We start from the raw sequence: 105,392 nt of genomic DNA, 5'->3' as shown, positions 1-105,392 counted from the left end.
GTCACACACAGAAAGGGGGACGACGTGTTACACGCCACTGTCCTAACTCTTCTAGGGAGACTGCAGCATAGTGACGGGGACCTGGGGGTCACACACAGAAAGGGGGACACGTGTTACACGCCACTGTCCTAACTCTTCTAGGGAGACTGCAGCATAGTGACGGGGGACCTGGGGGTCACACACAGAAAGGGGGACACGTGTTACACGCCACTGTCCTAACTCTTCTAGGGAGACTGCAGCATAGTGACGGGGACCTGGGGGTCACACACAGAAAGGGGGACACGTGTTACACGCCACTGTCCTAACTCTTCTAGGGAGACTGCAGCATAGTGACGGGGGACCTGGGGGTCACACACAGAAAGGGGGACACGTGTTACACGCCACTGTCCTAACTCTTCTAGGGAGACTGCAGCATAGTGACGGGGGACCTGGGGGTCACACACAGAAAGGGGGACACGTGTTACACGCCACTGTCCTAACTCTTCTAGGGAGACTGCAGCATAGTGACGGGGGACCTGGGGGTCACACACAGAAAGGGGGACACGTGTTACACGCCACTGTCCTAACTCTTCTAGGGAGACTGCAGCATAGTGACGGGGGACCTGGGGGTCACACACAGAAAGGGGGACACGTGTTACACGCCACTGTCCTAACTCTTCTAGGGAGACTGCAGCATAGTGACGGGGGACCTGGGGGTCACACACAGAAAGGGGACACGTGTTACACGCCACTGTCCTAACTCTTCTAGGGAGACTGCAGCATAGTGACAGGGGACCTGGGGGTCACACACAGAAAGGGGGACACGTGTTACACGCCACTGTCCTAACTCTTCTAGGGAGACTGCAGCATAGTGACGGGGGACCTGGGGGTCACACACAGAAAGGGGGACACGTGTTACACGCCACTGTCCTAACTCTTCTAGGGAGACTGCAGCATAGTGACGGGGACCTGGGGGTCACACACAGAAAGGGGGACACGTGTTACACGCCACTGTCCTAACTCTTCTAGGGAGACTGCAGCATAGTGACGGGGGACCTGGGGGTCACACACAGAAAGGGGGACGCGTGTTACACGCCACTGTCCTAACTCTTCTAGGGAGACTGCAGCATAGTGACGGGGACCTGGGGGTCACACACAGAAAGGGGGACACGTGTTACACGCCACTGTCCTAACTCTTCTAGGGAGACTGCAGCATAGTGACGGGGGACCTGGGGGTCACACACAGAAAGGGGGACGCGTGTTACACGCCACTGTCCTAACTCTTCTAGGGAGACTGCAGCATAGTGACGGGGGACCTGGGGGTCACACACAGAAAGGGGGACGCGTGTTACACGCCACTACTCATATGCTTCCTTAAGCAAGTGTGTCTTAAGGTGGGTCTTAAAGGTGGATAGAGGGGGTGCTAGTCGGGTACTGAGGGGAAGGGCATTCCAGAGGTGTGGGGCAGAAAGTGAGAAAGGTTTAAGGCGGGAGAGGGCTTTAGATACAAAGGGGGTAGAAAGAAGACATCCTTGAGCAGAACGCAAGAGTCAGGATGGTGCATAGCGAGAAATTAGGGGGAGATGTAAGGAGAGGCAGAGGAGGGTATAGTGAGATATTAGGGGGAGATGTAAGGAGGGGCAGAGGAGGGTATAGTGAGATATTAGGGTGAGATGTAAGGAGGGGCAGAGGGGGGTATAGTGAGATATTAGGGGGAGATGTAAGGAGGGGCAGAGGAGGGTATAGTGAGATATTAGGGTGAGATGTAAGGAGGGGCAGAGGAGGGTAGAGTGAGAGATTAGGGTGAGATGTAAGGAGGGGCAGAGGAGGGTATAGTGAGATATTAGGGGGAGATGTAAGGAGGGGCAGAGGAGGGTATAGTGAGATATTAGGGTGAGATGTAAGGAGGGGCAGAGGGGGGTATAGTGAGATATTAGGGGGAGATGTAAGGAGGGGCAGAGGAGGGTATAGTGAGATATTAGGGTGAGATGTAAGGAGGGGCAGAGGAGGGTAGAGTGAGAGATTAGGGTGAGATGTAAGGAGGGGCAGAGGAGGGTATAGTGAGATATTAGGGGGAGATGTAAGGAGGGACAGAGGAGGGAATAGTGAGATATTGGGGTGAGATGTAAGGAGGGGCAGAGGAGGGTATAGTGAGATATTAGGGTGAGATGTAAGGATGGGCAGAGGAGGGTATAGTGAGATATTAGGGTGAGATGTAAGGAGGGGCAGAGGAGGGTAGAGTGAGAGATTAGGGTGAGATGTAAGGAGGGGCAGAGGAGGGTATAGTGAGATATTAGGGGGAGATGTAAGGAGGGGCAGAGGGGGTATAGTGAGATATTAGGGTGAGATGTAAGGAGGGGCAGAGGGGGGTATAGTGAGATATTAGGGTGAGATGTAAGGAGGGGCAGAGGGGGGTATAGTGGGATATTAAGGCTGAGATGTAAGGAGGGGCAGAGGAGGGTATAGTGAGATATTAGGGTGAGATGTAAGGAGGGGCAGAGGAGGGTATAGTGAGAGATTAGGGTGAGATGTAAGGAGGGGCAGAGGAGAGTATAGTGAGATATTAGGGAGAGATGTAAGGAGGGACAGAGGAGGGAATAGTGAGATATTGGGGTGAGATGTAAGGAGGGGCAGAGGAGGGTATAGTGAGATATTAGGGTGAGATGTAAGGAGGGGCAGAGGAGGGTATAGTGAGAAATTAGGGTGAGATGTAAGGATGGGCAGAGGAGTGTATAGTGAGATATTAGGGGGAGATGTAAGATGGGGCAGAGGAGGGAATAGTGAGATATTAGGGTGAGATGTAAGGAGGGGCAGAGGAGGGTATAGTGAGATATTAGGGTGAGATGTAAGGAGGGGCAGAGGAGGGTATAGTGAGATATTTGGGGGAGATGTAAGGAGGGGCAGAGGAGGGTATAGTGAGAGATTAGGGTGAGATGTAAGGAGGGGCAGAGGAGGGTATAGTGAGATATTAGGGTGAGATGTAAGGAGGGGCAGAGGAGGGAATAGTGAGATATTAGGGTGAGATGTAAGGAGGGGCAGAGGAGGGTATAGTGAGATATTAGGATGAGATGTAAGGAGGGGCAGAGGAGGGTATAGTGAGAGATTAGGGTGAGATGTAAGGAGGGGCAGAGGAGGGTATAGTGAGATATTTGGGGGAGATGTAAGGAGGGGCAGAGGAGGGTATAGTGAGAGATTAGGGTGAGATGTAAGGAGGGGCAGAGGAGGGTATAGTGAGATATTAGGGTGAGATGTAAGGAGGGGCAGAGGAGGGTATAGTGAGATATTAGGGTGAGATGTAAGGAGGGGCAGAGGAGGGTATAGTGAGAGATTAGGGTGAGATGTAAGGAGGGGCAGAGGAGGGTATAGTGAGATATTAGGGTGAGATGTAAGGAGGGGCAGAGGAGGGTATAGTGAGAGATTAGGGTGAGATGTAAGGAGGGGCAGAGGAGGATATAGTGAGATATTAGGGTGAGATGTAAGGAGGGGCAGAGGAGGGTATAGTGAGATATTAGGGCTGAGATGTAAGGAGGGGCAGAGGAGGGAATAGTGAGATATTAGGGTGAGGTGTAAGGAGGGTATAGTGAGATATTAGGGTGAGATGTAAGGAGGGGCAGGAGAGGGTATAGTGAGATATTGGGGTGAGATGTAAGGAGGGGCAGAGGAGGGTAGAGTGAGATATTAGGGTGAGATGTAAGGAGGAGCAGAGGAGGGTATAGTGAGATATTAGGGTGAGATGTAAGGAGGGGCAGAGGAGGGTATAGTGAGATATTAGGGTGAGATGCAAGGAGGGGCAGAGGGGGGTATAGTGAGATATTAGGGTGAGTTGTAAGGAGGGGCAGAGGAGGGTATAGTGAGATATTGGGGTGAGATGTAAGGAGGGGCAGAGGAGGGTATAGTGAGATATTAGGGTGAGATGTAAGGAGGGGCAGAGGAGGGTATAGTGAGATATTGGGGTGAGATGTAAGGAGGGGCAGAGGAGGGTATAGTGAGATATTAGGGTGAGATGTAAGGAGGGGCAGAGGAGGGTATAGTGAGATATTAGGGTGAGATGCAAGGAGGGGCAGAGGGGGGTATAGTGAGATATTAGGGTGAGTTGTAAGGAGGGGCAGAGGAGGGTATAGTGAGATATTAGGGGGAGATGTAAGGAGGGGCAGAGGAGGGTATAGTGAGATATTAGGGTGAGATGTAAGGAGGGGCAGAGGAGGGTATAGTGAGATATTAGGGTGAGATGTAAGGAGGGGCAGAGGAGGGTATAGTGAGATATTAGGGTGAGATGTAAGGAGGGGCAGAGGAGGGTATAGTGAGATATTAGGGTGATATGTAAGGAGGGGCAGAGGAGGGTATAGTGAGATATTAGGGTGAGATGTAAGGAGGGGCAGAGGAGGGTATAGTGAGATATTAGGGTGAGATGTAAGGAGGGGCAGAGGAGGGTATAGTGAGATATTAGGGTGAGATGTAAGGAGGGGCAGAGGGGGGTATAGTGGGATATTAGGGCTGAGATGTAAGGAGGGGCAGAGGAGGGTATAGTGAGATATTAGGGTGAGATGTAAGGAGGGGCAGAGGAGGGAATAGTGAGATATTAGGGGGAGATGTAAGGAGGGGCAGAGGAATGTATAGTGAGATATTAGGGTGAGATGTAAGGAGGGGCAGAGGAGGGTATAGTGAGATATTAGGGTGAGATGTAAGGAGGGGCAGAGGAGGGTATAGTGAGATATTAGGGGGAGATGTAAGGAGGGGCAGAGGAGGGTATAGTGAGATATTAGGATGAGATGTAAGGAGGGGCAGAGGAGGGTATAGTGAGATATTAGGGTGAGATGTAAGGAGGGGCAGAGGAGGGTATAGTGAGATATTAGGGGGAGATGTAAGGAGGGACAGAGGAGGGTATAGTGAGATATTAGGGTGAGATGTAAGGAGGGGCAGAGGAGGGTATAGTGAGAGATTAGGGTGAGATGTAAGGAGGGGCAGAGGAGGGTATAGTGAGATATTAGGGGGAGATGTAAGGAGGGGCAGAGGAGGGTATAGTGAGATATTAGGGTGAGATGTAAGGAGGGGCAGAGGAGGGTATAGTGAGATATTAGGGTGAGATGTAAGGAGGGGCAGAGGAGGGTATAGTGAGATATTAGGGTGAGATGTAAGGAGGGGCAGAGGAGGGTATAGTGAGATATTAGGGGGAGATGTAAGGAGGGGCAGAGGAGGGTATAGTGAGATATTAGGGTGAGATGTAAGGAGGGGCAGAGCGGGGTATAGTGAGATATTAGGGTGAGATGTAAGGAGGGGCAGAGGAGGGTATAGTGAGATATTAGGGTGAGATGTAAGGAGGGGCAGAGGAGGGTATAGTGAGATATTAGGGTGAGATGTAAGGAGGGGCAGAGGAGGGTATAGTGAGATATTAGGGTGAGATGTAAGGAAGGGCAGAGGAGGGTATAGTGAGATATTAGGGCGAGATGTAAGGAGGGGCAGAGGAGGGTATAGTGAGATATTAGGGTGAGATGTAAGGAGGGGCCGAGGGGGGTATAGTGAGATATTAGGGTGAGATGTAAGGAGGAGCAGAGGAGGGTATAGTGAGATATTACGGGTGTGATGTAAGGAGGGGCAGAGGAGGGAATAGTGAGATATTAGGGGGAGATGTAAGGAGGGGCAGAGGAGGGTATAGTGAGATATTAGGGTGAGATGTAAGGAGGGGCAGAGGAGGGTATAGTGAGATATTAGGGTGAGATGTAAGGAGGGGCAGAGGAGGGTATAGTGAGAGATTAGGGTGAGATGTAAGGAGGGGCAGAGGAGGGTATAGTGAGATATTAGGGTGAGATGTAAGGAGGGACAGAGGAGGGTATAGTGAGATATTAGGGTGAGATGTAAGGAGGGGCAGAGGAGAGTATAGTGAGATATTAGGGTGAGATGTAAGGAGGGGCAGAGCGGGGTATAGTGAGATATTAGGGTGAGATGTAAGGAAGGGCAGAGGAGAGTATAGTGAGATATTAGGGTGAGATGTAAGGAAGGGCAGAGGAGGGTATAGTGAGATATTAGGGTGAGATGTAAGGAGGGGCAGAGGAGGGTATAGTGAGATATTAGGGTGAGATGTAAGGAGGGGCAGAGGAGGGTATAGTGAGATATTAGGGTGAGATGTAAGGAGGGGCAGAGGAGGGTATAGTGAGATATTAGGGTGAGATGTAAGGAGGGGCAGAGGAGGGTATAGTGAGATATTAGGGTGAGATGTAAGGAAGGGCAGAGGAGGGTATAGTGAGATATTAGGGTGAGATGTAAGGAGGGGCAGAGGAGGGTATAGTGAGATATTAGGGTGAGATGTAAGGAGGGGCAGAGGAGGGTATAGTGAGATATTAGGGTGAGATGTAAGGAGGGGCAGAGGAGTGTATAGTGAGATATTAGGGTGATATGTAAGGAGGGGCAGAGGAGGGTATAGTGAGATATTAGGGTGAGATGTAAGGAGGGGCCGAGGGGGGTATAGTGAGATATTAGGGTGATATGTAAGGAGGGGCAGAGGAGGGTATAGTGAGATATTAGGGTGATATGTAAGGAGGGGCAGAGGAGGGAATAGTGAGATATTAGGGTGAGATGTAAGGAGGGGCCGAGGGGGGTATAGTGAGATATTAGGGTGAGATGTAAGGAGGAGCAGAGGAGGGTATAGTGAGATACTACGGGTGAGATGTAAGGAGGGGCAGAGGAGGGAATAGTGAGATATTAGGGGAGATGTAAGGAGGGGCAGAGGAGGGTATAGTGAGATATTAGGGCTGAGATGTAAGGAGGGGCAGAGGAGGGTATAGTGAGAGATTAGGGTGAGATGTAAGGAGGGGCAGAGGAGGGTATAGTGAGATATTAGGGTGAGATGTAAGGAGGGGCAGAGGGGGGTATAGTGAGATATTAGGGTGAGATGTAAGGAGGGGCAGAGGAGTGTATAGTGAGATATTAGGATGAGATGTAAGGAGGGCAGAGGAGGGTATAGTGAGATATTAGGGTGAGATGTAAGGAGGGGCAGAGGAATGTATAGTGAGATATTAGGGTGAGATGTAAGGAGGGGCAGAGGAGGGTATAGTGAGATATTAGGGTGATATGTAAGGAGGGGCAGAGGAGGGTATAGTGAGATATTAGGGTGATATGTAAGGAGGGGCAGAGGAGGGTATAATGAGATATTTGGGGGAGATGTAAGGAGGGGCAGAGGAGTGTATAGTGAGATATTAGGGTGAGATGTAAGGAGGGGCAGAGGAGGGCAGAGTGAGATATTAGGGTGAGATGTAAGGAGGGGCAGAGGAGGGTATAGTGAGATATTAGGGGGAGATGTAAGGAGGGGCAGAGGAGGGTATAGTGAGATATTAGGGTGAGATGTAAGGAGGGGCAGAGGAGGGTATAGTGAGAGATTAGGGTGAGATGTAAGGAGGGGCAGAGGAGGGTATAGTGAGATATTAGGGTGAGATGTAAGGAGGGACAGAGGAGGGTATAGTGAGATATTAGGGTGAGATGTAAGGAGGGGCAGAGGAGGGGATAGTGAGATATTAGGGTGAGATGTAAGGAGGGGTAGAGGAGGGTATAGTGAGATATTAGGGTGAGATGTAAGGAAGGGCAGAGGAGGGTATAGTGAGATATTAGGGTGAGATGTAAGGAAGGGCAGAGGAGGCTATAGTGAGATATTAGGGTGAGATGTAAGGAGGGGCAGAGGAGGGTATAGTGAGATATTAGGGTGAGATGTAAGGAGGGGCAGAGGAGGGTATAGTGAGAGATTAGGGTGAGATGTAAGGAGGGGCAGAGGAGGTTATAGTGAGATATTAGGGTGAGATGTAAGGAGGGACAGAGGAGGGTATAGTGAGATATTAGGGTGAGATGTAAGGAGGGGCAGAGGAGGGGATAGTGAGATATTAGGGTGAGATGTAAGGAGGGGTAGAGGAGGGTATAGTGAGATATTAGGGTGAGATGTAAGGAAGGGCAGAGGAGGGTATAGTGAGATATTAGGGTGAGATGTAAGGAAGGGCAGAGGAGGGTATAGTGAGATATTAGGGTGAGATGTAAGGAGGGGCAGAGGGGGGTATAGTGAGATATTAGGGTGAGATGTAAGGAGGGGCAGAGGAGGGTATAGTGAGAGATTAGGGTGAGATGTAAGGAGGGGCAGAGGAGGGTATAGTGAGATATTAGGGTGAGATGTAAGGAGGGACAGAGGAGGGTATAGTGAGATATTAGGGTGAGATGTAAGGAGGGGCAGAGGAGGGGATAGTGAGATATTAGGGTGAGATGTAAGGAGGGGTAGAGGAGGGTATAGTGAGATATTAGGGTGAGATGTAAGGAAGGGCAGAGGAGGGTATAGTGAGATATTAGGGTGAGATGTAAGGAGGGGCAGAGGAGGGTATAGTGAGATATTAGGGTGAGATGTAAGGAGGGGCAGAGGAGGGTATAGTGAGATATTGGGGTGAGATGTAAGGAGGGGCAGAGGAGGGTATAGTGAGATATTAGGGTGAGATGTAAGGAGGGGCAGAGGAGGGTATAGTGAGATATTAGGGTGAGATGTAAGGAGGGGCAGAGGAGGGTATAGTGAGATTAGGGTGAGATGTAAGGAGGGGCAGAGGAGGGTATAGTTAGATATTAGGGTGAGATGTAAGGAGGAGCAGAGGAGGGTATAGTGAGATATTAGGGTGAGATGTAAGGAGGGGCAGAGGAGGGTACTGTATAGTGAGATATTAGGGTGAGATGTAAGGAGGGGCAGAGGAGGGTATAGTGAGATATTAGTGAGATGTAAGGAGGGGCAGAGGAGGGTATAGTGAGATATTAGGGTGAGATGTAAGGAGGGGCAGAGGAGGGTATAGTGAGATATAAGGGTGAGATGTAAGGAGGGGCAGAGGAGGGTATAGTGAGATATTAGGGTGAGATGTAAGGAGGGGCAGAGGAGGGTATAGTGAGATTAGGGTGAGATGTAAGGAGGGGCAGAGGAGGGTATAGTTAGATATTAGGGTGAGATGTAAGGAGGGACAGAGGGGGGTATAGTGAGAGATTAGGGTGAGATGTAAGGAGGGGCAGAGGAGGGTATAGTGAGATATTAGGGTGAGATGTAGGGAGGGGCAGAGGAGGGTATAGTGAGATATTAGGGTGAGATGTAAGGAAGGGCAGAGGAGGGTATAGTGAGATATTAGGGTGAGATGTAAGGAAGGGCAGAGGAGGGTATAGTGAGTTATTAGGGTGAGATGTAAGGAGGGGCAGAGGAGGGTATAGTGAGATATTGGGGTGAGATGTAAGGAGGGGCAGAGGAGGGTATAGTGAGATATTAGGGTGAGATGTAAGGAGGGACAGAGGAGGGTATAGTGAGATATTAGGGTGAGATGTAAGGAAGGGCAGAGGAGGGTATAGTGAGATATTAGGGTGAGATGTAAGGAAGGGCAGAGGAGGGTATAGTGAGATATTAGGGTGAGATGTAAGGAGGGGCAGAGGAGGGTATAGTGAGATATTACGGTGAGATGTAAGGAGGGGCAGAGGAGTGTATAGTGAGATATTAGGGTGAGATGTAAGGAGGGGCAGAGGAGTGTATAGTGAGATATTAGGGTGATATGTAAGGAGGGGCAGAGGAGTGTATAGTGAGATATTAGTGTGAGATGTAAGGAGGGGCAGAGGGGGGTATAGTGAGATATTAGGGTGAGATGTAAGGAGGGGCAGAGGAGGGTATAGTGAGATATTAGGGTGAGATGTAAGGAGGGGCAGAGGAGGGTATAGTGAGATATTAGGATGAGATGTAAGGAGGGGCAGAGGAGGGTATAGTGAGATATTAGGGTGAGATATAAGGAGGGGCAGAGGAGGGTATAGTGAGATATTAGGGGGAGATGTAAGGAGGGGCAGAGGAGGGCAGAGTGAGATATTAGGGTGAGATGTAAGGAGGGGCAGAGGAGGGTATAGTGAGATATTAGGGTGAGATGTAAGGAGGGGCAGAGGAGGGTATAGTGAGATATTAGGGTGAGATGTAAGGAGGGGCAGAGGGGGGTATAGTGAGATATTAGGGTGAGATGTAAGGAGGGGCAGAGGAGTGTATAGTGAGATATTAGTGAGATGTAAGGAGGGGCAGAGGAGGGTATAGTGAGATATTAGGGTGATATGTACGGAGGGGCAGAGGAGTGTATAGTGAGATATTAGGGGGAGATGTAAGGAGGGGCAGAGGAGGGTATAGTGAGATATTAGGGTGAGATGTAAGGAGGGGCAGAGGAGGGTATAGTGAGATATTAGGGTGAGATGTAAGGAGGAGCAGAGGAGGGTATAGTGAGATATTAGGGTGAGATGTACGGAGGGGCAGAGGAGGGTATAGTGAGATATTAGGGTGAGATGTAAGGAGGAGCAGAGGAGGGTATAGTGAGATATTAGGGTGAGATGTAAGGAGGGGCAGAGGAGGGTATAGTGAGATATTAGGGTGAGATGTAAGGAGGGGCAGAGGGGGGTATAGTGAGATATTAGGGTGAGATGTAAGGAGGGGCAGAGGAGTGTATAGTGAGATATTAGTGAGATGTAAGGAGGGGCAGAGGAGGGTATAGTGAGATATTAGGGTGAGATGTAAGGAGGGGCAGAGGAGGGTATAGTGAGATATTAGGGTGAGATGTAAGGAGGGGCAGAGGAGGGTATAGTGAGATATTAGGGTGAGATGTAAGGAGGGGCAGAGGAGGGTATAGTGAGATTAGGGTGAGATGTAAGGAGGGGCAGAGGAGGGTATAGTTAGATATTAGGGTGAGATGTAAGGAGGGGCAGAGGAGGGTATAGTGAGATATTAGGGCTGAGATGTAAGGAGGGGCAGAGGAGGGTATAGTGAGATATTAGGGCTGAGATGTAAGGAGGGGCAGAGGAGGGTATAGTGAGATATTAGGGTGAGATGTAAGGAGGGGCAGAGGAGGGTATAGTGAGATATTAGGTTGAGATGTAAGGAGGGGCAGAGGAGGGTATAGTGAGATATTAGGGGTAGATGTGAGGAGGGGCAGAGGAGGGTATAGTGAGATATTAGGGTGAGATGTAAGGAGGGGCAGAGGAGGGTATAGTGAGATATTAGGGTGAGATGTAAGGAGGTGCAGAGGGGGGTATAGTGAGATATTGGGGTGAGATGTAAGGAGGGGCAGAGGAGGGTATAGTGAGATATTAGGGTGAGATGTAAGGAGGGGCAGAGGAGGGTATAGTGAGATATTGGGGTGAGATGTAAGGAGGGGCAGAGGAGGGTATAGTGAGATATTAGGGTGAGATGTAAGGAGGGGCAGAGGAGGGTATAGTGAGATATTAGGGTGAGATGTAAGGAGGGGCAGAGGAGGGTATAGTGAGATATTGGGGTGAGATGTAAGGAGGAGCAGAGGAGGGTATAGTGAGATATTAGGGTGAGATGTAAGGAGGGGCAGAGGAGGGTATAGTGAGATATGAGGGTGAGATGTAAGGAGGGGCAGAGGGGGGTATAGTGAGATATTAGGGTGAGATGTAAGGAGGGGCAGAGGGGGGTATAGTGAGATATTAGGGTGAGATGTAAGGAAGGGCAGAGGAGGGTAGAGTGAGATATTAGGGTGAGATGTAAGGAGGGGCAGAGGAGGGTAGAGTGAGATATTAGGGTGAGATGTAAGGAGGGGCAGAGGAGGGTATAGTGAGATATTAGGGTGAGATGTAAGGAGGGGCAGAGGAGGGTATAGTGAGATATTAGGGTGAGATGTAAGGAGGGGCAGAGGAGGGTAGAGTGAGATATTAGGGTGAGATGTAAGGAGGGGCAGAGGAGGGTATAGTGAGATATTAGGGTGAGATGTAAGGAGGTGCAGAGGGGGGTATAGTGAGATATTGGGGTGAGATGTAAGGAGGGGCAGAGGAGGGTATAGTGAGATATTAGGGTGAGATGTAAGGAGGGGCAGAGGAGGGTATAGTGAGATATTGGGGTGAGATGTAAGGAGGGGCAGAGGAGGGTATAGTGAGATATTAGGGTGAGATGTAAGGAGGGACAGAGGAGGGTATAGTGAGATATTAGGGTGAGATGTAAGGAAGGGCAGAGGAGGGTATAGTGAGATATTAGGGTGAGATGTAAGGAAGGGCAGAGGAGGGTATAGTGAGATATTAGGGTGAGATGTAAGGAGGGGCAGAGGAGGGTATAGTGAGATATTACGGTGAGATGTAAGGAGGGGCAGAGGAGGGTATAGTGAGATATTACGGTGAGATGTAAGGAGGGGCAGAGGAGGGTAGAGTGAGATATTAGGGTGAGATGTAAGGAGGGGCAGAGGAGGGTATAGTGAGATATTAGGGTGAGATGTAAGGAGGGGCAGAGGAGTGTATAGTGAGATATTAGGGTGATATGTAAGGAGGGGCAGAGGAGTGTATAGTGAGATATTAGTGTGAGATGTAAGGAGGGGCAGAGGGGGGTATAGTGAGATATTAGGGTGAGATGTAAGGAGGGGCAGAGGAGGGTATAGTGAGATATTAGGGTGAGATGTAAGGAGGGGCAGAGGAGGGTATAGTGAGATATTAGGATGAGATGTAAGGAGGGGCAGAGGAGGGTATAGTGAGATATTAGGGGGAGATGTAAGGAGGGGCAGAGGAGGGTATAGTGAGATATTAGGGTGAGATGTAAGGAGGGGCAGAGGAGGGTATAGTGAGATATTAGGGTGAGATGTAAGGAGGGGCAGAGGAGGGTATAGTGAGATATTAGGGTGAGATGTAAGGAGGGGCAGAGGGGGGTATAGTGAGATATTAGGGTAAGATGTAAGGAGGGGCAGAGGGGGGTATAGTGAGATATTAGGGTGAGATGTAAGGAGGGGCAGAGGAGGGTATAGTGAGATATTAGGGTGAGATGTAAGGAGGGGCAGAGGAGGGTATAGTGAGATATTAGGGTGAGATGTAAGGAGGGGCAGAGGGGGGTATAGTGAGATATTAGGGTGAGATGTAAGGAGGGGCAGAGGAGAGTATAGTGAGATATTAGGGTGAGATGTAAGGAGGGGCAGAGGAGGGTATAGTGAGATATTAGGGTGAGATGTAAGGAGGGGCAGAGGGGGGTATAGTGAGATATTAGGGTAAGATGTAAGGAGGGGCAGAGGGGGGTATAGTGAGATATTAGGGTGAGATGTAAGGAGGGGCAGAGGAGGGTATAGTGAGATATTAGGGTGAGATGTAAGGAGGGGCAGAGGGGGGTATAGTGAGATATTAGGGTGATATGTAAGGAGGGGCAGAGGAGTGTATAGTGAGATATTAGTGTGAGATGTAAGGAGGGGCAGAGGGGGGTATAGTGAGATATTAGGGTGAGATGTAAGGAGGGGCAGAGGGGGGTATAGTGAGATATTAGGGTGAGATGTAAGGAGGGGCAGAGGAGGGTATAGTGAGATATTAGGGTAAGATGTAAGGAGGGGCAGAGGAGGGTATAGTGAGATATTAGGGTGAGATGTAAGGAGGGGCAGAGGAGGGTATAGTGAGATATTAGTGTGAGATGTAAGGAGGGGCAGAGGGGGGTATAGTGAGATATTAGGGTGAGATGTAAGGAGGGGCAGAGGAGGGTATAGTGAGATATTAGGGTGAGATGTAAGGAGGGGCAGAGGGGGGTATAGTGAGATATTAGGGTGAGATGTAAGGAGGGGCAGAGGGGGGTATAGTGAGATATTAGGGTGAGATGTAAGGAGGGGCAGAGGAGGGAATAGTGAGATATTAGGGGGAGATGTAAGGAGGGGCAGAGGAGGGTATAGTGAGATATTAGGGGGAGATGTAAGGAGGGACAGAGGAGGGTATAGTGAGATATTAGGGTGAGATGTAAGGAGGGGCAGAGGAGGGTATAGTGAGATATTAGGGTGAGATGTAAGGTGGCACAGAGGAGGATATAGTGAGATATTAGGGTGAGATGTAAGGAGGGGCAGAGGAGGGTATAGTGAGATATTAGGATGAGATGTAAGGAGGGGCAGAGGAGGGTATAGTGAGATATTAGGGTGAGTTGTAAGGAGGGGCAGAGGAGGGTATAGTGAGATATTAGGGTGAGATGTAAGGAGGGACAGAGGAGGGTATAGTGAGATATTAGGGTGAGATGTAAGGAGGGGCAGAGGAGGGTATAGTGAGATATTAGGGGGAGATGTAAGGAGGGGCAGAGGAGGGTATAGTGAGATATTAGGGTGAGATGTAAGGAGGGGCAGAGGAGGGTATAGTGAGATATTAGGGTGATATGTAAGGAGGGGCAGAGGAGGGTATAGTGAGATATTAGGGTGAGATGTAAGGAGGGGCAGAGGAGGGTATAGTGAGATATTAGGGTAAGATGTAAGGAGGAGCAGAGGAGGGACGGATGTGACCCGTGTATTCTGCCCGCGCTCACGTACGGATGTGACCCGTGTATCCTGCCCGCGCTCGCGTACGGATGTGACCCGTGTATCCTGCCCGCGCTCACGTACGGATGTGACCCGTGTATCCTGCCCACGCTCACGTACGGATGTGACCCGTGTATCCTGCCCGCGCTCACGTATGGATGTGACCCGTGTATCCTGCCCACGCTCACGTACGGATGTGACCCGTGTATCCTGCCCGCGCTCACGTATGGATGTGACCCGTGTATCCTGCCCGCGCTCGCGTACGGATGTGACCCGTGTATCCTGCCCGCGCTCACGTACGGATGTGACCCGTGTATCCTGCCCGCGCTCGCGCACGGATGTGACCCGTGTATCCTGCCCGCGCTCACGTACGGATGTGACCCGTGTATCCTGCCCGCGCTCGCGTACGGATGTGACCCGTGTATCCTGCCCGCGCTCACGTATGGATGTGACCCGTGTATCCTGCCCACGCTCATGTACGGATGTGACCCGTGTATCTTGCCCGCGCTCACGTATGGATGTAACACTTGAATCTTAAATGCACAGATAACTCAGAAGCGCCAGGCCTCTCACAGAAGTACTGTGTGGAGAGATGCATGCTGAGTAGTACCCAAAGGGACAGGAAAAAATAATGAACAGGTTTGAAAGCGAACACAAGTCTGTGACATCATCACAAAGGAGGCAGAAATGCAAATGGCGGTGGGCGGACATATCACATGAAGAAATTATCATCGAGCGCTCGGACCCCATGATGTGGGACCCCCTAGCCCCTCAGATTTATCACTCGTTCTGGGTTAATGACCCACTGGTACCCCTCATACCAAAAGGACATGGACACTTACACCAGCCCCCCCGGAGAGAAGAGAAGCAGCGGAGGAGACGGGGCGGCGGGCGACAGGGTCAGGAGGGAGTCGTTTCCGGACATATTCTGCAGGTTGGAGATCCAGTGTGAGAGCCACCAGTCCGATACGTTCCTGGAGGCTGCAGCGAGGACAGAGAGTATGGAGTATCAGCACATTTACTATACAGAGCGGGTATCAGAGCACCAGAGTATTATTATATAGAGCAGAGCCGGGGAGTATGGTTATATAGAGCAGAGCCGGGGAGTATGGTTATATAGAGCAGAGCCGGGGAGTATGGTTATATAGAGCAGAGCCCGGGAGTATGGTTATATAGAGCAGAGAGCCCGGGAGTATGGTTATATAGAGCAGAGACCGGGAGTATGGTTATATAGAGCAGAGACCGGGAGTATGGTTATATAGAGCAGAGACCGGGAGTATGGTTATATAGAGCAGAGCCCGGGAGTATGGTTATATAGAGCAGAGCCCGGGAGTATGGTTACATAGAGCAGAGCCCGGGAGTATGGTTATATAGAGCAGAGACCGGGAGTATGGTTATATAGAGCAGAGACCGGGAGTATGTTATATAGAGCAGAGACCGGGAGTATGGTTATATAGAGCAGAGACCGGGAGTATGGTTATATAGAGCAGAGCCGGGGAGTATGGTTATATAGAGCAGAGCCCGGGAGTATGGTTATATAGAACAGAGACCGGGAGTATGGTTATATAGAGCAGAGACCGGGAGTATGGTTATATAGAGCAGTGACCGGGAGAATGGTTATATAGAGCAGAGACCGGGAGTATGGTTATATAGAGCAGAGACCGGGAGTATGGTTATATAGAGCAGAGACCGGGAGTATGGTTATATAGAGCAGAGCCCGGGGGTATGGTTATATAGAGCAGAGACCGGGCGTATGGTTATATAGAGCAGAGACCGGGAGCATGGTTATATAGAGCAGAGCCCGGGAGTATGGTTATATAGAGCAGAGACCGGGAGTATGGTTATATAGAGCAGAGACCGGGAGTATGGTTATATAGAGCAGGGCCCGGGAGTATGGTTATATAGAGCAGAGCCCGGGAGTATGGTTATATAGAGCAGAGACCGGGAGTATGGTTATATAGAGCAGAGCCGGGGAGTATGGTTATATAGAGCAGAGACCGGGAGTATGGTTATATAGAGCAGAGACCGGGAGTATGGTTATATAGAGCAGAGACCGGGAGTATGGTTATATAGAGCAGAGCCCGGGAGTATGGTTATATAGAGCAGAGACCGGGAGTATGGTTATATAGAGCAGAGACCGGGAGTATGGTTATATAGAGCAGAGCCCGGGGGTATGGTTATATAGAGCAGAGAACGGGAGTATGGTTATATAGAGCAGAGCCCGGGAGTATGGTTATATAGAGCAGAGACCGGGAGTATGGTTATATAGAGCAGAGCCCGGGAGTATGGTTACATAGAGCAGAGCCCGGGAGTATGGTTATATAGAGCAGAGACCGGGAGTATGGTTATATAGAGCAGAGACCGGGAGTATGGTTATATAGAGCAGAGCCCGGGAGTATGGTTACATAGAGCAGAGCCCGGGAGTATGGTTATATAGAGCAGAGACCGGGAGTATGGTTATATAGAGCAGAGCCCGGGAGTATGGTTATATAGAGCAGAGACCGGGAGTATGGTTATATAGAGCAGAGCCCGGGGGTATGGTTATATAGAGCAGAGCCGGGGAGTATGGTTATATAGAGCAGAGACCGGGAGTATGGTTATATAGAGCAGAGACCGGGAGTATGGTTATATAGAGCAGAGACCGGGAGTATGGTTATATAGAGCAGAGCCCGGGAGTATGGTTATATAGAGCAGAGACCGGGAGTATGGTTATATAGAGCAGAGACCGGGAGTATGGTTATATAGAGCAGAGCCCGGGGGTATGGTTATATAGAGCAGAGAACGGGAGTATGGTTATATAGAGCAGAGCCCGGGAGTATGGTTATATAGAGCAGAGCCCGGGAGTATGGTTATATAGAGCAGAGACCGGGAGTATGGTTATATAGAGCAGAGCCCGGGGGTATGGTTATATAGAGCAGAGACCGGGAGTATGGTTATATAGAACAGAGACCGGGAGTATGGTTATATAGAGCAGAGACCGGGAGTATGGTTATATAGAGCAGAGCCCGGGAGTATGGTTATATAGAGCAGAGCCCGGGAGTATGGCTATATAGAGCAGAGACCGGGAGTATGGTTATATAGAGCAGAGACCGGGAGTATGGTTATATAGAGCAGAGACCGGGAGTATGGTTATATAGAGCAGAGCCCGGGGGTATGGTTATATAGAGCAGAGCCCGGGAGTATGGTTATATAGAGCAGAGCCCGGGAGTATGGTTATATAGAGCAGAGACCGGGAGTATGTTATATAGAGCAGAGCCCGGGAGTATGGTTATATAGAGCAGAGACCGGGAGTATGGTTATATAGCGCAGAGCCCGGGAGTATGGTTATATAGAGCAGAGCCCGGGAGTATGGTTATATAGAGCAGAGACCGGGAATATGGTTATATAGAGCAGAGCCCGGGAGTATGGTTATATAGAGCAGAGCCCGGGAGTATGGTTATATAGAGCAGAGCCCGGGAGTATGTTATATAGAGCAGAGCCCCGGGAGTATGGTTATATAGAGCAGAGACCGGGAGTATGGTTATATAGAGCAGAGACCGGGAGTATGGTTATATAGAGCAGAGACCGGGAGTATGGTTATATAGAGCAGAGACCGGGAGTATGGTTATATAGAGCAGAGACCGGGAGTATGGTTATATAGAGCAGAGACCGGGAGTATGGTTATATAGAGCAGAGACCGGGAGTATGGTTATATAGAGCAGAGACCGGGAGTATGGTTATATAGAGCAGAGCCGGAGAGTATGGTTATATAGAGCAGAGACCGGGAGTATGGTTATATAGAGCAGAGACCGGGAGTATGGTTATATAGAGCAGAGCCAGGGAGTATGGTTATATAGAGCAGAGACCGGGAGTATGGTTATATAGAGCAGAGACCGGGAGTATGGTTATATAGAGCAGAGACCGGGAGTATGGTTATATAGAGCAGAGACCGGGAGTATGGTTATATAGAGCAGAGCCGGAGAGTATGGTTATATAGAGCAGAGACCGGGAGTATGGTTATATAGAGCAGAGACCGGGAGTATGGTTATATAGAGCAGAGCCAGGGAGTATGGTTATATAGAGCAGAGCCAGGGAGTATGGTTATATAGAGCAGAGACCGGGAGTATGGTTATATAGAGCAGAGACCGGGAGTATGGTTATATAGAGCAGAGACCGGGAGTATGGTTATATAGAGCAGAGACCGGGAGTATGGTTATATAGAGCAGAGCCGGAGAGTATGGTTATATAGAGCAGAGACCGGGAATATGGTTATATAGAGCAGAGACCGGGAGTATGGTTATATAGAGCAGAGACCGGGAGTATGGTTATATAGAGCAGAGCCAGGGAGTATGGTTATATAGAGCAGAGCCAGGGAGTATGGTTATATAGAGCAGAGACCGGGAGTATGGTTATATAGAGCAGAGCCCGGGAGTATGGTTATATAGAGCAGAGACCGGGAGTATGGTTATATAGAGCAGAGACCGGGAGTATGGTTATATAGATCAGAGCCCGGGAGTATGTTATATAGAGCAGAGCCAGGGAGTATGGTTATATAGAGCAGAGCCAGGGAGTATGGTTATATAGAGCAGAGCCAGGGAGTATGGTTATATAGAGCAGAGCCCGGGAGTATGGTTATATAGAGCAGAGACCGGGAGTATGGGTATATAGAGCAGAGCCCGGGAGTATGGTTATATAGAGCAGAGACCGGGAGTATGGTTATATAGAGCAGAGACCGGGAGTATGGTTATATAGAGCAGAGACCGGGAGTATGGTTATATAGAGCAGAGACCGGGAGTATGGTTATATAGAGCAGAGACCGGGAGTATGGTTATATAGAGCAGAGCCCGGGAGTATGGTTATATAGAGCAGAGCCAGGGAGTATGGTTATATAGAGCAGAGCCAGGGAGTATGGTTATATAGAGCAGAGCCCGGGAGTATGGTTATATAGAGCAGAGACCGGGAGTATGGGTATATAGAGCAGAGCCCGGGAGTATGGTTATATAGAGCAGAGACCGGGAGTATGGTTATATAGATCAGAGCCCGGGAGTATGGTTATATAGAGCAGAGACCGGGAGTATGGTTATATAGAGCAGAGCCCGGGAGTATGGTTATATAGAGCAGAGACCGGGAGTATGGTTATATAGAACAGAGACCGGGAGTATGGTTATATAGAGCAGAGACCGGGAGTATGGTTATATAGAGCAGAGACCGGGAGTATGGTTATATAGAGCAGAGCCCGGGAGTATGGTTATATAGAGCAGAGACCGGGAGTATGGTTATATAGAGCAGAGCCGGGGAGTATGGTTATATAGAGCAGAGACCGGGAGTATGGTTATATAGAGCAGAGACCGGGAGTATGGTTATATAGAGCAGAGACCGGGAGTATGGTTATATAGAGCAGAGCCAGGGAGTATGGTTATATAGAGCAGAGACCGGGAGTATGGTTATATAGAGCAGAGCCAGGGAGTATGGTTATATAGAGCAGAGCCCGGGAGTATGGTTATATAGAGCAGAGACCGGGAGTATGGTTATATAGAGCAGAGACCGGGAGTATGGTTATATAGAGCAGAGACCGGGAGTATGGTTATATAGAGCAGAGCCAGGGAGTATGGTTATATAGAGCAGAGACCGGGAGTATGGTTATATAGAGCAGAGACCGGGAGTATGGTTATATAGAGCAGAGACCGGGAGTATGGTTATATAGAGCAGAGACCGGGAGTATGGTTATATAGAGCAGAGACCGGGAGTATGGTTATATAGAGCAGTGACCGGGAGTATGGTTATATAGAGCAGAGCCAGGGAGTATGGTTATATAGAGCAGAGCCAGGGAGTATGGTTATATAGAGCAGAGCCCGGGAGTATGGTTATATAGAGCAGAGACCGGGAGTATGGTTATATAGAGCAGAGCCCGGGAGTATGGTTATATAGATCAGAGCCCGGGAGTATGGTTATATAGATCAGAGCCCGGGAGTATGGTTATATAGAGCAGAGACCGGGAGTATGGTTATATAGAGCAGAGACCGGGAGTATGGTTATATAGAGCAGTGCCCGGGAGTATGGTTATATAGAACAGAGACCGGGAGTATGGTTATATAGAGCAGAGCCCGGGAGTATGGTTATATAGAGCAGAGACCGGGAGTATGGTTATATAGAGCAGAGACCGGGAGTATGGTTATATAGAGCAGAGACCGGGAGTATGGTTATATAGAGCAGAGCCCGGGAGTATGGTTATATAGAGCAGAGACCGGGAGTATGGTTATATAGAGCAGAGACCGGGAGTATGGTTATATAGAGCAGAGCCCGGGAGTATGGTTATATAGAGCAGAGACCGGGAGTATGGTTATATAGAGCAGAGACCGGGAGTATGGTTATATAGAGCAGGGCCCGGGAATATGGTTATATAGAGCAGAGACCGGGAGTATGGTTATATAGAGCAGGGCCCGGGAGTATGGTTATATAGAGCAGGGCCCGGGAGTATGGTTATATAGAGCAGAGCCCGGGAGTATGGTTATATAGAGCAGAGACCGGGAGTATGGTTATATAGAGCAGAGACCGGGAGTATGGTTATATAGAGCAGAGCCCGGGAGTATGGTTATATAGAGCAGAGCCCGGGAGTATGGTTATATAGAGCAGAGCCCGGGAGTATGGTTATATAGAGCAGAGACCGGGAGTATGGTTATATAGAGCAGAGACCGGGAGTATGGTTATATAGAGCAGAGACCGGGAGTATGGTTATATAGAGCAGAGACCGGGAGTATGGTTATATAGAGCAGAGACCGGGAGTATGGTTATATAGAGCAGAGACCGGGAGTATGGTTATATAGAACAGAGACCGGGAGTATGGTTATATAGAGCAGAGCCAGGGAGTATGGTTATATAGAGCAGAGACCGGGAGTATGGTTATATAGAGCAGAGACCGGGAGTATGGTTATATAGAGCAGAGCCAGGGAGTATGGTTATATAGAGCAGAGACCGGGAGTATGGTTATATAGAGCAGAGACCGGGAGTATGGTTATATAGAGCAGGGCCCGGGAGTATGGTTATATAGAGCAGAGACCGGGAGTATGGTTATATAGAGCAGGGCCCGGGAGTATGGTTATATAGAGCAGAGCCCGGGAGTATGGTTATATAGAGCAGAGACCGGGAGTATGGTTATATAGAGCAGAGACCGGGAGTATGGTTATATAGAGCAGAGACCGGGAGTATGGTTATATAGAGCAGAGACCGGGAGTATGGTTATATAGAGCAGAGCCCGGGGGTATGGTTATATAGAGCAGAGACCGGGAGTATGGTTATATAGAGCAGAGACCGGGAGTATGGTTATATAGAGCAGAGACCGGGAGTATGGTTATATAGAGCAGAGCCCGGGAGTATGGTTATATAGAGCAGAGACCGGGAGTATGGTTATATAGAGCAGAGACCGGGAGTATGGTTATATAGAGCAGAGCCCGGGAGTATGGTTATATAGAGCAGAGCCCGGGAGTATGGTTATATAGAGCAGAGACCGGGAGTATGGTTATATAGAGCAGAGACCGGGAGTATGGTTATATAGAGCAGAGACCGGGAGTATGGTTATATAGAGCAGAGCCAGGGAGTATGGTTATATAGAGCAGAGCCCGGGAGTATGGTTATATAGAGCAGAGACCGTGACTATGGTTATATAGAGCAGAGACCGGGAGTATGGTTATATAGAGCAGAGCCCGGGAGTATGGTTATATAGAGCAGAGACCGGGAGTATGGTTATATAGAGCAGAGCCCGGGGGTATGTTTATATAGAGCAGAGACCGGGAGTATGGTTATATAGAGCAGGGCCCGGGAGTATGGTTATATAGAGCAGAGACCGGGAGTATGGTTATATAGAGCAGAGCCCGGGAGTATGGCTATATAGAGCAGAGACCGGGAGTATGGTTATATAGAGCAGAGACCGGGAGTATGGTTATATAGAGCAGAGCCCGGGAGTATGGTTATATAGAGCAGAGACCGGGAGTATGGTTATATAGAGCAGAGCCCGGGAGTATGGTTATATAGAGCAGAGACCGGGAGTATGGTTATATAGAGCAGAGCCCGGGAGTATGGCTATATAGAGCAGAGACCGGGAGAATGGTTATATAGAGCAGAGCCCGGGAGTATGGCTATATAGAGCAGAGACCGGGAGTATGGTTATATAGAGCAGAGACCGGGAGTATGGTTATATAGAGCAGAGCCCGGGAGTATGGTTATATAGAGCAGAGACCGGGAGTATGGTTATATAGAGCAGAGCCCGGGAGTATGGTTATATAGAGCAGAGACCGGGAGTATGGTTATATAGAGCAGAGCCCGGGAGTATGGCTATATAGAGCAGAGACCGGGAGTATGGTTATATAGAGCAGAGACCGTGACTATGGTTATATAGAGCAGAGACCGGGAGTATGGTTATATAGAGCAGAGCCCGGGAGTATGGTTATATAGAGCAGAGACCGGGAGTATGGTTATATAGAGCAGAGCCCGGGGGTATGGTTATATAGAGCAGAGACCGGGAGTATGGTTATATAGAGCAGGGCCCGGGAGTATGGTTATATAGAGCAGAGACCGGGAGTATGGTTATATAGAGCAGAGCCCGGGAGTATGGCTATATAGAGCAGAGACCGGGAGTATGGTTATATAGAGCAGAGACCGGGAGTATGGTTATATAGAGCAGAGCCCGGGAGTATGGTTATATAGAGCAGAGACCGGGAGTATGGTTATATAGAGCAGAGACCGGGAGTATGGTTATATAGAGCAGAGCCCGGGAGTATGGTTATATAGAGCAGAGACCGGGAGTATGGTTATATAGAGCAGAGCCCGGGAGTATGGCTATATAGAGCAGAGACCGGGAGTATGGTTATATAGAGCAGAGACCGGGAGTATGGTTATATAGAGCAGAGCCCGGGAGTATGGTTATATAGAGCAGAGACCGGGAGTATGGTTATATAGAGCAGAGCCCGGGAGTATGGTTATATAGAGCAGAGCCAGGGAGTATGGTTATATAGAGCAGAGCCGGGGAGTATGGTTATATAGAGCAGAGCCCGGGAGTATGGTTATATAGAGCAGAGCCGGGGAGTATTGTTATATAGAGCAGAGCCCGGGGTATGGTTATATAGAGCAGAGCCCGGGAGTATGGTTATATAGAGCAGAGCCCGGGAGTATGGTTATATAGAGCAGAGACCGGGAGTATGTTATATAGAGCAGAGCCCGGGAGTATGGTTATATAGAGCAGAGACCGGGAGTATGGTTATATAGGGCAGAGACCGGGAGTATGGTTATATAGAGCAGAGCCCGGGAGTATGGTTATATAGAGCAGAGACCGGGAGTATTGTTATATAGAGCAGAGCCCGGGAGTATGGTTATATAGAGCAGAGACCGGGAGTATGGTTATATAGAGCAGAGCCCGGGAGTATGGTTATATAGAGCAGAGACCGGGAGTATGGTTATATAGAGCAGAGCCCGGGGGTATGGTTATATAGAGCAGAGACCGGGAGAATGGTTATATAGAGCAGAGACCGGGAGTATGGTTATATAGAGCAGAGACCGGGAGTATGGTTATATAGAGCAGAGCCCGGGAGTATGGTTATATAGAGCAGAGACCGGGAGTATGGTTATATAGAGCAGAGCCCGGGAGTATGGTTATATAGAGCAGAGCCAGGGAGTATGGTTATATAGAGCAGAGACCGGGAGTATGGTTATATAGAGCAGAGCCCGGGAGTATGGTTATATAGAGCAGAGCCAGGGAGTATGGTTATATAGAGCAGAGACCGGGAGTATGGTTATATAGAGCAGTGACCGGGAGTATGGTTATATAGAGCAGAGCCCGGGAGTATGGTTATTTAGAGCAGAGACCGGGAGTATGGTTATATAGAGCAGAGACCGGGAGTATGGTTATATAGAGCAGAGCCCGGGAGTATGGTTATATAGAGCAGAGACCGGGATTATGGTTATATAGAGCAGAGACCGGGAGTATGGTTATATAGAGCAGAGACCGGGAGTATGGTTATATAGAGCAGAGACCGGGATTATGGTTATATAGAGCAGAGACCGGGAGTATGGTTATATAGAGCAGAGACCGGGACTATGGTTATATAGAGCAGGGCCCGGGAGTATGGTTATATAGAGCAGAGACCGGGAGTATGGTTATATAGAGCAGAGCCCGGGAGTATGGTTATATAGAGCAGAGACCGGGATTATGGTTATATAGAGCAGAGACCGGGAGTATGGTTATATAGAGCAGAGCCGGGGAGTATGGTTATATAGAGCAGAGACCGGGAGTATGTTATATAGAGCAGAGACCGGGAGTATGGTTATATAGAGCAGAGACAGGGAGTATGGTTATATAGAGCAGAGACCGGGAGTATGGTTATATAGAGCAGAGCCCGGGAGTATGGTTATATAGAGCAGAGCCCGGGAGTATGTTATATAGAGCAGAGCCCGGGAGTATGTTATATAGAGCAGAGACCGGGAGTATGGTTATATAGAGCAGAGCCCGGGAGTATGGTTATATAGAGCAGAGCCCGGGAGTATGGTTATATAGAGCAGAGACCGGGAGTATGGTTATATAGAGCAGAGACCGGGAGTATGGTTATATAGAGCAGAGACCGGGAGTATGGTTATATAGAGCAGAGCCCGGGAGTATGGTTATATAGAGCAGAGCCGGGGAGTATGGTTATATAGAGCAGAGACCGGGAGTACGGTTATATAGAGCAGAGCCCGGGAGTATGGTTATATAGAGCAGAGACCGGGAGTATGGTTATATAGAGCAGAGCCCGGGAGTATGGTTATATAGAGCAGAGACAGGGAGTATGGTTATATAGAGCAGAGACCGGGAGTATGGTTATATAGAGCAGAGACCGGGAGTATGGTTATATAGAGCAGAGACCGGGAGTATGGTTATATAGAGCAGAGACCGGGAGTATGGTTATATAGAGCAGAGACCGGGAGTATGGTTATATAGAGCAGAGCCCGGGAGTATGGTTATATAGAGCAGAGCCCGGGAGTATGGTTATACAGAGCAGAGCCAGGGAGTATGGTTATATAGAGCAGAGCCCGAGAGTATGGTTATATAGAGCAGAGACCGGGAGTATGGTTATACAGAGCAGAGACCGGGAGTATGGTTATATAGAGCAGAGACCGGGAGTATGGTTATATAGAGCAGAGACCGGGAGTATGGTTATATAGAGCAGAGACCGGGAGTATGGTTATATAGAGCAGAGACCGGGAGTATGGTTATATAGAGCAGAGACCGGGAGTATGGTTATATAGAGCAGAGCCCGGGAGTATGTTATATAGAGCAGAGCCCGGGAGTATGGTTATATAGAGCAGAGCCCGGGAGTATGGTTATATAGAGCAGAGCCCGGGAGTATGGTTATATAGAGCAGAGACCGGGAGTATGGTTATATAGAGCAGAACCCGGGAAGAGCAGAGACCGGGAGTATGGTTATATAGAGCAGAGCCCGGGAGTATGTTATATAGAGCAGAGCCCGGGAGTATGGTTATATAGAGCAGAGACCGGGAGTATTGTTATATAGAGCAGAGACCGGGAGTATGGTTATATAGAGCAGAGACCGGGAGTATGGTTATATAGAGCAGAAACCGGGAGTATGGTTATATAGAGCAGAGACCGGGAGTATGGTTATATAGAGCAGAGACCGGGAGTATGGTTATACAGAGCAGAGACCGGGAGTATGGTTATATAGAGCAGAGCCGGGGAGTATGGTTATATAGAGCAGAGACCGGGAGTATGGTTATATAGAGCAGAGACCGGGAGTATGGTTATATAGAGCAGAGACCGGGAGTATGGTTATATAGAGCAGAGACCGGGAGTATGGTTATATAGAGCAGAGACCGGGAGTATGGTTATATAGAGCAGAGCCCGGGAGTATGGTTATATAGAGCAGAGCCCGGGAGTATGGTTATATAGAGCAGAGCCCGGGAGTATGGTTATATAGAGCAGAGACCGGGAGTATGGTTATATAGAGCAGAGCCCGGGAGTATGGTTATATATAACAGAGCCCGGAAGTATGGTTATATAGAGCAGAGACCGGGAGTATGGTTATATAGAGCAGAGACCGGGAGTACGGTTATATAGAGCAGTGACCGGGAGTATGGTTATATAGAGCAGAGCCCGGGATTATGGTTATATAGAGCAGAGACAGGGAGTATGGTTATATAGAGCAGAGACCGGGAGTATGGTTATATAGAGCAGAGCCCGGGAGTATGTTATATAGAGCAGAGCCCGGGAGTATGGTTATATAGAGCAGAGCCAGGGAGTATGGTTATATAGAGCAGAGACCGGGAGTATGGTTATATAGAGCAGAGCCAGGGAGTATGGTTATATAGAGCAGAGCCCGGGAGTATGGTTATACAGAGCAGAGACCGGGAGTATGGTTATATAGAGCAGAGCCCGGGAGTATGGTTATATAGAGCAGAGCCCGGGAGTATGGTTATATAGAGCAGAGACCGGGAGTATGGTTATATAGAGCAGAGACCGGGAGTATTGTTATATAGAGCAGAGACCGGGAGTATGGTTATATAGAGCAGAGCCCGAGAGTATGGTTATATAGAGCAGAGCCCGGGAGTATGGTTATATAGAGCAGAGCCCGGGAGTATGGTTATATATAACAGAGCCCGGGAGTATGGTTATATAGAGCAGAGACCGGGAGTATGGTTATATAGAGCAGAGACCGGGAGTATGGTTATATAGAGCAGAGCCGGGGAGTATGGTTATATAGAGCAGAGACCGGGAGTATGGTTATATAGAGCAGAGACCGGGAGTATGGTTATATAGAGCAGAGACCGGGAGTATGGTTATATAGAGCAGAGCCCGGGAGTATGATTATATAGAGCAGAGACCGGGAGTATGGGTATATAGAGCAGAGACAGGGAGTATGGTTATATAGAGCAGAGCCCGGGAGTATGGTTATATAGAGCAGAGCCCGGGAGTATGTTATATAGAGCAGAGCCCGGGAAGAGCAGAGCCCGGGAGTATGGTTATATAGAGCAGAGAGCCCGGGAGTATGGTTATATAGAGCAGAGACCGGGATTATGGTTATACAGAGCAGAGACCGGGAGTATGGTTATATAGAGCAGAGCCCGGGAGTATGGTTATATAGAGCAGAGACCGGGAGTATGGTTATATAGAGCAGAGACCGGCAGTATGGTTATATAGAGCAGAGACCGGGAGTATGGTTATATAGAGCAGAGCCGGGGAGTATGGTTATATAGAGCAGAGACCGGGATTAAGGTTATATAGAGCAGAGACAGGGAGTATGGTTATATAGAGCAGAGCCCGGGAGTATGGTTATATAGAGCAGAGCCCGGGAGTATGTTATATAGAGCAGAGCCCGGGAAGAGCAGAGCCCGGGAGTATGGTTATATAGAGCAGAGACCGGGAGTATGGTTATATAGAGCAGAGACCGGGAGTATGGTTATATAGAGCAGAGACCGGGAGTATGGTTATATAGAGCAGAGCCCGGGAGTATGGTTATATAGAGCAGAGCCCGGGAGTATGGTTATATAGAGCAGAGCCCGGGAGTATGGTTATATAGAGCAGAGACCGGGAGTATGGTTATATAGAGCAGAGACCGGGAGTATGGTTATATAGAGCAGAGACCGGGAGTATGGTTATATAGAGCAGAGACCGGGATTATGGTTATATAGAGCAGAGACCTGGAGTATGGTTATATAGAGCAGAGACCGGGAGTATGGTTATATAGAGCAGAGACCGGGATTATGGTTATATAGAGCAGAGACCGGGAGTATGGTTATATAGAGCAGAGCCCGGGAGTATGGTTATATAGAGCAGAGACCGGGATTATGGTTATATAGAGCAGAGACCGGGAGTATGGTTATATAGAGCAGAGCCCGGGAGTATGGTTATATAGAGCAGAGACCGGGAGTATGGTTATATAGAACAGAGACCGGGAGTATGGTTATATAGAGCAGAGACCGGGATTATGGTTATATAGAGCAGAGACCGGGAGTATGGTTATATAGAGCAGAGACCGGGAGTATGGTTATATAGAGCAGAGACCGGGATTATGGTTATATAGAGCAGAGACAGGGAGTATGGTTATATAGAGCAGAGACCGGGAGTATGGTTATATAGAGCAGAGACCGGGAGTATGGTTATATAGAGCAGAGCCCGGGAGTATGGTTATATAGAGCAGGGCCCGGGAGTATGGTTATATAGAGCAGGGCCCGGGAGTATGGTTATATAGAGCAGAGACCGGGAGTATGGTTATATAGAGCAGAGACCGGGAGTATGGTTATATAGAGCAGAGACCGGGAGTATGGTTATATAGAGCAGAGCCCGGGAGTATGGTTATATAGAGCAGAGACCGGGATTATGGTTATATAGAGCAGAGACAGGGAGTATGGTTATATAGAGCAGAGACCGGGAGTATGGTTATATAGAGCAGCGACCGGGAGTATGGTTATATAGAGCAGAGACCGGGAGTATGGTTATATAGAGCAGGGCCCGGGAGTATGGTTATATAGAGCAGAGCCCTGGAGTATGGTTATATAGAGCAGAGACCGGGAGTATGGTTATATAGAGCAGAGACCGGGAGTATGGTTATATAGAGCAGAGACCGGGATTATGGTTATATAGAGCAGAGACCTGGAGTATGGTTATATAGAGCAGAGACCGGGAGTATGGTTATATAGAGCAGAGACCGGGATTATGGTTATATAGAGCAGAGACCGGGAGTATGGTTATATAGAGCAGAGACCGGGAGTATGGTTATATAGAGCAGAGACCGGGATTATGGTTATATAGAGCAGAGACCGGGAGTATGGTTATATAGAGCAGAGCCCGGGAGTATGGTTATATAGAGCAGAGACCGGGAGTATGGTTATATAGAGCAGAGACCGGGATTATGGTTATATAGAGCAGAGACCGGGAGTATGGTTATATAGAGCAGAGACCGGGAGTATGGTTATATAGAGCAGAGACCGGGATTATGGTTATATAGAGCAGAGACCGGGATTATGGTTATATAGAGCAGAGACCGGGAGTATGGTTATATAGAGCAGAGACCGGGAGTATGGTTATATAGAGCAGAGACCGGGATTATGGTTATATAGAGCAGAGACAGGGAGTATGGTTATATAGAGCAGAGACCGGGAGTATGGTTATATAGAGCAGAGACCGGGAGTATGGTTATATAGAGCAGAGCCCGGGAGTATGGTTATATAGAGCAGGGCCCGGGAGTATGGTTATATAGAGCAGGGCCCGGGAGTATGGTTATATAGAGCAGAGACCGGGAGTATGGTTATATAGAGCAGAGACCGGGAGTATGGTTATATAGAGCAGAGCCCGGGAGTATGGTTATATAGAGCAGAGACCGGGATTATGGTTATATAGAGCAGAGACAGGGAGTATGGTTATATAGAGCAGAGACCGGGAGTATGGTTATATAGAGCAGCGACCGGGAGTATGGTTATATAGAGCAGAGACCGGGAGTATGGTTATATAGAGCAGGGCCCGGGAGTATGGTTATATAGAGCAGAGCCCGGGAGTATGGTTATATAGAGCAGAGCCCGGGAGTATGGTTATATAGAGCAGAGCCCGGGAGTATGGTTATATAGAGCAGAGCCCGGGAGTATGTTATATAGAGCAGAGCCTGGGAGTATGGTTATATAGAGCAGAGACCGGGAGTATGGTTATATAGAGCAGAGACCGGGAGTATGGTTATATAGAGCAGAGCCCGGGAGTATGTTATATAGAGCAGAGCCCGGGAGTATGGTTATATAGAGCAGAGACAGGGAGTATGGTTATATAGAGCAGAGCCCGGGAGTATTGTTTAAATAGAGCAGAGACCGGGAGTATGGTTATATAGAGCAGAGACCGGGAGTATGGTTATATAGAGCAGAGCCCGGGAGTATGGTTATATAGAGCAGAGCCCGGGAAGAGCAGAGACCGGGAGTATGGTTATATAGAGCAGAGCCCGGGAGTATGTTATATAGAGCAGAGCCCGGGAGTATGGTTATATAGAGCAGAGACCGGGATTATGGTTATATAGAGCAGAGACCGGGAGTATGGTTATATAGAGCAGAGACCGGGAGTATGGTTATATAGAGCAGAGCCCGGGAGTATGGTTATATAGAGCAGAGACCGGGAGTATGGTTATATAGAGCAGAGACCGGGAGTATGGTTATATAGAGCAGAGACCGGGAGTATGGTTATATAGAGCAGAGACAGGGAGTATGGTTATATAGATCAGAGCCCGGGAGTATGGTTATATAGATCAGAGCCCGGGAGTATGTTATATAGAGCAGAGCCCAGGAGTATGGTTATATACAGCAGAGACCGGGAGTATGGTTATATGGAGCAGAGCCCGGGAGTATGGTTATATAGAGCAGAGCCCGGGAGTATGGTTATATAGAGCAGAGACCGGGGGTATGGTTATATAGAGCAGAGCCCGGGAGTATGTTATATAGAGCAGAGCCCGGGAGTATGGTTATATAGAGCAGAGACCGGGAGTATGGTTATATAGAGCAGAGACCGGGAGTATGGTTATATAGAGCAGAGACCGGGAGTATGGTTATATAGAGCAGAGACCGGGAGTATGGTTATATAGAGCAGAGACCGGGAGTATGGTTATATAGAGCAGAGACCGAGAGTATGGTTATATAGAGCAGAGACCGGGAGTATGGTTATATAGAGCAGAGACCGGGAGTATGGTTATACAGAGCAGAGACCGGGAGTATGGTTATACAGAGCAGAGACCGGGAGTATGGTTATATAGAGCAGAGCCCGGGAGTATGGTTATATAGAGCAGAGCCCGGGAGTATGTTATATAGAGCAGAGCCCGGGAGTATGGTTATATAGAGCAGAGCCCGGGAGTATGTTATATAGAGCAGAGCCCGGGGGTATGGTTATATAGAGCAGAGCCCGGGAGTATGGTTATATAGAGCAGAGCCCGGGAGTATGGTTATATAGAGCAGAGCCCGGGAGTATGGTTATATAGAGCAGAGCCCGGGAGTATGGTTATATAGAGCAGAGACCAGGAGTATGGTTATATAGAGCAGAGCCCGGGAGTATGGTTATATAGAGCAGAGCCGGGGAGTATGGTTATATAGAGCAGAGACCGGGAGTATGGTTATATAGAGCAGAGCCCGGGAGTATGGTTATATAGAGCAGAGCCCGGGAGTATGGTTATATAGAGCAGAGCCCGGGAGTATGGTTATATAGAGCAGAGACCGGGAGTATGGTTATATAGAGCAGAGACCGGGAGTATGGTTATATAGAGCAGAGACCGGGAGTATGGTTATATAGAGCAGAGACCGGGAGTATGGTTATATAGAGCAGAGCCCGGGAGTATTGTTATATAGAGCAGAGACCGGGAGTATGGTTATATAGAGCAGAGACCGGGAGTATGGTTATATAGAGCAGAGACCGGGAGTATGGTTATATAGAGCAGAGCCCGGGAGTATTGTTATATAGAGCAGAGCCTGGGAGTATGGTTATATAGAGCAGAGCCCGGGAGTATGGTTATATAGAGCAGAGACCGGGAGTATGGTTATACAGAGCAGAGACCGGGAGTATGGTTATATAGAGCAGAGCCCGGGAGTATGGTTATATAGAGCAGAGCCCGGGAGTATGGTTATATAGAGCAGAGACCGGGAGTATGGTTATATAGAGCAGAGATCGGGAGTATGGTTATATAGAGCAGAGACCGGGAGTATGGTTATATAGAGCAGAGACCGGGAGTATGGTTATATAGAGCAGAGACCGGGAGTATGGTTATATAGAGCAGAGCCCGGGAGTATGTTATATAGAGCAGAGACCGGGAGTATGGTTATATAGAGCAGAGCCCGGGAGTATGGTTATATAGAGCAGAGCCCGGGAGTATGGTTATATAGAGCAGAGCCCGGGAGTATGGTTATATAGAGCAGAGCCCGGGAGTATGGTTATATAGAGCAGAGCCCGGGAGTATGGTTATATAGAGCAGAGACCGGGAGTATGGTTATATAGAGCAGAAACCGGGAGTATGGTTATATAGAGCAGAGACCGGGAGTATGGTTATATAGAGCAGAGACCGGGAGTATGGTTATATAGAGCAGAGACCGGGAGTATGGTTATATAGAGCAGAGACCGGGACTATGGTTATATAGAGCAGGGCCCGGGAGTATGGTTATATAGAGCAGAGACCGGGAGTATGGTTATATAGAGCAGAGACCGGGAGTATGGTTATATAGAGCAGAGACCGGGAGTATGGTTATATAGAGCAGAGACCGGGACTATGGTTATATAGAGCAGGGCCCGGGAGTATGGTTATATAGAGCAGAGACCGGGAGTATGGTTATATAGAGCAGAGACCGGGAGTATGGTTATATAGAGCAGAGACCGGGAGTATGGTTATATAGAGCAGAGCCCGGGAGTATGGTTATATAGAGCAGAGACCGGGAGTATGGTTATATAGAGCAGAGACCGGGAGTATGGTTATATAGAGCAGAGACCGGGAGTATGGTTATATAGAGCAGAGCCCGGGGGTATGGTTATATAGAGCAGAGACCGGGAGTATGGTTATATAGAGCAGAGCCCGGGAGTATGGTTATATAGAGCAGAGCCCGGGAGTATGGTTATATAGAGCAGAGACCGGGAGTATGGTTATATAGAGCTGAGCCCGGGAGTATGGTTATATAGAGCAGAGACCGGGAGTATGTTATATAGAGCAGAGCCCGGGAGTATGGTTATATAGAGCAGAGCCCGGGAGTATGGTTATATAGAGCAGAGACCGGGAGTATGGTTATATAGAGCAGAGCCCGGGAGTATGGTTATATAGAGCAGAGACCGGGACTATGGTTATATAGAGCAGAGCCAGGGAGTATGGTTATATAGAGCAGAGACCGGGAGTATGGTTATATAGAGCAGAGCCGGGGAGTATGGTTATATAGAGCAGAGCCGGGGAGTATGGTTATATAGAGCAGAGACCGGGAGTATGGTTATATAGAGCAGAGACCGGGAGTATGGTTATATAGAGCAGAGACCGGGAGTATGGTTATATAGAGCAGAGACCGGGAGTATGGTTATATAGAGCAGAGACCGGGAGTATGGTTATATAGAGCAGAGCCCGGGAGTATGGTTATATAGAGCAGAGCCCGGGAGTATGGTTATATAGAGCAGAGCCCGGGAGTATGGTTATATAGAGCAGAGCCCGGGAGTATGGTTATATAGAGCAGAGCCCGGGAGTATGGTTATATAGAGCAGAGCCCGGGAGTATGGTTATATAGAGCAGAGCCCGGGAGTATGGTTATATAGAGCAGAGCCCGGGAGTATGGTTATATAGAGCAGAGACCGGGAGTATGGTTATATAGAGCAGAGACCGGGAGTATGGTTATATAGAGCAGAGAACGGGAGTATGGTTATATAGAGCAGAGCCCGGGAGTATGGTTATATAGAGCAGTGACCGGGAGTATGGTTATATAGAGCAGAGACCGGGAGTATGGTTATATAGAGCAGAGACCGGGAGTATGGTTATATAGAGCAGCGGGTGGGAGTATGGTTATATAGAGCAGAGACCGGGAGTATGGTTATATAGAGCAGAGACCGGGAGTATGGTTATATAGAGCAGAGCCCGGGAGTATTGTTATATAGAGCAGAGCCTGGGAGTATGGTTATATAGAGCAGAGCCCGGGAGTATGGTTATATAGAGCAGAGCCCGGGAGTATGGTTATATAGAGCAGAGACCGGGAGTATGGTTATATAGAGCAGAGCCCGGGAGTATGGTTATATAGAGCAGAGACCGGGAGTATGGTTATATAGAGCAGAGACCGGGAGTATGGTTATATAGAGCAGAGACCGGGAGTATGGTTATATAGAGCAGAGCCCGGGAGTATGGTTATATAGAGCAGAGCCCGGGAGTATGGTTATATAGAGCAGAGCCCGGGAGTATGGTTATATAGAGCAGAGCCCGGAAGTATGGTTATATAGAGCAGAGACCGGGAGTATGGTTATATAGAGCAGAGACCGGGAGTATGGTTATATAGAGCAGAGCCCGGGAGTATGGTTATATAGAGCAGAGCCCGGGAGTATGTTATATAGAGCAGAGACCGGGAGTATGGTTATATAGAGCAGAGACCGGGAGTATGGTTATATAGAGCAGAGACCGGGAGTATGGTTATATAGAGCAGAGACCGGGAGTATGGTTATATAGAGCAGAGAACGGGAGTATGGTTATATAGAGCAGAGAACGGGAGTATGGTTATATAGAGCAGAGACCGGGAGTATGGTTATATAGAGCAGAGACCGGGAGTATGGTTATATAGAGCAGAGCCCGGGAGTATGGTTATATAGAGCAGAGCCCGGGAGTATTTTATATAGAGCAGAGCCCGGGAGTATGGTTATATAGAGCAGAGCCCGGGAGTATGGTTATATAGAGCAGAGACCGGGAGTACGGTTATATAGAGCAGAGCCCGGGAGTATGGTTATATAGAGCAGAGACCGGGAGTATGGTTATATAGAGCAGAGCCAGGGAGTATGGTTATATAGAGCAGAGACCGGGAGTATGGTTATATAGAGCAGAGACCGGGAGTATGGTTATATAGAGCAGAGCCGGGGAGTATGGTTATATAGAGCAGAGCCCGGGAGTATGGTTATATAGAGCAGAGACCGGGAGTATGGTTATATAGAGCAGAGCCAGGGAGTATGGTTATATAGAGCAGAGACCGGGAGTATGGTTATATAGAGCAGAGACCGGGAGTATGGTTATATAGAGCAGAGACCGGGAGTATGGTTATATAGAGCAGAGACCGGGAGTATGGTTATATAGAGCAGAGACCGGGAGTATGGTTATATAGAGCAGAGCCTGGGAGTATGGTTATATAGAGCAGAGCCCGGGAGTATGGTTATATAGAGCAGAGACCGGGAGTATGTTATATAGAGCAGAGCCCGGGAGTATGGTTATATAGAGCAGAGCCCGGGAGTATGGTTATATAGAGCAGAGACCGGGAGTATGGTTATATAGAGCAGAGACCGGGAGTATGGTTATATAGAGCAGAGACCGGGAGTATGGTTATATAGAGCAGAGACCGGGAGTATGGTTATATAGAGCAGAGACCGGGAGTATGGTTATATAGAGCAGAGACCGGGAGTATGGTTATATAGAGCAGAGACCGGGAGTATGGTTATATAGAGCAGAGCCAGGGAGTATGGTTATATAGAGCAGAGACCGGGAGTATGGTTATATAGAGCAGAGACCGGGAGTATGGTTATATAGAGCAGAGACCGGGAGTATGGTTATATAGAGCAGAGACCGGGAGTATGGTTATATAGAGCAGAGCCGGGGAGTATGGTTATATAGAGCAGAGACCGGGAGTATGGTTATATAGAGCAGAGACCGGGAGTATGGTTATATAGAGCAGAGACCGGGAGTATGGTTATATAGAGCAGAGACCGGGAGTATGGTTATATAGAGCAGAGACCGGGAGTATGGTTATATAGAGCAGAGACCGGGAGTATGGTTATATAGAGCAGAGCCCGGGGGTATGGATATATAGAGCAGAGAACGGGAGTATGGTTATATAGAGCAGAGACCGGGAGTATGGTTATATAGAGCAGAGCCCGGGAAGAGCAGAGCCCGGGAGTATGGTTATATAGAGCAGAGACCGGGAGTATGGTTATATAGAGCAGAGCCCGGGAGTATGGTTATATAGAGCAGAGCCCGGGAGTATGGTTATATAGAGCAGAGCCCGGGAGTATGGTTATATAGAGCAGAGCCGGGGAGTATGGTTATATAGAGCAGAGACCGGGAGTATGGTTATATAGAGCAGAGACCGGGAGTATGGTTATATAGAGCAGAGCCCGGGAGTATGTTATATAGAGCAGAGCCAGGGAGTATGGTTATATAGAGCAGAGACCGGGAGTATGGTTATATAGAGCAGAGACCGGGAGTATGGTTATATAGAGCAGAGACCGGGAGTATGGTTATATAGAGCAGAGCCCGGGAGTATGGTTATATAGAGCAGAGACCGGGAGTATGGTTATATAGAGCAGAGCCAGGGAGTATGGTTATATAGAGCAGAGACCGGGAGTATGGTTATATAGAGCAGAGCCAGGGAGTATGGTTATATAGAGCAGAGACCGGGAGTATGGTTATATAGAGCAGAGCCCGGGAGTATGGTTATATAGAGCAGAGACCGGGAGTATGGTTATATAGAGCAGAGCCAGGGAGTATGGTTATATAGAGCAGAGACCGGGAGTATGGTTATATAGAGCAGGGACCGGGAGTATGGTTATATAGAGCAGAGACCGGGAGTATGGTTATATAGAGCAGTGACCGGGAATATGGTTATATAGAGCAGAGCCCGGGAGTATGGTAATATAGAGCAGAGACCGGGAGTATGGTTATATAGAGCAGAGCCCGGGAGTATGGTTATATAGAGCAGAGACCGGGAGTATGGTTATATAGAGCAGAGCCCGGGAGTATGGTTATATAGAGCAGAGACCGGGAGTATGGTTATATAGAGCAGAGCCAGGGAGTATGGTTATATAGAGCAGAGCCCGGGAGTATGGTTAAATAGAGCAGAGACCGAGAGTATGGTTATATAGAGCAGAGACCGGGAGTATGGTTATATAGAGCAGAGACCGGGAGTATGGTTATATAGAGCAGTGACCGGGAAAATGGTTATATAGAGCAGAGCCCGGGAGTATGGTTATATAGAGCAGAGCCCGGGAGTATGGTTATAAAGAGCAGAGCCCGGGAGTATGGTTATATAGAGCAGAGACCGGGAGTATGGTTATATAGAGCAGAGCCCGGGAGTATGGTTATATAGAGCAGAGACCGGGAGTATGGTTATATAGAGCAGAGACCGGGAGTATGGTTATATAGAGCAGAGCCCGGGAGTATGGTTATATAGAGCAGAGCCCGGGAGTATGGTTATATAGAGCAGTGACCGGGAGTATGGTTATATAGAGCAGAGACCGGGAGTATGGTTATATAGAGCAGAGCCCGGGAGTATGGTTATATAGAGCAGAGCCAGGGAGTATGATTATATAGAGCAGAGACCGGGAGTATGGTTATATAGAGCAGAGACCGGGAGTATGGTTATATAGAGCAGAGACCGGGAGTATGGTTATATAGAGCAGAGACCGGGAGTATGGTTATATAGAGCAGAGCCCGGGGGTATGGTTATATAGAGCAGAGACCGGGAGTATGGTTATATAGAGCAGAGACCGGGAGTATGATTATATAGAGCAGAGACCGGGAGTATGGTTATATAGAGCAGGGCCCGGGAGTATGGTTATATAGAGCAGGGCCCGGGAGTATGGTTATATAGAGCAGAGACCGGGAGTATGGTTATATAGAGCAGAGACCGGGAGTATGGTTATATAGAGCAGAGCCCGGGAGTATGGTTATATAGAGCAGAGACCGGGAGTATGGTTATATAGAGCAGAGCCCGGGAGTATGGTTATATAGAGCAGAGACCGGGAGTATGGTTATATAGAGCAGAGACCGGGAGTATGGTTATATAGAGCAGAGCCCAGGAGTATGGTTATATAGAGCAGAGCCCGGGAGTATGGTTATATAGAGCAGAGCCCGGGAGTATGGTTATATAGAGCAGGGCCCGGGAGTATGGTTATATAGAGCAGAGCCCGGGAGTATGTTATATAGAGCAGACCCCGGGAGTATGTTATATAGAGCAGAGACCGGGAGTATGGTTATATAGAGCAGAGCCCGGGAGTATGGTTATATAGAGCAGAGACCGGGAGTATGGTTATATAGAGCAGAGCCCGGGAGTATGGTTATATAGAGCAGAGCCCGGGAGTATGGTTATATAGAGCAGAGACCGGGAGTATGGTTATATAGAGCAGAGCCCGGGAGTATGGTTATATAGAGCAGTGACCGGGAGTATGGTTATATAGAGCAGAGCCCGGGAGTATGGTTATATAGAGCAGAGACCGGGAGTATGGTTATATAGAGCAGAGACCGGGAGTATGGTTATATAGAGCAGAGCCCGGGAGTATGGTTATATAGAGCAGAGACCGGGAGTATGGTTATATAGAGCAGAGACCGGGAGTATGGTTATATAGAGCAGAGACCGGGAGTATGGTTATATAGAGCAGAGACCGGGAGTATGGTTATATAGAGCAGAGCCCGGGAGTATGGTTATATAGAGCAGAGCCCGGGAGTATGGTTATATAGAGCAGTGACCGGGAGTATGGTTATATAGAGCAGAGCCCGGGAGTATGGTTATATAGAGCAGAGCCCGGGAGTATGGTTATACAGAGCAGAGACCGGGAGTATGGTTATATAGAGCAGAGACCGGGAGTATGGTTATATAGAGCAGTGACCGGGAGTATGGTTTTATAGAGCAGAGCCCGGGAGTATGGTTATATAGAGCAGAGCCCGGGAGTATGGTTATATAGAGCAGAGCCCGGGAGTATGGTTATATAGAGCAGTGACCGGGAGTATGGTTATATAGAGCAGAGCCCGGGAGTATGGTTATACAGAGCAGAGACCGGGAGTATGGTTATACAGAGCAGAGACCGGGAGTATGGTTATATAGAGCAGAGACCGGGAGTATGGTTATATAGAGCAGAGACCGGGAGTATGGTTATATAGAGCAGAGCCCGGGAGTATGGTTATATAGAGCAGTGACCGGGAGTATGGTTATATAGAGCAGAGACCGGGAGTATGGTTATATAGAGCAGTGCCCGGGAGTATGGTTATATAGAGCAGAGACCGGGAGTATGGTTATATAGAGCAGAGCCCGGGAGTATGGTTATATAGAGCAGAGCCCGGGAGTATGGTTATATAGAGCAGAGACCGGGAGTATGGTTATATAGAGCAGAGACCGGGAGTATGGTTATATAGAGCAGAGCCTGGGAGTATGGTTATATAGAGCAGAGCCAGGGAGTATGGTTATATAGAGCAGAGACCGGGAGTATGGTTATATAGAGCAGAGACCGGGAGTATGGGTATATAGAGCAGAGACCGGGAGTATGGTTATATAGAGCAGTGACCGGGAGTATGGTTATATAGAGCAGAGACCGGGAGTATGGTTATATAGAGCAGAGACCGGGAGTATGGTTATATAGAGCAGAGCCCGGGAGTATGGGTATATAGAGCAGAGACCGGGAGTATGGTTATATAGAGCAGAGCCCGGGGGTATGGTTATATAGAGCAGAGAACGGGAGTATGGTTATATAGAGCAGAGACCGGGAGTATGGTTATATAGAGCAGAGACCGGGGGTATGGTTATATAGAGCAGAGCCCGGGAGTATGGTTATATAGAGCAGAGACCGGGGGTATGGTTATATAGAGCAGAGCCCGGGAGTATGGTTATATAGAGCAGAGCCCGGGAGTATGGTTATATAGCGCAGAGCCCGGGAGTATGGTTATATAGAGCAGAGACCGGGAGTATGGTTATATAGAGCAGAGCCCGGGAGTATGGTTATATAGAGCAGAGACCGGGAGTATGGTTATATAGAGCAGAGCCCGGGAGTATGGTTATATAGAGCAGAGCCCGGGAGTATGGTTATATAGAGCAGAGACCGGGAGTATGGTTATATAGAGCAGAGCCCGGGAGTATGGTTATATAGAGCAGAGACCGGGAGTATGGTTATATAGAGCAGAGACCGGGAGTATGGTTATATAGAGCAGAGCCCGGGAGTATGGTTATATAGAGCCGAGACCGGGAGTATGGTTATATAGAGCAGAGACCGGGAGTATGGTTATATAGAGCAGAGACCGGGAGTATGGTTATATAGCGCAGAGCCCGGGAGTATGGTTATATAGAGCAGAGACCGGGAGTATGGTTATATAGCGCAGAGCCCGGGAGTATGGTTATATAGAGCAGAGACCGGGAGTATGGTTATATAGAGCAGAGCCCGGGAGTAAGGTTATATAGAGCAGAGCCCGGGAGTATGTTATATAGAGCAGAGCCCGGGAGTATGGTTATATAGAGCAGAGACCGGGAGTATGGTTATATAGAGCAGAGACCGGGAGTATGGTTATATAGAGCAGAGCCCGGGAGTATGGTTATATAGAGCAGAGACCGGGAGTATGGTTATATAGAGCAGAGACCGGGAGTATGGTTATATAGAGCAGAGCCCGGGAGTATGGTTATATAGAGCAGAGACCGGGAGTATGGTTATATAGAGCAGAGACCGGGAGTATGGTTATATAGAGCAGAGACCGGGAGTATGGTTATATAGAGCAGAGCCCGGGAGTATGTTATATAGAGCAGAGCCCGGGAGTATGGTTATATAGAGCAGAGCCCGGGAGTATGGTTATATAGAGCAGAGACCGGGAGTATGGTTATATAGAGCAGAGACCGGGAGTATGGTTATATAGAGCAGAGCCAGGGAGTATGGTTATATAGAGCAGAGACCGGGAGTATGGTTATATAGAGCAGTAACCGGGAGTATGGTTATATAGAGCAGAGCCAGGGAGTATGGTTATATAGAGCAGAGACCGGGAGTATGGTTATATAGAGCAGAGACCGGGAGTATGGGTATATAGAGCAGAGACCGGGAGTATGGTTATATAGAGCAGAGACCGGGAGTATGGTTATATAGAGCAGAGCCAGGGAGTATGGTTATATAGAGCAGTAACCGGGAGTATGGTTATATAGAGCAGAGACCGGGAGTATGGTTATATAGAGCAGAGACCGGGAGTATGGTTATATAGAGCAGAGACCGGGAGTATGGTTATATAGAGCAGTAACCGGGAGTATGGTTATATAGAGCAGAGCCCGGGAGTATGGTTATATAGCGCAGAGACCGGGAGTATGGTTATATAGAGCAGTAACCGGGAGTATGGTTATATAGAGCAGTAACCGGGAGTATGGTTATATAGAGCAGAGACCGGGAGTATGGTTATATAGAGCAGAGACCGGGAGTATGGTTATATAGAGCAGAGCCCGGGAGTATGGTTATATAGAGCAGAGCCCGGGAGTATGGTTATATAGAGCAGTGACCGGGAGTATGGTTATATAGAGCAGAGCCTGGGAGTATGGTTATATAGAGCAGAGACCGGGAGTATGGTTATATAGAGCAGAGACCGGGAGTATGGTTATATAGAGCAGAGCCCGGGAGTATGGATATATAGAGTAGAGACCGGGAGTATGGTTATATAGAGCAGAGACCGGGAGTATGGTTATATAGAGCAGTAACCGGGAGTATGGTTATATAGAGCAGAGACCGGGAGTATGGTTATATAGAGCAGAGACCGGGAGTATGGTTATATAGAGCAGAGACCGGGAGTATGGTTATATAGAGCAGAGCCCGGGAGTATGGTTATATAGAGCAGTGACCGGGAGTATGGTTATATAGAGCAGAGCCTGGGAGTATGGTTATATAGAGCAGAGACCGGGAGTATGGTTATATAGAGCAGAGCCCGGGAGTATGGTTATATAGAGCAGAGCCCGGGAGTATGGTTATATAGAGCAGAGACCGGGAGTATGGTTATATAGAGCAGAGCTCGGGAGTATGGTTATATAGAGCAGAGACCGGGAGTATGGTTATATAGAGCAGAGCCCGGGAGTATGGTTATATAGAGCAGAGACCGGGAGTATGGTTATATAGAGCAGAGCCCGGGAGTATGGTTATATAGAGCAGAGACCGGGAGTATGGTTATATAGAGCAGAGACCGGGAGTATGGTTATATAGAGCAGAGACCGGGAGTATGGTTATATAGAGCAGAGACCGGGAGTATGGTTATATAGAGCAGAGACCGGGAGTATGGTTATATAGAGCAGAGCCAGGGAGTATGGTTATATAGAGCAGAGACCGGGAGTATGGTGATATAGAGCAGAGACCGGGAGTATGGTTATATGGAGCAGAGCCCGGGAGTATGGTTATATAGAGCAGAGACCGGGAGTATGGTTATATAGAGCAGAGACCGGGAGTATGGTTATATAGAGCAGAGACCGGGAGTATGGTTATATAGAGCAGAGCCCGGGAGTATGGTTATTTAGAGCAGAGACCGGGAGTATGGTTATATGGAGCAGAGCCCGGGAGTATGGTTATATAGAGCAGAGACCGGGAGTATGGTTATATAGAGCAGAGACCGGGAGTATGGTTATATAGAGCAGAGCCCGGGAGTATGGTTATATAGAGCAGAGCCGGGGAGTATGGTTATATAGAGCAGAGCCTGGGAGTATGGTTATATAGAGCAGGGCCCGGGAGTATGTTATATAGAGCAGAGCCCGGGAGTATGGTTATATAGAGCAGAGCCCGGGAGTATGGTTATATAGAGCAGAGACCGGGAGTATAGACGGCGAGCGAGACGGGCGGGCGAGAGAGATGGGCGGCAGAGAGACGGGCGGGCGAAAGAGACGGGCGGGTGAGACGGGCGGGCGAGAGAGACGGGCGGGCGAGAGTGACGGGCAGGCGAGAGAGACGGGCGGACGAGAGAGACGGGCGAACGAGAGAGACGGGCGGGCAAGAGAGACGGGCGGACGAGAGAGACGGGCGGGCGAGAGAGACGGGCGGGCGAGAGAGACGGGCGGGCGAGAGAGACGGGCGGGCGAGAGAGACGGGCGGACGAGAGAGACGGGCGGGCGAGAGAGACGGGCGGGCGAGAGAGACGGGCGGGCGAGAGAGACGGGCGGGCGAGAGAGACGGGCGGACGAGAGAGACGGGCGGACGAGAGAGACGGGCGGACGAGAGAGACGGGCGGACGAGAGACGGGCGGGCGATGCCAGTAACAGAAGCTGACACTCACCCTGCATGAGCAGCAGGGACAGGAGCACAGACCCGGCCAGGCAGCCCCCCACTGCTCTCCAGTACGCCCCATAAACCTGCAGGGCAACGGCCCCCTCCTTCTTCTCCTCCTCCGCCAGCAGGGCGGCGGCAACTGGGGTGCAGGTCTCCTCTTCTCCCCTCTCCTCCTCCAGACCCCGCACTGCTGCTGAGAGGGAGACAGTGCAATCAAGAGGGGCCACAGTCCTAGAGGTCACCGGTTCCCTCTCACTGTAACACAGTCCTAGAGGTCACCGGTTCCCTCTCACTGTAACACAGTCCTAGAGGTCACCGGTTCCCTCTCACTGTAACACAGTCCTAGAGGTCACATATACTGGACCTATTTACTGCAGTATCTGAACTACTTAGTCCTAGAGGTAAGAGGTTGTTTACATTCACCATACAGTCCTAGAGGTGCCCGGACCTGTATCCTGTGCCCTTTGGGGAGTAACAGGTATTAGTGTGCTTCCCCATCCCTTCCCCCGCCCCGGAGTGTCCCATTACTGGGTACCAGGCACGCACCCGCCTCCTGTGTCCGGCCCTGTGAGACTAGCAGCTTTGGGGAGTAACAGGTATTAGTGTGCTTCCCCATCCCTTCCCCCGCCCCGGAGTGTCCCATTACTGGGTACCAGGCACGCACCCGCCTCCTGTGTCCGGCCCTGTGAGACTAGCAGCTTTGGGCAGTAACAGGTATTAGTGTGCTTCCCCATCCCTTCCCCCGCCCCGGAGTATCCCATTACTGGGTACCAGGCACGCACCCGCCTCCTGTGTCCGGCCCTGTGAGACTAGCAGCTTTGGGGAGTAACAGGTATTAGTGTGCTTCCCCATCCCTTCCCCCGCCCCGGAGTATCCCATTACTGGGTACCAGGCACACACCCGCCTCCTGTGTCCGGCCCTGTGAGACTAGCAGCTTTGGGGAGTAACAGGTATTAGTGTGCTTCCCCATCCCTTCCCCCGCCCCGGAGTGTCCCATTACTGGGTACCAGGCACGCACCCGCCTCCTGTGTCCGGCCCTGCGAGCCTAGCAGCTTTGGGGAGTAACAGGTATTAGTGTGCTTCCCCATCCCTTCCCCCGCCCCGGAGTGTCCCATTACTGGGTACCAGGCACGCACCCGCCTCCTGTGTCCGGCCCTGCGAGCCTAGCAGCTTTGGGGAGTAACAGGTATTAGTGTGCTTCCCCATCCCTTCCCCCGCCCCGGAGTGTCCCATTACTGGGTACCAGGCACGCACCCGCCTCCTGTGTCCGGCCCTGCGAGCCTAGCAGCTTTGGGGAGTAACAGGTATTAGTGTGCTTCCCCATCCCTTCCCCCGCCCCGGAGTGTCCCATTACTGGGTACCAGGCACGCACCCGCCTCCTGTGCCCGGCCCTGTGAGCCTAGCAGCTTTGGGGAGTAACAGGTATTAGTGTGCTTCCCCATCCCTTCCCCCGCCCCGGAGTATCCCATTACTGGGTACCAGGCACGCACCCGCCCCCTGTGTCCGGCCCTGTGAGCCTAGCAGCTTTGGGGAGTAACAGGTATTAGTGTGCTTCCCCATCCCTTCCCCCGCCCCGGAGTGTCCCATTACTGGGTACCAGGCACACACCCGCCTCCTGTGTCCGGCCCTGTGAGACTAGCAGCTTTGGGAAGTAACAGGTATTAGTGTGCTTCCCCATCCCTTCCCCCGCCCCGGAGTATCCCATTACTGGGTACCAGGCACACACCCGCCTCCTGTGTCCGGCCCTGTGAGACTAGCAGCTTTGGGAAGTAACAGGTATTAGTGTGCTTCCCCATCCCTTCCCCCGCCCCGGAGTGTCCCATTACTGGGTACCAGGCACGCACCCGCCTCCTGTGTCCGGCCCTGAGAGCCTAGCAGCTTTGGGGAGTAACAGGTATTAGTGTGCTTCCCCATCCCTTCCCCCGCCCCGGAGTGTCCCATTACTGGGTACCAGGCACGCACCCGCCTCCTGTGTCCGGCCCTGCGAGCCTAGCAGCTTTGGGGAGTAACAGGTATTAGTGTGCTTCCCCATCCCTTCCCCCGCCCCGGAGTGTCCCATTACTGGGTACCAGGCACGCACCCGCCTCCTGTGTCCGGCCCTGCGAGCCTAGCAGCTTTGGGGAGTAACAGGTATTAGTGTGCTTCCCCATCCCTTCCCCCGCCCCGGAGTGTCCCATTACTGGGTACCAGGCACGCACCCGCCTCCTGTGCCCGGCCCTGTGAGCCTAGCAGCTTTGGGGAGTAACAGGTATTAGTGTGCTTCCCCATCCCTTCCCCCGCCCCGGAGTATCCCATTACTGGGTACCAGGCACGCACCCGCCCCCTGTGTCCGGCCCTGTGAGCCTAGCAGCTTTGGGGAGTAACAGGTATTAGTGTGCTTCCCCATCCCTTCCCCCGCCCCGGAGTATCCCATTACTGGGTACCAGGCACGCACCCGCCTCCTGTGTCCGGCCCTGTGAGACTAGCAGCTTTGGGGAGTAACAGGTATTAGTGTGCTTCCCCATCCCTTCCCCCGCCCCGGAGTATCCCATTACTGGGTACCAGGCACGCACCCGCCTCCTGTGTCCGGCCCTGTGAGACTAGCAGCTTTGGGGAGTAACAGGTATTAGTGTGCTTCCCCATCCCTTCCCCCGCCCCGGAGTATCCCATTACTGGGTACCAGGCACGCACCCGCCTCCTGTGTCCGGCCCTGTGAGCCTAGCAGCTTTGGGGAGTAACAGGTATTAGTGTGCTTCCCCATCCCTTCCCCCGCCCCGGAGTATCCCATTACTGGGTACCAGGCACGCACCCGCCTCCTGTGTCCGGCCCTGTGAGACTAGCAGCTTTGGGGAGTAACAGGTATTAGTGTGCTTCCCCACCCCTTCCCCCGCCCCGGAGTATCCCATTACTGGGTACCAGGCACACACCCGCCTCCTGTGTCCGGCCCTGTGAGACTAGCAGCTTTGGGGAGTAACAGGTATTAGTGTGCTTCCCCATCCCTTCCCCCGCCCCGGAGTGTCCCATTACTGGGTACCAGGCACGCACCCGCCTCCTGTGTCCGGCCCTGTGAGCCTAGCAGCTTTGGGGAGTAACAGGTATTAGTGTGCTTCCCCATCCCTTCCCCCGCCCCGGAGTGTCCCATTACTGGGTACCAGGCACGCACCCGCCTCCTGTGTCCGGCCCTGTGAGCCTAGCAGCTTTGGGGAGTAACAGGTATTAGTGTGCTTCCCCATCCCTTCCCCCGCCCCGGAGTATCCCATTACTGGGTCCCAGGCACGCACCCGCCTCCTGTGCCCGGCCCTGTGAGACTAGCAGCTTTGGGGAGTAACAGGTATTAGTGTGCTTCCCCATCCCTTCCCCCGCCCCGGAGTGTCCCATTACTGGGTACCAGGCACGCACCCGCCTCCTGTGTCCGGCCCTGTGAGCCTAGCAGCTTTGGGGAGTAACAGGTATTAGTGTGCTTCCCCATCCCTTCCCCCGCCCCGGAGTGTCCCATTACTGGGTACCAGGCACGCACCCGCCTCCTGTGTCCGGCCCTGTGAGACTAGCAGCTTTGGGGAGTAACAGGTATTAGTGTGCTTCCCCATCCCTTCCCCCGGCCCGGAGTATCCCATTACTGGGTACCAGGCACGCACCCGCCTCCTGTGTCCGGCCCTGTGAGACTAGCAGCTTTGGGGAGTAACAGGTATTAGTGTGCTTCCCCATCCCTTCCCCCGCCCCGGAGTGTCCCATTACTGGGTACCAGGCACGCACCCGCCTCCTGTGTCCGGCCCTGTGAGCCTAGCAGCTTTGGGGAGTAACAGGTATTAGTGTGCTTCCCCATCCCTTCCCCCGCCCCGGAGTGTCCCATTACTGGGTACCAGGCACGCACCCGCCTCCTGTGTCCGGCCCTGTGAGCCTAGCAGCTTTGGGCAGTAACAGGTATTAGTGTGCTTCCCCATCCCTTCCCCCGCCCCGGAGTGTCCCATTACTGGGTACCAGGCACGCACCCGCCTCCTGTGCCCGGCCCTGTGAGCCTAGCAGCTTTGGGGAGTAACAGGTATTAGTGTGCTTCCCCATCACTTCCCCCGCCCCGGAGTGTCCCATTACTGGGTACCAGGCACGCACCCGCCTCCTGTGTCCGGCCCTGTGAGCCTAGCAGCTTTGGGGAGTAACAGGTATTAGTGTGCTTCCCCATCCCTTCCCCCGCCCCGGAGTGTCCCATTACTGGGTACCAGGCACGCACCCGCCTCCTGTGTCCGGCCCTGTGAGACTAGCAGCTTTGGGGAGTAACAGGTATTAGTGTGCTTCCCCATCCCTTCCCCCGCCCCGGAGTATCCCATTACTGGGTACCAGGCATGCACCCGCCTCCTGTGTCCGGCCCTGTGAGCCTAGCAGCTTTGGGGAGTAACAGGTATTAGTGTGCTTCCCCATCCCTTCCCCCGCCCCGGAGTGTCCCATTACTGGGTACCAGGCACGCACCCGCCTCCTGTGTCCGGCCCTGCGAGCCTAGCAGCTTTGGGGAGTAACAGGTATTAGTGTGCTTCCCCATCCCTTCCCCCGCCCCGGAGTGTCCCATTACTGGGTACCAGGCACGCACCCGCCTCCTGTGCCCGGCCCTGTGAGCCTAGCAGCTTTGGGGAGTAACAGGTATTAGTGTGCTTCCCCATCCCTTCCCCCGCCCCGGAGTATCCCATTACTGGGTACCAGGCACGCACCCGCCCCCTGTGTCCGGCCCTGTGAGCCTAGCAGCTTTGGGGAGTAACAGGTATTAGTGTGCTTCCCCATCCCTTCCCCCGCCCCGGAGTATCCCATTACTGGGTACCAGGCACGCACCCGCCTCCTGTGTCCGGCCCTGTGAGACTAGCAGCTTTGGGGAGTAACAGGTATTAGTGTGCTTCCCCATCCCTTCCCCCGCCCCGGAGTATCCCATTACTGGGTACCAGGCACGCACCCGCCTCCTGTGTCCGGCCCTGTGAGACTAGCAGCTTTGGGGAGTAACAGGTATTAGTGTGCTTCCCCATCCCTTCCCCCGCCCCGGAGTATCCCATTACTGGGTACCAGGCACGCACCCGCCTCCTGTGTCCGGCCCTGTGAGCCTAGCAGCTTTGGGGAGTAACAGGTATTAGTGTGCTTCCCCATCCCTTCCCCCGCCCCGGAGTATCCCATTACTGGGTACCAGGCACGCACCCGCCTCCTGTGTCCGGCCCTGTGAGACTAGCAGCTTTGGGGAGTAACAGGTATTAGTGTGCTTCCCCACCCCTTCCCCCGCCCTGGAGTATCCCATTACTGGGTACCAGGCACACACCCGCCTCCTGTGTCCGGCCCTGTGAGACTAGCAGCTTTGGGGAGTAACAGGTATTAGTGTGCTTCCCCATCCCTTCCCCCGCCCCGGAGTGTCCCATTACTGGGTACCAGGCACGCACCCGCCTCCTGTGTCCGGCCCTGTGAGCCTAGCAGCTTTGGGCAGTAACAGGTATTAGTGTGCTTCCCCATCCCTTCCCCCGCCCCGGAGTGTCCCATTACTGGGTACCAGGCACGCACCCGCCTCCTGTGTCCGGCCCTGTGAGCCTAGCAGCTTTGGGGAGTAACAGGTATTAGTGTGCTTCCCCATCCCTTCCCCCGCCCCGGAGTATCCCATTACTGGGTACCAGGCACGCACCCGCCTCCTGTGCCCGGCCCTGTGAGACTAGCAGCTTTGGGGAGTAACAGGTATTAGTGTGCTTCCCCATCCCTTCCCCCGCCCCGGAGTGTCCCATTACTGGGTACCAGGCACGCACCCGCCTCCTGTGTCCGGCCCTGTGAGCCTAGCAGCTTTGGGGAGTAACAGGTATTAGTGTGCTTCCCCATCCCTTCCCCCGCCCCGGAGTATCCCATTACTGGGTACCAGGCACGCACCCGCCTCCTGTGTCCGGCCCTGTGAGCCTAGCAGCTTTGGGGAGTAACAGGTATTAGTGTGCTTCCCCATCCCTTCCCCCGCCCCGGAGTGTCCCATTACTGGGTACCAGGCACGCACCCGCCTCCTGTGTCCGGCCCTGTGAGCCTAGCAGCTTTGGGGAGTAACAGGTATTAGTGTGCTTCCCCATCCCTTCCCCCGCCCCGGAGTATCCCATTACTGGGTACCAGGCACGCACCCGCCTCCTGTGTCCGGCCCTGTGAGACTAGCAGCTTTGGGGAGTAACAGGTATTAGTGTGCTTCCCCATCCCTTCCCCCGGCCCGGAGTATCCCATTACTGGGTACCAGGCACGCACCCGCCTCCTGTGTCCGGCCCTGTGAGACTAGCAGCTTTGGGGAGTAACAGGTATTAGTGTGCTTCCCCATCCCTTCCCCCGCCCCGGAGTGTCCCATTACTGGGTACCAGGCACGCACCCGCCTCCTGTGTCCGGCCCTGTGAGCCTAGCAGCTTTGGGGAGTAACAGGTATTAGTGTGCTTCCCCATCCCTTCCCCCGCCCCGGAGTGTCCCATTACTGGGTACCAGGCACGCACCCGCCTCCTGTGTCCGGCCCTGTGAGCCTAGCAGCTTTGGGCAGTAACAGGTATTAGTGTGCTTCCCCATCCCTTCCCCCGCCCCGGAGTATCCCATTACTGGGTACCAGGCACGCACCCGCCTCCTGTGCCCGGCCCTGTGAGCCTAGCAGCTTTGGGGAGTAACAGGTATTAGTGTGCTTCCCCATCCCTTCCCCCGCCCCGGAGTGTCCCATTACTGGGTACCAGGCACGCACCCGCCTCCTGTGTCCGGCCCTGTGAGCCTAGCAGCTTTGGGGAGTAACAGGTATTAGTGTGCTTCCCCATCCCTTCCCCCGCCCCGGAGTGTCCCATTACTGGGTACCAGGCACGCACCCGCCTCCTGTGTCCGGCCCTGTGAGACTAGCAGCTTTGGGGAGTAACAGGTATTAGTGTGCTTCCCCATCCCTTCCCCCGCCCCGGAGTATCCCATTACTGGGTACCAGGCATGCACCCGCCTCCTGTGTCCGGCCCTGTGAGCCTAGCAGCTTTGGGGAGTAACAGGTATTAGTGTGCTTCCCCATCCCTTCCCCTGCCCCGGAGTATCCCATTACTGGGTACCAGGCACGCACCCGCCTCCTGTGTCCGGCCCTGTGAGACTAGCAGCTTTGGGGAGTAACAGGTATTAGTGTGCTTCCCCATCCCTTCCCCCGCCCCGGAGTATCCCATTACTGGGTACCAGGCACACAACCGCCTCCTGTGTCCGGCCCTGTGAGCCTAGCAGCTTTGGGCAGTAACAGGTATTAGTGTGCTTCCCCATCCCTTCCCCCGCCCCGGAGTATCCCATTACTGGGTACCAGGCACGCACCCGCCTCCTGTGTCCGGCCCTGTGAGACTAGCAGCTTTGGGGAGTAACAGGTATTAGTGTGCTTCCCCATCCCTTCCCCCGCCCCGGAGTATCCCATTACTGGGTACCAGGCACGCACCCGCCTCCTGTGTCCGGCCCTGTGAGACTAGCAGCTTTGGGGAGTAACAGGTATTAGTGTGCTTCCCCATCCCTTCCCCCGCCCCGGAGTGTCCCATTACTGGGTACCAGGCTCGCACCCGCCTCCTGTGTCCGGCCCTGTGAGCCTAGCAGCTTTGGGGAGTAACAGGTATTAGTGTGCTTCCCCATCCCTTCCCCCGCCCCGGAGTATCCCATTACTGGGTACCAGGCACGCACCCGCCTCCTGTGTCCGGCCCTGTGAGACTAGCAGCTTTGGGGAGTAACAGGTATTAGTGTGCTTCCCCATCCCTCCCCCCGCCCCGGAGTATCCCATTACTGGGTACCAGGCATGCACCCGCCTCCTGTGTCCGGCCCTGTGAGCCTAGCAGCTTTGGGGAGTAACAGGTATTAGTGTGCTTCCCCATCCCTTCCCCCGCCCCGGAGTGTCCCATTACTGGGTACCAGGCACGCACCCGCCTCCTGTGTCCGGCCCTGTGAGCCTAGCAGCTTTGGGGAGTAACAGGTATTAGTGTGCTTCCCCATCCCTTCCCCCGCCCCGGAGTGTCCCATTACTGGGTACCAGGCACGCACCCGCCTCCTGTGTCCGGCCCTGTGAGACTAGCAGCTTTGGGGAGTAACAGGTATTAGTGTGCTTCCCCATCCCTTCCCCCGCCCCGGAGTATCCCATTACTGGGTACCAGGCATGCACCCGCCTCCTGTGTCCGGCCCTGTGAGCCTAGCAGCTTTGGGGAGTAACAGGTATTAGTGTGCTTCCCCATCCCTTCCCCCGCCCCGGAGTATCCCATTACTGGGTACCAGGCACGCACCCGCCTCCTGTGCCCGGCCCTGTGAGCCTAGCAGCTTTGGGCAGTAACAGGTATTAGTGTGCTTCCCCATCCCTTCCCCCGCCCCGGAGTGTCCCATTACTGGGTACCAGGCACGCACCCGCCTCCTGTGTCCGGCCCTGTGAGACTAGCAGCTTTGGGGAGTAACAGGTATTAGTGTGCTTCCCCATCCCTTCCCCCGCCCCGGAGTATCCCATTACTGGGTACCAGGCACGCACCCGCCTCCTGTGTCCGGCCCTGTGAGCCTAGCAGCTTTGGGGAGTAACAGGTATTAGTGTGCTTCCCCATCCCTTCCCCCGCCCCGGAGTGTCCCATTACTGGGTACCAGGCACACACCCGCATTCTGTGCCCGGCCCTGCGAGCCTAGCAGCTTTGGGGAGTAACAGGTATTAGTGTGCTTCCCCATCCCTTCCCCCGCCCCGGAGTGTCCCATTACTGGGTACCAGGCATGCACCCGCCTCCTGTGTCCGGCCCTGTGAGCCTAGCAGCTTTGGGGAGTAACAGGTATTAGTGTGCTTCCCCATCCCTTCCCCCGCCCCGGAGTGTCCCATTACTGGGTACCAGGCATGCACCCGCCTCCTGTGTCCGGCCCTGTGAGCCTAGCAGCTTTGGGCAGTAACAGGTATTAGTGTGCTTCCCCATCCCTTCCCCCGCCCCGGAGTATCCCATTACTGGGTACCAGGCACACACCCGCCTCCTGTGTCCGGCCCTGTGAGACTAGCAGCTTTGGGGAGTAACAGGTATTAGTGTGCTTCCCCATCCCTTCCCCCGCCCCGGAGTATCCCATTACTGGGTACCAGGCACGCACCCGCCTCCTGTGTCCGGCCCTGTGAGCCTAGCAGCTTTGGGGAGTAACAGGTATTAGTGTGCTTCCCCATCCCTTCCCCCGCCCCGGAGAATCCCATTACTGGGTACCAGGCACGCACCCGCCTCCTGTGTCCGGCCCTGTGAGACTAGCAGCTTTGGGGAGTAACAGGTATTAGTGTGCTTCCCCATCCCTTCCCCCGCCCCGGAGTGTCCCATTACTGGGTACCAGGCACGCACCCGCCTCCTGTGTCCGGCCCTGTGAGACTAGCAGCTTTGGGGAGTAACAGGTATTAGTGTGCTTCCCCATCCCTTCCCCCGCCCCGGAGTGTCCCATTACTGGGTACCAGGCTCGCACCCGCCTCCTGTGTCCGGCCCTGTGAGACTAGCAGCTTTGGGGAGTAACAGGTATTAGTGTGCTTCCCCATCCCTTTCCCCGCCCCGGAGTATCCCATTACTGGGTACCAGGCACGCACCCGCCTCCTGTGTCCGGCCCTGTGAGCCTAGCAGCTTTGGGGAGTAACAGGTATTAGTGTGCTTCCCCATCCCTTCCCCCGCCCCGGAGTGTCCCATTACTGGGTACCAGGCACGCACCCGCCTCCTGTGTCCGGCCCTGTGAGACTAGCAGCTTTGGGGAGTAACAGGTATTAGTGTGCTTCCCCATCCCTTCCCCCGCCCCGGAGTGTCCCATTACTGGGTACCAGGCACGCACCCGCCTCCTGTGTCCGGCCCTGTGAGACTAGCAGCTTTGGGGAGTAACAGGTATTAGTGTGCTTCCCCATCCCTTCCCCCGCTCCGGAGTATCCCATTACTGGGTACCAGGCACGCACCCGCCTCCTGTGTCCGGCCCTGTGAGCCTAGCAGCTTTGGGGAGTAACAGGTATTAGTGTGCTTCCCCATCCCTTCCCCCGCCCCGGAGTGTCCCATTACTGGGTACCAGGCACGCACCCGCCTCCTGTGTCCGGCCCTGTGAGACTAGCAGCTTTGGGGAGTAACAGGTATTAGTGTGCTTCCCCATCCCTTCCCCCGCCCCGGAGTATCCCATTACTGGGTACCAGGCATGCACCCGCCTCCTGTGTCCGGCCCTGTGAGCCTAGCAGCTTTGGGGAGTAACAGGTATTAGTGTGCTTCCCCATCCCTTCCCCCGCCCCGGAGTGTCCCATTACTGGGTACCAGGCACGCACCCGCCTCCTGTGTCCGGCCCTGTGAGCCTAGCAGCTTTGGGGAGTAACAGGTATTAGTGTGCTTCCCCATCCCTTCCCCCGCCCCGGAGTATCCCATTACTGGGTACCAGACACGCACCCGCCTCCTGTGTCCGGCCCTGTGAGACTAGCAGCTTTGGGGAGTAACAGGTATTAGTGTGCTTCCCCATCCCTTCCACCGCCCAGGAGTATCCCATTACTGGGTACCAGGCACGCACCCGCCTCCTGTGTCCGGCCCTGTGAGACTAGCAGCTTTGGGGAGTAACAGGTATTAGTGTGCTTCCCCATCCCTTCCCCCGCCCCGGAGTGTCCCATTACTGGGTACCAGGCACACACCCGCCTCCTGTGTCCGGCCCTGTGAGCCTAGCAGCTTTGGGCAGTAACAGGTATTAGTGTGCTTCCCCATCCCTTCCCCCGCCCCGGAGTGTCCCATTACTGGGTACCAGGCACGCACCCGCCTCCTGTGTCCGGCCCTGTGAGACTAGCAGCTTTGGGGAGTAACAGGTATTAGTGTGCTTCCCCATCCCTTCCCCCGCCCCGGAGTGTCCCATTACTGGGTACCAGGCACACACCCGCCTCCTGTGTCCGGCCCTGTGAGCCTAGCAGCTTTGGGGAGTAACAGGTATTAGTGTGCTTCCCCATCCCTTCCCCCGCCCCGGAGTGTCCCATTACTGGGTACCAGGCACGCACCCGCCTCCTGTGTCCGGCCCTGTGAGCCTAGCAGCTTTGGGGAGTAACAGGTATTAGTGTGCTTCCCCATCCCTTCCCCCGCCCCGGAGTGTCCCATTACTGGGTACCAGGCATGCACCCGCCTCCTGTGTCCGGCCCTGTGAGCCTAGCAGCTTTGGGGAGTAACAGGTATTAGTGTGCTTCCCCATCCCTTCCCCCGCCCCGGAGTATCCCATTACTGGGTACCAGGCACGCACCCGCCTCCTGTGTCCGGCCCTGTGAGACTAGCAGCTTTGGGGAGTAACAGGTATTAGTGTGCTTCCCCATCCCTTCCCCCGCCCCGGAGTGTCCCATTACTGGGTACCAGGCACGCACCCGCCTCCTGTGTCCGGCCCTGTGAGACTAGCAGCTTTGGGGAGTAACAGGTATTAGTGTGCTTCCCCATCCCTTCCCCCGCCCCGGAGTATCCCATTACTGGGTACCAGGCACGCACCCGCCTCCTGTGTCCGGCCCTGTGAGACTAGCAGCTTTGGGGAGTAACAGGTATTAGTGTGCTTCCCCATCCCTTCCCCCGCCCCGGAGTGTCCCATTACTGGGTACCAGGCACACACCCGCCTCCTGTGTCCAGCCCTGTGAGCCTAGCAGCTTTGGGGAGTAACAGGTATTAGTGTGCTTCCCATCCCTTCCCCCGCCCCGGAGTATCCCATTACTGGGTACCAGGCACGCACCCGCCTCCTGTGTCCGGCCCTGTGAGCCTAGCAGCTTTGGGGAGTAACAGGTATTAGTGTGCTTCCCCATCCCTTCCCCCGCCCCGGAGTGTCCCATTACTGGGTACCAGGCACGCACCCGCCTCCTGTGTCCGGCCCTGTGAGACTAGCAGCTTTGGGGAGTAACAGGTATTAGTGTGCTTCCCCATCCCTTCCCCCGCCCCGGAGTGTCCCATTACTGGGTACCAGGCACGCACCCGCCCCCTGTGTCCGGCCCTGTGAGACTAGCAGCTTTGGGGAGTAACAGGTATTAGTGTGCTTCCCCATCCCTTCCCCCGCCCCGGAGTGTCCCATTACTGGGTACCAGGCACACACCCGCCTCCTGTGTCCGGCCCTGTGAGACTAGCAGCTTTGGGGAGTAACAGGTATTAGTGTGCTTCCCCATCCCTTCCCCCGCCCCGGAGTGTCCCATTACTGGGTACCAGGCACGCACCCGCCTCCTGTGTCCGGCCCTGCGAGCCTAGCAGCTTTGGGGAGTAACAGGTATTAGTGTGCTTCCCCATCCCTTCCCCCGCCCCGGAGTGTCCCATTACTGGGTACCAGGCACGCACCCGCCTCCTGTGCCCGGCCCTGTGAGCCTAGCAGCTTTGGGCAGTAACAGGTATTAGTGTGCTTCCCCATCCCTTCCCCCGCCCCGGAGTATCCCATTACTGGGTACCAGGCACGCACCCGCCTCCTGTGTCCGGCCCTGTGAGCCTAGCAGCTTTGGGCAGTAACAGGTATTAGTGTGCTTCCCCATCCCTTCCCCCGCCCCGGAGTATCCCATTACTGGGTACCAGGCACGCACCCGCCCCCTGTGTCCGGCCCTGTGAGACTAGCAGCTTTGGGCAGTAACAGGTATTAGTGTGCTTCCCCATCCCTTCCCCCGCCCCGGAGTGTCCCATTACTGGGTACCAGGCACGCACCCGCCTCCTGTGTCCGGCCCTGTGAGCCTAGCAGCTTTGGGGAGTAACAGGTATTAGTGTGCTTCCCCATCCCTTCCCCCGCCCCGGAGTATCCCATTACTGGGTACCAGGCACGCACCCGCCTCCTGTGTCCGGCCCTGTGAGACTAGCAGCTTTGGGGAGTAACAGGTATTAGTGTGCTTCCCCATCCCTTCCCCCGCCCCGGAGTATCCCATTACTGGGTACCAGGCTCGCACCCGCCTCCTGTGTCCGGCCCTGTGAGCCTAGCAGCTTTGGGGAGTAACAGGTATTAGTGTGCTTCCCCATCCCTTCCCCCGCCCCGGAGTATCCCATTACTGGGTACCAGGCACGCACCCGCCTCCTGTGTCCGGCCCTGTGAGACTAGCAGCTTTGGGGAGTAACAGGTATTAGTGTGCTTCCCCATCCCTCCCCCCGCCCCGGAGTATCCCATTACTGGGTACCAGGCATGCACCCGCCTCCTGTGTCCGGCCCTGTGAGCCTAGCAGCTTTGGGGAGTAACAGGTATTAGTGTGCTTCCCCATCCCTTCCCCCGCCCCGGAGTGTCCCATTACTGGGTACCAGGCACGCACCCGCCTCCTGTGTCCGGCCCTGTGAGCCTAGCAGCTTTGGGGAGTAACAGGTATTAGTGTGCTTCCCCATCCCTTCCCCCGCCCCGGAGTGTCCCATTACTGGGTACCAGGCACGCACCCGCCTCCTGTGTCCGGCCCTGTGAGACTAGCAGCTTTGGGGAGTAACAGGTATTAGTGTGCTTCCCCATCCCTTCCCCCGCCCCGGAGTATCCCATTACTGGGTACCAGGCATGCACCCGCCTCCTGTGTCCGGCCCTGTGAGCCTAGCAGCTTTGGGGAGTAACAGGTATTAGTGTGCTTCCCCATCCCTTCCCCCGCCCCGGAGTATCCCATTACTGGGTACCAGGCACGCACCCGCCTCCTGTGTCCGGCCCTGTGAGACTAGCAGCTTTGGGCAGTAACAGGTATTAGTGTGCTTCCCCATCCCTTCCCCCGCCCCGGAGTGTCCCATTACTGGGTACCAGGCACGCACCCGCCTCCTGTGTCCGGCCCTGTGAGACTAGCAGCTTTGGGGAGTAACAGGTATTAGTGTGCTTCCCCATCCCTTCCCCCGCCCCGGAGTATCCCATTACTGGGTACCAGGCACGCACCCGCCTCCTGTGTCCGGCCCTGTGAGCCTAGCAGCTTTGGGGAGTAACAGGTATTAGTGTGCTTCCCCATCCCTTCCCCCGCCCCGGAGTGTCCCATTACTGGGTACCAGGCACACACCCGCATTCTGTGCCCGGCCCTGCGAGCCTAGCAGCTTTGGGGAGTAACAGGTATTAGTGTGCTTCCCCATCCCTTCCCCCGCCCCGGAGTGTCCCATTACTGGGTACCAGGCATGCACCCGCCTCCTGTGTCCGGCCCTGTGAGCCTAGCAGCTTTGGGGAGTAACAGGTATTAGTGTGCTTCCCCATCCCTTCCCCCGCCCCGGAGTGTCCCATTACTGGGTACCAGGCATGCACCCGCCTCCTGTGTCCGGCCCTGTGAGCCTAGCAGCTTTGGGCAGTAACAGGTATTAGTGTGCTTCCCCATCCCTTCCCCCGCCCCGGAGTATCCCATTACTGGGTACCAGGCACACACCCGCCTCCTGTGTCCGGCCCTGTGAGACTAGCAGCTTTGGGGAGTAACAGGTATTAGTGTGCTTCCCCATCCCTTCCCCCGCCCCGGAGTATCCCATTACTGGGTACCAGGCACGCACCCGCCTCCTGTGTCCGGCCCTGTGAGCCTAGCAGCTTTGGGGAGTAACAGGTATTAGTGTGCTTCCCCATCCCTTCCCCCGCCCCGGAGAATCCCATTACTGGGTACCAGGCACGCACCCGCCTCCTGTGTCCGGCCCTGTGAGACTAGCAGCTTTGGGGAGTAACAGGTATTAGTGTGCTTCCCCATCCCTTCCCCCGCCCCGGAGTGTCCCATTACTGGGTACCAGGCACGCACCCGCCTCCTGTGTCCGGCCCTGTGAGACTAGCAGCTTTGGGGAGTAACAGGTATTAGTGTGCTTCCCCATCCCTTCCCCCGCCCCGGAGTGTCCCATTACTGGGTACCAGGCTCGCACCCGCCTCCTGTGTCCGGCCCTGTGAGACTAGCAGCTTTGGGGAGTAACAGGTATTAGTGTGCTTCCCCATCCCTTTCCCCGCCCCGGAGTATCCCATTACTGGGTACCAGGCACGCACCCGCCTCCTGTGTCCGGCCCTGTGAGCCTAGCAGCTTTGGGGAGTAACAGGTATTAGTGTGCTTCCCCATCCCTTCCCCCGCCCCGGAGTGTCCCATTACTGGGTACCAGGCACGCACCCGCCTCCTGTGTCCGGCCCTGTGAGACTAGCAGCTTTGGGGAGTAACAGGTATTAGTGTGCTTCCCCATCCCTTCCCCCGCCCCGGAGTGTCCCATTACTGGGTACCAGGCACGCACCCGCCTCCTGTGTCCGGCCCTGTGAGACTAGCAGCTTTGGGGAGTAACAGGTATTAGTGTGCTTCCCCATCCCTTCCCCCGCTCCGGAGTATCCCATTACTGGGTACCAGGCACGCACCCGCCTCCTGTGTCCGGCCCTGTGAGCCTAGCAGCTTTGGGGAGTAACAGGTATTAGTGTGCTTCCCCATCCCTTCCCCCGCCCCGGAGTGTCCCATTACTGGGTACCAGGCACGCACCCGCCTCCTGTGTCCGGCCCTGTGAGACTAGCAGCTTTGGGGAGTAACAGGTATTAGTGTGCTTCCCCATCCCTTCCCCCGCCCCGGAGTATCCCATTACTGGGTACCAGGCATGCACCCGCCTCCTGTGTCCGGCCCTGTGAGCCTAGCAGCTTTGGGGAGTAACAGGTATTAGTGTGCTTCCCCATCCCTTCCCCCGCCCCGGAGTGTCCCATTACTGGGTACCAGGCACGCACCCGCCTCCTGTGTCCGGCCCTGTGAGCCTAGCAGCTTTGGGGAGTAACAGGTATTAGTGTGCTTCCCCATCCCTTCCCCCGCCCCGGAGTATCCCATTACTGGGTACCAGGCACGCACCCGCCTCCTGTGTCCGGCCCTGTGAGACTAGCAGCTTTGGGGAGTAACAGGTATTAGTGTGCTTCCCCATCCCTTCCACCGCCCAGGAGTATCCCATTACTGGGTACCAGGCACGCACCCGCCTCCTGTGTCCGGCCCTGTGAGACTAGCAGCTTTGGGGAGTAACAGGTATTAGTGTGCTTCCCCATCCCTTCCCCCGCCCCGGAGTGTCCCATTACTGGGTACCAGGCACACACCCGCCTCCTGTGTCCAGCCCTGTGAGCCTAGCAGCTTTGGGGAGTAACAGGTATTAGTGTGCTTCCCCATCCCTTCCCCCGCCCCGGAGTGTCCCATTACTGGGTACCAGGCACGCACCCGCCTCCTGTGTCCGGCCCTGTGAGACTAGCAGCTTTGGGGAGTAACAGGTATTAGTGTGCTTCCCCATCCCTTCCCCCGCCCCGGAGTGTCCCATTACTGGGTACCAGGCACACACCCGCCTCCTGTGTCCGGCCCTGTGAGCCTAGCAGCTTTGGGGAGTAACAGGTATTAGTGTGCTTCCCCATCCCTTCCCCCGCCCCGGAGTGTCCCATTACTGGGTACCAGGCACGCACCCGCCTCCTGTGTCCGGCCCTGTGAGCCTAGCAGCTTTGGGGAGTAACAGGTATTAGTGTGCTTCCCCATCCCTTCCCCCGCCCCGGAGTGTCCCATTACTGGGTACCAGGCATGCACCCGCCTCCTGTGTCCGGCCCTGTGAGCCTAGCAGCTTTGGGGAGTAACAGGTATTAGTGTGCTTCCCCATCCCTTCCCCCGCCCCGGAGTATCCCATTACTGGGTACCAGGCACGCACCCGCCTCCTGTGTCCGGCCCTGTGAGACTAGCAGCTTTGGGGAGTAACAGGTATTAGTGTGCTTCCCCATCCCTTCCCCCGCCCCGGAGTGTCCCATTACTGGGTACCAGGCACGCACCCGCCTCCTGTGTCCGGCCCTGTGAGACTAGCAGCTTTGGGGAGTAACAGGTATTAGTGTGCTTCCCCATCCCTTCCCCCGCCCCAGAGTATCCCATTACTGGGTACCAGGCACGCACCCGCCTCCTGTGTCCGGCCCTGTGAGACTAGCAGCTTTGGGGAGTAACAGGTATTAGTGTGCTTCCCCATCCCTTCCCCCGCCCCGGAGTGTCCCATTACTGGGTACCAGGCACACACCCGCCTCCTGTGTCCAGCCCTGTGAGCCTAGCAGCTTTGGGGAGTAACAGGTATTAGTGTGCTTCCCATCCCTTCCCCCGCCCCGGAGTATCCCATTACTGGGTACCAGGCACGCACCCGCCTCCTGTGTCCGGCCCTGTGAGCCTAGCAGCTTTGGGGAGTAACAGGTATTAGTGTGCTTCCCCATCCCTTCCCCCGCCCCGGAGTGTCCCATTACTGGGTACCAGGCACGCACCCGCCTCCTGTGTCCGGCCCTGTGAGACTAGCAGCTTTGGGGAGTAACAGGTATTAGTGTGCTTCCCCATCCCTTCCCCCGCCCCGGAGTGTCCCATTACTGGGTACCAGGCACGCACCCGCCCCCTGTGTCCGGCCCTGTGAGACTAGCAGCTTTGGGGAGTAACAGGTATTAGTGTGCTTCCCCATCCCTTCCCCCGCCCCGGAGTGTCCCATTACTGGGTACCAGGCACACACCCGCCTCCTGTGTCCGGCCCTGTGAGACTAGCAGCTTTGGGGAGTAACAGGTATTAGTGTGCTTCCCCATCCCTTCCCCCGCCCCGGAGTGTCCCATTACTGGGTACCAGGCACGCACCCGCCTCCTGTGTCCGGCCCTGCGAGCCTAGCAGCTTTGGGGAGTAACAGGTATTAGTGTGCTTCCCCATCCCTTCCCCCGCCCCGGAGTGTCCCATTACTGGGTACCAGGCACGCACCCGCCTCCTGTGCCCGGCCCTGTGAGCCTAGCAGCTTTGGGCAGTAACAGGTATTAGTGTGCTTCCCCATCCCTTCCCCCGCCCCGGAGTATCCCATTACTGGGTACCAGGCACGCACCCGCCTCCTGTGTCCGGCCCTGTGAGCCTAGCAGCTTTGGGCAGTAACAGGTATTAGTGTGCTTCCCCATCCCTTCCCCCGCCCCGGAGTATCCCATTACTGGGTACCAGGCACGCACCCGCCCCCTGTGTCCGGCCCTGTGAGACTAGCAGCTTTGGGCAGTAACAGGTATTAGTGTGCTTCCCCATCCCTTCCCCCGCCCCGGAGTGTCCCATTACTGGGTACCAGGCACGCACCCGCCTCCTGTGTCCGGCCCTGTGAGCCTAGCAGCTTTGGGGAGTAACAGGTATTAGTGTGCTTCCCCATCCCTTCCCCCGCCCCGGAGTGTCCCATTACTGGGTACCAGGCACGCACCCGCCTCCTGTGTCCGGCCCTGTGAGACTAGCAGCTTTGGGGAGTAACAGGTATTAGTGTGCTTCCCCATCCCTTCCCCCGCCCCGGAGTGTCCCATTACTGGGTACCAGGCACGCACCCGCCTCCTGTGTCCGGCCCTGTGAGCCTAGCAGCTTTGTGGAGTAACAGGTATTAGTGTGCTTCCCCATCCCTTCCCCCGCCCCGGAGTGTCCCATTACTGGGTACCAGGCACACACCCGCCTCCTGTGCCCGGCCCTGTGAGACTAGCAGCTTTGGGGAGTAACAGGTATTAGTGTGCTTCCCCATCCCTTCCCCCGCTCCGGAGTATCCCATTACTGGGTACAAGGCACGCACCCGCCTCCTGTGTCCGGCCCTGTGAGACTAGCAGCTTTGGGGAGTAACAGGTATTAGTGTGCTTCCCCATCCCTTCCCCCGCCCCGGAGTGTCCCATTACTGGGTACCAGGCACACACCCGCCTCCTGTGTCCGGCCCTGTGAGCCTAGCAGCTTTGGGGAGTAACAGGTATTAGTGTGCTTCCCCATCCCTTCCCCCGCCCCGGAGTGTCCCATTACTGGGTACCAGGCACGCACCCGCCTCCTGTGTCCGGCCCTGTGAGCCTAGCAGCTTTGGGGAGTAACAGGTATTAGTGTGCTTCCCCATCCCTTCCCCCGCCCCGGAGTGTCCCATTACTGGGTACCAGGCACGCACCCGCCTCCTGTGTCCGGCCCTGTGAGCCTAGCAGCTTTGGGCAGTAACAGGTATTAGTGTGCTTCCCCATCCCTTCCCCCGCCCCGGAGTGTCCCATTACTGGGTACCAGGCACACACCCGCCTCCTGTGCCCGGCCCTGTGAGACTAGCAGCTTTGGGGAGTAACAGGTATTAGTGTGCTTCCCCATCCCTTCCCCCGCCCCGGAGTGTCCCATTACTGGGTACCAGGCACGCACCCGCCTCCTGTGTCCGGCCCTGTGAGCCTAGCAGCTTTGGGGAGTAACAGGTATTAGTGTGCTTCCCCATCCCTTCCCCCGCCCCGGAGTATCCCATTACTGGGTACCAGGCACGCACCCGCCTCCTGTGTCAGGCCCTGTGAGCCTAGCAGCTTTGGGGAGTAACAGGTATTAGTGTGCTTCCCCATCCCTTCCCCCGCCCCGGAGTATCCCATTACTGGGTACCAGGCACGCACCCGCCTCCTGTGTCCGGCCCTGTGAGCCTAGCAGCTTTGGGGAGTAACAGGTATTAGTGTGCTTCCCCATCCCTTCCCCCGCCCCGGAGTGTCCCATTACTGGGTACCAGGCACGCACCCGCCTCCTGTGTCCGGCCCTGTGAGCCTAGCAGATTTGGGGAGTAACAGGTATTAGTGTGCTTCCCCATCCCTTCCCCCGCCCCGGAGTGTCCCATTACTGGGTACCAGGCACGCACCCGCCTCCTGTGTCCGGCCCTGTGAGCCTAGCAGCTTTGGGGAGTAACAGGTATTAGTGTGCTTCCCCATCCCTTCCCCCGCCCCGGAGTGTCCCATTACTGGGTACCAGGCACGCACCCGCCTCCTGTGTCCGGCCCTGTGAGCCTAGCAGCTTTGGGGAGTAACAGGTATTAGTGTGCTTCCCCATCCCTTCCCCCGCCCCGGAGTGTCCCATTACTGGGTACCAGGCACGCACCCGCCTCCTGTGTCCGGCCCTGTGAGACTAGCAGCTTTGGGGAGTAACAGGTATTAGTGTGCTTCCCCATCCCTTCCCCCGCCCCGGAGTATCCCATTACTGGGTACCAGGCATGCACCCGCCTCCTGTGTCCGGCCCTGTGAGCCTAGCAGCTTTGGGGAGTAACAGGTATTAGTGTGCTTCCCCATCCCTTCCCCCGCCCCGGAGTATCCCATTACTGGGTACCAGGCACGCACCCGCCTCCTGTGTCCGGCCCTGTGAGACTAGCAGCTTTGGGGAGTAACAGGTATTAGTGTGCTTCCCCATCCCTTCCCCCGCCCCGGAGTGTCCCATTACTGGGTACCAGGCACACACCCGCCTCCTGTGTCCGGCCCTGTGAGCCTAGCAGCTTTGGGGAGTAACAGGTATTAGTGTGCTTCCCCATCCCTTCCCCCGCCCCGGAGTGTCCCATTACTGGGTACCAGGCACGCACCCGCCTCCTGTGTCCGGCCCTGTGAGCCTAGCAGCTTTGGGGAGTAACAGGTATTAGTGTGCTTCCCCATCCCTTCCCCCGCCCCGGAGTGTCCCATTACTGGGTACCAGGCACACACCCGCCTCCTGTGTCCGGCCCTGTGAGCCTAGCAGCTTTGGGGAGTAACAGGTATTAGTGTGCTTCCCCATCCCATCCCCCGCCCCGGAGTGTCCCATTACTGGGTACCAGGCACGCACCCGCCTCCTGTGCCCGGCCCTGTGAGCCTAGCAGCTTTGGGGAGTAACAGGTATTAGTGTGCTTCCCCATCCCTTCCCCCGCCCCGGAGTGTCCCATTACTGGGTACCAGGCACGCACCCGCCTCCTGTGTCCGGCCCTGTGAGCCTAGCAGCTTTGGGGAGTAACAGGTATTAGTGTGCTTCCCCATCCCTTCCCCCGCCCCGGAGTGTCCCATTACTGGGTACCAGGCACGCACCCGCCTCCTGTGTCCGGCCCTGTGAGACTAGCAGCTTTGGGGAGTAACAGGTATTAGTGTGCTTCCCCATCCCTTCCCCCGCCCCGGAGTATCCCATTACTGGGTACCAGGCATGCACCCGCCTCCTGTGTCCGGCCCTGTGAGCCTAGCAGCTTTGGGGAGTAACAGGTATTAGTGTGCTTCCCCATCCCTTCCCCCGCCCCGGAGTATCCCATTACTGGGTACCAGGCACGCACCCGCCTCCTGTGTCCGGCCCTGTGAGACTAGCAGCTTTGGGGAGTAACAGGTATTAGTGTGCTTCCCCATCCCTTCCCCCGCCCCGGAGTATCCCATTACTGGGTACCAGGCAAACACCCGCCTCCTGTGTCCGGCCCTGTGAGCCTAGCAGCTTTGGGCAGTAACAGGTATTAGTGTGCTTCCCCATCCCTTCCCCCGCCCCGGAGTATCCCATTACTGGGTACCAGGCACGCACCCGCCTCCTGTGTCCGGCCCTGTGAGACTAGCAGCTTTGGGGAGTAACAGGTATTAGTGTGCTTCCCCATCCCTTCCCCCGCCCCGGAGTATCCCATTACTGGGTACCAGGCACGCACCCGCCTCCTGTGTCCGGCCCTGTGAGCCTAGCAGCTTTGGGGAGTAACAGGTATTAGTGTGCTTCCCCATCCCTTCCCCCGCCCCGGAGTGTCCCATTACTGGGTACCAGGCACGCACCCGCCTCCTGTGTCCGGCCCTGTGAGCCTAGCAGCTTTGGGGAGTAACAGGTATTAGTGTGCTTCCCCATCCCTTCCCCCGCCCCGGAGTGTCCCATTACTGGGTACCAGGCACGCACCCGCCTCCTGTGTCCGGCCCTGTGAGACTAGCAGCTTTGGGGAGTAACAGGTATTAGTGTGCTTCCCCATCCCTTCCCCCGCCCCGGAGTATCCCATTACTGGGTACCAGGCATGCACCCGCCTCCTGTGTCCGGCCCTGTGAGCCTAGCAGCTTTGGGGAGTAACAGGTATTAGTGTGCTTCCCCATCCCTTCCCCCGCCCCGGAGTATCCCATTACTGGGTACCAGGCACGCACCCGCCTCCTGTGCCCGGCCCTGTGAGCCTAGCAGCTTTGGGCAGTAACAGGTATTAGTGTGCTTCGCCATCCCTTCCCCCGCCCCGGAGTGTCCCATTACTGGGTACCAGGCACACACCCGCCTCCTGTGTCCGGCCCTGTGAGACTAGCAGCTTTGGGGAGTAACAGGTATTAGTGTGCTTCCCCATCCCTTCCCCCGCCCCGGAGTATCCCATTACTGGGTACCAGGCACGCACCCGCCTCCTGTGTCCGGCCCTGTGAGCCTAGCAGCTTTGGGGAGTAACAGGTATTAGTGTGCTTCCCCATCCCTTCCCCCGCCCCGGAGTGTCCCATTACTGGGTACCAGGCACACACCCGCATTCTGTGCCCGGCCCTGCGAGCCTAGCAGCTTTGGGGAGTAACAGGTATTAGTGTGCTTCCCCATCCCTTCCCCCGCCCCGGAGTGTCCCATTACTGGGTACCAGGCATGCACCCGCCTCCTGTGTCCGGCCCTGTGAGCCTAGCAGCTTTGGGGAGTAACAGGTATTAGTGTGCTTCCCCATCCCTTCCCCCGCCCCGGAGTGTCCCATTACTGGGTACCAGGCATGCACCCGCCTCCTGTGTCCGGCCCTGTGAGCCTAGCAGCTTTGGGCAGTAACAGGTATTAGTGTGCTTCCCCATCCCTTCCCCCGCCCCGGAGTATCCCATTACTGGGTACCAGGCACACACCCGCCTCCTGTGTCCGGCCCTGTGAGACTAGCAGCTTTGGGGAGTAACAGGTATTAGTGTGCTTCCCCATCCCTTCCCCCGCCCCGGAGTATCCCATTACTGGGTACCAGGCACGCACCCGCCTCCTGTGTCCGGCCCTGTGAGCCTAGCAGCTTTGGGGAGTAACAGGTATTAGTGTGCTTCCCCATCCCTTCCCCCGCCACGGAGAATCCCATTACTGGGTACCAGGCACACACCCGCCTCCTGTGTCCGGCCCTGTGAGACTAGCAGCTTTGGGGAGTAACAGGTATTAGTGTGCTTCCCCATCCCTTCCCCCGCCCCGGAGTGTCCCATTACTGGGTACCAGGCACGCACCCGCCTCCTGTGTCCGGCCCTGTGAGACTAGCAGCTTTGGGGAGTAACAGGTATTAGTGTGCTTCCCCATCCCTTCCCCCGCCCCGGAGTGTCCCATTACTGGGTACCAGGCACGCACCCGCCTCCTGTGTCCGGCCCTGTGAGACTAGCAGCTTTGGGGAGTAACAGGTATTAGTGTGCTTCCCCATCCCTTCCCCCGCCCCGGAGTGTCCCATTACTGGGTACCAGGCTCGCACCCGCCTCCTGTGTCCGGCCCTGTGAGACTAGCAGCTTTGGGGAGTAACAGGTATTAGTGTGCTTCCCCATCCCTTTCCCCGCCCCGGAGTGTCCCATTACTGGGTACCAGGCACGCACCCGCCTCCTGTGTCCGGCCCTGTGAGACTAGCAGCTTTGGGGAGTAACAGGTATTAGTGTGCTTCCCCATCCCTTCCCCCGCCCCGGAGTGTCCCATTACTGGGTACCAGGCACGCACCCGCCTCCTGTGTCCGGCCCTGTGAGACTAGCAGCTTTGGGGAGTAACAGGTATTAGTGTGCTTCCCCATCCCTTCCCCCGCTCCGGAGTATCCCATTACTGGGTACCAGGCACACACCCGCCTCCTGTGTCCGGCCCTGTGAGCCTAGCAGCTTTGGGGAGTAACAGGTATTAGTGTGCTTCCCCATCCCTTCCCCCGCCCCGGAGTGTCCCATTACTGGGTACCAGGCACACACCCGCCTCCTGTGTCCGGCCCTGTGAGACTAGCAGGTTTGGGGAGTAACAGGTATTAGTGTGCTTCCCCATCCCTTCCCCCGCCCCGGAGTATCCCATTACTGGGTACCAGGCACGCACCCGCCTCCTGTGTCCGGCCCTGCGAGCCTAGCAGCTTTGGGGAGTAACAGGTATTAGTGTGCTTCCCCATCCCTTCCCCCGCCCCGGAGTGTCCCATTACTGGGTACCAGGCATGCACCCGCCTCCTGTGTCCGGCCCTGTGAGCCTAGCAGCTTTGGGGAGTAACAGGTATTAGTGTGCTTCCCCATCCCTTCCCCCGCCCCGGAGTGTCCCATTACTGGGTACCAGGCACGCACCCGCCTCCTGTGTCCGGCCCTGTGAGCCTAGCAGCTTTGGGGAGTAACAGGTATTAGTGTGCTTCCCCATCCCTTCCCCCGCCCCGGAGTATCCCATTACTGGGTACCAGGCACGCACCCGCCTCCTGTGTCCGGCCCTGTGAGACTAGCAGCTTTGGGGAGTAACAGGTATTAGTGTGCTTCCCCATCCCTTCCCCCGCCCCGGAGTGTCCCATTACTGGGTACCAGGCACGCACCCGCCTCCTGTGTCCGGCCCTGTGAGACTAGCAGCTTTGGGGAGTAACAGGTATTAGTGTGCTTCCCCATCCCTTCCCCCGCCCAGGAGTATCCCATTACTGGGTACCAGGCACGCACCCGCCTCCTGTGTCCGGCCCTGTGAGACTAGCAGCTTTGGGGAGTAACAGGTATTAGTGTGCTTCCCCATCCCTTCCCCCGCCCCGGAGTGTCCCATTACTGGGTACCAGGCACACACCCGCCTCCTGTGTCCAGCCCTGTGAGCCTAGCAGCTTTGGGGAGTAACAGGTATTAGTGTGCTTCCCCATCCCTTCCCCCGCCCCGGAGTGTCCCATTACTGGGTACCAGGCACGCACCCGCCTCCTGTGTCCGGCCCTGTGAGACTAGCAGCTTTGGGGAGTAACAGGTATTAGTGTGCTTCCCCATCCCTTCCCCCGCCCCGGAGTGTCCCATTACTGGGTACCAGGCACGCACCCGCCTCCTGTGTCCGGCCCTGTGAGCCTAGCAGCTTTGGGGAGTAACAGGTATTAGTGTGCTTCCCCATCCCTTCCCCCGCCCCGGAGTGTCCCATTACTGGGTACCAGGCACGCACCCGCCTCCTGTGTCCGGCCCTGTGAGCCTAGCAGCTTTGGGGAGTAACAGGTATTAGTGTGCTTCCCCATCCCTTCCCCCGCCCCGGAGTGTCCCATTACTGGGTACCAGGCATGCACCCGCCTCCTGTGTCCGGCCCTGTGAGCCTAGCAGCTTTGGGGAGTAACAGGTATTAGTGTGCTTCCCCATCCCTTCCCCCGCCCCGGAGTATCCCATTACTGGGTACCAGGCACACACCCGCCTCCTGTGTCCGGCCCTGTGAGACTAGCAGCTTTGGGGAGTAACAGGTATTAGTGTGCTTCCCCATCCCTTCCCCCGCCCCGGAGTGTCCCATTACTGGGTACCAGGCACGCACCCGCCTCCTGTGTCCGGCCCTGTGAGACTAGCAGCTTTGGGGAGTAACAGGTATTAGTGTGCTTCCCCATCCCTTCCCCCGCCCCGGAGTATCCCATTACTGGGTACCAGGCACGCACCCGCCTCCTGTGTCCGGCCCTGTGAGACTAGCAGCTTTGGGGAGTAACAGGTATTAGTGTGCTTCCCCATCCCTTCCCCCGCCCCGGAGTGTCCCATTACTGGGTACCAGGCACACACCCGCCTCCTGTGTCCAGCCCTGTGAGCCTAGCAGCTTTGGGGAGTAACAGGTATTAGTGTGCTTCCCCATCCCTTCCCCCGCCCCGGAGTATCCCATTACTGGGTACCAGGCACGCACCCGCCTCCTGTGTCCGGCCCTGTGAGCCTAGCAGCTTTGGGGAGTAACAGGTATTAGTGTGCTTCCCCATCCCTTCCCCCGCCCCGGAGTGTCCCATTACTGGGTACCAGGCACGCACCCGCCTCCTGTGTCCGGCCCTGTGAGACTAGCAGATTTGGGGAGTAACAGGTATTAGTGTGCTTCCCCATCCCTTCCCCCGCCCCGGAGTGTCCCATTACTGGGTACCAGGCACGCACCCGCCTCCTGTGTCCGGCCCTGTGAGACTAGCAGCTTTGGGGAGTAACAGGTATTAGTGTGCTTCCCCATCCCTTCCCCCGCCCCGGAGTATCCCATTACTGGGTACCAGGCACGCACCCGCCTCCTGTGTCCGGCCCTGTGAGCCTAGCAGCTTTGGGGAGTAACAGGTATTAGTGTGCTTCCCCATCCCTTCCCCCGCCCCGGAGTATCCCATTACTGGGTACCAGGCACGCACCCGCCTCCTGTGTCCGGCCCTGTGAGCCTAGCAGCTTTGGGGAGTAACAGGTATTAGTGTGCTTCCCCATCCCTTCCCCCGCCCCGGAGTATCCCATTACTGGGTACCAGGCACACACCCGCCTCCTGTGTCCGGCCCTGTGAGACTAGCAGCTTTGGGGAGTAACAGGTATTAGTGTGCTTCCCCATCCCTTCCCCCGCCCCGGAGTGTCCCATTACTGGGTACCAGGCACGCACCCGCCTCCTGTGTCCGGCCCTGTGAGCCTAGCAGCTTTGGGGAGTAACAGGTATTAGTGTGCTTCCCCATCCCTTCCCCCGCCCCGGAGTGTCCCATTACTGGGTACCAGGCACGCACCCGCCTCCTGTGTCCGGCACTGTGAGCCTAGCAGCTTTGGGCAGTAACAGGTATTAGTGTGCTTCCCCATCCCTTCCCCCGCCCCGGAGTGTCCCATTACTGGGTACCAGACCCGCACCCGCCTCCTGTGTCCGGCCCTGTGAGACTAGCAGCTTTGGGGAGTAACAGGTATTAGTGTGCTTCCCCATCCCTTCCCCCGCCCCGGAGTGTCCCATTACTGGGTACCAGGCACACACCCGCCTCCTGTATCCGGCCCTGTGAGCCTAGCAGCTTTGGGCAGTAACAGGTATTAGTGTGCTTCCCCATCCCTTCCCCCGCCCCGGAGTGTCCCATTACTGGGTACCAGGCACACACCCGCCTCCTGTGTCCGGCCCTGTGAGACTAGCAGCTTTGGGGAGTAACAGGTATTAGTGTGCTTCCCCATCCCTTCCCCCGCCCCGGAGTGTCCCATTACTGGGTACCAGGCACACACCCGCCTCCTGTGTCCGGCCCTGTGAGACTAGCAGCTTTGGGGAGTAACAGGTATTAGTGTGCTTCCCCATCCCTTCCCCCGCCCCGGAGTATCCCATTACTGGGTACCAGGCACGCACCCGCCTCCTGTGTCCGGCCCTGTGAGACTAGCAGCTTTGGGGAGTAACAGGTATTAGTGTGCTTCCCCATCCCTTCCCCCGCCCCGGAGTGTCCCATTACTGGGTACCAGGCACGCACCCGCCTCCTGTGTCCGGCCCTGTGAGCCTAGCAGCTTTGGGCAGTAACAGGTATTAGTGTGCATCCCCATCCCTTCCCCCGCCCCGGAGTATCCCATTACTGGGTACCAGGCACGCACCCGCCCCCTGTGTCCGGCCCTGTGAGACTAGCAGCTTTGGGCAGTAACAGGTATTAGTGTGCTTCCCCATCCCTTCCCCCGCCCCGGAGTGTCCCATTACTGGGTACCAGGCACGCACCCGCCTCCTGTGTCCGGCCCTGTGAGCCTAGCAGTTTTGGGGAGTAACAGGTATTAGTGTGCTTCCCCATCCCTTCCCCCGCCCCGGAGTATCCCATTACTGGGTACCAGGCACGCACCCGCCCCGTGTCCGGCCCTGTGAGACTAGCAGCTTTGGGCAGTAACAGGTATTAGTGTGCTTCCCCATCCCTTCCCCCGCCCCGGAGTGTCCCATTACTGGGTACCAGGCACGCACCCGCCTCCTGTGTCCGGCCCTGTGAGCCTAGCAGCTTTGGGGAGTAACAGGTATTAGTGTGCTTCACCATCCCTTCCCCCGCCCCGGAGTGTCCCATTACTGGGTACCAGGCACACACCCGCCTCCTGTGTCCGGCCCTGTGAGCCTAGCAGCTTTGGGGAGTAACAGGTATTAGTGTGCTTCCCCATCCCTTCCCCCGCCCCGGAGTGTCCCATTACTGGGTACCAGGCACGCACCCGCCTCCTGTGTCCGGCCCTGTGAGACTAGCAGCTTTGGGGAGTAACAGGTATTAGTGTGCTTCCCCATCCCTCCCCCCGCCCCGGAGTGTCCCATTACTGGGTACCAGGCACACACCCGCCTCCTGTGTCCGGCCCTGTGAGCCTAGCAGCTTTGGGGAGTAACAGGTATTAGTGTGCTTCCCCATCCCTTCCCCCGCTCCGGAGTGTCCCATTACTGGGTACCAGGCACGCACCCGCCTCCTGTGTCCGGCCCTGTGAGCCTAGCAGCTTTGGGGAGTAACAGGTATTAGTGTGCTTCCCCATCCCTTCCCCCGCCCCGGAGTATCCCATTACTGGGTACCAGGCACGCACCCGCCTCCTGTGTCCGGCCCTGTGAGACTAGCAGCTTTGGGGAGTAACAGGTATTAGTGTGCTTCCCCATCCCTTCCCCCGCCCCGGAGTATCCCATTACTGGGTACCAGGCACACACCCGCCTCCTGTGTCCGGCCCTGTGAGCCTAACAAGTAACAGGTATTAGTGTGCTTCCCCATCCCTTCCCCCGCCCCGGAGTATCCCATTACTGGGTACCAGGCACGCACCCGCCTCCTGTGTCCGGCCCTGTGAGACTAGCAGCTTTGGGGAGTAACAGGTATTAGTGTGCTTCCCCATCACTTCCCCCGCCCCGGAGTATCCCATTACTGGGTACCAGGCACGCACCCGCCTCCTGTGTCCGGCCCTGTGAGCCTAGCAGCTTTGGGGAGTAACAGGTACTGTATTAGTGTGCTTCCCCATCCCTTCCCCCGCCCCGGAGTATCCCATTACTGGGTACCAGGCACGCACCCGCCTCCTGTGTCCGGCCCTGTGAGCCTAGCAGCTTTGGGCAGTAACAGGTATTAGTGTGCTTCCCCATCCCTTCCCCCGCCCCGGAGTATCCCATTACTGGGTACCAGGCACACACCCGCCTCCTGTGTCCGGCCCTGTGAGACTAGCAGCTTTGGGCAGTAACAGGTATTAGTGTGCTTCCCCATCCCTTCCCCCGCCCCGGAGTGTCCCATTACTGGGTACCAGGCACGCACCCGCCTCCTGTGTCCGGCCCTGTGAGACTAGCAGCTTTGGGGAGTAACAGGTATTAGTGTGCTTCCCCATCCCTTCCCCCGCCCCGGAGTATCCCATTACTGGGTACCAGGCACGCACCCGCCTCCTGTGTCCGGCCCTGTGAGCCTAGCAGCTTTGGGGAGTAACAGGTATTAGTGTGCTTCCCCATCCCTTCCCCCGCCCCGGAGTGTCCCATTACTGGGTACCAGGCACGCACCCGCCTCCTGTGTCCGGCCCTGTGAGCCTAGCAGCTTTGGGCAGTAACAGGTATTAGTGTGCTTCCCCATCCCTTCCCCCGCCCCGGAGTGTCCCATTACTGGGTACCAGGCACACACCCGCCTCCTGTGCCCGGCCCTGTGAGACTAGCAGCTTTGGGGAGTAACAGGTATTAGTGTGCTTCCCCATCCCTTCCCCCGCCCCGGAGTGTCCCATTACTGGGTACCAGGCACGCACCCGCCTCCTGTGTCCGGCCCTGTGAGACTAGCAGCTTTGGGGAGTAACAGGTATTAGTGTGCTTCCCCATCCCTTCCCCCGCCCCGGAGTGTCCCATTACTGGGTACCAGGCACGCACCCGCCTCCTGTGTCCGGCCCTGTGAGACTAGCAGCTTTGGGCAGTAACAGGTATTAGTGTGCTTCCCCATCCCTTCCCCCGCCCCGGAGTGTCCCATTACTGGGTATCAGGCCCGCACCCGCCTCCTGTGTCCGGCCCTGTGAGACTAGCAGCTTTGGGGAGTAACAGGTATTAGTGTGCTTCCCCATCCCTTCCCCCGCCCCGGAGTATCCCATTACTGGGTACCAGGCACGCACCCGCCTCCTGTGTCCGGCCCTGTGAGACTAGCAGCTTTGGGGAGTAACAGGTATTAGTGTGCTTCCCCATCCCTTCCCCCGCCCCGGAGTGTCCCATTACTGGGTACCAGGCACACACCCGCCTCCTGTGTCCGGCCCTGTGAGACTAGCAGCTTTGGGGAGTAACAGGTATTAGTGTGCTTCCCCATCCCTTCCCCCGCCCCGGAGTATCCCATTACTGGGTACCAGGCACGCACCCGCCTCCTGTGTCCGGCCCTGCGAGCCTAGCAGCTTTGGGGAGTAACAGGTATTAGTGTGCTTCCCCATCCCTTCCCCCGCCCCGGAGTGTCCCATTACTGGGTACCACGCACGCACCCGCCTCCTGTGTCCGGCCCTGCGAGCCTAGCAGCTTTGGGGAGTAACAGGTATTAGTGTGCTTCCCCATCCCTTCCCCCGCCCCGGAGTGTCCCATTACTGGGTACCAGGCACGCACCCGCCTCCTGTGTCCGGCCCTGTGAGACTAGCAGCTTTGGGCAGTAACAGGTATTAGTGTGCTTCCCCATCCCTTCCCCCGCCCCGGAGTATCCCATTACTGGGTACCAGGCACGCACCCGCCCCCTGTGTCCGGCCCTGTGAGACTAGCAGCTTTGGGGAGTAACAGGTATTAGTGTGCTTCCCCATCCCTTCCCCCGCCCCGGAGTGTCCCATTACTGGGTACCAGGCACACACCTGCCTCCTGTGTCCGGCCCTGTGAGACTAGCAGCTTTGGGGAGTAACAGGTATTAGTGTGCTTCCCCATCCCTTCCCCCACCCCGGAGTGTCCCATTACTGGGTACCAGGCACGCACCCGCCTCCTGTGTCCGGCCCTGCGAGCCTAGCAGCTTTGGGGAGTAACAGGTATTAGTGTGCTTCCCCATCCCTTCCCCCGCCCCGGAGTGTCCCATTACTGGGTACCAGGCACGCACCCGCCTCCTGTGTCCGGCCCTGTGAGCCTAGCAGCTTTGGGCAGTAACAGGTATTAGTGTGCTTCCCCATCCCTTCCCCCGCCCCGGAGTATCCCATTACTGGGTACCAGGCACGCACCCGCCCCCTGTGTCCGGCCCTGTGAGACTAGCAGCTTTGGGCAGTAACAGGTATTAGTGTGCTTCCCCATCCCTTCCCCCGCCCCGGAGTGTCCCATTACTGGGTACCAGGCACGCACCCGCCTCCTGTGTCCGGCCCTGTGAGCCTAGCAGCTTTGGGGAGTAACAGGTATTAGTGTGCTTCCCCATCCCTTCCCCCGCCCCGGAGTGTCCCATTACTGGGTACCAGGCACGCACCCGCCTCCTGTGTCCGGCCCTGTGAGACTAGCAGCTTTGGGGAGTAACAGGTATTAGTGTGCTTCCCCATCCCTTCCCCCGCCCCGGAGTGTCCCATTACTGGGTACCAGGCACGCACCCGCCTCCTGTGTCCGGCCCTGTGAGCCTAGCAGCTTTGTGGAGTAACAGGTATTAGTGTGCTTTCCCATCCCTTCCCCCGCCCCGGAGTGTCCCATTACTGGGTACCAGGCACACACCCGCCTCCTGTGCCCGGCCCTGTGAGACTAGCAGCTTTGGGGAGTAACAGGTGTTAGTGTGCTTCCCCATCCCTTCCCCCGCTCCGGAGTATCCCATTACTGGGTACCAGGCACGCACCCGCCTCCTGTGTCCGGCCCTGTGAGACTAGCAGCTTTGGGGAGTAACAGGTATTAGTGTGCTTCCCCATCCCTTCCCCCGCCCCGTAGTGTCCCATTACTGGGTACCAGGCACACACCCGCCTCCTGTGTCCGGCCCTGTGAGCCTAGCAGCTTTGGGGAGTAACAGGTATTAGTGTGCTTCCCCATCCCTTCCCCCGCCCCGGAGTGTCCCATTACTGGGTACCAGGCACGCACCCGCCTCCTGTGTCCGGCCCTGTGAGCCTAGCAGCTTTGGGGAGTAACAGGTATTAGTGTGCTTCCCCATCCCTTCCCCCGCCCCGGAGTGTCCCATTACTGGGTACCAGGCACGCACCCGCCTCCTGTGTCCGGCCCTGTGAGCCTAGCAGCTTTGGGCAGTAACAGGTATTAGTGTGCTTCCCCATCCCTTCCCCCGCCCCGGAGTGTCCCATTACTGGGTACCAGGCACACACCCGCCTCCTGTGCCCGGCCCTGTGAGACTAGCAGCTTTGGGGAGTAACAGGTATTAGTGTGCTTCCCCATCCCTTCCCCCGCCCCGGAGTGTCCCATTACTGGGTACCAGGCACGCACCCGCCTCCTGTGTCCGGCCCTGTGAGCCTAGCAGCTTTGGGGAGTAACAGGTATTAGTGTGCTTCCCCATCCCTTCCCCCGCCCCGGAGTATCCCATTACTGGGTACCAGGCACGCACCCGCCTCCTGTGTCAGGCCCTGTGAGCCTAGCAGCTTTGGGGAGTAACAGGTATTAGTGTGCTTCCCCATCCCTTCCCCCGCCCCGGAGTATCCCATTACTGGGTACCAGGCACGCACCCGCCTCCTGTGTCCGGCCCTGTGAGCCTAGCAGCTTTGGGGAGTAACAGGTATTAGTGTGCTTCCCCATCCCTTCCCCCGCCCCGGAGTGTCCCATTACTGGGTACCAGGCACACACCCGCCTCCTGTGTCCGGCCCTGTGAGCCTAGCAGCTTTGGGGAGTAACAGGTATTAGTGTGCTTCCCCATCCCTTCCCCCGCCCCGGAGTGTCCCATTACTGGGTACCAGGCACGCACCCGCCTCCTGTGTCCGGCCCTGTGAGCCTAGCAGATTTGGGGAGTAACAGGTATTAGTGTGCTTCCCCATCCCTTCCCCCGCCCCGGAGTGTCCCATTACTGGGTACCAGGCACGCACCCGCCTCCTGTGTCCGGCCCTGTGAGCCTAGCAGCTTTGGGGAGTAACAGGTATTAGTGTGCTTCCCCATCCCTTCCCCCGCCCCGGAGTGTCCCATTACTGGGTACCAGGCACGCACCCGCCTCCTGTGTCCGGCCCTGTGAGCCTAGCAGCTTTGGGGAGTAACAGGTATTAGTGTGCTTCCCCATCCCTTCCCCCGCCCCGGAGTGTCCCATTACTGGGTACCAGGCACGCACCCGCCTCCTGTGTCCGGCCCTGTGAGACTAGCAGCTTTGGGGAGTAACAGGTATTAGTGTGCTTCCCCATCCCTTCCCCCGCCCCGGAGTGTCCCATTACTGGGTACCAGGCACGCACCCGCCTCCTGTGTCCGGCCCTGTGAGACTAGCAGCTTTGGGGAGTAACAGGTATTAGTGTGCTTCCCCATCCCTTCCCCCGCCCCGGAGTGTCCCATTACTGGGTACCAGGCACGCACCCGCCTCCTGTGTCCGGCCCTGTGAGACTAGCAGCTTTGGGGAGTAACAGGTATTAGTGTGCTTTCCCATCCCTTCCCCCGCCCCGGAGTATCCCATTACTGGGTACCAGGCACGCACCCGCCTCCTGTGTCCGGCCCTGCGAGCCTAGCAGCTTTGGGGAGTAACAGGTATTAGTGTGCTTCCCCATCCCTTCCCCCGCCCCGGAGTGTCCCATTACTGGGTACCAGGCACGCACCCGCCTCCTGTGTCCGGCCCTGTGAGCCTAGCAGCTTTGGGCAGTAACAGGTATTAGTGTGCTTCCCCATCCCTTCCCCCGCCCCGGAGTGTCCCATTACTGGGTACCAGGCACGCACCCGCCTCCTGTGTCCGGCCCTGTGAGACTAGCAGCTTTGGGGAGTAACAGGTATTAGTGTGCTTCCCCATCCCTTCCCCCGCCCCGGAGTGTCCCATTACTGGGTACCAGGCACGCACCCGCCTCCTGTGTCCGGCCCTGTGAGCCTAGCAGCTTTGGGGAGTAACAGGTATTAGTGTGCTTCCCCATCCCTCCCCCCGCCCCGGAGTGTCCCATTACTGGGTACCAGGCACGCACCCGCCTCCTGTGTCCGGCCCTGTGAGACTAGCAGCTTTGGGGAGTAACAGGTATTAGTGTGCTTCCCCATCCCTTCCCCCGCCCCGGAGTATCCCATTACTGGGTACCAGGCACGCACCCGCCTCCTGTGTCCGGCCCTGTGAGCCTAGCAGCTTTGGGGAGTAACAGGTATTAGTGTGCTTCCCCATCCCTTCCCCCGCCCCGGAGTGTCCCATTACTGGGTACCAGGCACGCACCCGCCTCCTGTGTCCGGCCCTGTGAGCCTAGCAGCTTTGGGGAGTAACAGGTATTAGTGTGCTTCCCCATCCCTTCCCCCGCCCCGGAGTATCCCATTACTGGGTACCAGGCACGCACCCGCCTCCTGTGTCCGGCCCTGTGAGACTAGCAGCTTTGGGGAGTAACAGGTATTAGTGTGCTTCCCCATCCCTTCCCCCGCCCCGGAGTATCCCATTACTGGGTACCAGGCACGCACCCGCCTCCTGTGCCCGGCCCTGTGAGACTAGCAGCTTTGGGGAGTAACAGGTATTAGTGTGCTTCCCCATCCCTTCCCCCGCCCCGGAGTGTCCCATTACTGGGTACCAGGCACGCACCCGCCTCCTGTGTCCGGCCCTGTGAGCCTAGCAGCTTTGGGGAGTTACAGGTATTAGTGTGCTTCCCCATCCCTTCCCCCGCCCCGGAGTATCCCATTACTGGGTACCAGGCACGCACCCGCCTCCTGTGTCCGGCCCTGTGAGCCTAGCAGCTTTGGGGAGTAACAGGTATTAGTGTGCTTCCCCATCCCTTCCCCCGCCCCGGAGTATCCCATTACTGGGTACCAGGCACGCACCCGCCTCCTGTGTCCGGCCCTGTGAGACTAGCAGCTTTGGGGAGTAACAGGTATTAGTGTGCTTCCCCATCCCTCCCCCCGCCCCGGAGTGTCCCATTACTGGGTACCAGGCACGCACCCGCCTCCTGTGTCCGGCCCTGTGAGACTAGCAGCTTTGGGGAGTAACAGGTATTAGTGTGCTTCCCCATCCCTTCCCCCGCCCCGGAGTATCCCATTACTGGGTACAAGGCACGCACCCGCCTCCTGTGTCCGGCCCTGTGAGACTAGCAGCTTTGGGGAGTAACAGGTATTAGTGTGCTTCCCCATCCCTTCCCCCGCCCCGGAGTGTCCCATTACTGGGTACCAGGCACGCACCCGCCTCCTGTGTCCGGCCCTGTGAGACTAGCAGCTTTGGGGAGTAACAGGTATTAGTGTGCTTCCCCATCCCTTCCCCCGCCCCGGAGTATCCCATTACTGGGTACCAGGCAAGCACCCGCCTCCTGTGTCCGGCCCTGTGAGCCTAGCAGCTTTGGGGAGTAACAGGTATTAGTGTGCTTCCCCATCTCTTCCCCCGCCCCGGAGTGTCCCATTACTGGGTACCAGGCACGCACCGCCTCCTGTGTCCGGCCCTGTGAGACTAGCAGCTTTGGGGAGTAACAGGTATTAGTGTGCTTCCCCATCCCTTCCCCCGCCCCGGAGTGTCCCATTACTGGGTACCAGGCACGCACCCGCCTCCTGTGTCCGGCCCTGTGAGCCTAGCAGCTTTGGGCAGTAACAGGTATTAGTGTGCTTCCCCATCCCTTCCCCCGCCCCGGAGTATCCCATTACTGGGTACCAGGCACGCACCCGCCCCCTGTGTCCGGCCCTGTGAGACTAGCAGCTTTGGGGAGTAACAGGTATTAGTGTGCTTCCCCATCCCTTCCCCCGCCCCGGAGTGTCCCATTACTGGGTACCAGGCACACACCCGCCTCCTGTGTCCGGCCCTGTGAGACTAGCAGCTTTGGGGAGTAACAGGTATTAGTGTGCTTCCCCATCCCTTCCCCCGCCCCGGAGTATCCCATTACTGGGTACCAGGCACGCACCCGCCTCCTGTGTCCGGCCCTGCGAGCCTAGCAGCTTTGGGGAGTAACAGGTATTAGTGTGCTTCCCCATCCCTTCCCCCGCCCCGGAGTGTCCCATTACTGGGTACCAGGCACGCACCCGCCTCCTGTGTCCGGCCCTGTGAGACTAGCAGCTTTGGGGAGTAACAGGTATTAGTGTGCTTCCCCATCCCTTCCCCCGCCCCGGAGTGTCCCATTACTGGGTACCAGGCACGCACCCGCCTCCTGTGTCCGGCCCTGTGAGCCTAGCAGCTTTGGGGAGTAACAGGTATTAGTGTGCTTCCCCATCCCTTCCCCCGCCCCGGAGTATCCCATTACTGGGTACCAGGCACACACCCGCCTCCTGTGTCCGGCCCTGTGAGACTAGCAGCTTTGGGGAGTAACAGGTATTAGTGTGCTTCCCCATCCCTTCCCCCGCCCCGGAGTGTCCCATTACTGGGTACCAGGCACGCACCCGCCTCCTGTGTCCGGCCCTGTGAGACTAGCAGCTTTGGGGAGTAACAGGTATTAGTGTGCTTCCCCATCCCTTCCCCCGCCCCGGAGTGTCCCATTACTGGGTACCAGGCACGCACCCGCCTCCTGTGTCCGGCCCTGTGAGCCTAGCAGCTTTGTGGAGTAACAGGTATTAGTGTGCTTCCCCATCCCTTCCCCCGCCCCGGAGTGTCCCATTACTGGGTACCAGGCACACACCCGCCTCCTGTGCCCGGCCCTGTGAGACTAGCAGCTTTGGGGAGTAACAGGTATTAGTGTGCTTCCCCATCCCTTCCCCCGCTCCGGAGTATCCCATTACTGGGTACCAGGCACGCACCCGCCTCCTGTGTCCGGCCCTGTGAGACTAGCAGCTTTGGGGAGTAACAGGTATTAGTGTGCTTCCCCATCCCTTCCCCCGCCCCGTAGTGTCCCATTACTGGGTACCAGGCACACACCCGCCTCCTGTGTCCGGCCCTGTGAGCCTAGCAGCTTTGGGGAGTAACAGGTATTAGTGTGCTTCCCCATCCCTTCCCCCGCCCCGGAGTGTCCCATTACTGGGTACCAGGCACGCACCCGCCTCCTGTGTCCGGCCCTGTGAGCCTAGCAGCTTTGGGGAGTAACAGGTATTAGTGTGCTTCCCCATCCCTTCCCCCGCCCCGGAGTGTCCCATTACTGGGTACCAGGCACGCACCCGCCTCCTGTGTCCGGCCCTGTGAGCCTAGCAGCTTTGGGCAGTAACAGGTATTAGTGTGCTTCCCCATCCCTTCCCCCGCCCCGGAGTGTCCCATTACTGGGTACCAGGCACACACCCGCCTCCTGTGCCCGGCCCTGTGAGACTAGCAGCTTTGGGGAGTAACAGGTATTAGTGTGCTTCCCCATCCCTTCCCCCGCCCCGGAGTGTCCCATTACTGGGTACCAGGCACGCACCCGCCTCCTGTGTCCGGCCCTGTGAGCCTAGCAGCTTTGGGGAGTAACAGGTATTAGTGTGCTTCCCCATCCCTTCCCCCGCCCCGGAGTGTCCCATTACTGGGTACCAGGCACGCACCCGCCTCCTGTGTCCGGCCCTGTGAGCCTAGCAGATTTGGGGAGTAACAGGTATTAGTGTGCTTCCCCATCCCTTCCCCCGCCCCGGAGTGTCCCATTACTGGGTACCAGGCACGCACCCGCCTCCTGTGTCCGGCCCTGTGAGCCTAGCAGCTTTGGGGAGTAACAGGTATTAGTGTGCTTCCCCATCCCTTCCCCCGCCCCGGAGTGTCCCATTACTGGGTACCAGGCACGCACCCGCCTCCTGTGTCCGGCCCTGTGAGCCTAGCAGCTTTGGGGAGTAACAGGTATTAGTGTGCTTCCCCATCCCTTCCCCCGCCCCGGAGTGTCCCATTACTGGGTACCAGGCACGCACCCGCCTCCTGTGTCCGGCCCTGTGAGACTAGCAGCTTTGGGGAGTAACAGGTATTAGTGTGCTTCCCCATCCCTTCCCCCGCCCCGGAGTGTCCCATTACTGGGTACCAGGCACGCACCCGCCTCCTGTGTCCGGCCCTGTGAGACTAGCAGCTTTGGGGAGTAACAGGTATTAGTGTGCTTCCCCATCCCTTCCCCCGCCCCGGAGTGTCCCATTACTGGGTACCAGGCACGCACCCGCCTCCTGTGTCCGGCCCTGTGAGACTAGCAGCTTTGGGGAGTAACAGGTATTAGTGTGCTTTCCCATCCCTTCCCCCGCCCCGGAGTATCCCATTACTGGGTACCAGGCACGCACCCGCCTCCTGTGTCCGGCCCTGCGAGCCTAGCAGCTTTGGGGAGTAACAGGTATTAGTGTGCTTCCCCATCCCTTCCCCCGCCCCGGAGTGTCCCATTACTGGGTACCAGGCACGCACCCGCCTCCTGTGTCCGGCCCTGTGAGCCTAGCAGCTTTGGGCAGTAACAGGTATTAGTGTGCTTCCCCATCCCTTCCCCCGCCCCGGAGTGTCCCATTACTGGGTACCAGGCACGCACCCGCCTCCTGTGTCCGGCCCTGTGAGACTAGCAGCTTTGGGGAGTAACAGGTATTAGTGTGCTTCCCCATCCCTTCCCCCGCCCCGGAGTGTCCCATTACTGGGTACCAGGCACGCACCCGCCTCCTGTGTCCGGCCCTGTGAGCCTAGCAGCTTTGGGGAGTAACAGGTATTAGTGTGCTTCCCCATCCCTCCCCCCGCCCCGGAGTGTCCCATTACTGGGTACCAGGCACGCACCCGCCTCCTGTGTCCGGCCCTGTGAGACTAGCAGCTTTGGGGAGTAACAGGTATTAGTGTGCTTCCCCATCCCTTCCCCCGCCCCGGAGTATCCCATTACTGGGTACCAGGCACGCACCCGCCTCCTGTGTCCGGCCCTGTGAGCCTAGCAGCTTTGGGGAGTAACAGGTATTAGTGTGCTTCCCCATCCCTTCCCCCGCCCCGGAGTGTCCCATTACTGGGTACCAGGCACGCACCCGCCTCCTGTGTCCGGCCCTGTGAGCCTAGCAGCTTTGGGGAGTAACAGGTATTAGTGTGCTTCCCCATCCCTTCCCCCGCCCCGGAGTATCCCATTACTGGGTACCAGGCACGCACCCGCCTCCTGTGTCCGGCCCTGTGAGACTAGCAGCTTTGGGGAGTAACAGGTATTAGTGTGCTTCCCCATCCCTTCCCCCGCCCCGGAGTATCCCATTACTGGGTACCAGGCACGCACCCGCCTCCTGTGCCCGGCCCTGTGAGACTAGCAGCTTTGGGGAGTAACAGGTATTAGTGTGCTTCCCCATCCCTTCCCCCGCCCCGGAGTGTCCCATTACTGGGTACCAGGCACGCACCCGCCTCCTGTGTCCGGCCCTGTGAGCCTAGCAGCTTTGGGGAGTTACAGGTATTAGTGTGCTTCCCCATCCCTTCCCCCGCCCCGGAGTATCCCATTACTGGGTACCAGGCACGCACCCGCCTCCTGTGTCCGGCCCTGTGAGCCTAGCAGCTTTGGGGAGTAACAGGTATTAGTGTGCTTCCCCATCCCTTCCCCCGCCCCGGAGTATCCCATTACTGGGTACCAGGCACGCACCCGCCTCCTGTGTCCGGCCCTGTGAGACTAGCAGCTTTGGGGAGTAACAGGTATTAGTGTGCTTCCCCATCCCTCCCCCCGCCCCGGAGTGTCCCATTACTGGGTACCAGGCACGCACCCGCCTCCTGTGTCCGGCCCTGTGAGACTAGCAGCTTTGGGGAGTAACAGGTATTAGTGTGCTTCCCCATCCCTTCCCCCGCCCCGGAGTATCCCATTACTGGGTACAAGGCACGCACCCGCCTCCTGTGTCCGGCCCTGTGAGACTAGCAGCTTTGGGGAGTAACAGGTATTAGTGTGCTTCCCCATCCCTTCCCCCGCCCCGGAGTGTCCCATTACTGGGTACCAGGCACGCACCCGCCTCCTGTGTCCGGCCCTGTGAGACTAGCAGCTTTGCGGAGTAACAGGTATTAGTGTGCTTCCCCATCCCTTCCCCCGCCCCGGAGTATCCCATTACTGGGTACCAGGCACGCACCCGCCTCCTGTGCCCGGCCCTGTGAGACTAGCAGCTTTGGGGAGTAACAGGTATTAGTGTGCTTCCCCATCCCTTCCCCCGCCCTGGAGTGTCCCATTACTGGGTACCAGGCACGCACCCGCCTCCTGTGTCCGGCCCTGTGAGCCTAGCAGCTTTGGGGAGTAACAGGTATTAGTGTGCTTCCCCACCCCTTCCCCCGCCCCGGAGTGTCCCATTACTGGGTACCAGGCACGCACCCGCCTCCTGTGTCCGGCCCTGTGAGACTAGCAGCTTTGGGGAGTAACAGGTATTAGTGTGCTTCCCCATCCCTCCCCCCGCCCCGGAGTGTCCCATTACTGGGTACCAGGCACGCACCCTCCTCCTGTGTCCGGCCCTGTGAGCCTAGCAGCTTTGGGCAGTAACAGGTATTAGTGTGCTTCCCCATCCCTTCCCCCGCCCCGGAGTGTCCCATTACTGGGTACCAGGCACGCACCCTCCTCCTGTGTCCGGCCCTGTGAGCCTAGCAGCTTTGGGGAGTAACAGGTATTAGTGTGCTTCCCCATCCCTTCCCCCGCCCCGGAGTGTCCCATTACTGGGTACCAGGCACGCACCCGCCTCCTGTGTCCGGCCCTGTGAGCCTAGCAGCTTTGGGGAGTAACAGGTATTAGTGTGCTTCCCCATCCCTCCCCCCGCCCCGGAGTGTCCCATTACTGGGTACCAGGCACGCACCCGCCTCCTGTGTCCGGCCCTGTGAGACTAGCAGCTTTGGGGAGTAACAGGTATTAGTGTGCTTCCCCATCCCTTCCCCCGCCCCGGAGTATCCCATTACTGGGTACCAGGCACGCACCCGCCTCCTGTGTCCGGCCCTGTGAGCCTAGCAGCTTTGGGGAGTAACAGGTATTAGTGTGCTTCCCCATCCCTTCCCCCGCCCCGGAGTGTCCCATTACTGGGTACCAGGCACGCACCCGCCTCCTGTGTCCGGCCCTGTGAGCCTAGCAGCTTTGGGGAGTAACAGGTATTAGTGTGCTTCCCCATCCCTTCCCCCGCCCCGGAGTATCCCATTACTGGGTACCAGGCACGCACCCGCCTCCTGTGTCCGGCCCTGTGAGACTAGCAGCTTTGGGGAGTAACAGGTATTAGTGTGCTTCCCCATCCCTTCCCCCGCCCCGGAGTATCCCATTACTGGGTACCAGGCACGCACCCGCCTCCTGTGCCCGGCCCTGTGAGACTAGCAGCTTTGGGGAGTAACAGGTATTAGTGTGCTTCCCCATCCCTTCCCCCGCCCCGGAGTGTCCCATTACTGGGTACCAGGCACGCACCCGCCTCCTGTGTCCGGCCCTGTGAGCCTAGCAGCTTTGGGGAGTTACAGGTATTAGTGTGCTTCCCCATCCCTTCCCCCGCCCCGGAGTATCCCATTACTGGGTACCAGGCACGCACCCGCCTCCTGTGTCCGGCCCTGTGAGCCTAGCAGCTTTGGGGAGTAACAGGTATTAGTGTGCTTCCCCATCCCTTCCCCCGCCCCGGAGTATCCCATTACTGGGTACCAGGCACGCACCCGCCTCCTGTGTCCGGCCCTGTGAGACTAGCAGCTTTGGGGAGTAACAGGTATTAGTGTGCTTCCCCATCCCTCCCCCCGCCCCGGAGTGTCCCATTACTGGGTACCAGGCACGCACCCGCCTCCTGTGTCCGGCCCTGTGAGACTAGCAGCTTTGGGGAGTAACAGGTATTAGTGTGCTTCCCCATCCCTTCCCCCGCCCCGGAGTATCCCATTACTGGGTACAAGGCACGCACCCGCCCCCTGTGTCCGGCCCTGTGAGACTAGCAGCTTTGGGGAGTAACAGGTATTAGTGTGCTTCCCCATCCCTTCCCCCGCCCCGGAGTGTCCCATTACTGGGTACCAGGCACACACCCGCCTCCTGTGTCCGGCCCTGTGAGACTAGCAGCTTTGGGGAGTAACAGGTATTAGTGTGCTTCCCCATCCCTTCCCCCGCCCCGGAGTGTCCCATTACTGGGTACCAGGCACGCACCCGCCTCCTGTGTCCGGCCCTGTGAGACTAGCAGCTTTGCGGAGTAACAGGTATTAGTGTGCTTCCCCATCCCTTCCCCCGCCCCGGAGTATCCCATTACTGGGTACCAGGCACGCACCCGCCTCCTGTGCCCGGCCCTGTGAGACTAGCAGCTTTGGGGAGTAACAGGTATTAGTGTGCTTCCCCATCCCTTCCCCCGCCCTGGAGTGACCCATTACTGGGTACCAGGCACGCACCCGCCTCCTGTGTCCGGCCCTGTGAGCCTAGCAGCTTTGGGGAGTAACAGGTATTAGTGTGCTTCCCCACCCCTTCCCCCGCCCCGGAGTGTCCCATTACTGGGTACCAGGCACGCACCCGCCTCCTGTGTCCGGCCCTGTGAGACTAGCAGCTTTGGGGAGTAACAGGTATTAGTGTGCTTCCCCATCCCTCCCCCCGCCCCGGAGTGTCCCATTACTGGGTACCAGGCACGCACCCTCCTCCTGTGTCCGGCCCTGTGAGCCTAGCAGCTTTGGGCAGTAACAGGTATTAGTGTGCTTCCCCATCCCTTCCCCCGCCCCGGAGTGTCCCATTACTGGGTACCAGGCACGCACCCTCCTCCTGTGTCCGGCCCTGTGAGCCTAGCAGCTTTGGGGAGTAACAGGTATTAGTGTGCTTCCCCATCCCTTCCCCCGCCCCGGAGTGTCCCATTACTGGGTACCAGGCACGCACCCGCCTCCTGTGTCCGGCCCTGTGAGCCTAGCAGCTTTGGGGAGTAACAGGTATTAGTGTGCTTCCCCATCCCTTCCCCCGCCCCGGAGTATCCCATTACTGGGTACCAGGCACGCACCCGCCTCCTGTGTCCGGCCCTGTGAGACTAGCAGCTTTGGGGAGTAACAGGTATTAGTGTGCTTCCCCATCCCTTCCCCCGCCCCGGAGTATCCCATTACTGGGTACCAGGCACGCACCCGCCTCCTGTGCCCGGCCCTGTGAGACTAGCAGCTTTGGGGAGTAACAGGTATTAGTGTGCTTCCCCATCCCTTCCCCCGCCCCGGAGTGTCCCATTACTGGGTACCAGGCACGCACCCGCCTCCTGTGTCCGGCCCTGTGAGCCTAGCAGCTTTGGGGAGTTACAGGTATTAGTGTGCTTCCCCATCCCTTCCCCCGCCCCGGAGTATCCCATTACTGGGTACCAGGCACGCACCCGCCTCCTGTGTCCGGCCCTGTGAGCCTAGCAGCTTTGGGGAGTAACAGGTATTAGTGTGCTTCCCCATCCCTTCCCCCGCCCCGGAGTATCCCATTACTGGGTACCAGGCACGCACCCGCCTCCTGTGTCCGGCCCTGTGAGACTAGCAGCTTTGGGGAGTAACAGGTATTAGTGTGCTTCCCCATCCCTCCCCCCGCCCCGGAGTGTCCCATTACTGGGTACCAGGCACGCACCCGCCTCCTGTGTCCGGCCCTGTGAGACTAGCAGCTTTGGGGAGTAACAGGTATTAGTGTGCTTCCCCATCCCTTCCCCCGCCCCGGAGTATCCCATTACTGGGTACAAGGCACGCACCCGCCTCCTGTGTCCGGCCCTGTGAGACTAGCAGCTTTGGGGAGTAACAGGTATTAGTGTGCTTCCCCATCCCTTCCCCCGCCCCGGAGTGTCCCATTACTGGGTACCAGGCACGCACCCGCCTCCTGTGTCCGGCCCTGTGAGACTAGCAGCTTTGGGGAGTAACAGGTATTAGTGTGCTTCCCCATCCCTTCCCCCGCCCCGGAGTATCCCATTACTGGGTACCAGGCAAGCACCCGCCTCCTGTGTCCGGCCCTGTGAGCCTAGCAGCTTTGGGGAGTAACAGGTATTAGTGTGCTTCCCCATCTCTTCCCCCGCCCCGGAGTGTCCCATTACTGGGTACCAGGCACGCACCGCCTCCTGTGTCCGGCCCTGTGAGACTAGCAGCTTTGGGGAGTAACAGGTATTAGTGTGCTTCCCCATCCCTTCCCCCGCCCCGGAGTATCCCATTACTGGGTACCAGGCACGCACCCGCCTCCTGTGTCCGGCCCTGTGAGCCTAGCAGCTTTGGGGAGTAACAGGTATTAGTGTGCTTCCCCATCCCTTCCCCCGCCCCGGAGTATCCCATTACTGGGTACCAGGCACGCACCCGCCTCCTGTGTCCGGCCCTGTGAGACTAGCAGCTTTGGGGAGTAACAGGTATTAGTGTGCTTCCCCATCCCTTCCCCCGCCCCGGAGTATCCCATTACTGGGTACCAGGCACGCACCCGCCTCCTGTGTCCGGCCCTGTGAGCCTAGCAGCTTTGGGGAGTAACAGGTATTAGTGTGCTTCCCCATCCCTTCCCCCGCCCCGGAGTATCCCATTACTGGGTACCAGGCACGCACCCGCCTCCAGTGCCCGGCCCTGTGAGACTAGCAGCTTTGGGGAGTAACAGGTATTAGTGTGCTTCCCCATCCCTTCCCCCGCCCTGGAGTGTCCCATTACTGGGTACCAGGCACGCACCCGCCTCCTGTGTCCGGCCCTGTGAGCCTAGCAGCTTTGGGGAGTAACAGGTATTAGTGTGCTTCCCCACCCCTTCCCCCGCCCCGGAGTGTCCCATTACTGGGTACCAGGCACGCACCCGCCTCCTGTGTCCGGCCCTGTGAGACTAGCAGCTTTGGGGAGTAACAGGTATTAGTGTGCTTCCCCATCCCTCCCCCCGCCCCGGAGTGTCCCATTACTGGGTACCAGGCACGCACCCTCCTCCTGTGTCCGGCCCTGTGAGCCTAGCAGCTTTGGGCAGTAACAGGTATTAGTGTGCTTCCCCATCCCTTCCCCCGCCCCGGAGTGTCCCATTACTGGGTACCAGGCACGCACCCGCCTCCTGTGTCCGGCCCTGTGAGCCTAGCAGCTTTGGGGAGTAACAGGTATTAGTGTGCTTCCCCATCCCTTCCCCCGCCCCGGAGTATCCCATTACTGGGTACCAGGCACGCACCCGCCTCCTGTGTCCGGCCCTGTGAGACTAGCAGCTTTGGGGAGTAACAGGTATTAGTGTGCTTCCCCATCCCTTCCCCCGCCCCGGAGTATCCCATTACTGGGTACCAGGCACGCACCCGCCTCCTGTGTCCGGCCCTGTGAGACTAGCAGCTTTGGGGAGTAACAGGTATTAGTGTGCTTCCCCATCCCTTCCCCCGCCCCGGAGTATCCCATTACTGGGTACCAGGCACGCACCCGCCTCCTGTGTCCGGCCCTGTGAGCCTAGCAGCTTTGGGGAGTAACAGGTATTAGTGTGCTTCCCCATCCCTTCCCCCGCCCCGGAGTATCCCATTACTGGGTACCAGGCACGCACCCGCCTCCTGTGTCCGGCCCTGTGAGACTAGCAGCTTTGGGGAGTAACAGGTATTAGTGTGCTTCCCCATCCCTTCCCCCGCCCCGGAGTATCCCATTACTGGGTACCAGGCACGCACCCGCCTCCTGTGTCCGGCCCTGTGAGCCTAGCAGCTTTGGGGAGTAACAGGTATTAGTGTGCTTCCCCATCCCTTCCCCCGCCCCGGAGTGTCCCATTACTGGGTACCAGGCACACACCCGCCTCCTGTGTCCGGCCCTGTGAGACTAGCAGCTTTGGGGAGTAACAGGTATTAGTGTGCTTCCCCATCCCTTCCCCCGCCCCGGAGTATCCCATTACTGGGTACCAGGCACGCACCCGCCCCCTGTGTCCGGCCCTGTGAGCCTAGCAGCTTTGGGGAGTAACAGGTATTAGTGTGCTTCCCCATCCCTTCCCCCGCCCCGGAGTGTCCCATTACTGGGTACCAGGCACACACCCGCCTCCTGTGTCCGGCCCTGTGAGACTAGCAGCTTTGGGGAGTAACAGGTATTAGTGTGCTTCCCCATCCCTTCCCCCGCCCCGGAGTGTCCCATTACTGGGTACCAGGCACGCACCCGCCTCCTGTGTCCGGCCCTGTGAGCCTAGCAGCTTTGGGGAGTAACAGGTATTAGTGTGCTTCCCCATCCCTTCCCCCGCCCCGGAGTGTCCCATTACTGGGTACCAGGCACGCACCCGCCTCCTGTGTCCGGCCCTGTGAGCCTAGCAGCTTTGGGGAGGCTTCAACCAGGGGGAGGATCTTATCCGGGGGTCCTGAAACGCAGAAAGAGAAGAGCATGAGCGAGGAGGAGGGGGTCTCTGGGAAGGCAACACTCATCAGCTTAAGTGTGCCATGGCATGTGCTTTGGGTGAGCAGAGCTCATCTCTCTGTCACGTTTGAGATATATATATATACACACACACACACACACACACACACACACACACACACACACACACACACACACACACACACACCCACACACCCACACACACCCACACACACAGTCATGTGAAAAAGAAAGTGCACCCTCTGTGAATTCTATGGTTTTACATATCAGGAAATAATAACAATCATCTGTTCCTTAGCAGGTCTTAAACTTAGGTAAATACAACCTCAGACGAACAACAACACATGACACATTACACCGTGTGTGTGTGTGTGTGTGTGTGTGTGTGTGTGTGTGTGTGTGTGTGTGTGTGTGTGTGTGTGTGTGTGTGTGTGTGTGTGTGTGTGTGTGTGTGTGTGTGTGTGTGTGTGTGTGTGTGTACACATGACATATTACACCGTGTCATGATTTATTTAACAAAAATAAAGCCAAAATGGAGAAGCCATGTGTGGAAAACTAAGTACACCCTTACTGCTTCCATAGGAATTAAGATGCTAAGTAGCAGACAGGTGCTGCTAATCAAATGCCCTTGATTAATTGATCATCAGCAAGTGTGACAACCTCTATAAAAGCCAACGTTTTAGCAGTTTGCTGGTCTGGAGCATTCAGGTGTGTGTGTTAACACAATGCCAAGGAGGAAAGACATCAGCAATGATCTTAGAGAAGCAATTGTTGCTGCCCATTAATCTGGGAAGGGTTATAAGGCCATTTCCAAACAATTTAAAGTCCATCATTCTACAGTGAGAAAGATTATTCAAAAGTGGAAAACATTCAAGACAGTTGCCAATCTTCCCAGGAGTGGACGTCCCAGCAAAATCACCCCAAGGTCAGACTGTGCAATGCTCAGAGAAATTGCAAAATACCCAAGAGTTACATCTCAGACTCTACAGGCCTCAGTTAGCATGTTAAATGTTAAAGTTCATGACAGTACAATTAGAAAAAGACTGAACAAGTATTGTTTGTTTGGAAGGGTTCCAGGAGAAAGCCTCTTCTCTCTAAAAAGAACATGGCAGCACGACTTAGGTTTGCAAAGTTGCATCTGAACAAACCACAAGACTTCTGGAACAATGTCCTTTGGACAGACGAGACCAAAGTGGAGATGTTTGGCCATAAATGCACAGCGCCACGTTTTTCAAAAACCAACACAGCATATCAGCACAAACACTTCATACCAACTGTCAAGCACGGTGGTGGAGGGGTGATGATTTGGGCTTGTTTTGCAGCCACAGGACCTGGGAACCTTGCAGTCATTGAGTCGACCATGAACTCCTCTGTAGACCAAAGTATTCTAGAGTCAAATGTGAGACCATCTGTCCGACAGCTAAAGCTTGGCCGAAATTGGGTCATGCAACAGGACAATGATCCCAAGCACACCAGCAAATCTACAACAGAATGGCTGAAAAAGAAAAGAATCAATGTGTTGCAATGGCTCAGTGAAAGTCCAGACCTAAACCCGATTGAAATGCTGTGGCTGGACCTTAAGAGAGCTGCGCATAAACAAATGCCTGCAAACCTCAATGAACTGAAGCAACGTTGTAAAGAAGAGTCGGCCAAAACTCCTCCACAACGATGTGAGAGACTGATAAAGTCATACAGAAAACGATTACTTCAAGTTATTGCTGCTAAAGGTGGTTCTACAACCTATTGAATCATAAGGTGTACTTAGTTTTTCACACATGGCTTCTCCATTTTGGCTTTATTTTTGTTAAATAAATCCTGACATGGTGTAAGATGTCATGTGTAAACACACACACAAACACAGACGGTGTAATATGTCATGTGTTGTTGTTCATCTGAGGTTGTATTTACCTAAGTTTAAGACCTGCTAAGGAACAGATGACTGTTATTATGTCCTGATATGTAAAACCATGGAATTCAAAGAGGGTGCACTTTCTTTTTCACACATCTACATACATATACATACATACATACACACACACAAAAACTGTGAGCGCACACTCCTAAAATAAAATATATAGCAATTTAATGAATAAAATGCAAATATTACGTGACCATGAATATAGCAGGTAATCACGAATCTACAGTGATAAAATGAATATAAAAAGGGGGGGTGAAGGTTGAGAATGCTGCAGCAAAAGAAATAGAGAGATTACGCTGAGGAACAAAAACAGTCCATATTGAGTCCTGTAAATGAGATGTGCCTGAAGCAGTCCTCCTGTGAAGAAATGGGTGAGTGGCTCCAGCTGCGATATAAATAAGCAAACAGTTCCGGTGTAATTGGTAATATGAACACTCTCCTAATGTTGCTTTTGTCAACCTTGTAATCTCTCTATTTCTTTTGCTGCAGCATTCTCAACCTTCACCCCCCCTTTTTACATTCATTTTATCACTGTCGATTCGTGATTACCTGCTATATTCATGGTCACGTAATATTTGTATTTTATTCATTAAATTGCTATATATTTTATTTTACGAGTGTGCGCTCACAGTTTTTGTTTTTCTATATGTAGTTTAGGATTTAGTTACTCCTTGATGAGCTGCCGTTCCAATTGTTTTTATATTACATCCTCTCGCATTAATCACTGGTTCACTACATATTTGCAGACACTTTTTTTCACCTTTTCCTTATTCATTGAGTGCTGGTTACACACACACACACACACACACACACACACACACACACACACACACACACACACACACACACACACACACACACACACACACACACACACACACACAATAGTTGTTTACTACAAAGGAAATCATCAGTTTAAGTATGCAATTTTTGCTACAACACTCAGCACTGATTGGAGGAAGCTTAACAAAATATGCTATAAATAAGAGCCTAGGCTGGGATAGTGCCAGAAGCTTCTCCATGGACCGTGCAGGTGCCTGGTCAAGAATCCCCCTTGCTCTCTCGGGATCAGACTAGACTGATTGGGGCTTCCTCGGGTGTTTGGAGCATTTTTCCTGTTGTATGCCGTTTAGCTGTGCAGCTGTAACTGAGAACATAACCAAAGCCAAGTAAAAGCCCTTTTTGATTACATCTCTAATACTGTATACTTAAAGTACTTCGGGTGTGCAAGTTATTGGCTGAATCCAAAATCTTTGCATTACAAGGGGGGAGAGGAGAGAGAGAAGGGGAAAGAGAGGATGAGATGGGGATAAAGAGGAGGAGGGAGGGAGAGAGAGGAGGAGGGGGAGAGAGATAGGAGGAGGGGGAGGAGCGAGAGAGATAGGAGGAGGGGGAGGAGAGAGAGGAGGAGGGGAGAGAGAGAGACGAGGCAGGGAGAGAGAGAGGAAAAGGGAGGAGAGAGAGGAGGAGAGAGAGTGAGGAGGAGAGAGAGAGGAGGGAACAGAGAAAGAGAGATGGGGAAATAGATAGAGAGAGAGAGAGAGAGAGAGAGAGAGAGAGAGAGAGAGAGACAGACAGACAGACAGACAGAACGTGACCTGCTACAGACTGCTAGACAGGAGAAACACTCCAGCAGGATATCTGCTAACAGAGGCAGACAGAACAGACTCCTGCCGTGTCCCAAAACACCCCCCACATCACTCACCTGTGCAGACAATCTTCCCATCATCCATCAGCACCAGGATGTCCGCCTTGTCTAGCAGCTCAGTCCGATGGGTGCAAAGGATTCTGGTCCGGTGTCTGAGGATTCCCTGGATGCATTTCTCCATCAGGTGAGCGGCCACATCAGCATCTACTGCAGCCAGGGGGTCATCAAGGAGGTAAATGTCCTTCTCCTAGGGACAGGGGCAAGTCACAACCCAAACCAGCAAAGACTGCCCTCCTCCCTCTCTGCTCAGGCTGTCTCCTCCCTCTCTGCTCAGGCTGTCTCCTCTCTCTGCTCAGGCTGTCTCCTCTCTCTCTGCTCAGGCTGTCTCCTCTCTCTCTGCTCAGGCCGTCTCCTCTCTCTCTGCTCAGGCTGTCTCCTCTCTCTGCTCAGGCTGTCTCCTCCCTCTCTGCTCAGGCTGTCTCCTCTCTCTGCTCAGGCTGTCTCCTCCCTCTCTGCTCAGGCTGTCTCCTCTGTCTCTGCTCAGGCTGTCTCCTCTCTCTCTGCTCAGGCTGTCTCCTCTCTCTCTGCTCAGGCTGTCTCCTCTCTCTCTGCTCAGGCTGTCTCCTCTCTCTGCTCAGGCCGTCTCCTCCCTCTCTGCTCAGGCTGTCTCCTCTCTCTGCTCAGGCCGTCTCCTCCCTCTCTGCTCAGGCTGTCTCCTCTCTCTGCTCAGGCTGTCTCCTCCCTCTCTGCTCAGGCTGTCTCCTCTCTCTCTGCTCAGGCCGTCTCCTCTCTCTCTGCTCAGGCCGTCTCCTCTCTCTCTCTGCTCAGGCTGTCTCCTCTCTCTCTGCTCAGGCTGTCTCCTCTCTCTATGCTCAGGCTGCTCTCCTCTCTCTGCTCAGGCTGTCTCCTCTCTCTCTGCTCAGGCTGTCTCCTCTCTCTCTGCTCAGGCTGTCTCCTCTCTCTCTGCTCAGGCTGTCTCCTCTCTCTCTGCTCAGGCCGTCTCCTCTCTCTCTGCTCAGGCCGTCTCCTCTCTCTCTGCTCAGGCTGTCTCCTCTCTCTCTGCTCAGGCTGTCTCCTCTCTCTCTGCTCAGGCTGTCTCCTCTCTCTCTGCTCAGGCCGTCTCCTCTCTCTCTGCTCAGGCTGTCTCCTCTCTCTCTGCTCAGGCCGTCTCCTCTCTCTCTGCTCAGGCTGCTCTCCTCTCTCTGCTCAGGCTGCTCTCCTCTCTCTGCTCAGGCTGTCTCCTCTCTCTATGCTCAGGCTGTCTCCTCTCTCTCTGCTCAGGCTGTCTCCTCTCTCTGCTCAGGCTGTCTCCTCTCTCTCTGCTCAGGCTGTCTCCTCTCTCTCTGCTCAGGCTGCTCTCCTCTCTCTGCTCAGGCTGTCTCCTCTCTCTCTGCTCAGGCTGTCTCCTCTCTCTCTGCTCAGGCTGCTCTCCTCTCTCTGCTCAGGCTGTCTCCTCTCTCTGCTCAGGCTGTCTTCTCTCTCTGCTCAGGCTGTCTCCTCTCTCTCTCTGCTCAGGCCGTCTCCTCTCTATCTGCTCAGGCTGTCTCCTCTCTCTCTGCTCAGGCCGTCTCCTCTCTCTGCTCAGGCTGTCTCTTCTCTCTCTGCTCAGGCTGTCTCCTCTCTCTCTGCTCAGGCTGTCTCCTCTCTCTGCTCAGGCTGTCTCCTCTCTCTCTCTGCTCAGGCTGTCTCCTCTCTCTCTCTCCTCAGGCTGTCTCCTCTCTCTCTCTCTGCTCAGCCCGTCTCCTCTCTCTCTGCTCAGGCTGCTCTCCTCTCTCTGCTCAGGCTGCTCTCCTCTCTCTGCTCAGGCTGCTCTCCTCTCTCTGCTCAGGCTGTCTCCTCTCTCTATGCTCAGGCTGTCTCCTCTCTCTCTGCTCAGGCTGTCTCCTCTCTCTGCTCAGGCTGTCTCCTCTCTCTCTGCTCAGGCTGTCTCCTCTCTCTCTGCTCAGGCTGCTCTCCTCTCTCTGCTCAGGCTGTCTCCTCTCTCTCTGCTCAGGCTGTCTCCTCTCTCTCTGCTCAGGCTGCTCTCCTCTCTCTGCTCAGGCTGTCTCCTCTCTCTCTGCTCAGGCTGTCTCCTCTCTCTCTGCTCAGGCTGTCTTCTCTCTCTGCTCAGGCTGTCTCCTCTCTCTCTCTGCTCAGGCCGTCTCCTCTCTCTCTGCTCAGGCTGTCTCCTCTCTCTCTGCTCAGGCCGACTCCTCTCTCTGCTCAGGCTGTCTCTTCTCTCTCTGCTCAGGCTGTCTCCTCTCTCTCTGCTCAGGCTGTCTCCTCTCTCTGCTCAGGCTGTCTCCTCTCTCTCTCTGCTCAGGCTGTCTCCTCTCTCTCTCTCCTCAGGCTGTCTCCTCTCTCTCTCTCTGCTCAGGCCGTCTCCTCTCTCTCTGCTCAGGCTGTCTCCTCTCTCTCTCTCCTCAGGCTGTCTCCTCTCTCTCTCTCTGCTCAGGCCGTCTCCTCTCTCTGCTCAGGCTGTCTCCTCTCTCTCTCTGCTCAGGCTGTCTCCTCTCTCTCTCTGCTCAGGCTGTCTCCTCTCTCTCTCTCCTCAGGCTGTCTCCTCTCTCTCTCTCTGCTCAGGCCGTCTCCTCTCTCTGCTCAGGCTGTCTCCTCTCTCTCTGCTCAGGCTGTCTCCTCTCTCTCTGCTCAGGCCGTCTCCTCTCTCTCTGCTCAGGCTGTCTCCTCTCTCTGCTCAGGCTGTCTCCTCTCTCTCTGCTCAGGCTGTCTCCTCTCTCTCTGCTCAGGCCGTCTCCTCTCTCTCTGCTCAGGCTGTCTCCTCTCTCTGCTCAGGCTGTCTCCTCTCTCTCTGCTCAGGCTGTCTCCTCTCTCTCTGCTCAGGCTGTCTCCTCTCTCTCTGCTCAGGCTGTCTCCTCTCTCTCTGCTCAGGCTGTCTCCTCTCTCTCTGCTCAGGCCGTCTCCTCTCTCTCTGCTCAGGCTGTCTCCTCTCTCTGCTCAGGCTGTCTCCTCTCTCTCTGCTCAGGCTGTCTCCTCTCTCTCTGCTCAGGCTGTCTCCTCTCTCTGCTCAGGCTGTCTCCTCTCTCTCTGCTCAGGCTGTCTCCTCTCTCTCTGCTCAGGCTGTCTCCTCTCTCTCTGCTCAGGCTGTCTCCTCTCTCTCTGCTCAGGCTGTCTCCTCTCTCTCTGCTCAGGCTGTCTCCTCTCTCTCTGCTCAGGCTGTCTCCTCTCTCTCTGCTCAGGCTGTCTCCTCTCTCTCTGCTCAGGCCGTCTCCTCTCTCTCTGCTCAGGCTGTCTCCTCTCTCTGCTCAGGCTGTCTCCTCTCTCTCTGCTCAGGCTGTCTCCTCTCTCTCTGCTCAGGCTGTCTCCTCTCTCTCTGCTCAGGCTGTCTCCTCTCTCTCTGCTCAGGCTGTCTCCTCTCTCTCTGCTCAGGCTGTCTCCTCTCTCTCTGCTCAGGCTGTCTCCTCTCTCTGCTCAGGCTGTCTCCTCTCTCTGCTCAGGCTGTCTCCTCTCTCTCTGCTCAGGCTGTCTCCTCTCTCTCTGCTCAGGCTGTCTCCTCTCTCTCTGCTCAGGCTGTCTCCTCTCTCTCTGCTCAGGCTGTCTCCTCTCTCTCTGCTCAGGCTGTCTCCTCTCTCTCTGCTCAGGCCGTCTCCTCTCTCTCTGCTCAGGCCGTCTCCTCTCTCTCTGCTCAGGCCGTCTCCTCTCTCTCTGCTCAGGCTGTCTCCTCTCTCTCTGCTCAGGCTGTCTCCTCTCTCTGCTCAGGCTGTCTCCTCTCTCTGCTCAGGCTGTCTCCTCTCTCTCTGCTCAGGCTGTCTCCTCTCTCTCTGCTCAGGCTGTCTCCTCTCTCTCTGCTCAGGCTGTCTCCTCTCTCTCTGCTCAGGCTGTCTCCTCTCTCTCTGCTCAGGCTGTCTCCTCTCTCTCTGCTCAGGCTGTCTCCTCTCTCTCTGCTCAGGCCGTCTCCTCTCTCTCTGCTCAGGCCGTCTCCTCTCTCTCTGCTCAGGCTGTCTCCTCTCTCTCTGCTCAGGCCGTCTCCTCTCTCTGCTCAGGCTGTCTCCTCTCTCTGCTCAGGCTGTCTCCTCTCTCTCTGCTCAGGCTGTCTCCTCTCTCTGCTCAGGCTGTCTCCTCTCTCTGCTCAGGCTGTCTCCTCTCTCTCTGCTCAGGCTGTCTCCTCTCTCTCTGCTCAGGCTGTCTCCTCTCTCTCTGCTCAGGCTGTCTCCTCTCTCTCTGCTCAGGCTGTCTCTTCTCTCTCTGCTCAGGCCGTCTCCTCTCTCTCTGCTCAGGCTGTCTCCTCTCTCTGCTCAGGCCGTCTCCTCTCTCTCTGCTCAGGCTGTCTCCTCTCTCTGCTCAGGCTGTCTCCTCTCTCTCTGCTCAGGCTGTCTCCTCTCTCTGCTCAGGCCGTCTCCTCTCTCTCTGCTCAGGCCGTCTCCTCTCTCTGCTCAGGCCGTCTCCTCTCTCTCTGCTCAGACTGTCTCCTCTCTCTCTCTGCTCAGGCCGTCTCCTCTCTCTCTCTGCTCAGGCTGTCTCCTCTCTCTCTGCTCAGGCCGTCTCCTCTCTCTCTGCTCAGGCTGTCTCCTCTCTCTCTGCTCAGGCTGTCTCCTCTCTCTGCTCAGGCCGTCTCCTCTCTCTCTGCTCAGGCTGTCTCCTCTCTCTGCTCAGGCTGTCTCCTCTCTCTCTGCTCAGGCTGTCTCCTCTCTCTGCTCAGGCCGTCTCCTCTCTCTCTGCTCAGGCCGTCTCCTCTCTCTGCTCAGGCCGTCTCCTCTCTCTCTGCTCAGACTGTCTCCTCTCTCTCTCTGCTCAGGCTGTCTCCTCTCTCTCTCTGCTCAGGCTGTCTCCTCTCTCTGCTCAGGCCGTCTCCTCTCTCTCTGCTCAGGCCGTCTCCTCTCTCTCTCTGCTCAGGCTGTCTCCTCTCTCTCTGCTCAGGCCGTCTCCTCTCTCTCTGCTCAGGCTGTCTCCTCTCTCTCTGCTCAGGCTGTCTCCTCTCTCTCTGCTCAGGCTGTCTCCTCTCTCTCTGCTCAGGCTGTCTCCTCTCTCTCTGCTCAGGCTGTCTCCTCTCTCTCTGCTCAGGCTGTCTCCTCTCTCTCTCTGCTCAGGCTGTCTCCTCTCTCTCTGCTCAGGCTGTCTCCTCTCTCTCTGCTCAGGCTGTCTCCTCTCTCTCTGCTCAGGCCGTCTCCTCTCTCTGCTCAGGCTGTCTCCTCTCTCTCTGCTCAGGCTGTCTCCTCTCTCTCTGCTCAGGCTGTCTCCTCTCTCTCTGCTCAGGCTGTCTCCTCTCTCTCTGCTCAGGCCGTCTCCTCTCTCTGCTCAGGCTGTCTCCTCTCTCTGCTCAGGCTGTCTCCTCTCTCTCTGCTCAGGCTGTCTCCTCTCTCTCTGCTCAGGCCGTCTCCTCTCTCTGCTCAGGCTGTCTCCTCTCTCTCTGCTCAGGCTGTCTCCTCTCTCTCTGCTCAGGCTGTCTCCTCTCTCTCTGCTCAGGCTGTCTCCTCTCTCTCTGCTCAGGCTGTCTCCTCTCTCTCTGCTCAGGCTGTCTCCTCTCTCTCTGCTCAGGCTGTCTCCTCTCTCTCTGCTCAGGCTGTCTCCTCTCTCTGCTCAGGCTGTCTCCTCTCTCTCTGCTCAGGCCGTCTCCTCTCTCTCTGCTCAGGCTGTCTCCTCTCTCTCTCTGCTCAGGCTGTCTCCTCTCTCTCTGCTCAGGCTGTCTCCTCTCTCTCTGCTCAGGCCGTCTCCTCTCTCTCTGCTCAGGCTGTCTCCTCTCTCTCTGCTCAGGCCGTCTCCTCTCTCTCTGCTCAGGCCGTCTCCTCTCTCTCTCTGCTCAGGCTGTCTCCTCTCTCTCTGCTCAGGCCGTCTCCTCTCTCTCTGCTCAGGCTGTCTCCTCTCTCTCTGCTCAGGCTGTCTCCTCTCTCTCTGCTCAGGCTGTCTCCTCTCTCTCTGCTCAGGCTGTCTCCTCTCTCTCTGCTCAGGCTGTCTCCTCTCTCTCTGCTCAGGCTGTCTCCTCTCTCTCTGCTCAGGCTGTCTCCTCTCTCTCTGCTCAGGCTGTCTCCTCTCTCTCTCTGCTCAGGCCGTCTCCTCTCTCTCTTCTCAGGCCGTCTCCTCTCTCTCTGCTCAGGCTGTCTCCTCTCTCTCTGCTCAGGCTGTCTCCTCTCTCTCTGCTCAGGCCGTCTCCTCTCTCTCTGCTCAGACCGTCTCCTCTCTCTCTGCTCAGGCCGTCTCCTCTCTCTCTGCTCAGGCCGTCTCCTCTCTCTCTGCTCAGGCTGTCTCCTCTCTCTCTGCTCAGGCTGTCTCCTCTCTCTCTGCTCAGGCTGTCTCCTCTCTCTCTGCTCAGGCTGTCTTCTCTCTCTCTGCTCAGGCCGTCTCCTCTCTCTCTGCTCAGGCCGTCTCCTCTCTCTCTGCTCAGGCTGTCTCCTCTCTCTGCTCAGGCTGTCTCCTCTCTCTCTGCAAAGGCTGTCTCCTCTCTCTCTGCTCAGGCCGTCTCCTCTCTCTCTGCTCAGACCGTCTCCTCTCTCTCTGCTCAGGCTGTCTCCTCTCTCTCTGCTCAGGCTGTCTCCTCTCTCTCTGCTCAGGCTGTCTCCTCTCTCTCTGCTCAGGCTGCTCTCCTCTCTCTGCTCAGGCTGTCTCCTCTCTCTCTGCTCAGGCTGTCTCCTCTCTTTCTGCTCAGGCTGTCCTCTCTCTCTGCTCAGGCTGTCTCCTCTCTCTGCTCAGGCTGCTCTCCTCTCTCTGCTCAGGCTGTCTCCTCTCTCTCTGCTCAGGCTGTCTCCTCTCTTTCTGCTCAGGCCGTCTCCTCTCTCTCTCTGCTCAGGCTGTCTCCTCTCTCTCTGCTCAGGCTGTCTCCTCTCTCTCTGCTCAGGCTGTCTCCTCTCTCTCTCTGCTCAGGCTGTCTCCTCTCTCTCTGCTCAGGCTGTCTCCTCTCTCTCTCTGCTCAGGCTGTCTCCTCTCTCTCTGCTCAGGCTGTCTCCTCTCTCTCTGCTCAGGCTGTCTCCTCTCTCTCTCTGCTCAGGCTGTCTCCTCTCTCTCTGCTCAGGCTGTCTCCTCTCTCTCTGCTCAGGCCGTCTCCTCTCTCTCTGCTCAGGCTGTCTCCTCTCTCTCTCTGCTTCAGGCTGTCTCCTCTCTCTCTGCTCAGGCTGTCTCCTCTCTCTGCTCAGGCTGTCTCCTCTCTCTCTGCTCAGGCTGTCTCCTCTCTCTCTCTGCTCAGGCTGTCTCCTCTCTCTCTGCTCAGGCCGTCTCCTCTCTCTCTGCTCAGGCTGTCTCCTCTCTCTCTGCTCAGGCCGTCTCCTCTCTCTCTGCTCAGGCTGTCTCCTCTCTCTCTCTGCTCATGCTGTCTCCTCTCTCTGCTCAGGCTGTCTCCTCTCTCTGCTCAGGCTGTCTCCTCTCTCTGCTCAGGCTGTCTGCTCTCTCTCTGCTCAGGCCGTCTCCTCTCTCTCTGCTCAGGCTGTCTCCTCTCTCTCTGCTCAGGCCGTCTCCTCTCTCTCTGCTCAGGCTGTCTCCTCTCTCTCTGCTCAGGCTGTCTCCTCTCTCTCTCTGCTCAGGCTGTCTCCTCTCTCTCTGCTCAGGCTGTCTCCTCTCTCTCTGCTCAGGCTGTCTCCTCTCTCTCTGCTCAGGCTGTCTCCTCTCTCTCTGCTCAGGCTGTCTCCTCTCTCTCTGCTCAGGCCGTCTCCTCTCTCTCTGCTCAGGCTGTCTCCTCTCTCTCTGCTCAGGCTGTCTCCTCTCAGGCTGTCTCCTCTCTCTCTCTGCTCAGGCTGTCTCCTCTCTCTCTGCTCAGGCTGTCTCCTCTCTCTCTGCTCAGGCTGTCTCCTCTCTCTCTGCTCAGGCTGTCTCCTCTCTCTCTCTGCTCAGGCCGTCTCCTCTCTCTCTGCTCAGGCTGTCTCCTCTCTCTCTGCTCAGGCTGTCTCCTCTCTCTCTCTGCTCAGGCTGTGTCCTCTCTCTCTCTGCTCAGGCTGTCTCCTCTCTCTGCTCAGGCTGTCTCCTCTCTCTGCTCAGGCTGTCTCCTCTCTCTCTGCTCAGGCTGTCTCCTCTCTCTGCTCAGGCTGTCTCCTCTCTCTCTCTGCTCAGGCTGTCTCCTCTCTCTGCTCAGGCTGTCTCCTCTCTCTCTGCTCAGGCCGTCTCCTCTCTCTCTGCTCAGGCTGTCTCCTCTCTCTCTGCTCATGTTGTCTCCTCTCTCTCTGCTCAGGCTGTCTCCTCTCTCTCTGCTCAGGCTGTCTCCTCTCTCTCTGCTCAGGCTGTCTCCTCTCTCTCTCTGCTCAGGCTGTCTCCTCTCTCTCTGCTCAGGCTGTCTCCTCTCTCTCTGCTCAGGCTGCTCTCCTCTCTCTGCTCAGGCTGTCTCCTCTCTCTGCTCAGGCTGTCTTCTCTCTCTGCTCAGGCTGTCTCCTCTCTCTCTCTGCTCAGGCCGTCTCCTCTCTCTCTGCTCAGGCTGTCTCCTCTCTCTCTGCTCAGGCTGTCTCCTCTCTCTGCTCAGGCTGTCTTCTCTCTCTGCTCAGGCTGTCTCCTCTCTCTCTCTGCTCAGGCCGTCTCCTCTCTCTCTGCTCAGGCTGTCTCCTCTCTCTCTGCTCAGGCTGTCTCCTCTCTCTGCTCAGGCTGTCTCCTCTCTCTCTGCTCAGGCCGTCTCCTCTCTCTGCTCAGGCTGTCTCTTCTCTCTCTGCTCAGGCTGTCTCCTCTCTCTCTGCTCAGGCTGTCTCCTCTCTCTGCTCAGGCTGTCTCCTCTCTCTCTCTGCTCAGGCTGTCTCCTCTCTCTCTCTCCTCAGGCTGTCTCCTCTCTCTCTCTCTGCTCAGGCCGTCTCCTCTCTCTCTGCTCAGGCCGTCTCCTCTCTCTGCTCAGGCTGTCTCCTCTCTCTCTGCTCAGGCTGTCTCCTCTCTCTCTGCTCAGGCTGTCTCCTCTCTCTCTGCTCAGGCTGTCTCCTCTCTCTCTGCTCAGGCTGTCTCCTCTCTCTCTGCTCAGGCTGTCTCCTCTCTCTCTGCTCAGGCTGTCTCCTCTCTCTCTCTGCTCAGGCTGTCTCCTCTCTCTCTGCTCAGGCTGTCTCCTCTCTCTCTGCTCAGGCTGTCTCCTCTCTCTCTGCTCAGGCCGTCTCCTCTCTCTGCTCAGGCTGTCTCCTCTCTCTCTGCTCAGGCTGTCTCCTCTCTCTCTGCTCAGGCTGTCTCCTCTCTCTCTGCTCAGGCTGTCTCCTCTCTCTCTGCTCAGGCCGTCTCCTCTCTCTGCTCAGGCTGTCTCCTCTCTCTGCTCAGGCTGTCTCCTCTCTCTCTGCTCAGGCTGTCTCCTCTCTCTCTGCTCAGGCCGTCTCCTCTCTCTGCTCAGGCTGTCTCCTCTCTCTCTGCTCAGGCTGTCTCCTCTCTCTCTGCTCAGGCTGTCTCCTCTCTCTCTGCTCAGGCTGTCTCCTCTCTCTCTGCTCAGGCCGTCTCCTCTCTCTCTGCTCAGGCCGTCTCCTCTCTCTCTCTGCTCAGGCTGTCTCCTCTCTCTCTGCTCAGGCCGTCTCCTCTCTCTCTGCTCAGGCTGTCTCCTCTCTCTCTGCTCAGGCTGTCTCCTCTCTCTCTGCTCAGGCTGTCTCCTCTCTCTCTGCTCAGGCTGTCTCCTCTCTCTCTGCTCAGGCTGTCTCCTCTCTCTCTGCTCAGGCTGTCTCCTCTCTCTCTGCTCAGGCTGTCTCCTCTCTCTCTGCTCAGGCTGTCTCCTCTCTCTCTCTGCTCAGGCCGTCTCCTCTCTCTCTGCTCAGGCTGTCTCCTCTCTCTCTGCTCAGGCTGTCTCCTCTCTCTCTGCTCAGGCTGTCTCCTCTCTCTCTGCTCAGGCCGTCTCCTCTCTCTCTGCTCAGACCGTCTCCTCTCTCTCTGCTCAGGCTGTCTCCTCTCTCTCTGCTCAGGCCGTCTCCTCTCTCTCTGCTCAGGCTGTCTCCTCTCTCTCTGCTCAGGCTGTCTCCTCTCTCTCTGCTCAGGCTGTCTCCTCTCTCTCTGCTCAGGCTGTCTTCTCTCTCTCTGCTCAGGCCGTCTCCTCTCTCTCTGCTCAGGCCGTCTCCTCTCTCTCTGCTCAGGCTGTCTCCTCTCTCTGCTCAGGCTGTCTCCTCTCTCTCTGCAAAGGCTGTCTCCTCTCTCTCTGCTCAGGCCGTCTCCTCTCTCTCTGCTCAGACCGTCTCCTCTCTCTCTGCTCAGGCTGTCTCCTCTCTCTCTGCTCAGGCTGTCTCCTCTCTCTCTGCTCAGGCTGTCTCCTCTCTCTCTGCTCAGGCTGCTCTCCTCTCTCTGCTCAGGCTGTCTCCTCTCTCTCTGCTCAGGCTGTCTCCTCTCTTTCTGCTCAGGCTGTCCTCTCTCTCTGCTCAGGCTGTCTCCTCTCTCTGCTCAGGCTGCTCTCCTCTCTCTGCTCAGGCTGTCTCCTCTCTCTCTGCTCAGGCTGTCTCCTCTCTTTCTGCTCAGGCCGTCTCCTCTCTCTCTCTGCTCAGGCTGTCTCCTCTCTCTCTGCTCAGGCTGTCTCCTCTCTCTCTGCTCAGGCTGTCTCCTCTCTCTCTCTGCTCAGGCTGTCTCCTCTCTCTCTGCTCAGGCTGTCTCCTCTCTCTCTCTGCTCAGGCTGTCTCCTCTCTCTCTGCTCAGGCTGTCTCCTCTCTCTCTGCTCAGGCTGTCTCCTCTCTCTCTCTGCTCAGGCTGTCTCCTCTCTCTCTGCTCAGGCTGTCTCCTCTCTCTCTGCTCAGGCCGTCTCCTCTCTCTCTGCTCAGGCTGTCTCCTATCTCTCTCTGCTCAGGCTGTCTCCTCTCTCTCTGCTCAGGCTGTCTCCTCTCTCTGCTCAGGCTGTCTCCTCTCTCTCTGCTCAGGCTGTCTCCTCTCTCTCTGCTCAGGCTGTCTCCTCTCTCTCTGCTCAGGCCGTCTCCTCTCTCTCTGCTCAGGCTGTCTCCTCTCTCTCTCTGCTCAGGGCCGTCTCCTCTCTCTCTGCTCAGGCTGTCTCCTCTCTCTCTGCTCATGCTGTCTCCTCTCTCTGCTCAGGCTGTCTCCTCTCTCTCTGCTCAGGCTGTCTCCTCTCTCTGCTCAGGCTGTCTGCTCTCTCTCTGCTCAGGCCTGTCTCCTCTCTCTCTGCTCAGGCTGTCTCCTCTCTCTCTGCTCAGGCCGTCTCCTCTCTCTCTGCTCAGGCTGTCTCCTCTCTCTCTGCTCAGGCTGTCTCCTCTCTCTCTCTGCTCAGGCTGTCTCCTCTCTCTCTGCTCAGGCTGTCTCCTCTCTCTCTGCTCAGGCTGTCTCCTCTCTCTCTGCTCAGGCTGTCTCCTCTCTCTCTGCTCAGGCTGTCTCCTCTCTCTCTGCTCAGGCCTGTCTCCTCTCTCTCTGCTCAGGCTGTCTCCTCTCTCTCTGCTCAGGCTGTCTCCTCTCAGGCTGTCTCCTCTCTCTCTCTGCTCAGGCTGTCTCCTCTCTCTCTGCTCAGGCTGTCTCCTCTCTCTCTGCTCAGGCTGTCTCCTCTCTCTCTGCTCAGGCTGTCTCCTCTCTCTCTCTGCTCAGGCTGTCTCCTCTCTCTCTGCTCAGGCTGTCTCCTCTCTCTCTGCTCAGGCTGTCTCCTCTCTCTCTCTGCTCAGGCTGTCTCCTCTCTCTCTCTGCTCAGGCTGTCTCCTCTCTCTGCTCAGGCTGTCTCCTCTCTCTGCTCAGGCTGTCTCCTCTCTCTCTGCTCAGGCTGTCTCCTCTCTCTGCTCAGGCTGTCTCCTCTCTCTCTCTGCTCAGGCTGTCTCCTCTCTCTGCTCAGGCTGTCTCCTCTCTCTCTGCTCAGGCCGTCTCCTCTCTCTCTGCTCAGGCTGTCTCCTCTCTCTCTGCTCAGGCTGTCTCCTCTCTCTCTGCTCAGGCTGTCTCCTCTCTCTCTGCTCAGGCTGTCTCCTCTCTCTCTGCTCAGGCTGTCTCCTCTCTCTCTCTGCTCAGGCTGTCTCCTCTCTCTCTGCTCAGGCTGTCTCCTCTCTCTCTGCTCAGGCTGCTCTCCTCTCTCTGCTCAGGCTGTCTCCTCTCTCTGCTCAGGCTGTCTCTCTCTCTGCTCAGGCTGTCTCCTCTCTCTCTCTGCTCAGGCCGTCTCCTCTCTCTCTGCTCAGGCTGTCTCCTCTCTCTCTGCTCAGGCTGTCTCCTCTCTCTGCTCAGGCTGTCTCTCTCTCTCTGCTCAGGCTGTCTCCTCTCTCTCTGCTCAGGCCTGTCTCCTCTCTCTCTGCTCAGGCTGTCTCCTCTCTCTCTGCTCAGGCTGTCTCCTCTCTCTGCTCAGGCTGTCTCCTCTCTCTCTGCTCAGGCCGTCTCCTCTCTCTGCTCAGGCTGTCTCTTCTCTCTCTGCTCAGGCTGTCTCCTCTCTCTCTGCTCAGGCTGTCTCCTCTCTCTGCTCAGGCTGTCTCCTCTCTCTCTCTGCTCAGGCTGTCTCCTCTCTCTCTCTCTCAGGCTGTCTCCTCTCTCTCTCTCTGCTCAGGCCGTCTCCTCTCTCTCTGCTCAGGCCGTCTCCTCTCTCTGCTCAGGCTGTCTCCTCTCTCTCTGCTCAGGCTGTCTCCTCTCTCTCTGCTCAGGCTGTCTCCTCTCTCTCTGCTCAGGCTGTCTCCTCTCTCTCTGCTCAGGCTGTCTCCTCTCTCTCTGCTCAGGCTGTCTCCTCTCTCTCTGCTCAGGCTGTCTCCTCTCTCTCTCTGCTCAGGCTGTCTCCTCTCTCTCTGCTCAGGCTGTCTCCTCTCTCTCTGCTCAGGCTGTCTCCTCTCTCTCTGCTCAGGCCGTCTCCTCTCTCTGCTCAGGCTGTCTCCTCTCTCTCTGCTCAGGCTGTCTCCTCTCTCTCTGCTCAGGCTGTCTCCTCTCTCTCTGCTCAGGCTGTCTCCTCTCTCTCTGCTCAGGCCTGTCTCCTCTCTCTGCTCAGGCTGTCTCCTCTCTCTGCTCAGGCTGTCTCCTCTCTCTCTGCTCAGGCTGTCTCCTCTCTCTCTGCTCAGGCCGTCTCCTCTCTCTGCTCAGGCTGTCTCCTCTCTCTTCTGCTCAGGCTGTCTCCTCTCTCTCTGCTCAGGCTGTCTCCTCTCTCTCTGCTCAGGCTGTCTCCTCTCTCTCTGCTCAGGCTGTCTCCTCTCTCTCTGCTCAGGCTGTCTCCTCTCTCTCTGCTCAGGCTGTCTCCTCTCTCTCTGCTCAGGCTGTCTCCTCTCTCTCTGCTCAGGCTGTCTCCTCTCTCTCTGCTCAGGCTGTCTCCTCTCTCTCTGCTCAGGCTGTCTCCTCTCTCTCTGCTCAGGCTGTCTCCTCTCTCTCTGCTCAGGCTGTCTCCTCTCTCTCTGCTCAGGCTGTCTCCTCTCTCTCTGCTCAGGCTGTCTCCTCTCTCTCTGCTCAGGCTGTCTCCTCTCTCTCTGCTCAGGCTGTCTCCTCTCTCTCTGCTCAGGCTGTCTCCTCTCTCTCTGCTCAGGCTGTCTCCTCTCTCTCTGCTCAGGCTGTCTCTCTCTCTCTGCTCAGGCCGTCTCCTCTCTCTCTGCTCAGGCTGTCTCCTCTCTCTCTGCTCAGGCTGTCTCCTCTCTCTCTGCTCAGGCCGTCTCCTCTCTCTCTGCTCAGGCTGTCTCCTCTCTCTCTGCTCAGGCTGTCTCCTCTCTCTCTGCTCAGGCTGTCTCCTCTCTCTCTGCTCAGGCTGTCTTCTCTCTCTCTGCTCAGGCCGTCTCCTCTCTCTCTGCTCAGGCTGTCTCCTCTCTCTGCTCAGGCTGTCTCCTCTCTCTCTGCAAAGGCTGTCTCCTCT

At 55.5% G+C, this 105,392-nt stretch overlaps 1 protein-coding gene across 1 annotated transcript; it reads right to left on the bottom strand.

The window, feature by feature from the left end:
• Positions 1–1,264: 1,264 nt before the first annotated feature.
• LOC142475396 (ATP-binding cassette sub-family C member 10-like) lies at positions 1,265–92,909 on the bottom strand. The gene is made up of 5 exons (XM_075581311.1): positions 91,877–92,909; positions 88,159–88,236; positions 42,908–43,093; positions 15,086–15,224; positions 1,265–1,295 (listed from the first exon to the last, which is right to left on the bottom strand). The coding sequence occupies exons 1-5, from the start codon at positions 91,998–92,000 to the stop codon at positions 1,265–1,267; spliced, it is 558 nt and encodes a 185-aa protein (XP_075437426.1). The 5' UTR covers positions 92,001–92,909.
• Positions 92,910–105,392: the final 12,483 nt, after the last annotated feature.

This window comes from Ascaphus truei, unplaced genomic scaffold (genome assembly GCF_040206685.1).
Source record: "Ascaphus truei isolate aAscTru1 unplaced genomic scaffold, aAscTru1.hap1 HAP1_SCAFFOLD_1205, whole genome shotgun sequence".
Lineage (NCBI taxonomy): Eukaryota > Metazoa > Chordata > Amphibia > Anura > Ascaphidae > Ascaphus > Ascaphus truei.
This window is presented reverse-complemented; position numbering and strand designations above follow the sequence as displayed.

Excerpts from the sequence above, each read along its gene's own strand:
- LOC142475396 (XM_075581311.1), bottom strand. The coding sequence starts at position 92,000 with ATGGAGAAATGCATCCAGGGAATCCTCAGACACCGGACCAGAATCCTT. Across the intron at positions 88,237-91,876 it reads TGGGAAGATTGTCTGCACAG|GACCCCCGGATAAGATCCTC; the intron begins GTGAGTGATGTG and ends TCTGCGTTTCAG. Across the intron at positions 15,225-42,907 it reads GTCCCTGCTGCTCATGCAGG|CCTCCAGGAACGTATCGGAC; the intron begins GTGAGTGTCAGC and ends TCCTCGCTGCAG.